At 39.5% G+C, this 144,179-nt stretch overlaps 4 long non-coding RNA genes across 6 annotated transcripts; 2 read left to right on the forward strand and 2 right to left on the reverse strand.

The window, feature by feature from the left end:
* Positions 1 to 40,023: 40,023 nt before the first annotated feature.
* LOC310895236 lies at positions 40,024 to 74,192 on the forward strand. Of its 2 annotated transcripts, XR_014580558.1 has the most exons (10): positions 40,024 to 41,000; positions 50,693 to 50,875; positions 51,971 to 52,172; positions 55,601 to 55,765; positions 57,731 to 57,815; positions 63,442 to 63,574; positions 67,010 to 67,046; positions 68,029 to 68,107; positions 70,643 to 70,709; positions 74,056 to 74,192. It is a non-coding gene; the product is annotated as an uncharacterized lncRNA (long non-coding RNA). The 2 variants fall into 2 exon arrangements; XR_014580559.1 differs by lacking the exons at positions 63,442 to 63,574; positions 67,010 to 67,046; positions 68,029 to 68,107; positions 70,643 to 70,709; positions 74,056 to 74,192 and having other exon boundaries at positions 51,971 to 52,092; positions 56,765 to 61,352.
* A 1,520-nt stretch (positions 74,193 to 75,712) lies between these two features.
* Positions 75,713 to 79,262, reverse strand: LOC310895239. The gene is made up of 3 exons (XR_014580567.1): positions 79,087 to 79,262; positions 76,581 to 76,788; positions 75,713 to 75,817 (listed from the first exon to the last, which is right to left on the reverse strand). It is a non-coding gene; the product is annotated as an uncharacterized lncRNA (long non-coding RNA).
* A 17,963-nt stretch (positions 79,263 to 97,225) lies between these two features.
* On the reverse strand, positions 97,226 to 125,994 carry LOC310895241. Its single transcript, XR_014580570.1, has 3 exons — positions 125,757 to 125,994; positions 101,053 to 101,141; positions 97,226 to 98,528 (listed from the first exon to the last, which is right to left on the reverse strand). It is a non-coding gene; the product is annotated as an uncharacterized lncRNA (long non-coding RNA).
* LOC310895240 lies at positions 113,611 to 131,568 on the forward strand. Of its 2 annotated transcripts, XR_014580568.1 has the most exons (6): positions 113,611 to 114,826; positions 116,213 to 116,266; positions 117,380 to 117,484; positions 121,119 to 121,227; positions 123,064 to 123,138; positions 129,321 to 131,568. It is a non-coding gene; the product is annotated as an uncharacterized lncRNA (long non-coding RNA). The 2 variants fall into 2 exon arrangements; XR_014580569.1 differs by lacking the exon at positions 123,064 to 123,138.
* Positions 131,569 to 144,179: the final 12,611 nt, after the last annotated feature.

Consider the following 144,179-nt stretch of genomic DNA (forward strand, 5'->3'; position numbering starts at 1 on the left):
GTGTTTCCTTACCTCTGGGGAGTAGTCCCAGGTTCGTCCACAGCAGGTACTGGAGAGCTCTTGTCCCTTTTGAAGGTAGGTCCGTGCCTGCTCGTTCCCCTTGCGTCCTCACAAGCATGCCTTTGTAGCATGTTTTGGATAAGTTTATGGTTTTTTCTACCTCCTGAGAGAGGTTTGGTTCTGGATAGCAGCCCCAGATTCCTCCCGGGCTGGTAGCGGAGACCCTTTGTCGCTTTGGGTGGTAGCTGCATGCCTGGAAGCTACCTTTGCCTCCTCCTGGGCATGCGTTTAGAAACTTTTAGGATAACTCTGTGGCTTTTGGCTACGTCCTGAGAGAGGTTTGGTTCTGCATAGCAGCCCCAGATTCCTCCTGGGCTGGTAGCGGAGAACTTTTGTCTCTTTAGGAGGTAGTTGCATGCCCTGTAGCTACCCTTGCCTCCTCCCAGGCATGGCTATGGCAAGCATTTCACATGCTATCCGAGCTTTTTGTCTACCTCCTGAGAGAGGTTTAGTTCTGGATAGCAGCCCCAGATTGCTCCCGGGCTGGTAGCGGAGAACTTTTGTCTCTTTAGGAGGTAGGTCCATGCCTGGTAGCTACCCTTGCCTCCTGCCAGGCATGCATCTGGAAATTTTTTGGATAACTCTTTGGCTTTTGTCTACCTCCTGAGAGAGGTTTAGTTGTGGATAGCAGCCCCAGATTCCTCCCGGGCTGGTACCGGCGAACTTTTATCTCTAGGAGGTAGGTCCATGCCGTGTAGCTACCCTTGCCTCCTCCCGGGCATGCCTTTAGAAACTTTTTGGATAACTCTTTGGCTTTTTTATAACTCCTTAGGGTGGTTTGGTTCTGCATAGCAGCCTCCCATTCCTCCAGGGCAGGTAGGTGGGAATTTTCTTTTCTCACGACTCCGTGCTCCAACAGCTGATGGTGGGCCAGCCGAAAGGTGCGCAAGTAGCTGGTGAGCAGGGACTTGATTCCTGCCAGGCGTTTTGCAGCGTGTTCTTTATGGAATTGCAGGGAGAGAGAAACTCATGCAGCATCCAGAAGCGCTCCAGGGCAGGTGTATTGACGAGTGCCCAGTTCCCTTTCTGTGGAGGAAAGAGGAATCGGTGGATTTAGAAATGGTGTCATCTGTGTCAGGGACCCAGTAAAATAGTGTTTCCTTACCTCTGGGGAGTAGTCCCAGGTTCGTCCACAGCAGGTACTGGAGAGCTCTTGTCCCTTTTGAAGGTAGGTCCGTGCCTGCTCGTTCCCCTTGCGTCCTCGCAAGCATGCCTTTGTAGCATGTTTAGGATAAGTTTATGGTTTTTTCTACCTCCTGAGAGAGGTTTGGTTCTGGATAGCAGCCCCAGATTCCTCCCGGGCTGGTAGCGGAGACCTTTTGTCGCTTTAGGTGGTAGCTGCATGCCTGGAAGCTACCTTTGCCTCCTCCTGGGCATGCGTTTAGAAACTTTTAGGATAACTCTGTGGCTTTTGTCTACGTCCTGAGAGAGGTTTGGTTCTGCATAGCAGCCCCAGATTCCTCCTGGGCTGGTAGCGGAGAACTTTTGTCTCTTTAGGAGGTAGTTGCATGCCCTGTAGCTACCCTTGCCTCCTCCCAGGCATGGCTATGGCAAGCATTTCACATGCTATCCGAGCTTTTTGTCTACCTCCTGAGAGAGGTTTAGTTCTGGATAGCAGCCCCAGATTCCTCCCGGGCTGGTACCGGCGAACTTTTATCTCTAGGAGGTAGGTCCATGCCGTGTAGCTACCCTTGCCTCCTCCCGGCATGCCTTTAGAAACTTTTTGGATAACTCTTTGGCTTTTTTATAACTCCTTAGGGTGGTTTGGTTCTGCATAGCAGCCTCCCATTCCTCCAGGGCAGGTAGGTGGGAATTTTCTTTTCTCACGACTCCGTGCTCCAACAGCTGATGGTGGGCCAGCCGAAAGGTGCGCAAGTAGCTGGTGAGCAGGGACTTGATTCCTGCCAGGCGTTTTGCAGCGTGTTCTTTACGGAATTGCAGGGAGAGAGAAACTCATGCAGCATCCAGAAGCGCTCCAGGGCAGGTGTATTGACGAGTGCCCAGTTCCCTTTCTGTGGAGGAAAGAGGAATCGGTGGATTTAGAAATGGTGTCGTCTGTGTCAGGGACCCAGTAAAATAGTGTTTCCTTACCTCTGGGGAGTAGTCCCAGGTTCGTCCACAGCAGGTACTGGAGAGCTCTTGTCCGTTTTGAAGGTAGGTCCGTGCCTGCTCGTTCCCCTTGCGTCCTCGCATGCATGCCTTTGTAGCATGTTTTGGATAAGTTTATGGTTTTTTCTACCTCCTGAGAGAGGTTTGGTTCTGGATAGCAGCCCCAGATTCCTCCCGGGCTGGTAGCGGAGACCTTTTGTCGCTTTAGGTGGTAGCTGCATGCCTGGAAGCTACCTTTGCCTCCTCCTGGGCATGCGTTTAGAAAGTTTTAGGATAACTCTGTGGCTTTTGGCTACGTCCTGAGAGAGGTTTGGTTCTGCATAGCAGCCCCAGATTCCTCCTGGGCTGGTAGCGGAGAACTTTTGTCTCTTTAGGAGGTAGTTGCATGCCCTGTAGCTACCCTTGCCTCCTCCCAGGCATGGCTATGGCAAGCATTTCACATGCTATCCGAGCTTTTTGTCTACCTCCTGAGAGAGGTTTAGTTCTGGATAGCAGCCCCAGATTGCTCCCGGGCTGGTAGCGGAGAACTTTTGTCTCTTTAGGAGGTAGGTCCATGCCTGGTAGCTACCCTTGCCTCCTGCCAGGCATGCATCTGGAAATTTTTTGGATAACTCTTTGGCTTTTGTCTACCTCCTGAGAGAGGTTTAGTTGTGGATAGCAGCCCCAGATTCCTCCCGGGCTGGTACCGGCGAACTTTTATCTCTAGGAGGTAGGTCCATGCCGTGTAGCTACCCTTGCCTCCTCCCGGGCATGCCTTTAGAAACTTTTTGGATAACTCTTTGGCTTTTTTATAACTCCTTAGGGTGGTTTGGTTCTGCATAGCAGCCTCCCATTCCTCCAGGGCAGGTAGGTGAGAATTTTCTTTTCTCACGACTCGGTGCTCCAACAGCTGATGGTGGGCCAGCCGAAAGGTGCGCAAGTAGCTGGTGAGCAGGGACTTGATTCCTGCCAGGCGTTTTGCAGCGTGTTCTTTACGGAATTGCAGGGAGAGAGAAACTCATGCAGCATCCAGAAGCGCTCCAGGGCAGGTGTATTGACGAGTGCCCAGTTCCCTTTCTGTGGAGGAAAGAGGAATCGGTGGATTTAGAAATGGTGTCGTCTGTGTCAGGGACCCAGTAAAATAGTGTTTCCTTACCTCTGGGGAGTAGTCCCAGATTCGTCCACAGCAGGTACTGGAGAGCTCTTGTCCCTTTTGAAGGTAGGTCCGTGCCTGCTCGTTCCCCTTGCGTCCTCGCAAGCATGCCTTTGTAGCATGTTTTGGATAAGTTTATGGTTTTTTCTACCTCCTGAGAGAGGTTTGGTTCTGGATAGCAGCCCCAGATTCCTCCCGGGCTGGTAGCGGAGACCCTTTGTCGCTTTGGGTGGTAGCTGCATGCGTGGAAGCTACCTTTGCCTCCTCCTGGGCATGCGTTTAGAAACTTTTAGGATAACTCTGTGGCTTTTGGCTACGTCCTGAGAGAGGTTTGGTTCTGCATAGCAGCCCCAGATTCCTCCTGGGCTGGTAGCGGAGAACTTTTGTCTCTTTAGGAGGTAGTTGCATGCCCTGTAGCTACCCTTGCCTCCTCCCAGGCATGGCTATGGCAAGCATTTCACATGCTATCCGAGCTTTTTGTCTACCTCCTGAGAGAGGTTTAGTTCTGGATAGCAGCCCCAGATTGCTCCCGGGCTGGTAGCGGAGAACTTTTGTCTCTTTAGGAGGTAGGTCCATGCCTGGTAGCTACCCTTGCCTCCTGCCAGGCATGCATCTGGAAATTTTTTGGATAACTCTTTGGCTTTTGTCTACCTCCTGAGAGAGGTTTAGTTGTGGATAGCAGCCCCAGATTCCTCCCGGGCTGGTACCGGCGAACTTTTATCTCTAGGAGGTAGGTCCATGCCGTGTAGCTACCCTTGCCTCCTCCCAGGCATGCATTTAGAAACTTTTTGGATAACTCTTTGGCTTTTTTATAACTCCTTAGGGTGGTTTGGTTCTGCATAGCAGCCTCCCATTCCTCCAGGGCAGGTAGGTGAGAATTTTCTTTTCTCACGACTCCGTGCTCCAACAGCTGATGGTGGGCCAGCCGAAAGGTGCGCAAGTAGCTGGTGAGCAGGGACTTGATTCCTGCCAGGCGTTTTGCAGCGTGTTCTTTACGGAATTGCAGGGAGAGAGAAACTCATGCAGCATCCAGAAGCGCTCCAGGGCAGGTGTATTGACGAGTGCCCAGTTCCCTTTCTGTGGAGGAAAGAGGAATCGGTGGATTTAGAAATGGTGTCGTCTGTGTCAGGGACCCAGTAAAATAGTGTTTCCTTACCTCTGGGGAGTAGTCCCAGGTTCGTCCACAGCAGGTACTGGAGAGCTCTTGTCCCTTTTGAAGGTAGGTCCGTGCCTGCTCGTTCCCCTTGCGTCCTCGCAAGCATGCCTTTGTAGCATGTTTTGGATAAGTTTATGGTTTTTTCTACCTCCTGAGAGAGGTTTGGTTCTGGATAGCAGCCCCAGATTCCTCCCGGGCTGGTAGCGGAGACCCTTTGTCGCTTTGGGTGGTAGCTGCATGCCTGGAAGCTACCTTTGCCTCCTCCTGGGCATGCGTTTAGAAACTTTTAGGATAACTCTGTGGCTTTTGGCTACGTCCTGAGAGAGGTTTGGTTCTGCATAGCAGCCCCAGATTCCTCCTGGGCTGGTAGCGGAGAACTTTTGTCTCTTTAGGAGGTAGTTGCATGCCCTGTAGCTACCCTTGCCTCCTCCCAGGCATGGCTATGGCAAGCATTTCACATGCTATCCGAGCTTTTTGTCTACCTCCTGAGAGAGGTTTAGTTCTGGATAGCAGCCCCAGATTGCTCCCGGGCTGGTAGCGGAGAACTTTTGTCTCTTTAGGAGGTAGGTCCATGCCTGGTAGCTACCCTTGCCTCCTGCCAGGCATGCATCTGGAAATTTTTTGGATAACTCTTTGGCTTTTGTCTACCTCCTGAGAGAGGTTTAGTTCTGGATAGCAGCCCCAGATTCCTCCCGGGCTGGTACCGGCGAACTTTTATCTCTAGGAGGTAGGTCCATGCCGTGTAGCTACCCTTGCCTCCTCCCGGGCATGCCTTTAGAAACTTTTTGGATAACTCTTTGGCTTTTTTATAACTCCTTAGGGTGGTTTGGTTCTGCATAGCAGCCTCCCATTCCTCCAGGGCAGGTAGGTGAGAATTTTCTTTTCTCACGACTCGGTGCTCCAACAGCTGATGGTGGGCCAGCCGAAAGGTGCGCAAGTAGCTGGTGAGCAGGGACTTGATTCCTGCCAGGCGTTTTGCAGCGTGTTCTTTACGGAATTGCAGGGAGAGAGAAACTCATGCAGCATCCAGAAGCGCTCCAGGGCAGGTGTATTGACGAGTGCCCAGTTCCCTTTCTGTGGAGGAAAGAGGAATCGGTGGATTTAGAAATGGTGTCGTCTGTGTCAGGGACCCAGTAAAATAGTGTTTCCTTACCTCTGGGGAGTAGTCCCAGGTTCGTCCACAGCAGGTACTGGAGAGCTCTTGTCCCTTTTGAAGGTAGGTCCGTGCCTGCTCGTTCCCCTTGCGTCCTCGCAAGCATGCCTTTGTAGCATGTTTTGGATAAGTTTATGGTTTTTTCTACCTCCTGAGAGAGGTTTGGTTCTGGATAGCAGCCCCAGATTCCTCCCGGGCTGGTAGCGGAGACCCTTTGTCGCTTTGGGTGGTAGCTGCATGCGTGGAAGCTACCTTTGCCTCCTCCTGGGCATGCGTTTAGAAACTTTTAGGATAACTCTGTGGCTTTTGGCTACGTCCTGAGAGAGGTTTGGTTCTGCATAGCAGCCCCAGATTCCTCCTGGGCTGGTAGCGGAGAACTTTTGTCTCTTTAGGAGGTAGTTGCATGCCCTGTAGCTACCCTTGCCTCCTCCCAGGCATGGCTATGGCAAGCATTTCACATGCTATCCGAGCTTTTTGTCTACCTCCTGAGAGAGGTTTAGTTCTGGATAGCAGCCCCAGATTGCTCCCGGGCTGGTAGCGGAGAACTTTTGTCTCTTTAGGAGGTAGGTCCATGCCTGGTAGCTACCCTTGCCTCCTGCCAGGCATGCATCTGGAAATTTTTTGGATAACTCTTTGGCTTTTGTCTACCTCCTGAGAGAGGTTTAGTTGTGGATAGCAGCCCCAGATTCCTCCCGGGCTGGTACCGGCGAACTTTTATCTCTAGGAGGTAGGTCCATGCCGTGTAGCTACCCTTGCCTCCTCCCGGGCATGCCTTTAGAAACTTTTTGGATAACTCTTTGGCTTTTTTATAACTCCTTAGGGTGGTTTGGTTCTGCATAGCAGCCTCCCATTCCTCCAGGGCAGGTAGGTGAGAATTTTCTTTTCTCACGACTCCGTGCTCCAACAGCTGATGGTGGGCCAGCCGAAAGGTGCGCAAGTAGCTGGTGAGCAGGGACTTGATTCCTGCCAGGCGTTTTGCAGCGTGTTCTTTACGGAATTGCAGGGAGAGAGAAACTCATGCAGCATCCAGAAGCGCTCCAGGGCAGGTGTATTGACGAGTGCCCAGTTCCCTTTCTGTGGAGGAAAGAGGAATCGGTGGATTTAGAAATGGTGTCGTCTGTGTCAGGGACCCAGTAAAATAGTGTTTCCTTACCTCTGGGGAGTAGTCCCAGATTCGTCCACAGCAGGTACTGGAGAGCTCTTGTCCCTTTTGAAGGTAGGTCTGTGCCTGCTCGTTCCCCTTGCGGCCTCGCAAGCATGCCTTTGTAGCATGTTTTGGATAAGTTTATGGTTTTTTCTACCTCCTGAGAGAGGTTTGGTTCTGGATAGCAGCCCCAGATTCCTCCCGGGCTGGTAGCGGAGACCTTTTGTCGCTTTAGGTGGTAGCTGCATGCCTGGAAGCTACCTTTGCCTCCTCCTGGGCATGCGTTTAGAAACTTTTAGGATAACTCTGTGGCTTTTGGCTACGTCCTGAGAGAGGTTTGGTTCTGCATAGCAGCCCCAGATTCCTCCTGGGCTGGTAGCGGAGAACTTTTGTCTCTTTAGGAGGTAGTTGCATGCCCTGTAGCTACCCTTGCCTCCTCCCAGGCATGGCTATGGCAAGCATTTCACATGCTATCCGAGCTTTTTGTCTACCTCCTGAGAGAGGTTTAGTTCTGGATAGCAGCCCCAGATTGCTCCCGGGCTGGTAGCGGAGAACTTTTGTCTCTTTAGGAGGTAGGTCCATGCCTGGTAGCTACCCTTGCCTCCTGCCAGGCATGCATCTGGAAATTTTTTGGATAACTCTTTGGCTTTTGTCTACCTCCTGAGAGAGGTTTAGTTCTGGATAGCAGCCCCAGATTCCTCCCGGGCTGGTACCGGCGAACTTTTATCTCTAGGAGGTAGGTCCATGCCGTGTAGCTACCCTTGCCTCCTCCCGGGCATGCATTTAGAAACTTTTTGGATAACTCTTTGGCTTTTTTATAACTCCTTAGGGTGGTTTGGTTCTGCATAGCAGCCTCCCATTCCTCCAGGGCAGGTAGGTGAGAATTTTCTTTTCTCGCGACTCCGTGCTCCAACAGCTGATGGTGGGCCAGCCGAAAGGTGCGCAAGTAGCTGGTGAGCAGGGACTTGATTCCTGCCAGGCGTTTTGCAGCGTGTTCTTTACGGAATTGCAGGGAGAGAGAAACTCATGCAGCATCCAGAAGCGCTCCAGGGCAGGTGTATTGACGAGTGCCCAGTTCCCTTTCTGTGGAGGAAAGAGGAATCGGTGGATTTAGAAATGGTGTCGTCTGTGTCAGGGACCCAGTAAAATAGTGTTTCCTTACCTCTGGGGAGTAGTCCCAGGTTCGTCCACAGCAGGTACTGGAGAGCTCTTGTCCCTTTTGAAGGTAGGTCCGTGCCTGCTCGTTCCCCTTGCGTCCTCACAAGCATGCCTTTGTAGCATGTTTTGGATAAGTTTATGGTTTTTTCTACCTCCTGAGAGAGGTTTGGTTCTGGATAGCAGCCCCAGATTCCTCCCGGGCTGGTAGCGGAGACCCTTTGTCGCTTTGGGTGGTAGCTGCATGCCTGGAAGCTACCTTTGCCTCCTCCTGGGCATGCGTTTAGAAACTTTTAGGATAACTCTGTGGCTTTTGGCTACGTCCTGAGAGAGGTTTGGTTCTGCATAGCAGCCCCAGATTCCTCCTGGGCTGGTAGCGGAGAACTTTTGTCTCTTTAGGAGGTAGTTGCATGCCCTGTAGCTACCCTTGCCTCCTCCCAGGCATGGCTATGGCAAGCATTTCACATGCTATCCGAGCTTTTTGTCTACCTCCTGAGAGAGGTTTAGTTCTGGATAGCAGCCCCAGATTGCTCCCGGGCTGGTAGCGGAGAACTTTTGTCTCTTTAGGAGGTAGGTCCATGCCTGGTAGCTACCCTTGCCTCCTGCCAGGCATGCATCTGGAAATTTTTTGGATAACTCTTTGGCTTTTGTCTACCTCCTGAGAGAGGTTTAGTTGTGGATAGCAGCCCCAGATTCCTCCCGGGCTGGTACCGGCGAACTTTTATCTCTAGGAGGTAGGTCCATGCCGTGTAGCTACCCTTGCCTCCTCCCGGGCATGCCTTTAGAAACTTTTTGGATAACTCTTTGGCTTTTTTATAACTCCTTAGGGTGGTTTGGTTCTGCATAGCAGCCTCCCATTCCTCCAGGGCAGGTAGGTGAGAATTTTCTTTTCTCACGACTCCGTGCTCCAACAGCTGATGGTGGGCCAGCCGAAAGGTGCGCAAGTAGCTGGTGAGCAGGGACTTGATTCCTGCCAGGCGTTTTGCAGCGTGTTCTTTACGGAATTGCAGGGAGAGAGAAACTCATGCAGCATCCAGAAGCGCTCCAGGGCAGGTGTATTGACGAGTGCCGAGTTCCCTTTCTGTGGAGGAAAGAGGAATCGGTGGATTTAGAAATGGTGTCGTCTGTGTCAGGGACCCAGTAAAATAGTGTTTCCTTACCTCTGGGGAGTAGTCCCAGATTCGTCCACAGCAGGTACTGGAGAGCTCTTGTCCCTTTTGAAGGTAGGTCCGTGCCTGCTCGTTCCCCTTGCGTCCTCGCAAGCATGCCTTTGTAGCATGTTTTGGATAAGTTTATGGTTTTTTCTACCTCCTGAGAGAGGTTTGGTTCTGGATAGCAGCCCCAGATTCCTCCCGGGCTGGTAGCGGAGACCTTTTGTCGCTTTAGGTGGTAGCTGCATGCCTGGAAGCTACCTTTGCCTCCTCCTGGGCATGCGTTTAGAAACTTTTAGGATAACTCTGTGGCTTTTGGCTACGTCCTGAGAGAGGTTTGGTTCTGCATAGCAGCCCCAGATTCCTCCTGGGCTGGTAGCGGAGAACTTTTGTCTCTTTAGGAGGTAGTTGCATGCCCTGTAGCTACCCTTGCCTCCTCCCAGGCATGGCTATGGCAAGCATTTCACATGCTATCCGAGCTTTTTGTCTACCTCCTGAGAGAGGTTTAGTTCTGGATAGCAGCCCCAGATTGCTCCCGGGCTGGTAGCGGAGAACTTTTTTCTCTTTAGGAGGTAGGTCCATGCCTGGTAGCTACCCTTGCCTCCTGCCAGGCATGCATCTGGAAATTTTTTGGATAACTCTTTGGCTTTTGTCTACCTCCTGAGAGAGGTTTAGTTCTGGATAGCAGCCCCAGATTCCTCCCGGGCTGGTACCGGCGAACTTTTATCTCTAGGAGGTAGGTCCATGCCGTGTAGCTACCCTTGCCTCCTCCCGGGCATGCATTTAGAAACTTTTTGGATAACTCTTTGGCTTTTTTATAACTCCTTAGGGTGGTTTGGTTCTGCATAGCAGCCTCCCATTCCTCCAGGGCAGGTAGGTGAGAATTTTCTTTTCTCGCGACTCCGTGCTCCAACAGCTGATGGTGGGCCAGCCGAAAGGTGCGCAAGTAGCTGGTGAGCAGGGACTTGATTCCTGCCAGGCGTTTTGCAGCGTGTTCTTTACGGAATTGCAGGGAGAGAGAAACTCATGCAGCATCCAGAAGCGCTCCAGGGCAGGTGTATTGACGAGTGCCCAGTTCCCTTTCTGTGGAGGAAAGAGGAATCGGTGGATTTAGAAATGGTGTCGTCTGTGTCAGGGACCCAGTAAAATAGTGTTTCCTTACCTCTGGGGAGTAGTCCCAGGTTCGTCCACAGCAGGTACTGGAGAGCTCTTGTCCCTTTTGAAGGTAGGTCCGTGCCTGCTCGTTCCCCTTGCGTCCTCACAAGCATGCCTTTGTAGCATATTTTGGATAAGTTTATGGTTTTTTCTACCTCCTGAGAGAGGTTTGGTTCTGGATAGCAGCCCCAGATTCCTCCCGGGCTGGTAGCGGAGACCTTTTGTCGCTTTAGGTGGTAGCTGCATGCCTGGAAGCTACCTTTGCCTCCTCCTGGGCATGCGTTTAGAAACTTTTAGGATAACTCTGTGGCTTTTGGCTACGTCCTGAGAGAGGTTTGGTTCTGCATAGCAGCCCCAGATTCCTCCTGGGCTGGTAGCGGAGAACTTTTGTCTCTTTAGGAGGTAGTTGCATGCCCTGTAGCTACCCTTGCCTCCTCCCAGGCATGGCTATGGCAAGCATTTCACATGCTATCCGAGCTTTTTGTCTACCTCCTGAGAGAGGTTTAGTTCTGGATAGCAGCCCCAGATTGCTCCCGGGCTGGTAGCGGAGAACTTTTGTCTCTTTAGGAGGTAGGTCCATGCCTGGTAGCTACCCTTGCCTCCTGCCAGGCATGCATCTGGAAATTTTTTGGATAACTCTTTGGCTTTTGTCTACCTCCTGAGAGAGGTTTAGTTCTGGATAGCAGCCCCAGATTCCTCCCGGGCTGGTACCGGCGAACTTTTATCTCTAGGAGGTAGGTCCATGCCGTGTAGCTACCCTTGCCTCCTCCCGGGCATGCCTTTAGAAACTTTTTGGATAACTCTTTGGCTTTTTTATAACTCCTTAGGGTGGTTTGGTTCTGCATAGCAGCCTCCCATTCCTCCAGGGCAGGTAGGTGAGAATTTTCTTTTCTCACGACTCGGTGCTCCAACAGCTGATGGTGGGCCAGCCGAAAGGTGCGCAAGTAGCTGGTGAGCAGGGACTTGATTCCTGCCAGGCGTTTTGCAGCGTGTTCTTTACGGAATTGCAGGGAGAGAGAAACTCATGCAGCATCCAGAAGCGCTCCAGGGCAGGTGTATTGACGAGTGCCCAGTTCCCTTTCTGTGGAGGAAAGAGGAATCGGTGGATTTAGAAATGGTGTCGTCTGTGTCAGGGACCCAGTAAAATAGTGTTTCCTTACCTCTGGGGAGTAGTCCCAGGTTCGTCCACAGCAGGTACTGGAGAGCTCTTGTCCCTTTTGAAGGTAGGTCCGTGCCTGCTCGTTCCCCTTGCGTCCTCGCAAGCATGCCTTTGTAGCATGTTTTGGATAAGTTTATGGTTTTTTCTACCTCCTGAGAGAGGTTTGGTTCTGGATAGCAGCCCCAGATTCCTCCCGGGCTGGTAGCGGAGACCCTTTGTCGCTTTGGGTGGTAGCTGCATGCCTGGAAGCTACCTTTGCCTCCTCCTGGGCATGCGTTTAGAAACTTTTAGGATAACTCTGTGGCTTTTGTCTACGTCCTGAGAGAGGTTTGGTTCTGCATAGCAGCCCCAGATTCCTCCTGGGCTGGTAGCGGAGAACTTTTGTCTCTTTAGGAGGTAGTTGCATGCCCTGTAGCTACCCTTGCCTCCTCCCAGGCATGGCTATGGCAAGCATTTCACATGCTATCCGAGCTTTTTGTCTACCTCCTGAGAGAGGTTTAGTTCTGGATAGCAGCCCCAGATTGCTCCCGGGCTGGTAGCGGAGAACTTTTGTCTCTTTAGGAGGTAGGTCCATGCCTGGTAGCTACCCTTGCCTCCTGCCAGGCATGCATCTGGAAATTTTTTGGATAACTCTTTGGCTTTTGTCTACCTCCTGAGAGAGGTTTAGTTCTGGATAGCAGCCCCAGATTCCTCCCGGGCTGGTACCGGCGAACTTTTATCTCTAGGAGGTAGGTCCATGCCGTGTAGCTACCCTTGCCTCCTCCCGGGCATGCCTTTAGAAACTTTTTGGATAACTCTTTGGCTTTTTTATAACTCCTTAGGGTGGTTTGGTTCTGCATAGCAGCCTCCCATTCCTCCAGGGCAGGTAGGTGAGAATTTTCTTTTCTCACGACTCGGTGCTCCAACAGCTGATGGTGGGCCAGCCGAAAGGTGCGCAAGTAGCTGGTGAGCAGGGACTTGATTCCTGCCAGGCGTTTTGCAGCGTGTTCTTTACGGAATTGCAGGGAGAGAGAAACTCATGCAGCATCCAGAAGCGCTCCAGGGCAGGTGTATTGACGAGTGCCCAGTTCCCTTTCTGTGGAGGAAAGAGGAATCGGTGGATTTAGAAATGGTGTCGTCTGTGTCAGGGACCCAGTAAAATAGTGTTTCCTTACCTCTGGGGAGTAGTCCCAGGTTCGTCCACAGCAGGTACTGGAGAGCTCTTGTCCCTTTTGAAGGTAGGTCCGTGCCTGCTCGTTCCCCTTGCGTCCTCGCAAGCATGCCTTTGTAGCATGTTTTGGATAAGTTTATGGTTTTTTCTACCTCCTGAGAGAGGTTTGGTTCTGGATAGCAGCCCCAGATTCCTCCCGGGCTGGTAGCGGAGACCCTTTGTCGCTTTGGGTGGTAGCTGCATGCCTGGAAGCTACCTTTGCCTCCTCCTGGGCATGCGTTTAGAAACTTTTAGGATAACTCTGTGGCTTTTGTCTACGTCCTGAGAGAGGTTTGGTTCTGCATAGCAGCCCCAGATTCCTCCTGGGCTGGTAGCGGAGAACTTTTGTCTCTTTAGGAGGTAGTTGCATGCCCTGTAGCTACCCTTGCCTCCTCCCAGGCATGGCTATGGCAAGCATTTCACATGCTATCCGAGCTTTTTGTCTACCTCCTGAGAGAGGTTTAGTTCTGGATAGCAGCCCCAGATTGCTCCCGGGCTGGTAGCGGAGAACTTTTGTCTCTTTAGGAGGTAGGTCCATGCCTGGTAGCTACCCTTGCCTCCTGCCAGGCATGCATCTGGAAATTTTTTGGATAACTCTTTGGCTTTTGTCTACCTCCTGAGAGAGGTTTAGTTCTGGATAGCAGCCCCAGATTCCTCCCGGGCTGGTACCGGCGAACTTTTATCTCTAGGAGGTAGGTCCATGCCGTGTAGCTACCCTTGCCTCCTCCCGGGCATGCCTTTAGAAACTTTTTGGATAACTCTTTGGCTTTTTTATAACTCCTTAGGGTGGTTTGGTTCTGCATAGCAGCCTCCCATTCCTCCAGGGCAGGTAGGTGAGAATTTTCTTTTCCCGCGACTCCGTGCTCCAACAGCTGATGGTGGGCCAGCCGAAAGGTGCGCAAGTAGCTGGTGAGCAGGGACTTGATTCCTGCCAGGCGTTTTGCAGCGTGTTCTTTACGGAATTGCAGGGAGAGAGAAACTCATGCAGCATCCAGAAGCGCTCCAGGGCAGGTGTATTGACGAGTGCCGAGTTCCCTTTCTGTGGAGGAAAGAGGAATCGGTGGATTTAGAAATGGTGTCGTCTGTGTCAGGGACCCAGTAAAATAGTGTTTCCTTACCTCTGGGGAGTAGTCCCAGGTTCGTCCACAGCAGGTACTGGAGAGCTCTTGTCCCTTTTGAAGGTAGGTCCGTGCCTGCTCGTTCCCCTTGCGTCCTCGCAAGCATGCCTTTGTAGCATGTTTTGGATAAGTTTATGGTTTTTTCTACCTCCTGAGAGAGGTTTGGTTCTGGATAGCAGCCCCAGATTCCTCCCGGGCTGGTAGCGGAGACCCTTTGTCGCTTTGGGTGGTAGCTGCATGCCTGGAAGCTACCTTTGCCTCCTCCTGGGCATGCGTTTAGAAACTTTTAGGATAACTCTGTGGCTTTTGGCTACGTCCTGAGAGAGGTTTGGTTCTGCATAGCAGCCCCAGATTCCTCCTGGGCTGGTAGCGGAGAACTTTTGTCTCTTTAGGAGGTAGTTGCATGCCCTGTAGCTACCCTTGCCTCCTCCCAGGCATGGCTATGGCAAGCATTTCACATGCTATCCGAGCTTTTTGTCTACCTCCTGAGAGAGGTTTAGTTCTGGATAGCAGCCCCAGATTGCTCCCGGGCTGGTAGCGGAGAACTTTTGTCTCTTTAGGAGGTAGGTCCATGCCTGGTAGCTACCCTTGCCTCCTGCCAGGCATGCATCTGGAAATTTTTTGGATAACTCTTTGGCTTTTGTCTACCTCCTGAGAGAGGTTTAGTTGTGGATAGCAGCCCCAGATTCCTCCCGGGCTGGTACCGGCGAACTTTTATCTCTAGGAGGTAGGTCCATGCCATGTAGCTACCCTTGCCTCCTCCCGGGCATGCCTTTAGAAACTTTTTGGATAACTCTTTGGCTTTTTTATAACTCCTTAGGGTGGTTTGGTTCTGCATAGCAGCCTCCCATTCCTCCAGGGCAGGTAGGTGAGAATTTTCTTTTCTCACGACTCGGTGCTCCAACAGCTGATGGTGGGCCAGCCGAAAGGTGCGCAAGTAGCTGGTGAGCAGGGACTTGATTCCTGCCAGGCGTTTTGCAGCGTGTTCTTTACGGAATTGCAGGGAGAGAGAAACTCATGCAGCATCCAGAAGCGCTCCAGGGCAGGTGTATTGACGAGTGCCGAGTTCCCTTTCTGTGGAGGAAAGAGGAATCGGTGGATTTAGAAATGGTGTCGTCTGTGTCAGGGACCCAGTAAAATAGTGTTTCCTTACCTCTGGGGAGTAGTCCCAGATTCGTCCACAGCAGGTACTGGAGAGCTCTTGTCCCTTTTGAAGGTAGGTCCGTGCCTGCTCGTTCCCCTTGCGTCCTCGCAAGCATGCCTTTGTAGCATGTTTTGGATAAGTTTATGGTTTTTTCTACCTCCTGAGAGAGGTTTGGTTCTGGATAGCAGCCCCAGATTCCTCCCGGGCTGGTAGCGGAGACCCTTTGTCGCTTTAGGTGGTAGCTGCATGCCTGGAAGCTACCTTTGCCTCCTCCTGGGCATGCGTTTAGAAAGTTTTAGGATAACTCTGTGGCTTTTGGCTACGTCCTGAGAGAGGTTTGGTTCTGCATAGCAGCCCCAGATTCCTCCTGGGCTGGTAGCGGAGAACTTTTGTCTCTTTAGGAGGTAGTTGCATGCCCTGTAGCTACCCTTGCCTCCTCCCAGGCATGGCTATGGCAAGCATTTCACATGCTATCCGAGCTTTTTGTCTACCTCCTGAGAGAGGTTTAGTTCTGGATAGCAGCCCCAGATTGCTCCCGGGCTGGTAGCGGAGAACTTTTGTCTCTTTAGGAGGTAGGTCCATGCCTGGTAGCTACCCTTGCCTCCTGCCAGGCATGCATCTGGAAATTTTTTGGATAACTCTTTGGCTTTTGTCTACCTCCTGAGAGAGGTTTAGTTGTGGATAGCAGCCCCAGATTCCTCCCGGGCTGGTACCGGCGAACTTTTATCTCTAGGAGGTAGGTCCATGCCGTGTAGCTACCCTTGCCTCCTCCCGGGCATGCCTTTAGAAACTTTTTGGATAACTCTTTGGCTTTTTTATAACTCCTTAGGGTGGTTTGGTTCTGCATAGCAGCCTCCCATTCCTCCAGGGCAGGTAGGTGAGAATTTTCTTTTCCCGCGACTCCGTGCTCCAACAGCTGATGGTGGGCCAGCCGAAAGGTGCGCAAGTAGCTGGTGAGCAGGGACTTGATTCCTGCCAGGCGTTTTGCAGCGTGTTCTTTACGGAATTGCAGGGAGAGAGAAACTCATGCAGCATCCAGAAGCGCTCCAGGGCAGGTGTATTGACGAGTGCCCAGTTCCCTTTCTGTGGAGGAAAGAGGAATCGGTGGATTTAGAAATGGTGTCGTCTGTGTCAGGGACCCAGTAAAATAGTGTTTCCTTACCTCTGGGGAGTAGTCCCAGGTTCGTCCACAGCAGGTACTGGAGAGCTCTTGTCCCTTTTGAAGGTAGGTCCGTGCCTGCTCGTTCCCCTTGCGTCCTCGCAAGCATGCCTTTGTAGCATGTTTTGGATAAGTTTATGGTTTTTTCTACCTCCTGAGAGAGGTTTGGTTCTGGATAGCAGCCCCAGATTCCTCCCGGGCTGGTAGCGGAGACCCTTTGTCGCTTTGGGTGGTAGCTGCATGCCTGGAAGCTACCTTTGCCTCCTCCTGGGCATGCGTTTAGAAACTTTTAGGATAACTCTGTGGCTTTTGTCTACGTCCTGAGAGAGGTTTGGTTCTGCATAGCAGCCCCAGATTCCTCCTGGGCTGGTAGCGGAGAACTTTTGTCTCTTTAGGAGGTAGTTGCATGCCCTGTAGCTACCCTTGCCTCCTCCCAGGCATGGCTATGGCAAGCATTTCACATGCTATCCGAGCTTTTTGTCTACCTCCTGAGAGAGGTTTAGTTCTGGATAGCAGCCCCAGATTGCTCCCGGGCTGGTAGCGGAGAACTTTTGTCTCTTTAGGAGGTAGGTCCATGCCTGGTAGCTACCCTTGCCTCCTGCCAGGCATGCATCTGGAAATTTTTTGGATAACTCTTTGGCTTTTGTCTACCTCCTGAGAGAGGTTTAGTTCTGGATAGCAGCCCCAGATTCCTCCCGGGCTGGTACCGGCGAACTTTTATCTCTAGGAGGTAGGTCCATGCCGTGTAGCTACCCTTGCCTCCTCCCGGGCATGCATTTAGAAACTTTTTGGATAACTCTTTGGCTTTTTTATAACTCCTTAGGGTGGTTTGGTTCTGCATAGCAGCCTCCCATTCCTCCAGGGCAGGTAGGTGAGAATTTTCTTTTCTCACGACTCCGTGCTCCAACAGCTGATGGTGGGCCAGCCGAAAGGTGTGCAAGTAGCTGGTGAGCAGGGACTTGATTCCTGCCAGGCGTTTTGCAGCGTGTTCTTTACGGAATTGCAGGGAGAGAGAAACTCATGCAGCATCCAGAAGCGCTCCAGGGCAGGTGTATTGACGAGTGCCGAGTTCCCTTTCTGTGGAGGAAAGAGGAATCGGTGGATTTAGAAATGGTGTCGTCTGTGTCAGGGACCCAGTAAAATAGTGTTTCCTTACCTCTGGGGAGTAGTCCCAGATTCGTCCACAGCAGGTACTGGAGAGCTCTTGTCCCTTTTGAAGGTAGGTCTGTGCCTGCTCGTTCCCCTTGCGTCCTCGCAAGCATGCCTTTGTAGCATGTTTTGGATAAGTTTATGGTTTTTTCTACCTCCTGAGAGAGGTTTGGTTCTGGATAGCAGCCCCAGATTCCTCCCGGGCTGGTAGCGGAGACCTTTTGTCGCTTTAGGTGGTAGCTGCATGCCTGGAAGCTACCTTTGCCTCCTCCTGGGCATGCGTTTAGAAAGTTTTAGGATAACTCTGTGGCTTTTGGCTACGTCCTGAGAGAGGTTTGGTTCTGCATAGCAGCCCCAGATTCCTCCTGGGCTGGTAGCGGAGAACTTTTGTCTCTTTAGGAGGTAGTTGCATGCCCTGTAGCTACCCTTGCCTCCTCCCAGGCATGGCTATGGCAAGCATTTCACATGCTATCCGAGCTTTTTGTCTACCTCCTGAGAGAGGTTTAGTTCTGGATAGCAGCCCCAGATTGCTCCCGGGCTGGTAGCGGAGAACTTTTGTCTCTTTAGGAGGTAGGTCCATGCCTGGTAGCTACCCTTGCCTCCTGCCAGGCATGCATCTGGAAATTTTTTGGATAACTCTTTGGCTTTTGTCTACCTCCTGAGAGAGGTTTAGTTGTGGATAGCAGCCCCAGATTCCTCCCGGGCTGGTACCGGCGAACTTTTATCTCTAGGAGGTAGGTCCATGCCGTGTAGCTACCCTTGCCTCCTCCCGGGCATGCATTTAGAAACTTTTTGGATAACTCTTTGGCTTTTTTATAACTCCTTAGGGTGGTTTGGTTCTGCATAGCAGCCTCCCATTCCTCCAGGGCAGGTAGGTGAGAATTTTCTTTTCCCGCGACTCCGTGCTCCAACAGCTGATGGTGGGCCAGCCGAAAGGTGCGCAAGTAGCTGGTGAGCAGGGACTTGATTCCTGCCAGGCGTTTTGCAGCGTGTTCTTTACGGAATTGCAGGGAGAGAGAAACTCATGCAGCATCCAGAAGCGCTCCAGGGCAGGTGTATTGACGAGTGCCCAGTTCCCTTTCTGTGGAGGAAAGAGGAATCGGTGGATTTAGAAATGGTGTCGTCTGTGTCAGGGACCCAGTAAAATAGTGTTTCCTTACCTCTGGGGAGTAGTCCCAGATTCGTCCACAGCAGGTACTGGAGAGCTCTTGTCCCTTTTGAAGGTAGGTCCGTGCCTGCTCGTTCCCCTTGCGTCCTCGCAAGCATGCCTTTGTAGCATGTTTTGGATAAGTTTATGGTTTTTTCTACCTCCTGAGAGAGGTTTGGTTCTGGATAGCAGCCCCAGATTCCTCCCGGGCTGGTAGCGGAGACCCTTTGTCGCTTTGGGTGGTAGCTGCATGCCTGGAAGCTACCTTTGCCTCCTCCTGGGCATGCGTTTAGAAACTTTTAGGATAACTCTGTGGCTTTTGGCTACGTCCTGAGAGAGGTTTGGTTCTGCATAGCAGCCCCAGATTCCTCCTGGGCTGGTAGCGGAGAACTTTTGTCTCTTTAGGAGGTAGTTGCATGCCCTGTAGCTACCCTTGCCTCCTCCCAGGCATGGCTATGGCAAGCATTTCACATGCTATCCGAGCTTTTTGTCTACCTCCTGAGAGAGGTTTAGTTCTGGATAGCAGCCCCAGATTGCTCCCGGGCTGGTAGCGGAGAACTTTTGTCTCTTTAGGAGGTAGGTCCATGCCTGGTAGCTACCCTTGCCTCCTGCCAGGCATGCATCTGGAAATTTTTTGGATAACTCTTTGACTTTTGTCTACCTCCTGAGAGAGGTTTAGTTGTGGATAGCAGCCCCAGATTCCTCCCGGGCTGGTACCGGCGAACTTTTATCTCTAGGAGGTAGGTCCATGCCGTGTAGCTACCCTTGCCTCCTCCCGGGCATGCCTTTAGAAACTTTTTGGATAACTCTTTGGCTTTTTTATAACTCCTTAGGGTGGTTTGGTTCTGCATAGCAGCCTCCCATTCCTCCAGGGCAGGTAGGTGAGAATTTTCTTTTCTCACGACTCCGTGCTCCAACAGCTGATGGTGGGCCAGCCGAAAGGTGCGCAAGTAGCTGGTGAGCAGGGACTTGATTCCTGCCAGGCGTTTTGCAGCGTGTTCTTTACGGAATTGCAGGGAGAGAGAAACTCATGCAGCATCCAGAAGCGCTCCAGGGCAGGTGTATTGACGAGTGCCGAGTTCCCTTTCTGTGGAGGAAAGAGGAATCGGTGGATTTAGAAATGGTGTCGTCTGTGTCAGGGACCCAGTAAAATAGTGTTTCCTTACCTCTGGGGAGTAGTCCCAGATTCGTCCACAGCAGGTACTGGAGAGCTCTTGTCCCTTTTGAAGGTAGGTCTGTGCCTGCTCGTTCCCCTTGCGTCCTCGCAAGCATGCCTTTGTAGCATGTTTTGGATAAGTTTATGGTTTTTTCTACCTCCTGAGAGAGGTTTGGTTCTGGATAGCAGCCCCAGATTCCTCCCGGGCTGGTAGCGGAGACCTTTTGTCGCTTTAGGTGGTAGCTGCATGCCTGGAAGCTACCTTTGCCTCCTCCTGGGCATGCGTTTAGAAAGTTTTAGGATAACTCTGTGGCTTTTGGCTACGTCCTGAGAGAGGTTTGGTTCTGCATAGCAGCCCCAGATTCCTCCTGGGCTGGTAGCGGAGAACTTTTGTCTCTTTAGGAGGTAGTTGCATGCCCTGTAGCTACCCTTGCCTCCTCCCAGGCATGGCTATGGCAAGCATTTCACATGCTATCCGAGCTTTTTGTCTACCTCCTGAGAGAGGTTTAGTTCTGGATAGCAGCCCCAGATTGCTCCCGGGCTGGTAGCGGAGAACTTTTGTCTCTTTAGGAGGTAGGTCCATGCCTGGTAGCTACCCTTGCCTCCTGCCAGGCATGCATCTGGAAATTTTTTGGATAACTCTTTGGCTTTTGTCTACCTCCTGAGAGAGGTTTAGTTCTGGATAGCAGCCCCAGATTCCTCCCGGGCTGGTACCGGCGAACTTTTATCTCTAGGAGGTAGGTCCATGCCGTGTAGCTACCCTTGCCTCCTCCCGGGCATGCATTTAGAAACTTTTTGGATAACTCTTTGGCTTTTTTATAACTCCTTAGGGTGGTTTGGTTCTGCATAGCAGCCTCCCATTCCTCCAGGGCAGGTAGGTGAGAATTTTCTTTTCCCGTGACTCCGTGCTCCAACAGCTGATGGTGGGCCAGCCGAAAGGTGCGCAAGTAGCTGGTGAGCAGGGACTTGATTCCTGCCAGGCGTTTTGCAGCGTGTTCTTTACGGAATTGCAGGGAGAGAGAAACTCATGCAGCATCCAGAAGCGCTCCAGGGCAGGTGTATTGACGAGTGCCCAGTTCCCTTTCTGTGGAGGAAAGAGGAATCGGTGGATTTAGAAATGGTGTCGTCTGTGTCAGGGACCCAGTAAAATAGTGTTTCCTTACCTCTGGGGAGTAGTCCCAGGTTCGTCCACAGCAGGTACTGGAGAGCTCTTGTCCCTTTTGAAGGTAGGTCCGTGCCTGCTCGTTCCCCTTGCGTCCTCGCAAGCATGCCTTTGTAGCATGTTTTGGATAAGTTTATGGTTTTTTCTACCTCCTGAGAGAGGTTTGGTTCTGGATAGCAGCCCCAGATTCCTCCCGGGCTGGTAGCGGAGACCCTTTGTCGCTTTGGGTGGTAGCTGCATGCCTGGAAGCTACCTTTGCCTCCTCCTGGGCATGCGTTTAGAAACTTTTAGGATAACTCTGTGGCTTTTGGCTACGTCCTGAGAGAGGTTTGGTTCTGCATAGCAGCCCCAGATTCCTCCTGGGCTGGTAGCGGAGAACTTTTGTCTCTTTAGGAGGTAGTTGCATGCCCTGTAGCTACCCTTGCCTCCTCCCAGGCATGGCTATGGCAAGCATTTCACATGCTATCCGAGCTTTTTGTCTACCTCCTGAGAGAGGTTTAGTTCTGGATAGCAGCCCCAGATTGCTCCCGGGCTGGTAGCGGAGAACTTTTGTCTCTTTAGGAGGTAGGTCCATGCCTGGTAGCTACCCTTGCCTCCTGCCAGGCATGCATCTGGAAATTTTTTGGATAACTCTTTGGCTTTTGTCTACCTCCTGAGAGAGGTTTAGTTCTGGATAGCAGCCCCAGATTCCTCCCGGGCTGGTACCGGCGAACTTTTATCTCTAGGAGGTAGGTCCATGCCGTGTAGCTACCCTTGCCTCCTCCCGGGCATGCCTTTAGAAACTTTTTGGATAACTCTTTGGCTTTTTTATAACTCCTTAGGGTGGTTTGGTTCTGCATAGCAGCCTCCCATTCCTCCAGGGCAGGTAGGTGAGAATTTTCTTTTCTCGCGACTCCGTGCTCCAACAGCTGATGGTGGGCCAGCCGAAAGGTGCGCAAGTAGCTGGTGAGCAGGGACTTGATTCCTGCCAGGCGTTTTGCAGCGTGTTCTTTACGGAATTGCAGGGAGAGAGAAACTCATGCAGCATCCAGAAGCGCTCCAGGGCAGGTGTATTGATGAGTGCCCAGTTCCCTTTCTGTGGAGGAAAGAGGAATCGGTGGATTTAGAAATGGTGTCGTCTGTGTCAGGGACCCAGTAAAATAGTGTTTCCTTACCTCTGGGGAGTAGTCCCAGGTTCGTCCACAGCAGGTACTGGAGAGCTCTTGTCCCTTTTGAAGGTAGGTCCGTGCCTGCTCGTTCCCCTTGCGTCCTCGCAAGCATGCCTTTGTAGCATGTTTTGGATAAGTTTATGGTTTTTTCTACCTCCTGAGAGAGGTTTGGTTCTGGATAGCAGCCCCAGATTCCTCCCGGGCTGGTAACGGAGACCTTTTGTCGCTTTGGGTGGTAGCTGCATGCCTGGAAGCTACCTTTGCCTCCTCCTGGGCATGCGTTTAGAAACTTTTAGGATAACTCTGTGGCTTTTGGCTACGTCCTGAGAGAGGTTTGGTTCTGCATAGCAGCCCCAGATTCCTCCTGGGCTGGTAGCGGAGAACTTTTGTCTCTTTAGGAGGTAGTTGCATGCCCTGTAGCTACCCTTGCCTCCTCCCAGGCATGGCTATGGCAAGCATTTCACATGCTATCCGAGCTTTTTGTCTACCTCCTGAGAGAGGTTTAGTTCTGGATAGCAGCCCCAGATTGCTCCCGGGCTGGTAGCGGAGAACTTTTGTCTCTTTAGGAGGTAGGTCCATGCCTGGTAGCTACCCTTGCCTCCTGCCAGGCATGCATCTGGAAATTTTTTGGATAACTCTTTGGCTTTTGTCTACCTCCTGAGAGAGGTTTAGTTCTGGATAGCAGCCCCAGATTCCTCCCGGGCTGGTACCGGCGAACTTTTATCTCTAGGAGGTAGGTCCATGCCGTGTAGCTACCCTTGCCTCCTCCCGGGCATGCCTTTAGAAACTTTTTGGATAACTCTTTGGCTTTTTTATAACTCCTTAGGGTGGTTTGGTTCTGCATAGCAGCCTCCCATTCCTCCAGGGCAGGTAGGTGAGAATTTTCTTTTCTCGCGACTCCGTGCTCCAACAGCTGATGGTGGGCCAGCCGAAAGGTGCGCAAGTAGCTGGTGAGCAGGGACTTGATTCCTGCCAGGCGTTTTGCAGCGTGTTCTTTACGGAATTGCAGGGAGAGAGAAACTCATGCAGCATCCAGAAGCGCTCCAGGGCAGGTGTATTGATGAGTGCCCAGTTCCCTTTCTGTGGAGGAAAGAGGAATCGGTGGATTTAGAAATGGTGTCGTCTGTGTCAGGGACCCAGTAAAATAGTGTTTCCTTACCTCTGGGGAGTAGTCCCAGGTTCGTCCACAGCAGGTACTGGAGAGCTCTTGTCCCTTTTGAAGGTAGGTCCGTGCCTGCTCGTTCCCCTTGCGTCCTCGCAAGCATGCCTTTGTAGCATGTTTTGGATAAGTTTATGGTTTTTTCTACCTCCTGAGAGAGGTTTGGTTCTGGATAGCAGCCCCAGATTCCTCCCGGGCTGGTAACGGAGACCTTTTGTCGCTTTGGTTGGTAGCTGCATGCCTGGAAGCTACCTTTGCCTCCTCCTGGGCATGCGTTTAGAAACTTTTAGGATAACTCTGTGGCTTTTGGCTACGTCCTGAGAGAGGTTTGGTTCTGCATAGCAGCCCCAGATTCCTCCTGGGCTGGTAGCGGAGAACTTTTGTCTCTTTAGGAGGTAGTTGCATGCCCTGTAGCTACCCTTGCCTCCTCCCAGGCATGGCTATGGCAAGCATTTCACATGCTATCCGAGCTTTTTGTCTACCTCCTGAGAGAGGTTTAGTTCTGGATAGCAGCCCCAGATTGCTCCCGGGCTGGTAGCGGAGAACTTTTGTCTCTTTAGGAGGTAGGTCCATGCCTGGTAGCTACCCTTGCCTCCTGCCAGGCATGCATCTGGAAATTTTTTGGATAACTCTTTGGCTTTTGTCTACCTCCTGAGAGAGGTTTAGTTCTGGATAGCAGCCCCAGATTCCTCCCGGGCTGGTAGCGGAGAACTTTTGTCTCTTTAGGAGGTAGGTCCATGCCTGGTAGCTACCCTTGCCTCCTGGAGGCATGCATCTGGAAATTTTTTGGATAACTCTATGGCTTTTTTCTACCTCCTGAGAGAGGTTTGGTTCTTGATAGCAGCCCCAGATTCCTCTATGGCTGGCACCTGGGAACTTTTTTTTTCTTTTGGAGATATGTCCGTGCCTTTTATTTCCCCTTTATTGTTACCGATCATGCCTTTGTAACTGTTTTGTATGACTGTATGGCTTTTGGCTACCTTCTCTGAGTTATTTCCTTCTGAATATTTGCCCCGGATTCCTCCAGGTCAGGTACCTGAGATCTTTTTTCTCTTTTGAATGTACGTGTTGTGTGCCACTTCATGATGCGTCCATGACACCCCGGGGTTCATCTCCAATCTTTAGGGGTTCATGAACGGCCGTTGCTGCCTTTGTACGCAGTTTTCCTTTCATTACAAGGTGAGACGCTGAGTTTTGCAGGGAAATGCTGTGGATTTTTTCTAATTAAGCTTTCTGAAGGCCATGGTTGTTTTTTTTCCTACAGCATTTTCCTGGAGACCTGGGCCAGAAGCTTTTGGAAGTGAACACTAAACATAGCTTATTTAATCAACAGAGCAAGAATGTATGAGAAAGGACAATCCATATGATATCAATTTCCAATCCCTCCCATTTCGCATGCCGAGAAGCATTTCTAATGGCAACAATTTGTCATCCCCCTAGCTCCCCGTCCCATTCTGTTTTTCCCATCCCCACAGTTTCTAACCGTAAAGAGGAGTTTTGAGGAAAGATGATTTTTGGAAGGGAAGGGATGGGGCTGGTGGCGGTGGCCTTGGACACTGGTGTTTGTGCTGTCCCTATAATGGCAGCCAGGGCCAGGACACACTGCCCAGGTAGAGCACTAAAGAGGGACGAGGGCAAGGCAGAGGGAAAGGGCAGAGGAGCTTGGCCGCATCAGGAGCGGGTGCCTGCCGAGGTGTCTGTGGCTGCGTCCTGAGTGTGCCTGGGCACTGCAGGGGCCATAGAGGAGTGGAGGGCTACGGGTAGCCAAACCTCTTGGCTATGGCCATGTCCTTCTCCGGCTGCTAGAAGAAGTGCCCGGGGCTCTGTGTGGGGAAAAGCCAAAGGGGGTGCTGGGGTGAGTTGTGGGGCCCTGGGCTCACCTGCAGGGCCGCAGCCCCCGGAGGAGTGGGAGCCAGCTGCTGTACCTGCCATGGTGGCTGGAGAGTGGGGCACAGGGGGTTCCATCCCAACGGCCAGCGTTCCGACCAACCCCTCGCCGGCAGGCTTGTGATGATTTGATTTTGGGTACCCAAGCAGGCTTCCCATCTCAAGGATTTCCCATCCCAAGGAGGATTTCCCAGCCCAGGGAGGATTTTCCTTGCCCAGGACAGTTTCACATCCCAAGGATCACCTAGCTCAAGAGTAACTTCCCATAGCTAATGGTGATTTCCTACCCCAATGATTTCCTACCCCAATGATTTCCCATCCCAGTGGTGATTTTCTCTTCCCACAGTGACTTCTCTTCCAAACAAATTCCCATCACAACCATCTTTTCCTATCCCAGTGAAACAATTATTATAAAACACCAACTACGTAACACAGTAAGCTGAAGGGATATCTGAAATTGCTAAATTGTTCTATTGGCCGCATGCCATAAGCCTCAACTCTAGCTACAAAATCAAGGCTGAAGAAGGAAGACAGTGCCCAAAGTAGAAGTTAAACAACTGAATTAGCTGAGTTTGAAGAAAAGCAAAACTGCTGAAGTGGTAAACAACGAGAGAACATGCGCAGAACAGAAAGGAGAAAAGTACAAGGTGAAGAAGGCTACGAGCCTTCATCAGAAGGAGCTCAAAGTGTGACAGCCAGAGGGTACTGTGCATGCGAAAGTAGGAGGGACAATATGATAATTAGTTCTCAGAAACATTAACATAAATCCTGCCCTTTCTTGGAAAATTGAATGAATATATATGTCACCGTACCTCAAATACCGTGAATATGTATGTCACCATACCATACCTCTGTCTTGCGAGAGGAGCTCGACAGGCGGCGAAGCATCCAGAAATCTGAGGAAGAGACTGATGCTTGGTATCAAGCACTGGCACAGGCTGAGCAACAGCCCTGCCTTAAGTCCTCTCAAGGGACTGGTAAAGGAGCCTCCAAGCCTGAATTGCCACAACTGATGAACTTGTGAGACAAGGGAAGCTGGACCCTTGTCTCTGCTTGGAGCAGGAGGAGGAATCTCTCCCTTGCCCCTGAAGTGCCTCTATGCAATAGGTGTGATGCTCTGGGGTAAAAAACAAAAATGGTAATGCTCAGGCCCTAGGAAAGGGCAACAGTATAAATGTGGACCAGCAAACCTTGTGTGTAAGAACCAGTGCCACAAAGAAAGCACGAAGGGTGCTGGTGATTGGAGACTCCACTCTGAGAGGCACTGAAGCACCCATCCGCCATCCAGACAATCTCTCTCGAGAAGTTTGCTGCCTGCCCGTGGCCCGCATCTGTGACATCACAAAGAGGCTACCAAATTTTGTTAAGCCACGGGACTACTGTCCTGCTACTTGCCGAGGCAATCGGCCCTGGGGCAGACGCGCTCTGCAGTGGAGCGGGGAACTGAGGCAGGGTTTTTTTTTTGGCATCGAGGCCACTCGAAGCAGCTGAGGGAGCCGCCAGAACCCGGCAGCCCTTGCGAGGGAGGCTGACGAGGCGTAGGCGGAGCCAGCAGCGCCCCCTTCCCTGACGTTCAAAAGCAGCCCCTAGGGAGTCCGAGTGACCAGGAGCGCGGCAACCAGGACGGGCAAACAGGGCGTGGTGCATCAGAAGTGCTGGGCGTGGCAGTTTGTGCGGCAGGTCACGCAGGCAGGGCAAGCAGGGAGGACCCCTCGCGGTTCTTTTGCACGTATCCTGGGGTGCATCAAGCACGGCATTGCTAGTCGGTCGAGGGAAGTGATTGTCCCGCTCTACTCTGCGCTGGTGCGGCCTCACCTTGAGTACTGTGTGCAGTTCTGGGCACCACAGTACAAAAAGGGTGTTAAACTGTTGGAGAGTGTCCAGAGGAGGGCGAAGAAGATGGTGAAGGGCCTAGAGAGGAAGACATATGAGGCGTGGCTGAGGTCACTTGGCCTGTTCAGCCTGGAGAAGAGGAGGCTGAGGGGAGACCTCATCTCATCTCAGTCTACAACTTCCTCACAAGGGGGAGTGGAGAGGCAGGGGCTGACCTAGTCTCCATAATCACCAGTGATAGGACCTGCAGGAACGGTGTTAAGCTGAGGCAGGGGAGGTTTAGACTGGACATCAGGAAGAGGTTCTTCACCGGGAGGGTGGTCGCACACTGGAACAGGCTCCCCAGTGAAGTAGTCACTGCACCGAGCCTGTCTGAATTTAAGAAGCGATTGGACTGTGCACTTAGTCACATGGTCTAAAATTTTGGATAGACCTGTGCGATGCCAGGAGTTGGACTTGATGATCCTTATGGGTCCCTTCCAACTCAGGATATTCTCTGATTCTCTGATTCTCTGATTCTATGACTACCACCCATTCCTACTTTTCCACGTAGGGACAAATGAGGTTGCAACAAGGAAACTACGAAACATCAAAAGGGACTTTATGTCCCTTGGAAAGATGTTGAAGGGATCGGGAGCACAAGTAGTGTTCTCCTCAATCCTCCCAGTTGGAGACTGGGACCCAAGGAGGAGGCAGTGTACAAATCAGGTGAATGATTGGCTGTGTAGCTGGTGCCATGCTCAGGGTTTTGGGTTCTATCATCTTGGGCATTTTTCTGAGAGACCAGGAATGCTGACACCAGATGGGGCAAGTCTGACAAAGTGGGGCAAGAGCATCCTGGGTAGCAGGCTGGCTGGACTCATTAGTAGGGCTTTAAACCAGACTTGGTGGGGGAAGGGAATGTACCTGTAAGAGACGCAAAAGAACCAGTGGATGCCAATACACTAGAAAACAATGGGGAGACACCAGTGAATCATCCTGTAGGAACTGGGAATGACTCCTCTAAAAAGGTAATGCAGCCCATAGCCCAGCTGAATTGCCTCTACACCAATGCACACAGCATGGGGAATAAGCAGAAGGTTGGAAGCCATGGTGCAATCAGAAAACTATGATCTAATTGCTATCATGGAAGTGTGGTGGGACGAATCACACAACTGGAACGCTGGAATGGAGGGCTACAAGCTGTACAGGAGAGATAGGCAGGGAAGGAAGGGTGGGGACATTGCCCTTTATGTTAAGAAATGGGTAGATTGTGAAGAGTTGCCACTGAGAAACAGCCATGAGCGGGTTGAGAACATGCGGGTAAAAATTAAGCATCAGACCAATAAAGGGCACCTTGTGGTTGGGGTCTACTACAGGCCACCCGATCAAGGGGAGCCTTTTGATGAAGCCTTCTAGATCCAAGTACAATAAACATTGTGCTCACAGGCTGTCATCCTGCTGGGGGATTTCAATCACCCAGATGTCTGCCGGGAAAGCTACACGGCAGGCAGTAAACAATCCAGGAGACTCCTGGAGTGCATTGAGGATAACTTCCTCATCCAGGTATTAGACAAACCAACCAGAGAAGAAGCGTTTCTGGACCTGGTGCTCACTAATGTGGATGACCTCATTAAAGAGGTTAAGATTGGAGGCAGTCTGGGTTGCAGTGACCATGCCCTGGTTGAGGTTGTGATCTCGAGGGATGTGGGCCTGGCAAAGAGCAAAGTCAGGACCTTCAACTTTAGAAGAGCAAACTTCCAGTTATTCAGAGAATTAGCGGATGAGATCCCGTGGGACACTGTCCTTAGGAAAATAGGATCTGATCAGAGCTGGCAACTATTTAAGGATATTTTTTTAGAGCGCAAGAGCTCTTCATCCCCACGTGGGGGGATCCCCACATTTAGACTACACATTAGGTCAAAATTCTTCACTGTAAGGGTAGTGAGTCACTGGAACTGGTTGCCAAGAGAAGTTGTAGATTCCCCATCTCTGGAGGTGTTCAAAGGCAGGTTGGATGAGGCCTTGAACAATCTGATCTAGTGGGTGGCATCCCTGTCTATGGCAGGGGAGTTGGAATTAGGTGGTCTTTAAGGTCCCTTCCAAACTGAGCCATTCTATGATTCTGTGTGAGGATAGGAGTGACAGTAGTCAAGGAGTGTAAGAGCTGAAGCTTTTTTTTTTTTTTCTTTTTTTAAGTACATCTTGTACTTTGCTAAGATGTTACCACAGTACTGGGGTCATTGTGGGATTGAATATCTCCATCATGTTTTGAACACTGCAATTAAAAACTAATAATAAATGTTTATTCAGAGGAACTTCAAAACCTCTTATCTCACAAGTTTGACAATGAAGATTTTTGTGATGCAGATGTTGCAAACATAGAAACCCTGTTTAAAAGTCAAACTTTGATTATTTGATTGCAACAATGGGCCAAAAAGTGTGGGAGATATCAAGGAATCAGTCTTCTCCCTTGATCACATGGGGAGTGTTGTCTATAATTACAATTACTACACTTTACTGATTGCAGAATAAGTTCCTGAATAGCATTGATAGCTAGACCAGGGCTAACCACATGACACCTACCAGAAAAACAAAAATATAAAACCACTGTGTTCTTTTAAAAGAATGGCACAGCAGCTGTGGAATGGCTCTTGCTAGGCATAGTTCTTCCTTCTTATTTTTTCCTTGCAATAAATTATTAAGCCTAGACAGAATGTCTTATGTCTTCCTGTCTCATACATGTTTTGAATTATTGAATCCATACACAATCACAGCACTTGCACATGCAGTTTACTGTGCAGTCATGTAAAAGTTTGTTTGTTTACCAGTTAGTGTAAATGTGAAAATTGCAACATATATATACGTATATATGTAATGCAATTGACACAAAGAGAATAACAGAAATATGCAAAAAAAGTCAAGTTCAACTGATAAGCCCATCTTCAAAGGCAGAGAGAAGCCAAACTTGTGTTTCTGTTTTTTTTCTAAAGATTCTGATGCTTGCATGGTTGAAGTGGGTGGGCAAGTATGGCAGAGGATGAGACGTGTAAAGATCTAGCAGCCTACATCAGCAGTAAATTTAAAACAGAATTGTCTATTTTTTGATTTTTTAAGTGATGAAATGTGACATGGCAGTTATGTTAGTATTTTAAGGGGTATGTTAGTATTTTTTAAGGGTAAAAAAAATGGAAAAGAGAAGAAACCATTATTGAAATATAAATCTTCACTAGTTAATACCTCTACAGAAGTGTGAAATAAATAAATAAATAAATAAATGAAATCCTGCTTCTTATTGAATTCTATAAACTGGCATTTATGTCAGTAATAATGGAATTGTGCTGTCTTTACTTCACAGCATAATGCTTTGGTTCTTCAGGGATATATTTCACTGTCAATTCACATTAGGCCATTAAAGCAAAAAGAGCCTTCCTAACTTTGGATGGAAAATAAATTTTACTGTTGTTGCTATGACTAACATAAAATAAAGACTTTTGCTTTGAAAATTGGTACATTTTTTTTTATCACTGATTGATATTCTGTGCCATATAACTGGCCCAATACACAAAGGGTTTAATTTTCTTGTGTCTTTTTGTGATAATGTCACATCCATGAACCGTTTGTGATATGTCAGTGTTTCTGCCTCTCTTCTCATCATCATCTCAGTTCCTCTTGTCTCAAGAGGGAACACAGAACCACCAATTATTTGAACTCCAAAGAACAATAGAACTAAATGCTAGCCTCTGATGATCAGTTAAGGCTTCTCCTGAATTCAGTATTGCATATTTATATATATCATTTCTGATATTGAAAATTGCTGAGTGAGCTAAATTAACTTAAATATTTTGTTTTTATCTCGGTATGTTTTTGGAAGGTTTTATTTAACATTCTTGTCATAGATTTTGAATCATAAATATTCTGTTATTTATTTTAGCAGTCATTAAGGCCTCATAAATATAATAACCATAACAGGACTTGACTCATGACTTTAAGGCTCATACATTAAGATAAGATATCTTTTGACCCCTTTGTAGGATATCTGTTTCTTTAAATCACTACACCAAGTTTAATTTACTGTATATTTTTCTTCGTTTAAAACAAAAAAAAACTTTCAAGGGGATGAGGAAAATGTGAATGAATAAATTAACACAAACAATTTCCTTCTAGGGAATACAGCAATTTTTTCTTGATGGTAATAATAGAACCTATATCCTTCTTAGACAATCATATATATTAGGTGTATATCCTAAATTTACTATATGTAGTTCTAGTCCAAATTTTAAATGGAAATGAGCAATTGATTTTTATGTTTGTAATTTTTTGGTCTCATGAATTGCTTTAGAGAGAATTTATTGTGCAGTGTGTGAAATAAAGCTTGCTTTACCAATATAGTAAAAGTAAACCTCGTTAAATTATTCATTGTCAAAATATTTAGTTGCAAATGTAGCCCTTTTCATATTAATTAATCATAGACATAGTGGTCCCAATTTCTAAAATATATGAACTTGCCCTAATTCCCCATTTTGTTATACAAGCAGTAGGTGGATGTTCTGAAATAGAAGAACAAATGTATGGTAGCATAAAATTAAAGAATTATTAAACAGAAAGTAACGATTTTTGTTCATTAGAACTTTCTAAGTAATGCTCGTTGAACACATAAGTAGTTTGCAGACTTTAATAACAAAGCTTGCAAACTGGGGCTTTTGGTTAGGGCGGCTGTTCATTTTTTTCATAGTGTCTGTTCCACTCTATGGTTTATTTTTTCTATAAGATACATTTTAAAGATAGAAAGAAGCCATTAGGTCCCTTGCATTATCTTTGCAGAAACATGTGTGAGCCAGTTTTTACACCATATACAGAGAGAGAGTGTGTAGTCTGTTATTTACTCACTGTTGGCATGTTTCATATATAATCTCAGCAGTTGTACCTCATATGCTTAGCTGTCAACACTTTAATGAAACATTCAGTAGATCAAATTATGTCTGTACCTTAGCATACATGCTAAGCAAAGGATTGAATCTGCATCAGTTTTACTTGCAAAAATATGGACATTTTTTCCTCTTCTGAACTTATTAATAACCTAAAATGAAAGCTAGTTAAATTCAAGGAACTTAACGTCATAGAAGGTACTGGAAATAAAACAGAACTGATACTTTTAAATCTGTGGACTTTTCCACAAGTACCCTTTAGGAACCAGTAAGTATTTAGATGGTTTCAGGTAACTGATTCTGACTTAAGCCTCATCTTGCATTTGTTGATGCTGTGACAAAGTTCCCAGTGGTACAGACATAACGCAGTATACAATCAGCTCTTGTTTTACCCTTTTGAGGGACTGCCAATGTGCATTGCATCAGCTTCTCATGAAGTCCAATGTGTGTCAGTTGCCCTGTGTGGAAAGAGACTGCCAGACATATAGCTTTCACCTCCTGCTTCTGAACGTTAGGCATTAGTAGCCTTACAACAGTTTTTTCTTCTGCATTTTAATTTGACTTTGTGTATTATCAAGATGCATATTCATGCTAGGGGAGGAATATTGGCAAAATTTCTGCCTATATTTCTTAAGAGTAAAGAACTTGTTTTGTTAAGGGGATGGAAAATGGACTCTTAATTTTATTGTTGAAGCAAAAATGCCTGAGGGTAATTTGACACCTAACAGTTGTTCAATACAACAGAAAGAATGTGAACTTCTATTGTTTGCTTTAGAGTATCAACAGTTCAAACAGCTAAGAAAATGTACTAGGTTACACCTTTCAAATACAGCAGGTGTAAATACACATTAGGCACATACTTTGAATTACTGATAGGTTGGGCTTTAAAGAGCTAAAGAACAAAAAAACACACTGAGAAATCATTTGAATCATTTTCAAAATAAACCACTCCCTGTACTTGACCTTAAAGATTTATAGTTTAGCATTTTTTAGTTTATCCCATCTATTTATGAGTAATACCACCCCTCCCCCCTGAAAAAAAAAAAAAAAAAAAGACGACTTGAGAGTCTTGCTTTTATACAGTAAGGTTAGTTAATAATTTATGAAGGGGATTATTTCTTACAAAGCAAAATTATTTTTTTCCCAGTACCCAATTTTAAAACCTGCAATGTATGAGATTAGAGATTAAATAAGCCAAAATGAAAATGCATACTTTTTTATGCTCTGTTTTAGTATTGCCATTGTAATTTAAAAAAAAAAAAAAAGGTAATTAAAATAAAATACATAGTGACATAAGCCAATGTTTTGAAAGTTCAGAGTCTAAATTAAGACACTTAAACAGAATTAATTTACTTTTCAGGAGTGCTGAGCACTTACAGTATAACAACATTACGAGAAATGAGTGTTCAGTACTGGTGTAATGAAGACCAGTAAATTGGGAAAAGGTGTTTGAACAGCCTGCCCTTCAGCATCCAGAAGTAAAACTGAAACCAAGGACTCCCTCCTGTGAAGGAAGCTTCTTGCAGGTCTCATATTGGTCTTTCCAGTCTGCCCTTTAAGTAGCCAACTCTAAATACCCTGACCTTTTTCCCTCACAGATGTATGGAAGCTCCTGGTCAATGACGGCGCCTTACTTCATTTAGGGTATCAGTTATGAACTTTTTGTTCCATTGGAAACCTAAGCATATTGATCATTTCCACAGAAAAATAATGAAAACAAAAACACACATAAAAAAAAAAAAAGAGAGAATGACTACCTGCTACATGTTCTCCACTTCATCGTACTTTAATTGTTCATAAGAGAAAGAGGAGGTATATTTAGAAGGTATTTAAATTTGTCGTGTACTTCAAATACCCATACCAGCTGTCTTGGAACAGGAATTAGAACCCAAATTTCAAATGTTCCAGGCTAACAATTTAATTCACAGAGTATGAACTATTTGAGACTTCTGAAATGTCTCTTGCTGGATTTTTTTTTTTTTGACACCAAAAAAAAAGCAGTTTAAATATTCATCGGTACAAAAATGTGAAGATTTTATCTTAATAACTTACCCTTACATTACAGAATCACATATTTTCTACCTCTTCTGGCTACCACTCTTCCTCTCTGCTCTCATTTTGCAAGCCAACAATTATTAATTCATAACAATGTAAATTCAAGTGGGTTTCAAAGGAAATGCATGCTATAAGCCACTTAAAAAAGCTCTTCTTGCTTAAGTTCCTCTGTGGATCCAGCCCCAAATACCTACATTTCCATGTAGATACCATCTTTCAAATGAGTTTTAGACAAAGAATTGAACTCTAATTTCTTTCTGGAAGTGTGTTCTGGAGTGAGTAAAAAGACACTTTTTTCAGTGGCATGTTTCATATTTAGGTGTAGTATTGTTCATAATAAACTGCAACAAAAAGATTACAATGGTTTGCAATATTTGAAGATAGAGAATTAAGAATAACAGAAGTAGATACTGATATGGACAGTAGATTACCATTCTTTTGAGAGTTGCTTGCAATCTGGTAATGGTGTATGACAAATAAGGTGGTGCTTTGAATGATGGAAGATATGAATAAGGAAAGATTATCTGAAATAACATCTGAAGTCTAAATCAATGTTCTTCTAGAGTCAATTAAAATACTATCATTGCCTCAGTACAATTAGGATTAAAGTCCCCAAAGTTGTTACTTTTCATTAATACTAGTTCAATATTTTTTTCAATGTTTCTATTTTTATTGACTGTGTAAGTAGAGGTATCATTGGCTTTACTTTTAGAGATCTTTCCTTTTTTTCTTGACTTCTATAGTCCTTCTCTGTTGTCACTGTTAAGAAACATTTCAGGCTGTGCAAACAGCAGATCCCCAAATTGAGACCAACCAAAATTTAAATGAAGGTAGCAGTAACCTTCTCCCATAAGCCCAAACCCCTGAAAACCTGTGTCTAGAGTCAAAACTTAAGAGGCTGATCTGGTCCCTGAGCAAGTAACATCTCAATCCAAAATTCCCTGAAGTCCAACTAAGACTTCCAGGGCTTCAGTGCTGCCTATTGTCTAGAGACTAGATCTGACAAGCCTGAAGGCTGTTATTTTATCATCAAGAAACTGCCAGGGTGACAGTCAGGATTTTTTGACAGTTTGCCCAGATGGAGACATTCCATCTTCTTTTTTAAACAAACTTTTTTTTTTTTTTTAAACAATGAAATGTCACTCACTTTGAAAATTTCTGTCTCTAGTAGAGACTGCCGTGTAACTTTACTAATTTTCCCCATTACATTAGTTTAGACTGATAATATGTATACATGTGGTTGCTGTTTATTGATCTTCATTGAGGTTCATTAGATGTTGTCCGCTACACCTAGTAAAGTCTTTGTAAAGAAACAAAACAAAACAAAACAAAAAATATTGGTTTCCCAAATAAAGAACCAAAACATGTAATCCTGATACGTACAGCTCTTCTGTAGATTTCATTGCTTAACTCACTCTGTTCTTCTGCATGGACATTCTCCTTTACTACGCTATAACGTGTTCCAGGTCAAAGGATTCATCTGCACCAGGAGACATGGTCATTAACACACTCAGTCCAAACAGAAGAATGGAAAAATTAGATATGAGCTTCAATTTCCTTTTCACACACAGGCAAGCTAAAATACTGCAGGAAAAAATCAAAATGGAAAATGAGTTTTCTACAGAGAAAAAACAAAACAAAAAAAGTATATTTTATCCAAATGTTCTAGAGTCTAGACTTCCCTGATTTGAATGAGAAGAAAATATAATTTGATCCATTGATATTTACATAACAGAACAAAGTATCTGTAAAACTACAAGAATGTCCTAATTAAATTTTAGCATTTTCTATCTCATGAACTTGCATGGGATCAAAATATGATTTGAAAATCCTAGCAATTATTGCAAAGATTTACTCAACTGAGTCTGCAGTTAATTTGGAGCATGTTTGCTTAGTTTAAACAAGTTAGGATTTTCCTAATATAAGACATGTAGGTCTATTGAATTCTACATAAGAAAGAAGTTTTTATTAATTTCATATGGAAATGTTTTATTATGAAAACTTTTTAGCCTAGAAATTACTACATAGAAGACAAAATTACTTAATGAAAACATTTAAATGCACCAGAATATTTTCCTCTTGTCATTATCAAGTAGCTGTTGCCAACAAATTAAATAGCAACCAATGTTTTTAAAGTGTTCTATATGAGTTGTTGCAATCAATCATGTTCTGAAGGCAACTTTCCATTGGCTAAAATTAACAAGAAGAAGGCGTGCTTGTGAATCTGAGTCCTTATGTCTTCTGTTTAATACAGCAACCTAAAACACACCTGAATTGAGTCATTTGACTGAATGTACATTCATTTGCATTTATATCTGGGCTTTTCACACTGAAACCTTATAGTCAGTACAGATTAATGTGAAACCAATAGTCATTAAAATCTGGGGTGTTATTTATTTCATTCTGGGTAGGCAAATAAAGTAGGTCAAATGCATCATGGCCTAAAAGTATTATATCCCTCTGTTGGTTAGTAAGGGACCCTGGAGAACCTAAGTTAGCAACTTCCCATGCATGGATATTACTCAGTAGGTTTTCTTGAAATCCTTGTTCAGATACTAAATGCCCTGAATTCTTGCTGACTCTCCCACGTATCTCAAAGGCGTATCACTCCTTTTGCCATGTTGAGCCTGGTTAGGATAATTAACTTAGATGTGGGAGGCTTGGTGTCTAATTATGCCTGTCCTCAAACACTGGAAAAGCTGACATTTAAAAACATTTTTCACCTTTTATTTTTGTACTCCAAGTGTTTTGAATACCAAATGACAGACTATACAAAGACTTAAGGATGCTGGGTGAGTACTCGGACTAAATCCACAGTACTTGGATATTCTTTCTTGGAGTTCTGACCATGTTTCATACTTAATTTATTCTGCAATTAAATATCATTAGCACAGTGAGAATGACTGAGCAAACAACCATTTGTATAGGATTTGGAAAAGTAATGTTCAAAACTTAAGAAAAACAGTATTCAGATACTTATCTATTCAAAATGGCTTACAACTAGAGAAAGTATGATACCCAATGACACTCTTTACAATTGTCAAAAGTGTATTTAGAGTGTTCTAAAAGCAGGAAGAGGTCTGTTTTTTGTTGTTGTTTGTTGTTGTTTGTTTGTTTGTTTGTTTGTTTTAAATCATTGATCATATTTGGGAGAAGTATTGAGTGACAGTACTCATAGCTCCTTCTTTCAGGCACCAACTTCTGACCTGATGGAACTTCTGGTAAGGAGAAGGTTTTGCGTGATGTTGGAAAACAAATATACATAAGTAACAGATGTGGATTTTTACATTTGCAATGCCTTTCTTTCTGAGTAGTGAGAGTCCTGAGAGATATTTTGACATAGCATGCTGACAGGAAACAGGAAACAGACATGCTAGGGATGAGCTAGAAGACCACTGAAGTAATTTAAAAGAATAAAGACTGTCAAAAGCAATAACATGAACATACTGATCTCTATTACAGGTGTCACAAGACAGATGAAAGAGATGGTGTGACAGATAGCCAGAATAAACTACTTATGGCACTGCATCAGGAGAAAACAACCACAATAGCAGTCTTCCAAATGTCCAAGAGGTTTGCAAGGCTACATTAGTAAGGACAATCATATGAGCTGATCTGTGAATGTTCTGCCTCTTATGCTGTATCCACTCATATAATCTTGTTTTGGTTATCTTGAAGCTGCATAAAAATTAAAATAGTTTTGAATTCTTAAAAAAAAAAAGTTATGATCAAGCATGAGAATTCAGACAATCTGAACACCCTCCCCAAGTCACCTTTATTACTTAAGCTAAATCATTATGAAAAAATAATATTTTGTTATTTATTTATTTATTTGATTTGTTGTATTTTTTGTTCTCTCTTTCTCTCTCCCTTCCCCTTTCCTTTTGCTTTCAGTAAAAGGCTTCAATGGGGCAAAAAATATTTATTTGTTTTTATGTGAATAGAATTTCAATGATAAGATTATTCTAGAAGCAAGGTTAGAAAAAAAATCAACACACTTGTAACTGACAAAAAGGTGGAAAACTGCAAAAAGTGACACTGTTGAAGTTCCTGGTGGTAAAAAGTAGACTTGTGTAACAAAGCCCCGTTAATTTTCAGTGAGGAGTGGATAACTACCTGGTCTTGCTGCTTTTGAAAGTGCTCCTATAATCAATCTTAAAAGAATTTGCACCATTCTGAAAATTTTGCTATAAAAAGTAATGTACCCTGTATTAATTTCTTGCATTGTCTTTGCAGTTATTTCATATATTTGAAGAGCTTTTCCTGTTCAGCTCAACATCAGTCTTTTGACTTGACTTGAATTTTACTACAGAGTCAAGTGCAAAGTCCACACATAGCTGATGTGGAAAACAAATGTGTAGTGTATGTGTACACCTGACAGTGACAAAAATGGTAATTAAGGGAAAGGATAGGAGATTCCAAATTTCCAGGGTAAATCTGGACAATAACCTGTTACTAGGGTCCTTAACAATGTTACCCTGAGAATAAAATGTTAACTAAGTGGAAAAAAATGTTTTTGTCTTCAAAAAGATGGGGCGGCCCAGCAATCACATCCACCAATTCCCTCAGCACCCTCAGGTGGATCCCATCTGGCCCCATGGACTTGTGACAGTCCAGGTGGAGCAGCAGGTCTCTAACTGTTTCCACCTGAACTGTGGACTCCCCACCCCCAGTTCAGGACCCCCTTCCAGTTCAGGAGGCTGAGTACTCTGAGGATAAGTGGCCTGACTAGTAAAGACAGATGTAAAGAAGGCATTAAGAACATCAGCCTTTTCCTTACCCTCAGTAGTCATGTTCCCCCCTGCATCCAGTAAAGGATGGAGATCAGGATAATCAACTGATTTTGTTAACCATAAGACGACCTCTGTTCAATGTAGTTCACAGATCACAACAAAGTTTCAGAGCTCCAAGTCAATGAACCTAATGGAGAGGATGACAGACTTTGATTAACAAGTAGAATAAGTAAGCACATGAGACAAAACTCTCAGAATGGTGGAAAATGGAATTGGTTCATCAGTACATAAAAAATACTATTACTTTGTTTCTGTGGCATAGCTCTGGCTGATTGACTGCTTTTTATCATCTGAGGATTGGGCCCAGAAATAGTAGTTACATACATTAAAAAAAAGATGTAAATCAAAGAAAGCAAGGGAACAGATATATATATATATATAATAACAGATTATGATATCATATTTGAATATTTCATAAATCTTTCTAAGAAACCTCCCCTGCAATTCTAGTCTATGATCAATAAAAAGGATATGACATAAAAAATATTACAAGAGATGATGAAAATGCAATTTCTGTCTTAGTAGATGGATGAGAAAACTTATTGTTTTGTCCTTAATTTTTAAAAAGTCACAAAAGCATGCTAATAAATTGGTGTGGTCCTTGAAGGATACTCAGAAAATTTGTCTGCTTCAGTTCATAAACCTCCCAAGTGTTTTGGAATTATCAGTTGCTTCAGGACATGAAAACAGAAACTGCTGGTTCAATGTCAGCTCTGCAAAAACTACGAATGTTTAAACAAATAATGAGATAAAATGCAATGCATAATTAAAGAGTTTCTTCAGAAGAAGTCTGGGTTGTATTTATTTTCAGGATGGCAGTGAAATACATTTGCACCTGTATATGCTCCAAAGGTGTCATTTTCACGAGTCTTACTGCACAAATAAGGCCTAAGCACATAATACATTATTAAAAGGGTTATGCATTTCAAAGAGAACAAAACTACATGAAAATAAATCTAATATTTGATTTTAATAATATATCAGAATTGCTAGTATAGTGGTCCAGAAGAAGACATTTAAACAAATGATAAAGAAACACAGATCTGATAATAATAATAATAATAATAATATAATAATAATTATTATTATTATTGTTGTTGTTGTTGTTATTGTTATTATTGTTGTTGTTGTTGTTGTTGTTTATGAGCAGTCTAGGAAAAAGTACCAGTTTGCAGCAGGGTAATTGACCCTATGAAAAGGGTAACAAAGGTGAGATCTGTTCCCTGTTTTATAGTTTCTCTGTGAAGATACTAATCTGAAATTGGTCTTTATTAGTACTGTAGCAGCAATATTTAGTTTCAGCAGGCAATCCAAACATATTTGAAGTGGCTCAGTAACATAAGTTATGTGGGATAGTTGCCAGAATAGGCTTTGTGTTCAGAATTCAACCCCTATCTAATTTAATGAATCAAGCAATAGAAACTGGCTTCCAGGCTCAGTCAAAGGCCTTTCTGATTTGGGCAAATAGCCACTAAATCACTCTGCAGATTTCTGCAAATATGACATACAAACCACGTGAGTAGTTTAGCTTACTTCACTGAAAAGCTTAAGTTAGGGAACTAGTCCCTTTAGATCCTTTATTTCTAATTGGAAAGGTGTCTTGCTTTACTTTTTGAGGTCCTGAAGAGAGAGAGGTGATATACTGCAAGCAGTGCTCTATGGCAAAAGCAGATCTGGAGAGCAAAGCAGTTCTTGCTGAGAGACAAACTTCCATTCTTCCACAATGCAAACATAAGAATGATAAGACAAGAAAACTGGGAAATTTGTTGCAACAGTGTATGCCTCACGTGAGCTAACATTCCTGTTTGAAGACCCTCATAAGCAATCCCAAAAAATGGCATAGTTTACCTAGCACTCTGGTGGTTTCACCTTGATGTGCAGATATTGTCTCTGTTCTAAACCAGAGACCTCAGATCCTTAAATTTAGCTGTGGTTATTCTGGTCTAATAACTCTGGCCTAATACATCCTGCATTCTGGACAAGCTTCAGGAATATATTTATCTGAATATTCCATGAGCTCCACCATGCCCATTGTGAGCTGTTACGATGCATCCTATTTTTTAAGTTGTTACTGACAAAAGACACATCTAAATTTGTACTTCCTGAGACTGAATGAACAATATACATATTCTCAGCTCTATCTTGCCCTTTTTACGTTTCATTTCAATGATAAGCAGTCAGAGTTGTCAATGTAAATATACAAATAATTGTAGATGATATTACTATTATTATTATTTTATTTTGTGAGATTCTGGGGTATGTGATCACATAGTTAGGAAACTTTATTCACATAGTCAAATGTCTTTCAACTGTATGCATCAATATCAGCACAATTATGGGCACAGAAAAGAAGAAGTGAAAGACTGGAAAAGGAATCTGAATGAAGTTCAGTGGCTTTGTTTTTCTTCCCTTTTCTCTCCCCTGCACGTGTTCATCCACACAGATGACTCACCAGTTATTAATACCATATTTAGTGAAGATGACCAGAAAGCTAGTGGAGGAATACAGACTTCTTTGTTTGAAGAAAGAAACCTTAAGAAGATGTAGTTCCATGCATCTCACGAATAAACAATTCGAAAAGTTATTGAAGCATCTGAAGTGGCCATCACATTCTGGACAGGTAAGGGTCTGATTATCTTTGTCTTCTGCACTGCAATGTGTCTCCTTCTACTGTAACTAAAATGCTGTGAAAAGAATGTACTCAATTTTTAATGTTAAAACCTGAGTTTTAATTAAAAGTTGTTTCAAGAAACCTCAGCTGACACTGGCTAAGGCTATAAAAGTTCCATAGTTTAATTACTTGGAAATCTAAGAATCCTCCTTTTTGGTAAGCCATCCAGATTTGCAAGCTAGTCATTATCTCTTTAGATACCACTAGTTAAAAATTGAGATTTAGTGTTACTGTCTTTCATGTTGTTTTCAAAGCATTCCCATAATGTCTCAGAAGTGATTTCGCTTTCCAAATATCTTTTTGGCAGGTGTCCGATTGCTAGCCTCAATAATACTCTTTGTATTATTTTCTTTAAAATTGACAACCCCATTGAGCCAATGCCTGTGTGAAATGTGATTCTAACACTACTGTGAGAGTTAGAGGGTGATCTATAATCAAAATTTGAATCCAGTTGTGTCCTCAAGCAATTGAACTGTATTTTCTCTTACTTTGTCTGCTTTTTGCTTATGTCAAGGTTTTATATTTGAGACAAGTTTCAACACATTGCACAACAGAATGACACAGTGGACAAGGAAAGAATGAATCCTCTAATAACCATGAATTATTTATTGCAGATTTGGGAGGGATTCAAACACTTCTGATACTCCTTTTGCTAGAATCAGGAGTTGCGTTCCAAGTGGGATCCATTGACATGAACCATGTATTGATTCAACCACTCAGATTATAGCCAATTTCTTCAACACTCCTTTTAAAATAAGTGTTCAAATAGGAAATTTATCATGCCCTTACTCTACCTGAAGAGGCTTGGAATGTAAAAAAAGACAGTAAACAAGTGTTTAAACACCCACAGCATTATTGAAGCCTCTACCAAAGCTAAGTTACAAATGCATTGGCAGTAGTAGTAGTAATGTCCATGTTTTTCTCTTTAAGTTTCTTATTTTCTTAAGATGGAGGATAATCTCATGTCCTTTATAAATTTACATAAAATTGTTTGCTACTTCCTATAATAGTATATACGAAATATGTCAGTGGTGACTGATGATAGTCACAGGGAAGTCAGAGTTAGGTCACTACACCTATGCAGATATAAACTATGCAGATATAAAGCTTCTATTTTAGTGTCTCAAATCCTTTCAGAAATTTAGGAATTCAAGGCATTTAGACATTAAAAACAGTTCTATTCTCCTAAGCAACTTTTTAGATCTGGACCACACTCTTTTGTTGCTTTTGTGACCCTGATCCCATAGGCATGAAGGTAAATAATTCTTTTGACTTTATCGTATTTCGTTTTGTATCACAAATAACAAAGAAATGCCATACATAGTAACTCTTTCCTTCCCATTCATACTCACAAGTAAACAAGAAAAAAAAATGTTTAGCAAACCTGAGGTCCCTAACATAATTATTTTTGCTCTTAACTGCAGCACAACACATTCAAACTCTGAGGTCCCATGAAAAAAATTTCTCTGGCTTTATAAATAAATAAATGATTGTGTTACTGTTTTCTGAAGGGTTCATAAGAAGGTGAAAGCATACACTTTTTTCCTGTATGGTTTTCCTTGCATAGCCCATGAATACAAAGCAGATCTTAAGGAACAAAGTTAGCTTGTTTGTTTGTTTGTTTTCATCTAAATAAAGTCTGGAATATATGTAGTTAAATAAAGGGTATGTGCTCAAGGTGAAAGGCAAGTCTGCTAACTGGAGTTAGCAGCGACGAAATCTCTGATAGAGAAGCCTGAAGGCTATCAGAAGGGGACTTCAGGGGTTTGGGGTGATTAGTGGATGGAGTGGCAACACAGGTGGTGTTTTCCTCTATACCTTCAGTGGCAGGGAGGGATACTGAGCAGATCTGGAAAGCCCAGCAAATCAATACATGGCTGAGAGATTGGTGCCATCACAATATTTTTTTTTAATTAATTATTTTTATTTTTTTTTTGATCATGGGGAGGTTTACTAAGCACCTGGCCTGATGGCTAAAGATGGGTCACACCTGTTTCAAAGGGAGAAACAGATTCAAGCCCAGGAGGTGGCAGGGCTCATCGAAAGGGCTTTAAACTAGGAATTGGGGGAGATGGGGATGAAATGAGGCTCCATAGAGATGAGCCTGGGGGTGCAATCCCAGGGTTTGGGGTGAGGGCAATGGCACAACTGAAGTGCATCTATACCAATACACGCAGCATGGGCAACAAACAGGAGCAGCTGGAAGCCATTTTGCAGCAGGCAAACTATGGTCTGGTTGCCATCACTGAAATGGGGTGGGACCACTCCCACAACTGGAGTGCTGCAATGGATGGCTACAAGCTCTTCAGAAGGACAGGCAACAAAGGGTAGTGGTGGTGTGGCTCCCTATATTAGAGGGTGTTTCGATATTGTTGAGCTCAGGGTTGGGAATGATAAGGTAGGGTCCCTGTAGATAAGGATCTGGGGGATGGCCAAGAAGGTGAACATCCTGGTGGGGGTCTGTTATAGACTGCCAAACCAGGATGAAGAGACAGATGAGGCGTTCTATAAGCAGATTATGGAAGTCATGCAATCACCAGTGCTTGTTCTCATGGAGGACTTCAACTTCCTGGACATACGCTGGAAATACAATACAGCCGTGAGGAAGCAGTCTAGAAGGTTCCTGGAGTACGTGGAAGACAGCCTCCTGACTCAGCTTGTTAGTGAGCCTACCAGAGGGGATGCCCCGCTAGACCTGCTGTTCACAAACAGAGAAGGACTGGTGGAAGACGTGGTGGTAGGGAGTCTTGGGCAGAGTGATCATGAAATGGTAGAGTTCTCTATTCTTGGTGAAGTCAGGAGGGCTTTCAGTAAAACTGGACTTGGACTTCTGGAAAGCAGACTGAGCTGTTCAGGACACTGGTAGGGAGGGTCCCTTGGGAGTCAGTCCTGAAGGGTAGAGGGGTCTAGGAAGTCTGGGTGCTCCTCAAGAAGGAAGTCTTAAAGGTGCAAGAGCAGGTTGTCCCCGTGTGCTGTAAGATGACCCGTTGAGGAGGAAGACTAGCATGGCTGAACAGGGAACTTTTGCTGAGTGTCCAGGAGAAAAAGAGAGTTTATGTCTGGTGGAAGAAAGGACAGGCAACTCAGGGAGAGTACAAGGAAGTTGCCAGCATATGCAGAGAAAAAATCAGGAAGGCTAAATCCCAGCACGAGCTCAACCTGGTCACTATGGTTAAGGATAACAAAAAAAGTTTTTATAAATATGTTAATGTCAAGAGGAGAGCCAAAGAGAATCTCCATCCTTTACTAGACACAGAGGGGAACATAACTACTGAGGATAAGGAAAAGGCTGATGTTCTTAATGCCTTCTTTACATCTGTCTTTACTAGCCAGACCGCTTATCCTCAGAGTACTCAGCCTCCCAAACTGGAAGTGTGGAATGGGGAGGAGAAGAAAGCCCAGGCAGTTCAGGTGGAAACAGTTAGAGACCTGCTGCTCCACCTGGACTGTCACAAGTCCATGGGGCCAGATGGGATCCACCTGAGGGTGCTGAGGGAATTGGTGGATGTGATTGCTGGGCCACTCCATCTACGTATTGATGCCCATATATATATATGTATATATATATATATATATTGACGCCCATCTATAAGAAGGGTTATAAGAAGGACCTGGGGAACTACAGGCCTGTCAGCCTGACCTTTTTTTGCCAGAGAGGAAATGTTAATTAGACTAGCTTTTAGGCATGTCTTTGTGGGTTGTTTTTGTTGCTGTTGATATTTTCTCCTTTCTTTTTTTCCTCTCCTGCTTTTATGTCATGATACTCTGATGTAAAACTCACTGTAAATGCAACATAATGTAAAGAAATCTTGAAGGTATAGCCCAGTACTCAGACCTCCCTGTCTTTTGGATGAATGACCTAAGTGCTAAAAGTAAGTTTCTGAAGTGGTCTTGAGGTGCCTGGGTACCTATTCCGTTCTGAGTTTTAGGCCCTATTATGGGTATTTTCATTTTGCTAATTCCTTTTATTTTTCCACTTGAATTGAAATAAACCATTCTCTTCCCCCCCCCCCCCCAAAAAAAAAACCAACAACAACAACAACAACAAAACAGTAGTATGCAAATCTCATCTTTCCACTGCTTACAGTTGATTACACCTGGAATCATTTATACCAGTCTGCATAGCTTCTGAGAAGTTGCACTTGGTTTTATTTCTTTTCAGTGTTGTATTATGATTCCATTTCATGGAAAAGGTCTGACCTAATCTTTACTGCTATTATTTCTAATTTTTAAACTACTTTAACAAATTTTAAGGTTAAGAGAGACTACTATGATCTGATTTTCTACTTTACACACGCCAAAGAATTGCAAATGTCTGGGAAATGTCTATTGCCATAGAGATTAAGATTTTAGACAGATGGGTAGATTTATACTGTCTTGAAAATGTGTCTAACACGGTCTCCAGACATGAATTTCTGAGAGGAGACTTAGCTCTTCCACTTCTTTGTTAATTGGAATGTCAAGGTCCAGATTATAATTTCATGCCATTTGGGAAGAATTTTCTCTTTTCTTTTTTTTTTTTTTTTTGAAAATCAAGGTAGTTTAGAAGCAGTGACCTCACCTTTCCTCAGATTTTGACACCAGGCACATTTTAAAAGACATTTTCTGTACTTGAGTGAAATAAAACAGAACTCAAGTTACTCTCATAATCAGTAGCATAGTGTCTTTGATCATGTAATATAAGAAGAACAAAAAATTAGATAATACCTAGGACATCATAATGTTTTATGTCTGAAGTCTTATGTAGAGAAACAACTTAAGAAAAATGACAGTACCTTTAAGCACCTGAGCTCCTTTAAAGGACATAGACATTAAAATCTTGAAGCAATACCAAAACATTATGCCAAAACAACTTTTTCAGTAAAGTATAATAAATGTTATTAATGACTGTTCTTTACCAGCTTGCATATTGTATTCCTAATGCTCTATTTATAAGGATATTCAGCATGATGGACAAACGCTTCAGCATCATAACAGTCCACATCTAAAACTGATTTCAAATGCATTGGCTTGATACTAATGTATCTTTAGATTTAGAGTTACTCTAGTAATACCAAATGTAACTGCAGTCAAAATGAGATCAATGTACATCTATATTTATGTCTCTTTTATCTCTATATATCAAACAGTCTGTTTGTGCATGAGAAGTAGCTAGATATAAATAGACAAGCTTTCAAAAACAACTGTTTCATTAGCAAGAGATGGATTGAACAGACAGAACAGCAGGAATGAAATATTTATGAAGTATATATATGAGCCACTCCTGGTGAGAAATCTAAGTTTGCCTGGAAGCAGCCTTTCTGAACTGAATGCTCGAGGCTTTGAAATTTTAGTATACTTTTTTTTTTCTTTCTTTCTTTATTTTTTTTTCTTTATTTTTTTTTCTCTGTAATTTCTCTATCCTTCTGTAAGGGTTCACATTGCTACAACCAAAATCTTATCCATGACTTTTCATTCCATTACATATTTTGTTGGTGGCATTTTAGTATTATTATAATTCAGGCAATTCCTGAAGAAAATTATATTATTAATGTACAAACACTATTCATCCTTATGTGGAGAAATGATAGAAAATATTTTAAATGGTTAACTTGTTTAAACCATCAGCTTCTCAGTTATTACAATTATTGAAGGAAGCTTATAGGAATGTAGGTCAAAAAACTTCAGATAACTGCAGAAGAAGGCCTCTAGGGACAAAAATAAGAAATACAAAGCACAAAATAGTATATAAGTAGAAAGGTCTATAAAGTATAATGAGAAAGAATGAGCATATTGTTATGAAATGATGACAAAAGAAAGAACTGGTTTACTACTCAGTAAAGAAAGCTGTCAGTGGAGGATAATGTGAAGAATGAATTGTTTAATGTCACTTTTACATGAAGTACCAGTAAAATTTAGCATAATATTTAACATAATAAAATATGAGAGGTATTAAAATCAAGATAGAAGAAGATCTAGATATCTTCAGGTCAGCTGAACCTGGTGAAATTCATTCTGGATTCATTAGAGGAGCAACCTAAACAACCTCTAAAACATTATTGGCTATATTTTGAAAATGCATGGAGGATGGATAAATCTTTTGAAACATCATCAATAAATAAATGTATATTTTCTGCCTGACTTTAAGCATCTAACTCAAATATCTAAATGAGCTAATTGTCTAGAATTATTTATTATTCAATTAAAAAAATGTGTTGTCTATCTGTAGGAAGGATTGCCTAATTTGTCAAGATTCTTAATTAAAATGTCATAGATAAATGAATGAAGCTTTTTGGCTGAGGTTGTAACATATAACCATAAGAAAGGAAGAGGAGGAGCTGTGCAGCTATAGGCAACTCAATATTTTTTTAGTTACACAAAAATACTAGGTAAAATTACACAAACCTTTGCAAGATTTGTATTTCTTTGTACTGGGACTGGATGCTTAATATCTTTGTCAGTGAAATGGAGAGTGAAATGAAGTGCACCCTCAGCAAGTTTGCCAATGACACCAAGCTGTGTGGTGCAGTCAACATGCTGGAGGGAAGGGATGCCATCCAGAGGTACCCGCACAGGCTTGGGAGGTGAGTCTCTGCAAACCTCATGAGGTTCAACAAGGCCAAGTGCAAGGTCCTGCATATGGGTTGGGCAATCCCAAGTACAAATACAAGCTGGACGGAGAATGGTTTAAGAGCAGCCCTGAGGAGAAGGACCTGGGGGTATTGGTTGATGAGAATCATAGAATCAATAAGGTTAGAAAAGACCTCCAAGGTCATCAGGTCCAACCATCCCCATACTGCCAATGTCACCCACTAAACCATGTCCCTAATTATCACATCCAACCTTTCCTTAAACACACCAAGGGATGGTGATTCCACCACCTCCCTGGGGAACCTGTTCCAATGCCTGACTACTCTTTCTGAGGAGAAATGCCTCCTAATTTCTAACCTGAACCTCCCCTGGCGCAACTTGAGGCCATTCCCTCTAGTCCCATCACCAGTTATCTGCTAGAAGACGCTGACCTCCAGCTCCCCACACCTTCCTTTCAGGTAGTTGTAGAGAGCAATGAGGTCTCCCCTGAGCCTCCTCTTCTCCAGACTAAACACCCCCAGTTCCCTCAGCCACTCTTCACAGGACTTGTGCTCCAGAGCCTTCACCAACTTCGTAGCCCTTCTCTGGACACGCTCCAGGGCCTCAATGTCCTTCTTGTAGTGTGGGGCCCAAAACTGAATGCAGTACTCAAGGTGCAGCCTCACTAGAGCAGAGTACAGGGGGACTAACACCTTCTTGGTCCTGCTGGATACAATATTCCTGATACAAGCCAGGATGCCATTGGCCTTCTTGACCACCTGGACACACTGATGGCTCATGTTCAGGCGATCACCAAAAAACACCCCCAGATCCTTTTCCTTTGCACAGCTTTCCAGCCACTCTTCCCCAAGCCCATAGCGTTGCATGGGGTTGTTGTGACCAAAGTGCAGGACTTGGCACTTAGTCATGTTGAACCTCATCCCACTGGCCTCTGCCCATTGATCCAACCTGCCCCGGTCCCTCTGCAGAGCCTTCCTACCCTTTGGAAGGTCAACACTTTTCCCCTGCTTGGTGTCATCTGCAGAGTTACTGAAGGTACACTGAATTCCATCATCCAAATCATCAATAAAGATATTAAAGAGGATGGACCCCAACACCAACCCCTGGGGAACACCACTGGTGACTGGTTGCCACCTGGATTTCACTCCATTCACCACCACTCTGTGGGCCCAGCTGGCTTTACTGAAGTCTGGGTAGACTACATCAACAGTCTTTCCCTCGTCCACGGGGTGGGTCACCCGGTCATAAAAGGAGATGAGGTTGGTCAGGCAGGAGGACTTGCCTTTCATGAAACTATGCTGACTGGGCCTGGTCCCCAGGTTGTCCCACATATGCTGTTTGGTTGCATTCAAGATGACCTGTTCCATCACCTTTCCTGGCACCAAGGTCAGGCTGACAGGCCTGTAGTTCACCAGATCCTCCTTACAACCCTTCTTATAGATGGGCATCACATTAGCAGGTCTCCAGTCATCCAGGACCTTTCCGGACGACCTTGACCGCAGATAGATGATGGAAAACAACACAGCAATCACATTTGCCAACTCCCTCAGCACCTTTGGGTGGATCCCATCTGGCCCCATGGACTTGTGACAGTCCAGGTGGAGCAGCAGGTCTCTATCTGTTTCCACCTGAACTGTGGGGGTTTCTTCTCTCCATCCCAGACTTTCAGTTTGGGAGGCTGAGTACTATGAGGATAAGTGGTCTGACTAGTAAAGACAGATGTAAAGAAGACATTAAGAACCTCAGCCTTTTCCTTATTCTCAGTAGTTATGTTTGCCCCTGCATCCAGTAAAAGAGAATCTCAACATGAACCGGCAATAAGCCCTTGCAGCAAAAAAAGCCAACCATATCCTGGGCTGCATCAAAAGCAATGTGGCCAGCAGGTCAAGGGAGGTGATTCTCCCCTCTATACTGCTTTTGTGAGACCCCACCTGGAGTGCTGTGTTCAGCTCTGGAGACCCCAGCACAAGAAGGACATGGACCTATTAGAACAAGTGCAGAGGAGAGCCGCAAAGATGACAATGGGGCTGGAGCACCTCTCCTACGAAGACAGGCTGAGGGAGTTGGACTTTTTAAGCCTGGAGAAGAGAAAGCTCTGGGGAGACTTAAAGCGGCCTTCCAGTACCTAGAAGGGGCCTAAAGAAAAGCTGGGGAGGGATTCTTTGTCAAGGAGCGCAGTGATAGGACACAAGAGGTAAAGACTTTAAACTAAAAGAGGGTAGGTTTAGATTAGATATAAGGAGGAAGTTCTTTACTATGAAGGTAGTGAGGCACTATCACAGGCTGCCCAGAGATGTTGTGGATGCCCCATCCCTGGAAGCATTCAAGGCCAGGCTGGATGGGACTTTGAGCAACCTGATCTAGTGGGAGGTGTCCCTCTCCATGGCAGAGGTATTGGAGTTAGATGATCTTTAAGATCCCTTCTAACCCAAACCATTCTGTGATTCTATGATTCTAAGAATAAGGAATTTATTTTTTTTTCATTTATAAAATGACAAATTAAGTGGACAAAGGAACAGTAGTCGTTATGCATCTCAGCCTGAGGAAGGTTTTTTAAATGTTCTGCATGACCTTCTCAAAATTTGTGTATGTGTATCTACTGTCACATACAGGCAAAAACAGCTAGAAGATTGTACTTAATACCTAATGACAAACTGTTCATGTTTATAGACCTCTGGGGTCGTAACTGGATTGGATACTTCTCTGTTTTCACTAATGACAAGAATAAAAGAATAAAAGGTCTGCTCATTTAAATTACAGAAGACATTAATTTAAAAGTCTTTGGTGTCATGTTAATGTGCTGAATTGGAGATACTGTAAGGAGAAGTGTTCTGAAAAGAAGAAATAGAATGAACTTCTGTTAAGAATACTGCAATTATCTAAATTTATGTGAAAAGTCATCAGCACAGATTTAGAACAAGGAAGTCAGATTTTTTGTATTAAATAGTGTAGGTATATAATAGACCACAAGCTGAATAAAAACAAGTTATACTGGTGCAGCAATGGGCAAATATCAATAGGTATGTGTAAACAGATGTAAGAGCCATAAGTACTCTTTTTCTTTTATAAAGCATTAAAGGAACTTCAGCTGAAATTTATGTCCAGTATTGGAAAGTGCATTCAAAAATGAGAATCAAAGAGAGTTCAGATGAATGCTACAGGAAACACCTACAAAGCATGACCTGAAGGAAAGAGGAAAAGAACTGCAGTTGTCATTTTTAAAGAAATGATCCTGACAAGTGAAAAGCTAAAAGGTAAGCAGAAATCGAAGTAAGAGGAAGATAAATTGGACACTGAGGAAAAGAAAATCTGACCACAAGAAAAGTTAGCTACTGGTACATATTACCTGGTTTATCACATAGTGGTGTTATAAGAAAAAGTTAGAAAAATATCCCTTGGGAAGGCTGGCCTTGTCTTAGAGTAGGTGATGAATTAGATGACCTTTGAGATCTCATCCAGGCCTGTTTTGCTTTGAAGCATCACCAAACACTTTCTCTGAAGAAGCTCCCTCTGAATACTAGACAGAGTGAATGACAAATCTGAGAACAAGATTGGAGAAGCATTAAAGTCTACTTGACCGTGCTTTTGGAGCATTTTTTGTTCACCAGATGAACAGGGGAAAAGTATTTTGTCTGCAAATCAAAATTCTGAACATGCATTAATAGCTCTCATTTCATTGGAGTGTGTGTAAAATTTTAAAATGCTAGATAGACTTATCTGAATAGAAGGAAATTGAAACTAACTTTAGTATAGGAAAGAAAAGCTGGAAAATATAATCTAAATTTAATGTTACAGTCTAAGAAACCAAGAGGTAACTTAAAGGAACACAAGTGTACCTATGTTGGAAACTATGATTTTTAAGTCAAGTTACTAACTTTGGTGACTACAACTATAATGATTTGTAAACATTTTCAGTTGTAATAGATACATGCAGCAACTAAGAGTACCAAGAAATAGTTCATGCTCAAAAAACCTGTCTGAGCTCATGAAATCAAAGTAGAAATAAAGTCCAGCAAAGAATAGGAAAATACTGAACAAACAAACAAACAAACAAAACACGTAAAACAAGGAAAAAATAATATAAATTAATGGAAAATTTGCAGAGGAAAAAATGTGGCTGAAGTATTTCAGAGGATTGCCTGGTGCTGATCACAACAATTTCACATATTGAAAAATGTTGCTTGTTCTGGTTGAAATCCATTTCTTGGGATGATATGAAACAATTAAAATGAGATAAAATCATGTAAATAGGTAAGGAGCCTTTTTGTTCGAGACCATATATTTACTCATAAGCACAAGTGTAAAATGAACAGCAAAATAAAGAGAACCAATAGCATTTTCTCTTTCAGACTTTAGGTCCAGGTGATCACTGGAGAATAGATACTTCTACCTGTCTTCTCTCCAGCAGCATAGCGGCCCAAATGGAGAAGATTCATCCTGCCTTCCCTCCAACATCCACATTGTTTGAGCGGTACAATTAGCATACCTACATAACAGCACCTACATCTGTGAGAATTTAGGGAGATTCTGTAAGGACCTAATTCTGGCTATGTAGGTAAAGCACAGTCTGTCTTTCTACAAGTTCTTTTTTCTTCGTTCTTAAGTGATTCCAAACAAATTGTATTCATCACCTTGCCCATCTTCTGTTTACATTTCTAGTGTAAGCATCAACATAGGTTATACATGCGTGAGGAATACTGCCCAAAACTTCAGTTTCATAGAATCATAGACTATCCTGAGTTGGAAGGCAAAGCTGTACGGTCCAACTCCTGGCTCCACACAGGACCGCCCAAAATTCAGACCATATGTCTGAGACAGTTGTCCAAATACTTCTTGAACTCCAGCAGTGTCATGACCACTGCCTTGAGGAGCCTGTTCCAGTGCCTGACAACCACCCTCTCAGTGAAGAACCTTTCCCTAACACCCAGCCTGCCCCTCCCCTGTCCCAGCTCCATGCCGTCCCCTCGGGTCCTGTCGCTGTCCCCAGAGAGCAGAGCTCAGCGCCTGCCCCTCCGCTCCCCTCGTGAGGGAGCTGCAGGCCGCCATGAGGCCTCCCCTCAGCCTGTTCTGCTCTGAGGTGAACAAACCAAGGGGCCTCAGGTGTTTCTCATATGTCTTCCCCTCTAGACCCTTCACCATCTTTGTAGCTCTCTTTTGGATTCTCTATAATAGTTTTAAGTCCTTCTTCTGTTGTGGTGCCCAGAACTTTTTAATTTAGTTATCACCTCAGCCCAATCACATGTTGATAAAATTATGATTTGATGAAGACATTGCATAATTAACTGCCCATCAGATATCTCTATATTAGACACTAATGAACACTGGTTTAGAATGAAAAGTTTTGAACACGGCGGTAAATATATGTCCACCAACTGGTTGAAAGAAAAACAAAATACAAAGATCCTACTCTAAGAGAAACTGGCCCATGTTAAGAACATTACAGGCAGACTGTGGTCTTTAAGACAGACCAACGCTTTTGTTTGTTTGTGGGTTGTTTTTTTTTATTTTTTTCTTTCTTTTTTTTTTTTCTCTTATATTAATTTCACAGTTTCATGTACTGCAATAAATGTCTTTCAATTTAAAAGCTGTATTTTACTTGTATGGTGCTAAACATTTTTTTTCAGTTACAGCGGCAAACTGCAGGCAAACAGGCAGCATCAAGAAGGAAGAAAAAATAAAAAATAAATCCAAAATTATTCTTTTGGCAGTAGAGCTAGTGCTCCATTTATCTTATGTAGAAGTGATGGCTATTAACACTTGAAAAATTAATCTATTTCTAACCTAAATACAACCTGGAAAACTGTTCCTACACTTAAGTGGTGAGAAATGCTGAACAGGGCCCCAGACAGTCTAGCTTTGTGAGAAACAAAGTTGTGTTTTTGCAGCAGAGAATTACTTTTCTGTATTCCAAGGTAGTTGTGTAGTCATAATAAGGAGAAATGCTAAGTAGACAAGTGGACAGTAGAAGGCCTCACTGTTCCAAAATAAGGTAGAAGCTTGAGAAAAACAGGATGAGCGGTGTGAGAACAGTAAAACAAAGATCACAAGTTCTCAAAACATACGAAAGGAGAAATTAAAGGGTTGAAAAAAAGAAAAAATGTACATATATGGTATAGAGGAGCATCGAGTAGCTTGTGAACCTGTAGTACTCAGCCAATGAGGAAACAGGGGAGGTGATCAGGCATTGGGTAATAGGGAATAAAAGGTTATGATTTGTTTACTAAAATGCGCTCCGTATTGACAGGATGCCCGCCATTGCAATAGTGAATAAAATAGCTTCACAGAAGATCCTGTCTGAAGAAAATTATTTGAGATTTTTCTCACAGCTTTGTGTGTGTGTGTTGCACTTTCATTTCTTCAGTATTTAAATAACTGTGTAAGAGGCACTGTACACAGCTACACTGTAGATGTCAGGAACATAGACTATGATAACTGTACTTGAAAATAGTCAGTCCTGCCTAACGTGGAGTAAAAGATTTCATTTTAACTGTCTCTAGAGGGTCAGATAGTTAAACACTTTAAAATTATGTTCTGTTATCTCTTGTACTGCTACATTTGTGCATTTGTGTTTATACTGAAGTTCAGCTCTTAGCAATGACCTGAGCCAAGTACTGGTCCCTCTGGAATAGATAGGAATTTTGTTTTTTACTCTGTGGAAACACATATTTGTTTATCAAGACTGAAGCTGCTTCTGAAGCTGCCTTTTTTTTTTTTTTTTTTTTTTTTTTATGTGCCTATGTGCCAAAATCAAAGGAACATATCTGTGGGTAACTGAAGACCTATTCCAATTCCCCCTGAACTCAGCAGAGTAATCTGTTGATTTCTTTCAAAACTGTGGCAAATCATAAAAGAGCGGAAGCAAAAGTACATTAGTTACAACACAATGATATTTTTCCATCCATTTTCAATTTGCACCAATTTTCCACTACAATTTATCTCACTTGGACGTTTCCAAACTACTACTACTACTAGTAACAACAACAACAACAACAACAAAAAACGCATTTATGAATTAGATTCCACACACTTAGTTCAAACAAATGTGTTTTAAATTTATACTTATAGTCTTTGGGAACTGATTTGAGGACATTGTATTTCTGAAAGAATGACTTTAAAAAAAAAAAAAGAAAAAGTGTATGTTAAGACATCTCTTAAAAGATCAAAAAGATCAAAAGAAGGTTTCTAAAATAAGACAAATCTGTGTCCAGACAACAGCAGGGCCAGAAATAAGAGGGAGAGTGTCGCAACAAATGCAAAAAGCGTCAGCATCAGCTACGTACTTACAACGAATCAGTCATTTGGAGATCAGCAAATAATGAGGCTGTTCAACAAATAATATTCTACAAAGTTTAGAAATAAATCTCTACCTGACAAAAGGCCGAATGGAGTTTCAAAGTTGACGAGAAGTTAATAGATTCCAGTATGCTAAGCCAGATATATTTCTTTGGCACAGAAAGTCTTAACTAACTAAAAAATTGCCTGTAGGTTGACTCCTGCTGGCCATTCATGCTAATTATTTACTATAGATTCATAATAGTTATGGCCAGCAAGACAGGCACGTTCATAGTCTTAATTTCACAAAGTTACATTGAGGGTACTGTCCAAGTACTTTGGAAGTCTCTGATAATGCAGAGACGTCTATTCAAAAATGACTTCCTCATAGACAAAACTAATTTTAGAAGCTCACATTCATTCTTCAAGTTCATTTGGACTAGTGCAGCTCTCCCAGTGACATCAAATGGAACTTCCCACGTCTAAAACAATATATGATATCACAGTTATGAGCTACTCCACTGGACGTCATGTTCATTACAATACAAACTGCAGTTGAATTGCAATTCAAGTCCAGATATCTATGCTTTTGTTTAGTTGTGTGGTGTTTTTTTGTTTTATTTTGTTTGTTTTTCTAAATAAATGTCAGTACCATTTTACTTCTGCTATTATTTTATACTCATGGTAAGCGTTCGTATTCTCTACAGATACTGGATGGAATTCAGTACAGTCACTTTGGATCTCAGACATGAAAGATCCCTGGGATTCACTGGCATATGGATGGAAAGCTAATAGAAATCTCTGTTAATACAGTCATAGGAAAGGAGTCCCTGTGAAAAACTTGGTGACATTTTACCACTGAAACCAAAATGGTAATGAAATTACTAAATTTAGTTCAGCCATAGCTGTTGAGCTGTGTATAGAAAAAAAAATAATGTATATATATGTCTTGCTGTAAGTTGTTGTATACATTCTTATTTCTTATACTATGCATGTATGCATGCAAGTAGTGATACTTTTAATTAATTAACTTATTTATTCATTTTTATTTATTTATTTATAACTAATTCCACTCCTTTGATAGTTTCTGTCAAATGCTAATCTTCCTGGAATAATTAGGAATTTTTCTTATTGAAATTATTGGACAGGCTCCCATTTACTTTGACTGGTCTTCAAAGAAGGTTTCAGAAAATTTAAATTGAAAATTAGGTAACCCAATCTATTCATGTTCCTAGAGCTTAGAAATTCAGAAAGTCTACAATATAATTTGTTAAATACTAGAAATACGGTGAAAAATAGTTTTTTATGCTGTTTCAGTCTTTTGCTTTCATTCTTATCTAAAATCAAAAACCGAGTATTAAAAAAAAAAAAAGCCAACAACCACCAAACAAAAATAATTAAATCAGCAAAATAAAAGGACTAACTTTCCTAAACTCAGTTTTATAAACATCATTCTTTGAGAAAACTAATTTCTTAATATACCTTTGGTATTTGGTATTTGTCCGTTTTGGTACTTGTCCGTTACCTGATGTACTGCACACTCATAGAGTTGGATTCATGGAACTGGAATATTCCTACTCATAGCTCTGACTATGGTACAGTCATATGCAATTTCTGACTTAGACTGAGATGTATGTTCCATGTAAGTATCTTTTAATATTTAGTAGTACAGAAGTACAAGTTTAGTCTTACCATATACTTGTTAGTGAAAGGTAAAAGTTAGGTAAAGAACCATGTTCGGATCATATTTATGATTATTTGCCTGAAAGAATTTGAGAAAAGAAAGTGCTTTATTTTTTTTTTTATTTTATGTTCCTAATGTTTCAACTCTTCAATAAATGTATGTTTCCTCCGGGAATTCACATTTCCAGGAGTGTTTTACCCAGGAACTTACACTACAGGAGAAGCTACTCTGAGAAGCTACTCTGAGGACAAGAAAAGACTTGACCAGAGAGTTCGACCCTCCAAAACAGTATAGAGAACAAGAATTAGAAGTATATGTTAGTCACTAGGAGATTATAGAAGCCTTTTCTGAGCAGTGAAACAAAGCCTTGTTTCATTCACCGTAGAGCTAGAAGTTTAATAGAAAAGGATAAATGGGAATCAGAGCGAACTTAAGCTGAAGACTTCTGACAGAGTCACGGATATGTCTTGGGGAGCTTTATGTGCTGCCTCTTCAGAAATGGAAGAAGTGGGCACATAATTACTGTTTTTAGGGGTGACACTTGCAGTATCCTACTAACACAAACACTTTCTGATGACACACAAGTCCTAGTCTGGCTTTTCTGGAGATCAAACACAGAAAAAGATGACAAAGTGGACAACCTCTCTCTCCTTCTCCAACAATCTTCCACCTAGTGCAACTAGGAATGGTCCTGTTACTTCTTCTTTCTTTGGTCCTTACTCCTCTGAAAAATCCTAATGGAAACTGGACTGTGGAAAGCCCTTCTAATATACAGAAACATGATTTAGCAGATTATCTTTTTCTTTTATTGTTGCTCACTATAGATAGCTACGTCATGTAGTATTATCAGTCATAATATTGATGTCTTTTTGCAGGCTTTGGTAAAAGAATAGAAAAAGCTGTATCCAGATCCTTTTTCTCCTGAAAATTTATTGTCAACAAGAAAAGTAAAATATATTTTTATACTGATAAATAACAAATAGAAGAAGGCTGATAATAAATAATAATCATTCTTCATTTTTATTTGACCTACACTAAAACATAAGTTCCAGTTTTCATGAGTCATCCTAATTAAAGCAGTAATTGAAATTAGATTTGTTTTTCCATCATAAATAGGTCATCCATTAGAATAAATCATCTTATTGTCTTGCAGGAGCCATGCAGCACACTGGGTTCTTGAAGCACTGTGTTCTGGACAATCAATAAGACAAATTTATGAACATGATTTGTTCAGTGAGGTAATTTAATTGTATGTAATCTGATCAAGAAGGATTTAGAAAAACGAAGTTGGGAATTGGGAAATGAGTAAGGCAGATGCATAGTAACACAAAAGCAAACCAGTAACATGAAGCTACCAAAATGTTGATTCAAGCTTTCATAGACTGGCCTATCTTCCTGGCTCAGGAAGCATTTTGTATTAAACTCTGGCAGAATTTACACAGTGAAGCCTGGCTGATACTGACAAAGCAATTTGTACCATTGTGAGAATACTGGCACTGGTCCACCCAGTGGGTTCCTGCTTTTTATATTTGCAGAAATTGAGTGGATAGAAAAGTTTATTTTTATACTTCAGGGGACTGATCCTTAATGGCAGTGTAAAAAGCCTTCTGGAGCCAAATAAATTATCACACGTCCCATTATTTTTAAAAACAATAATAAATTTTAAAAAAATCTTGCATATATTTTACATTCCAAGGTACTATTTGCTGTCCTCTGGAAACATCTTAATTGTTCATTAAAAAATAAATAAATAAAACATTAGTTCAGAGTTCAGAATGCAGTAGACAGGCTCACAGGACACAGTTAACCACAAGAATGAGATGAGGTTTACAACTCAGGTCTCCTATTTCTGAAGGAAGTCCCCTGCAAAATACTTAAAGAAACAATTTTCTAATTTATGTTTACAGCTTTTGCAATCTACAGTCAGCCCTTTGCAAAGATTAACATTAAAAGCCTAAATAAATGGACTTTACACAGACATAAATGGAATAACCCCACCTACTTATCAGTTAAGTAAGACATGCAGGATAAAGAGGTCTTAGTGCATTCTGAGTGGAAAGCCAACCTTCCTGGTGTAAACATTGCACATTGGTTAAAAAGGTCTCTCTGTCAATGCACCCAAATACTCTGCAGAGAGGAGGGGTATATTACCCTGAGCACATTACTGTATTTTTTCCATGCTCCAAAGCTGGAAGCTCCCTTTTAAGCATGCTTGATCACTGGCAGGATAAGGTCACATTTTTTCCTTATGCCATGTGATCAAAATGACATAAGTGACAGAATTAAAAAAAATATCTCTTCTGGGTATGGCTGGAAAGCTGCGTGCAAAGTGAACCATAATTCTTACCTCAATAAGCAGGTTTGATCTGAGTCTGTCTACTACCACCCTATCAGAGACTACAAGAAATTTATAGTTTCTAACTTCTTGTAACCAAGCAAGATACAGATGCCAGAGCATGCCAAATCAAGGACTGAACATAGTTCACCCTGAGCATCTCAGTGAGGCGATGTCTTGCACTTCTGCAGAACTTCAAATGTATGATTAACTTCCTACCCTTAATTGACCTTTGGAGTAATAGGGCCCAAATCTATAAATGGAGCCTAGATGTGCATTTTCTTTTAAACGGAAAGAAAATAACACAAGGCAAATGGAAGTTTAATATATACAATGGTTCCCTTGAGCATACTAGCATAGTGTTTAAAACTGATTATTGTCAAACATTTCCAAGTGCTTTTTTTATTTAAGCCTGTGTGACATCTACAACTCTGAAGAATATATCTCACTACCCAGGTCTTCCCTTGTTTCCACAGTGAGAAAGATGCTAAAAATCTCTTTGCAACTAACTCTGGGAATTTGGTTTTGTCAGGGCCCTGAGTGTACTAACAGGCCTTGATGGCCCTGACCACCCTCACCTGGGCTTTCCCCACACCCTGCTTATGAGCCTGGGGCTACATTTGAGCTCATTCTGAGTGCATATTGTTCTCTTTTTAGCAATACTGTAGTTGTGTCTATTCCTTGCTTTACCTCCTTGATGGACCTTGGACATGTACTGTAGATAGGCCCTAGCCTTGTTTCTGGCTCCACCTTCTTTTGCTCCTGACTGGACACCTTGGATGCATCCAGGACATGATTCATCACCTGCCTTGTTGATAGCTGTTGATGGGCCCTGTTATTAACCCGTGCAGGATGGTGCCCTACTGTGGTAGGCACTGCTTGTCCTGGGTCACCTTAGTTTCCTTGGCCCTGAAGGAGTAGCCAGCATCTGCTGTTCCCTGACAGTGTGGATTTTCTTATTTAGAAGAAAGAATGTCCATGGGTGTAATTGGTAAACTACATGAGGCTAAGATACATTAATATCTATATAAAGATATAATCCACAGGAAGAGTACCTTGTCTGCTTAAGTTTTTTAAATTAATCTCTTCAGTCTATATTCTTGTTTGATGTCTCTTGAATGTTTTCTGCTGTCTTATGTGTTTTTAAAATTAAATATATTTTATGTACGTGTGAAGAACAGAACAGACCCCACAAAAATGCTTAACTGGTCTAGGGAGAACAACCTTTTCCTTTCTGACAGGAATTTTCATTCTTACACTATTTTTGCTTCCAAATTATGTGATGACATGTAAAACTTGAAAACTTATGCTAAACAATATTGGATCAGCTCATATCAAGCTCATGTGAGAATGTTTCCTTTTTTTGTTTCCTTTTTTTTTTTTTTTAAATACATTGAACACATTGTGAAATAGTTTATTTGAATAATTTAACAAGGTTTCCTATCAAGTTGGAATTTAGTCAAAAGTACCACAAATTTCACTCAGTCACTATTCTTAATGGAAAAACCTTGAACAAAATATATTTAAAACCAATTCAATTTTCAATAAGGTTGTTGCAGCACACTATTTCAATCAATCACTGAGAAAAATACAGAAATAACATAATAGATGCTCTTGAATTTAACCCTTATCTGGAAGATTACTAGAGCATTTATAAAGATATACATAGTAATTTAAGTGCATGTAATTCAATCCATTTTTAGTTAGGCTACCATTAAATGTGTACAGGCCAACTCACATCTTCAGTTATAAAAGAATGCAAAGAAAATACCAGTCAAGTGCTAAAAAACGGACGAAAGGGATATTTTTAAGTTTGCCATGGGTTTCAAAATTTACTGTATGTTATGAAAGTCTTGTGAAGTTCATTACCCTCATTGCCATAATATTGTTTGTTTATTTAACTGTGGCCTTTTTTAAAGATAAGATACACCAAAATGTTTAATTAAATAAAGAGACGTGAGATATTCAAACTTGTCTGTAGAAAAAAAAATAAAAAATATATATAATAGGGAATTCATAATGAACAACGTTTCCTTGTCTGTCTACAAAATGATATGAATATAGGAGATTTTAGCTCACCTGTTGACTTACGCACCTATTAAAGAAGGTCGATGATAAATGTTCGGGGGTGAATGTATGCATGGATTTGATTTCTCATGTGTTTTAAATGTTTGTTACCAACATTCTCTAGTTGACTGCATGGTAAATGGTACAATTCTTCTCACTATCTGCTTCCATGGTGTGATCTTTGAAGAATTTGTTGATTGCTCAGTAATGGAAAAAGACAGCTTTGCTGATATTCAACTTGATAAGGCAGTTCTTCCTGAAAAATCACCTCAGAAAGATATGGATCGAAACAGGAAACCAAAGGAGTTTAAATTTCGGTGTAGATATAATTTTGCAGCAATACATTTCCTACCTTTCCAATGGATTTAAATGACTTGCAATTCTTTAAGGCAGCAAAATATGTGCTTCCTAAAAAAAAAAAATTTTATCTGATTTACTTTTTATCTTGGTTTAAAGCAACAACAACAATGCAGATCTCATTAAAAATATGCATAATTCTTCCCATTTAATAATAAAATTATACTGATGATTAGAAGACAGGATAAAAATACACTGACTTTTAATTGTAAATATAAGTGAAATAAGGTACTGTACAAACTTATAGTAAATGTTTGCTGGCACCTAAAAGCTATACTAAGTACCATGTAAATATGAATTCATGAAAGAGACTATTTAAGACATATTCTGTAACATGAATATAGAATGTTAAATCTAATCAGATGTTCTTGGTGAAAACAAATTTAGAGAGTTGAAATAGGATATTATATAATAGGTGATTAAATTAGTCCTGTTAAAATTACGGAAACAAAAGATATTGCATTATTTGAGTCTTCATGACAAATTCAGACATTAGTTGGACTTGCCAATCTTTTGAATAATTTCCACTAGGCACAGGAGGAGAATCAAATTCCTTTCATCTGCTTTGAACTGTTCCCACTAACCCAAGTTTGAAAGACTGAGTCAACTGTGCTGTCTGCCCTTGCCTTGACAGAAGCCAGCCCTCATGTATTTGTTAGAGAAACAAATAGAATTGAATCAGAACAAGTTCATATAATATTCATTTTATATATACAAAAGAATGGATGTGGTGATACAGTGAAATTATAAATTGTAAATTATAAAAAACACGGGGGCCAGGAAAGAACATTCTGGATGAATAAATGGAGTTCCTTGTTTAAAAAAAAAAAAAAAAAAAGCAAGTTGGTCTTTAAGATCCTGCACAATCAACCACATTATATCTAATTTATCTAGGCTGTTTCGGGCCTGCTCTGCACTGACTGCTGGAGGTATCATCGTAAATGCTTTTTAGAATCATTGTCATCATTATTATTATCATAAATTATTCAGCATTAGCTGTGAGTTTTATTCAAAAACATACATTGTGTATGATGCTAAGTGAGTCCTTGGCAAAGGAAGAAAAAGTGGAAAACAAGGTTACCAACAGTTTGAAGTTTGTGTTTGTCCTTTACAGAAAGCTTCTCAAATAAATTCTTCCATTAATGGTCAATACACATATTGATTCCAGTATCATAACAGCTTTGAAAGACAAGTTGTTTTTATTTTGTTGTTGTCATGTAGATTTACATGTGTAACTTCCTAAATTATTGTGTTAGTGCTGTAGGACAGAACTTGGCATTGTCTCAGAATGGTAAAATATGAAGGTTTCAAAGTCAAACTGATAGAATACAGTTAAGCATTTTTATTGTTTCATTTTGAAAGAAATGTGCCAAGTACTTGGGCACTACACTACTTGACTGTATTAAATATTAATTTCCACACAACATGAAATATTCATAACTTTAACATGTGACAACCATGGTTTCGTGTCAGTCTTGAAAAGGGAAGTCTCTTTTCCTTGTTTTTTGACATCTCTAGTCAAGTCTTACTGGCATCTGTTTTTGAATCATCTCCAAAGTTGCTAATTATTATACCATAAACATTATTTTTTTATTTTATCTTGCCAAAGTGGTGAGAGGTAATCATCAGTCTCATGACATATTAACAACTGGTCTTCATTTTGCTGTGATGGATTCACTGAGAGGCTTTGAGAATCTGCAGAAGAAAATATTTCTGAGGGTGAGGGGAGGAAAAGGAATTGGGAGATAGAGCTCTAATCCAAAGTCGAAAAATTGTTAAATCTGAGTGTTCCAAGATGGATTTGTAATTGTAAAAATCACATTTTGTACAATGATCAGCACAACCCTCCAGTCTTATTTTAGTTTAGTCCCAGGGGAAACTAAAGATTGCCAATTCCAGTTAAATTTTCAACATCACTATTTTTTGTTTGCCTTTTTTTTTTTTTATATATTTCTTCTGTCTTTAATGAGATTTTCATTAAAAATTTCCCAGGATCCTTAACAGTACTTACAATTTGTTAATACAATACAAATAACAATTGTTTGATATAATTTGTATTGCAGTTTTCCCTCCACCTTTACTGATCTTATTTACTTCTTCTGCAGTCTGTCTCTGTCCTTCTAATAAGTGGAAAGATCTGCCGTTGTCCTTGGAACAATGATTTCTGTTGGTCCACTGCTAAATAATATACAGTGCTGCCTGCTTTTGACTTATATCCATAATTGTTTCATAAAAGAGGTGAGTTTGATTCAGTTATTCAGTTCGTCCACCTCCAATGATGCATGAGAATTTAATACTAAGTATTTTGAATGACTGAGTTTTTTTCTCAGTTCTCATAATAATTTTTTAACATATTAAAGCTGATTCTTATTTGCAGAACCCAACTGGTTCAGTCAGCAATGAGAAACAAGACTTTGCCATGAAAAGTATCCAGTTGTTTCAAAGGAGCTACCTGCTAAATTATATTCATTATTTATGGATAAGGTTCATTTCACTAACGCATCAAAACTAGGTGCTCTTGTTTTAAACCAGTTGACTAATCCCTTTATAGATAAAAGGGGAACTTCCAATGAGTGATGTAAAGACCTGAATCTTGTGACTCATTGCCACATCCAAGAAAAAACTTCCCACCCAAATTGTGTGAATCATCTTGGACATGCTTATCTGTCTCTATGGACTACATAGTAAAACTATGACTAAACTATACACAGATATCTAGCCCACATGGGGTATCAAAGTTTTAGGAGCCTTGAGTTAGGTTAGATGAGAGCTGGCATCAGATCTGTGTCAGAACACAACTCCAAACCACATAATTATCTTTGACTTTAAAGTGGTTATTTAGATACAAGACATCATCGTTCAGTCTAGTTTAATAGAAAGAAGTGTTAGCTGAGATAGGATATTACGTCAGGTTAAGTTTCTTATTTCACTATACTAAGAGGACTTTTAGTATATAATCTGATTATCTGCATAATTTTGGTTATTCCACAATATTTCTTTGATAAAATATATCACTTTATCCAATGAAAAGTATGACAGTTTCTTTTGTTCTTCTGAAAATCAGAGCTTAATTGCAGTTTGTAACAGCGGTGTCTAACTTACATATCTTGATCTAAATTTATTTCATTAAAGGTTTAAATGAAATTTTCCTGTCAGAGCCTCAGAAGTCCTACTGATTAATCTAAATCTCCAGCTGTGAGATGTAGAATGCTACATCTTATGTTCCTCTCCTGAGTCTCTTGGGAAACCACTGACATTTCTTGCCTGTAGAGTCAACCCTTACATATGCACACTTATTTCAGAGAGCAAATCTTTTGTATTGCACATCTGAAAACTTTAAAATACAAGCTTGTAAACTGGACTAAAGATTATAACTAATATCAAATTATGATGCCAACTAATAGATATTTCATTAGTTTCAGAGCATGAAGTAGTTGCTAATAAAAAGGGAGGAAAAAAAATCCAATTATTTTGTGTTTGTTTTAATTATGGAAGCATTTTTGTTCTGTATCCTTAAGAGATGCAAACTGTTATAAAGCTGTAGTAAAAGTACAAAGATGATGGAGTATTAGCCCTCCAAAAATGTGTTCTTGACTGCAAACAAGATTTTTGAAATGGCTGTACATGGGTTTTAGGTGAGTTTTCTCATCTGAATAACAGGTTATGACAATATTACCTGAAAAAATAGATCACTAAGCTTTTAAGAAAGCTATAGAATAAGAATTAACCAAACCTATATATTCCTATTCAGCTGAAGTTTAATATTGTAATAAAGATATCCATTTTTTTGACTTTCTTTTAATACATTACGGAAAGAAACATGCTTGGGAAAGAGTGCTTCCATTTTTAGTACCTTTTGTAGAATCATTAAGGTTGGAAAAGACCTCCAAGGTCATCAGGTCCAACCATCCCCTACCATCAATATTACCCACTAAACCATGTCCCTAATTATCACATCCAAACTTTCCTTAAATAGCCCCAAGGACGGTGATTCCACCACCTCCCTGGGCAACCCGTCCCAATGCCTGACTGCTCTTTCTGAAGAGAAATGTCTCCTAATTTCCAAACTAAACCTCCCCTGGCGCAACTTGAGGCCATTCCCTCTAGTCCCATCACCAGTTATCTGCGAGAAGAGGCCGACCCCCAGCTCCCCACAACTTCATTTCAGGTCTCCCCTGAGCCCCCTCTTATCCAGACTAAAAAACCCCCGTTCCCTCAGCTACTCCTCATAGGACTTGTGTTTCAGGCCCTTCACCAGCTTCATAGCCCTTCTCTGGGCATGCTCCAGGGCCTCAATGTCCTTCTTGTAGTGAGGGACCCAAAACTGAACACAGTACTCAAGGTGCAGCCTCACCAGAGCGGAGTAAAGGGGGACAATCACCTCCATGATCCTGCTGGCCACACTTCCTGATACCAGCCAGGATGCCATTGACCTTCTTGACCACCTGGGCACACTGCCGTCTCATGTTCAGGCGAGTACATTGACCAACACCCCCAGATCCTTTTCCTCTGCACAGCTTTCCAGCCACTCTGCCCCACACCTGTAGCGTTGCATGGGGTTTCTACACTTGAGTCTTATTGACCACATTCCAAATGGCCTCCCTAGTTACACTACTGCAGCAGTTTGTCACTGCATCAGAAAGCTCTGATGCTACCAAAAAAAAAAATAATAATAATAAATAAATAAATCATATTCAGAGAGGAACAAGCAAAAAAAAATGCTATTCAAAACATCAGTTAATTGGATTCTAACTTGTCAATACAGTCTCCATTCATCTAATCTTTTGTTTACTGTTCTTTGTGCTTGCATTTTGAGAACAGATAAATATGGGCTTAAAACAGATATGCCTGCAGTTTAGGGGACACTGGTTCTGTAGAACTCTCATTGCTGAGCTTTTCTGAAATTAAGTACCATTTCAAAAGTACAGTGCTTATTAGCATTGCTCCATCACATACTTTTGGGCTTTGCCATGCAGCCATCAAGCAGCATGAAGTCACACCTGCCCCAGTTTCCAATGGCAGAAGGTAGCTCTCATCAACAACATCAGAGCAAACAAGCACAGTGGGACAGAACCATAATGTCCACACATAAAAGGAAGGCAGTATTTATGCAGCATCTATTTAAAGAAAAATGTAGGAGGTATATGAGTTTAGCTAATAGCATTTACAGATTTCATGTAATGGTATCTGTTGTTTGTATTGACCAGTGTCACTGCCTTTATGCTCACACATTACTCTTAACTTTCAAAATAGTCAGTTTCACAGTTCAGAATTTAAGCCATCTAGAAAGATCAACAAAACTGTCAGCTAGTCAAGATTAAGGTAAATCAAATCTCAGCTCTTCTGGGAATCATGGTTTTCATTGAAAGTGGGTAGAACACCCACTATCAACAACCACAACAAGAAAAATTGTTGAATTTGTATGCAGGATATCTGAAACAGCTTCTCATTACTGCAGGTAAATTTTGTTGTCTGTAGTCAAGGGCATAAAAAAGACCTAAGCTACAATGTATGTGGAAAAACAATGTGATCACATCCTAATATAGCATATCAGAATTGTTATTTTTGTCCTTTCATTTTTCTGTATTTTTTTTAAAGGTTTAGTCTTTTTGAATTTGATGAAGGAATTGGAACTACAGAAATGTATCTCATGTTTTGTGTGTCTCTCTCCAGGACTCTGAGGTGGAATGCTCCCAAAGGTGCTTCTAAGGTACATATAATTTTGATGTGGAAAAATTAGCAGGGTGTATACTGATTCTTCTTCTTTGAGGTTCCCTATCTACCACAATTTTATCATCCCAAGAATGTGAATACACTTAAGCACAGAGAAATGCTTTCCTCTGGAGAGATGTGAGATGGCCTTAATTGAATAGTGCTGAACAAACAGTGTGACATTTTACCCTTTGCTATGCTTTAAGTCTCTCTCTTTTTCTTTTTCTTTTTCTTTTTTTTTTCCCAAGCCTTCATAGCATTTTTCACTGTTCCTACAACACTATCAAAAAGACTGAACCAACTTTATCATGTCTGTATCCCTTCCTCTTCTTCATCTTTTTGAAGTAAAGAAACAGTGTGACCCATTTTCCCTATCTTCAGATCCGTCTTTGTCTCTTGAAGTGAATAAAAATTGAGTGAACTTGTGAAAATGTTGCTAATGCTTTGCCAATTTCATCCCCCACTTCCTCCAGCACTCCTGGGTATGTGTAATCTGGCCAAGAAGGCTTGTCAATTTTAAAAGATTATAACCTTTTAACAACCATTTTTTGCTGTATTTTACATGCTTCCTAATTTCTCATCTGCCTTCCCTGGATGCCTGATTTGGATACAATGTAATCTCTTTCATATATAAAGGCAGATGTAAGGTAGGATTTCATCTGTCTTTATTCTCTTCTAAGTCCTTACTGTCTTTCATGTGCTCTCAGAACTTCTCAAAAGCAAGTATGTGACTGATAAAAGATATTTAACTCTATCTGCTCCAACCAAAAATTCAAGTGGTATAAGCCACCCATTAGTTTGTTATTAACATCAACCGCTCTTTTATATTGATACGTTGTAAGATTAAAAATAGAGTTGAGACTGATGAGACTTTGAGTTTTGTCAATATAATTAGAGTTTAATTTTTAAATACTTTAAAAACTTTGCTTTTTAAAGAATAAATACATTTTAGAAACTTTTTTTTTTTTTTCATTTTACAGGCAGTCTGTTATCCATTGAGGGGAAAAAAAAAAAAAAAGAAAAAAAAAAAGAAAAAGGATGAGGAATGGATTTTAAAAGGTGGGAGAGATAGGGATCTTCATATTATATCATCTGATGCCTCCATGATGTTTTTAATTTTATTTATTTACTTATTTATTTTAAGGTTTGGAATCTCTTAAGACATTGAATTAATAGATATACTTATTCAGATCAGAAAAATGATATGAGTGCAAAAGCCAAAAAGACAAGATGCAGTGAACTTTTTATTTCATTATTTTTTTTCAATGAAAATGTTTTACATCACCATGAAACTGGAATATTCAAGTAGCAAGTAGCCCACACTGAAATAGCTAAGATTGTGTTAAGCAGGAATTTTCTTAAAATGTAGGGGAGGATGGATCTAGCTCCAGTTTTCCTAGGAGATCGTCAGGTAATTTGACCATCAGGTAATTTCAGATTTTTCAGCTTTTGCTGTGACCAGAAATTGCTTTCAAGATCTAAAAAGTTTTAAAATAAACAAACAAAACCTGTGCCTACTATATTCCTTTGGGGGGGGGGGGGGGGAGGAGGAGGTTGGAGGTTAAATTTAATGTATGAGTTTTTTCCAAGTAAAAATGGTTTGCCTAAAATACTCCTCCTGGTAGTATCTTCTGAGATCAACATTTGGCTTATCCTGGCTTTCACTCTTCATCTTTGTCTGATATGCAATGTGTTGGCTAAAGAAGGGCAATCACAAAATTCTCACGGACTTCCAGGGTCAGAAGCAGGATCATCAGCAAGTAACAATTAATTTTGTGTTGTGCAACTCAATTACTATTTTACTATAGATAAGGAGTGGAAAGAAGCACCATTTTACTATAAGAGGAGTGCAAAGAAGCACAAAGAACACAAAGATATCTCCCACTCTAGTCGAGAAAATAGGCAATCTTCTGTACTTTCCTTTCTGGGTCACCTAGCTGGTATTGAGAAATCTCATCTATTGTTATTAAAGAGAGTTGTCAGGATAGACTGATTCATATACTCACCAGTATCATGGTTTCAAATGATTTGGAAAGACTATTACCAAATAAATGGACATTAAAAAGAAAAAGGATTAGTTTATATAAGCTGGTTAGTATGAGTTGATGAGGGGAAGATAGAAGGTCACCTGGAGAAACAGAGAATGAAGCCTACAGTGTTTTGGAATGGATTTAAATCCATCTATTTGCAAATGCACTAGACTATGATTGCTTTGCAAGGAGAGATCATGCAATATGCTTTTGCATTCTCCTATGAAGGTACTCCAGAGTAGTCCAAGCACAATCATTCAGTTCATAGATTTGTCCCATTGAAGGTCTCTGGAGCTTCAAGATCTAATATACCAGAAAATAAAGTGTACCTCTAATAGCACCCCACAAAAAATGATCTCTATTAAGCTAGCATTTCACTGTTTAATCTGATGGATAATGTAGAGTGAAGGGATGTGACTGTTCTGTCACTTCCACACTTATACCACATACCCATCATGGAAATATAACATGAAACTTCAAGCAGGACTTAGTAACTTATCTTGATATTGCTTATGTGTTTCATACTCCTACAATGGAAGTCAGCTCACTGTCATTTTCTCCTTTTCCTTTCCTACTACATGGGAGGTTATTATTATTATTATTATTTTTACATAAACTTACATTGCTGAGCTCTGTTGGCTGGCTTTTTTCCTTGTTGAAATGAAGAAATACAGATCAAAATAGCAATTCCTGTACTCACATACAGCCATCCAATTTTATTCTTCTATCTCACAGCACTCCAAAGCTTCACAGAGAAAATATATCCTCTCTCCCAGCATGTTTTGCTAAAATATATTAATGGTTTGACTCCTCCTGCCAGTCCATGTTTTTCACTTTATTTTTTTTCCAGTTTCTTCTGTTACAGAACTTTTGAACATGCGCACAGGTCTGAGTTGGGTGGAAAACTACTTCCACTACTTGCAGGGTGCTCCTGCAGCACCCTGATTTTAGATATTTTTTCCACATTTCTGTGCTTTTCATTTTATTTTTGATCGATGTACTGCATTGAGACTTTTCCTTTTCTGAGGAGGCTCTTATGGGTATGTCAAGACAAAGATAGTTGTGCCAGCAGGAGGTGATACCACTCCACACTAGTGTGAATACCTGAAAAAGAGTATCAGTATCTGCATTAGCACAGTATTCTGCCTGGGCTCATTAAACTCATTCTCATGAGAGATTGACACTGTAATAAAATTTCCAGAGTTGTGGAGAATTTTTGCAAGCATTAAACTATGTTGTGATGATATAACCTTCATTCATCCATTTCAAATAAGTTGCAGAGTAATAGACAGTTATTAGAGAAGTGGCTGTTCATCTCAGTCCTCATATTCAGTACTTCTGTCTTCATTGCTCCTCCACTTTTTTTTTTTAATATTTTTATTTTTTATTTTATTTTATTTTATTTTATTTTATTTTATTTTATTTTATTTTATTTTATTTTATTTTATTTTATTTTATTATTTTCCAAAGTAGTTTCTGGGCTCTGTGGGCCATTCTAAGTTAGGATGTTTGACCCTTGCAGCCTGCTGGGTTCATGTCCACTCACAGAGTATTTATCTTGCAGCAGCTGCCTGGATCTGCGCTCCAATCTTTATCTTTGCAGGACAGGAGACATGATTAATGGGCACCTGGTGAGTAACAGACACTTGGGGGAGAAGGGGGAGAGGGAAGAGAGAGAAAGAGAATGAAACAAGCTCATAATAAACCGGAAGGGCCAAGGGCACACCTGTCCTGTTAGTAGTGGTCAAATAACAACTCTGACTAGGCTATGTGTCACAGTTGCCTTGCATTCATAACTAGTGAGTGACATAACACTGGAGCCAATGGCTTCATTTAGAAAGACAAAAAAAAGTTTTTCTTCTAAAAGGTATCTATAAAACACCTTCTAAAACACACACTGTCAATCAGATCTGAAAAGAACCTTGTAAAGGCCTGTTGCTAATTACATGGTAGTCAATATTTTACTATTTATTATTTTTAAAAAAAAAAAAAAACCTTTCACTTAACAGGAAATGTCAAGGTATTAGTAAATCACTTGTTTGGCCTGTAGCATTATCTTTGCAAAGATAAAGTAGAACTGTCTTTCATTGTCTCTTGGCTTGAACACTGGTTCATTAATGCTCCACTACTTCCAATAAAAAGAACATTGAAAGACATTAGCCCTGAAATTAAAACATATGAAGCTGGCAAAATGCTGCAGAGGAAACAATGTACAGTAGGTCAAACTGCCAGTCTCTGAGCATCCCCGAGAAGAATTGCATTCAGAACAAATCACTCCTCTTGAAGAGATGTACATTTACCTCCTGCAGCCAGAGCCTTTTCTTATTTGTAAGAAATATGGACACATCAGTTTGTCTGGTGAAAATGAAATAGTCAACTGTTCAAATCATTATTTTGTTAAATGTACATTAAAAAGTGTGCTTTACTAGATGGATATGATGATTGGATGGGCTCTGTAATTTATTGTCCTTGAGCACACATTCATATAATTCAGTAGGATGTATAGCTAATAGGCTTATAAAAAAAAGCTACATTAAGATAATATTACTTAGATGACATGATTGCATTTCAACAAGATTCAGCTCATTTGGTGCACAGATAATTTACTTTAAACTCTAGATATGCTATGTTAAGCACTGCACAGGCAACTTTAATTTTGTCCTGTGCGTGCTTGTCCTGTCTCCTAAATGAAGCACAGGTCCTCTTAAAACAAACTCTACAATGACATTTGATGAAGCACATTTCTTACAAGAACAGTAACCATCAAATGGCCTGATCCTGAGTATAGTCTTTCCTACCTGACATCCCTGAAAAATTGCAACAATAATGGTCTCTGTTCCACATAAATACCAGAGACTTATTCTGCTGTTGTCAAAGGGAAGTTAGCTCACTCTTGCCATACAGACCCTAACAGAAAGCACACATTATTTAGATGGCAGAACATTCTTTTGAGCAGGCTGGCTGAGTTAATTAGGAATTTTGATTAGTATGACTACTGATCAGCTTTTTCTATATAGAAAACACGTGTTTTCTAAAATATGTTTCCATCCACTAGGCTAGAGAAAAGGAGAAAAAAACAGTGTTTTCTATGTTCAGGCTGAGATAGATCAACATAGTAGGAAACTACATTCTCACTGAGAACATGACAGATTATTTTACACAAAACATTATAAATTGTTGCCATGTTAGAGGTTGAAGGTTGGATTACCTGTCCAACCTTTCTTAGGAATGCAATTTTAATAAGCATCTGGGAGAGCAGAGAGAAATGCAGAGAGAAGCTGGCTGGGTTGCTACATAACATTACACATCTTCTGGTCTGCTTGTGCATTACCATCACCTCTCAAAGAAGGTGTTTTTTTGATCTGCCAGCTGGAAGTAAAATGAAATAGTTGCCAGCAAAAATTCATCAAGAAGTTGAAAACCGGGAGAGGTAGGAATAGACTTAAACAAAAACAAAGGAAAAAGAAAAAAAAAAAGACATCTTGATAGCTTCATATCTGAACTTCAGTATGTACATTCCTGCAGTATCTTTTGTCAGCAATGAGATCCAAATACTTCATACAACAATACATTGAAGAATAGCCATTGCCCAGAAAATTTCTGATGCAGGAAACAAGACATCAGTCATGAAGTTATTAGAGAATCTCTTATGTAGGCAGAATGAAGTTATTCATGCTGGAATTCAGTGAAACCAGCTAGAATTATATTCCTCCTCCTCTGTAATAAACACCTGTAATACTGTACTCACTCAGGGTTGTAGTGTTAATTTTCATGTGAAGGACAACTCCTACAATAAAGTGTACCCTAACATCTGAGAAAGGGACCACTATCCACTTCAGGCTGGATGGGACAAGGGCCACTAAACTGGTGCAAACACTATTTTCTGTATACCCTGTGTTTTCCTGGATGGAATTCAAAGAATTGTTCAAGTCCAACCTTTCTTAAACAGTTAGAATTCATGAAATAAAGCATAAGGTATTTAATTTACCAAGGAGTAGTTAAGGACATCCTCAGTATGCGTCTGTGTGGATGATGCATGCCTTACAGAATCACATTCCTCTCCTGCTAAATATATGAGGAACTAACCTGCTATGTGATATTTAAAGGGTATTAACCCTTGCATTTGGAAGTTATGTAATAAAATAGTGCCTGGGAACTTTAGTGTGTGTGATTTGGCTTGGAATCAATGAACTCAGTGGAGACATGCTGAATTACGAGCTGAGGATGTGGGCTGAAACTGTGGCTCTCCTGAAGGCACTGGCAAATAGTCTACTTATTTTAATGAGGCAAGAATTTCATCACTGCATCACGCAATAAATCTAATAATAGGCATTACAATTCTCCCATGTGAAAATGCAATTACTACATTGTTTATCATCTCATGCTTATAGCTAAATTCTTGCAATATCATCCAAACTACACAATTTATCTTGCTATTATATTGTTTAAATGGAATATTTGAGGTATGAAAGTGAAAGAAAAGAGGGAGATGATTTTTTTTTTTTCATTTTAATGGCTACATTTTCTTTTGGTGTACTTTATTATTGGATCGTATTTCATTATTACTACTATTGCTACTGTGATGAATGAACATATGATAATTATTTTATCGAATGTACTTATTAGGATTTCTTAATTTTAGTGATGCTTTGACTGCTTCTGGATGCCTTTATTCATTTCATCTTATTCTTATAATAGTTATTAAAGATTAGAAAGAATCATAAAAATTCTCTTTAAGAATAAAAGAAAAGCAAGTGATACTGGCTTTCACACAGGCTTGAAACACATGTACATGTAGTCTTAATTCTATTGTTAAGCAATGGCTGGAATAAATCTTATGTAATAATACATACAGGTTTACAAAAGTGTTTGCTAGAAAAACTGAAGACACCTCTTGACTTAAATTCACATACTCAATGTTCACTGGATTGAAAAGGGAATGAGTGTGAAACGTGTTTCACTATAATCTTTTCCCAGCGCACTCATACATCAGCTGAAATCTGGGACAAAATATCAACTGACTTCACCATGAAAGTGACCCCATGGACTTCAGATGAGGTTTTGCAGTTCCAAAGAATGCCTGGTAGTTCTTGGTATTGAAATGAACATTTCCGTAGCTTGCTTTGATTTCTGAAATTTAGGATGTATCGATTTATGTTAATGTAGCAGCTCATGAAACAGTTCATTCATCAAAAATAAGGACAAAGATTAAATCTTTGAATAAAGCATAGTGACTGTGTGTTCATGAAATTGAAATAGAAAATGAAAACAGAACTTAATGGAGCCAAAACAAACTATAGTTTATTTTAGATTGTTCATACTACAGAAGTTATACATGCTTTTGAAAACAGAGTAAATTAAATAATTTTTTTAATAAAGATTTAACTGGACTTTTACAGGTAGGTTTTGAATCACAGAATAATGAAACAATATTTTTTAAAAACATCTCTATGCATTTAAACAATGTTCCTCACTGTAATTCCTCTTTACACCTCACTGTAATTCCTTTTTAAGTGAAAAACAAAACAACAACAACAACAACCACATAAAAATAATAAAAAATAATAAATAATATCAACAAGAAAAAATATTGCCCTAATAAAAATATTCTATTGAAGGGAAGAAAATAATAAATAATGTATATATAGAGAGAAATAAGTTGATCTACAGGAAAAAGTAAGATTGTCTGTGTTTGCAATGTAGATTTTTTTGAGTTTTTGCTGTTAACACAGATGATATGATAGGTGAAAACACATGTCAAACAGTGTCAATGAATAGGTACTGGATACCTGGTATGAAAAGAGTAATTCAAAAATTATTATTAGAGGAGAAGCCAAAAATACAGAAATAACACCACTGTGACACTCAAAATTCAATGAAAGAACACATCTAGAAACGTAAGAATAAGAATGTAGTTACAATTTTTTTTTTCCAAAACAATATTAAGAAAATAAAATGATAGATTAACTTTCAATCTAAGTAAAATATTGAGGATAAAATAGTGTTTCAGCTAACTTCTACAGATTCACGATGAAAACTGCCATTGAAAACTGTCATGCTGTTTCATTTTTCTTTTCTGTTATCTTCAGACTCTTAAAAAGGCCATATTTAAAACCAGTAGTCCTTAAGAGTCATGACATACCAATAACACTGGAAAATAAAAATAAAATAAAATAAAATAAAATAAAATAAAATAAAATAAAATAAAATAAAATAAAATAAATTTTCAACAATCTTAAATGAAAAAAAAAGACAAGAATGATGAATGCACATATGCATTTTTGCTATATGGTCTGGTATCAGATTGTAAGCAATAAGCTAATGCTGAATGAACCAACAGATTGCTTAAACATGGGTTATATCTGAATGGGAGGAACATATCTTTTGATTTGTAGATAAAGTGTTTCACTGTATTTGTTAAGATTGCAAGACTTATTTCAGCTAAGTATGTTTCAATTATGAAAACTTTAAGATAAAACAGATACAGATGAAGTGTCTAAAAAAAAAACAAAACAAAAAACTTTAGTTTTAAATGGTGGTGTCAAAAGAAAAATATTTAAATCATTGTGGAAAGTAATAGTAAGGGTTTTAAGATTAGGTTTGTTTTTCTAAATTACATACCACAGGCCATGTTTCGGTGGATCACAATCATAACATTAATATGTAAGATGACATTTCTCCCATTTCTCCTCCAAGAATCAACTGATGTCATAGAGAATAGTGCTGATGATAAACACTCCTACAATAATTTTAAATTACTTAATTAATTCACTTTTTGGTAAAATGTTTGAAAAGTTGCAATAAAAGTATTTTCAATGGAAAATAATATATGTACTCTCAAAGTATTTTTAAATGCTGATTGAATTCGCTGGTAAATAAGTTTGAATCAGCAGTAAAGAAACTATCCAGACAGATGTTCATCATACTGTTCAATACAAGTGGGCAATCATTCTGGCACTGGAAGCCTTAGATTCACCTGTAACTCTGGCTAAAATAATATAGATTCATGTCTCCTTCACCATAACAGGAAAACTCTTCCTTGTCCTTCCCATGGGAGCTGTTCCATGCTGTACAAAATATTTAAATTTTAATTGAATGAGAGAGTAAATAACTCATTATAAACCTCTGGAGAAGGGAATGTGTCTCTAAGTGTTGCTTTACTGATGCAATCAGTAAATTTTGAATCACTTTTTTTTTTTTTTTTTTTTTGAGGCTTCCTCTTCCTTCTGTTGGAGCTTTCTTAGTTGAGAAAATGGGGTGTTAATTGTGTATTGGGTTATGTAAAAGGTTTATGTAAAAGGCTTAATTGTTCACACAAGGTGAACAACATCAAAGAGAAATACCCAGAGAAATATTTTATGCTATCCTTGATTATTCCCTCTCTTAATAATTTGGACCTTTTTTTTTTGGATATTTTTTGGATATTTTGACAGTTGTGTACATGTATGCCTCTGTCAGGAGGAAGAACTGAGCATTAAACCTCCCCTTAGCAAGTTCCTTACCTAGTAAGCTCTTTCATAAAATTGCTGTCTTCCTTTGTTGATATTTCTCCAAATCAACATTTGTTTATTTATTGTGTCTTTCTTCATATCTTCTGAAAGGAAATGATTCAACTGCTGTTTAAGAAGACTTTTTTTTTTTTTTTCTTTCTCTACTTCTTACAGATTTGGTCTTCTAAAAATGTCTTGACAAAAATTCATCCTCAACTCACTACATATAGAAAAAGGCATATGAGAAAACATAAAAAATAAAATGTTTTTCCATATACTTATATATTTAGGAGTATGTTATAGGCAAGCATACACACAGGCAAATGGATTCACTTATTCATTCAATACAATCAATTTATGCATATTTTATAAATACATATGTCTCAAGAATAATTCAATAGAGAAGGCAAAAAGTAAATATTGCAGTCTTTTTGTCTATGTGGATATTGTTCATCAATTTTCTTTAAAAAATCAAATATACTTTTTCATAATCATTGTTTCCAGTATTTTAACTAGTGCATAAATGGCCCTTCTGCTGCATTTTTGTTTAAAAGCTCATTAAGAAAGCCTTGTGGTCTCTCACAGTTTCCTCTGCCTCCTTTTTTGTCTCCTGTTGGTTATAGCCTGAAGCTCTGGACAGGAAAACAGATAGCATCTGCCCAAGGGTGCGAGATTACATGAAATCTTAATCTTCTAAACAAGAAAATACAGAAAATATACTTTATTTGCCAAACTTTCACATTTTCCATCCAACCAACATTTTTTATTTTTTTTCTAATCACATGCTGTGTCACAACACCAAAAAAATAGTTTCAGTGTATGAGTAACAGAGAGCTCTTCTACATGCAAGTGTTGCAATAACAAAAATAAAATAAAAATAACATAAAAAAAAGTAAGAGGACATGCCACGAACAGATGCCCTTTTTATTTTGGGAAGCATTTAGATACTGAGAGCTGAAGCAATTCCAGATTTCCTTTCTACTGGAAGTCCATTCAGAAAGCTAGAAAGAAAAACTATGAAGCAATCCAATCCAATTTTCAACAAGAACCAGAGATTCCAACTGTTCTGGCTTTATGCCAGGTTATTATGTGAATGACTCCATGTGAAATCTTGTTATGTGGTGGGTGCTCCAAGAGGAATTTGTCAGCTGTAAATCACCCCCATTCCACAGAAGCAACTATTTTGACACAAATGATGGGGAATCAAGTAGGTAAAAAGAGAACTGGTAGAAATGAATTATTGATTTCATGCAAATGATTTTACTCACCCACAAACCAAAATGTCACTTATTTTCCAGTCTTTCTGACTACTATTATATAGATGTACAACTATGGCATAATGTTATTTCTTAACCATAATGAGCTCAGTGTTGCATTTCCTCCCATGGTATAAGCTAGTAAGCTCTGCATAAGAACTTAAACAAAACAGCTTTTTACACATAAGACTGGCAAAGCTGATAACATAATGCTTTCTGTCTTGATACTACAAAGTACTACAAAGCTTGCACTCAAGTTAATTTACATTAAAAATAAGTCTCCTTTTGACACCAGCCTTCATGATTCATATGTATGTAATCAAGGATGTGAGACAGGGTCCTTCAGGGAGCAACTATCCCATCCCCAAAAGACATCTGAGTAAAGTGGGATCACACTCTAGAAGTGTGATATTCTGGTTCCAGATGAGAAGGTGCTCTTTCCAGCTTCTCCAGAAAGAGTCGTAACCTAAATATTTATCAACATTTCTATTGAAAATTACTAATAGACAAACTCCAGATACAAGAATCAATAGCAGAATACTGCTTTATTTTTTAAATTATTTTTGTTTTTATTTGGAAAGAGAATATACATGAGATCTTCAGTGAATATAGCTTTGATACCTACATCACATATAGACACTTCCATCTGGTCATTTTGTTCTGTGAATTGAATCATACCTGTGATGTTAAGAAAATAATTTCTCTTTTAACGTGTAGGTTATTAGGAGATACTCTTTAACAGATTCTAACTGTTGCTGATCTTCTTTTGGAGAAATGAGTTTAGGATACTTGCTAGAGGACTAGGCTGCAGCAAATTTGGTTTCCTTCAAGATCTGACCTTTGCAATGGACTGCAAACTGCCTTGTCACCATGATAAAGCATCAGTGTTGGCTTGGTCTCTCCTGCTCTGAAACACTGCAGCACCTGAGCTGAAGCAGCCTCCCAGGGCAGGGTGTTGGCAGGTCTCTCTCTTGGGTTGCCCTCACACTGAGCTGGGTTCAGCAGGTGAGCATCTGCCTCACACACCTTTTCCTTTCTCTTACCTCCCACTGCCAAACATGGCAAAGCATGTAGAGAAGTAATGTCCTACTACATTCAAAATAAAACAAGTGTACGGAACGATGAAGCTCATAGGAAAATGGATCCAGATGTACAAAATCTATTCTTCCTGCACATCTTCGTAGGAAGAAAAAGTTTGCAGCTTCTAGAGATCAAACGACATATATTCAGCACAAATAAAATTTTACATGGTATAGCTTTACCTGACAGCACTGTTATGTCTGTACCAAGTGATGAACAATCTCCCCAGCATCTCCCAGTCCTTCACAGTGCTGCACTCCGCTGCTTCCATAGCAACCAGCAGTGCTCAGGATGAGGCCAAAGTGCTGCAGAAGTCATCAGTGCTCAGAAAGCTGGATACAAAGTGATAAAACCAGGCCTCCTCATTTCCAGCCATTTGACTGTGGCAGAGTGGAAGAACAAAAATCCTTACATAATAACCATGGGGTTATTTAGTTTCTAGTAAATCACTAAACCGATTGTGGGGGGAGGAGGGGGGGAGGGAGAGGGAAAGAGGGCAGGGGAGAACCAAACCTGCTATTGAGGGGCATTTGTTGTTGCTGTGAGCATGAGAGGGAGGTCTGGACTGGATTTTTATTTTGGAAATCCATGACCTTTCCCAGAGGGTTACTTAAATATTTGAAGCCACAGTGATCTCAAATATGCACTGATGTATATTCTTATCAGAAATTACTGTAGAAATTATGCTTATGCTGCACTCAGTAAAGCATATGTTTACAGTTCATTTCATTTTCATATTGAAAATGTATAAGCTTATCAATTTCACCTTGAAAAACACTCACAATGGGGAAAATAGCATAGTTTATTTAGATTTTTGTGTGTGAGAATATTTCTGTACAGCTTTCAACTTTATCGAAGCATACAACCCAAAAAAAGCCAAACTGCCAAAAAAAGAATGGGAAGCAGAGGAGATTCCACAAATCTTTTATTTCTTTTGATTCTCAGAGACCCTGTCCCTTCCCCCATTTACACAGACTTTGATATTAAAAACATCTGGCTACTTTAATGCCCTAAATGTTCTTAAAAGTAGTAGTTCTCCTTAATAAGCCTTAAAACATTATCTGTGTAACATGTACTTACCTAATTTGTTTGGCCGGAGGTTTCAAGAGAGGCCAGAGGTTTTCAAGAGAGAGCAGCTTGTGTGCAAAGCCAACTTAATACACTCGTCATCTTCTTCTCCTATTTTTCCTGGAAGCTTAACTCTGAGGTTTTAGTGATCCTAGCTAAAGCATCCTCCCCTATCAAAACTTTTGTCATGGCACAGCTCAAGAGGAAGACAAATATTAGGTGGAAGCAGAAAAATACTGTCTAGAGCTGGCTTGAGAAAGGAAGCAAGAACATCTTAACTTTTAATATTATGATATTAATGCCATAAAAACTAGAAAATGCAAAGCATCTTTGGAAATGTGAAGTTTGATATTTATGCTATAATTCCAGAAGGTATTTTAAGGTACAAAGAAGTTATAATTTATACTTATTTCTCAGCTAACCACAGCACCCCAGTAAATCTGTTACAAATATTGAATGAATTAAATATAAAATGTCTGTTGTGTTTTGTTGTTGTTGTTTTGTTTTGTTTTGTTTTTAAAGCTATTAAAAAAAAAAAGCAAAAAAAAAAAAAAGATGTGTAAAACAGATTTGCTGTTGACTGACCTGTCATAACAGGCTTATTCAGCAGAATGATCCAGATCTCATTTTAGCTATGCATTTCAGCCTTAACTGAACTTTGAGGCTGTGCATTAGTCATGCTTCAGACAGGTGACACATTCAATGGCTGAGCTGAACTGTGCCAATTGGTATATATTAGGTTTTACTAAGACAGACTCATGCTTTACTGCTGCTGGATTAGATTGTGAGTTTCTGTTAAATGACGGTCTTAGTTTCAGCTGAGATAGAGTTAATTTTCTTCCTAGTAGCTGGTATGGTGCTGTGTTTTGGATTTAGGATGAAAATAATGCTGATAACCTACTGATGTTGCAGAGCAGTGCTCACAGAAAGCCAAGGACTTTTCAGCTTCCCACACTGCCCTGCCAGTGAGGAGGCTGGGGGTGCACCAGGAGCTGGGTGGGGATACAGCCAGGACAGCTGACCCCAGCTGGACACAGGGATGTCCCGTACTATGGAATGTCATGCTGAACAATAAAACTGGGGTGGTTGGCCAGGGTGAGGGCAGCAGAGGCTGCTGCTCAGGTGTAGGATGGGCATTGGACAGTGGGTGGTAAGCAATTACATTGTGCAACACTTCATTATTATTATTACTAGTACTCTTATCCCTTCCTTTTCCATCCTATTAAACATTCTTTATCTTAATCCATGAGATTTTACCTTTTTTTCCGATTCTGTCCCCCATCCCACTGGGGGGAGGGTATGTGAGCAAATGACTGTGTGGTGCTTAGCTACCTGCTGGGTTAAACCACAACAATGACACAGGAAAATTAAAATTTATTTAAAAAAATACCTATGTGGCCTCTTCACTATGGTATTATCACTACAGTAGCATTCTTTGCACCCACTGAAACCCAACTTTCCCATCCTTTCCCAATGGAATTTGAAAAAAAAAAATCATATGAGCACATACAAAAAAATCATGAGTAACAGCACACAGTTGTCAGTGAGAATAAAAAAAATAAAAGGTGAAAAACTGTAGAAATGAGAAAGAGCCGATCTCAATAGACTTTTCATCTGGCAGAAACTGGGCCAGAATGAAAAAGTGAAGGAGTAAATAGGTGTAAAAATCAATCCGCTAACAAAGATTGATATATTTGGAAGTATTTGGGGATGTGCATACATAGCTTTCTATGTCTGTGCTCCCTTGTGGTCTGTGTGAAGAAGTCACAGATGGTGTAGCACTACATGCTCTGAGATACTTTGGAAAAAGAGTAAGAAATCTACTACATCACATCCAAAAAAATCCATGTAGTTCTCTGGCTTTACTGTGATTGTCTAGCTCTTACCCATTGAAAACTCATTAAAGCTGTAGGCCTGTGTAGTGTTTAGGAAACAGGAAAAAAGAAAAGGGGGAAAAAATGGAAAGAAAGAGTTAGAAATTTATAGTTTTACATTTTATTTTTCTTTTCATTCACATGCATAACATCTACAAACTGCATTTCTACAGTCAGGCACATACTCATGAAAAAATATTTAAAATGTGTTTATGGTCAAAGTATAGAAAATATTATGAATGTGGATAACCTCTTTTAATCCAATAACATTAGAAGAACCTTAATCGTCTTTAGTGTTCAATTAACAGCACACTCACCACATAGTTCTAGTTTATGATAATTGTCACTCTTTCAAACAGTACCCAGGAACAGTTCAGTGTCCAACAGAGGTGGAGACAGTGAGCTATTTTCAGGGAAGAGATTTTCACTAGATGGAAATAAGCCATGCACTTGTCCTTCAGGACTAGTCCTACTTCCATTAGTACACAGCATGTCTCCCTCACTCTGACATTGACTGCAAAAATTGCTGCCCTGTACCTAAAAAGCACTCTGATACGACAGTTTTGTCAAATTGCACAATTATCACAGTCTAAATCAACATCTGCAGATAAAAAGATTTAATTTAACTGCAGTTTTTATTTTAGGTTTTCTATAATATTTAGTCGCTTAACAGAAATTCAAAATAGATTAATGAGACACTGAACACACTGTAGAGTCAACGTTCTCACTGTTTTAGGCTTATTCCAGCAACTTTGGAATGACCTTAATTCTACAGACCGCCAAAGAACCATAGGGAAACTAAGAAAACCCTCAGTTTCCCTATTTATTTTTTTTCATTTTTTTTAGAGAAAAAATTTTTAAATAGTTTAGTGCACTGCAGAATTAAATATCACCATGAATATGCTAATTATAAGGCATACTGAGAAGTTTTCTCCTATACTTTAATAGTAGGTTGCATTATCTATCTGCAGAATATTTACTCTTCTTGCAAAAGAACTTTGGAAAGCTTGATTAATATCAAAGGTTTTCCCCCTTCTGAGCTGAATTGCTCTGCAGGTGACATAAACATGTACTGACCAAACTGCTCACTGCAATAATAGAATCAGTAAAATGTCATCGAACATGTAAAACATTATGGGCAGATCTAAATTGCCATGTAAGGCAATTTAAACATACAGAAGGGTACTTCCAAAAACACAGCACAACATTAGCCCTGCAACATATAGAACATTCAACTTTATCAGCTGCAATTTTGTAAGCAATTCATAAACTTCAATGGTTTTTGGAAAGCTCCTTCACAAGTATGTAAAAATATTCTCAATGTCAGTAATAAATGACAGGCAAGGAATTTTGGCAGCAAATGTTTCAGCCGTCTTCATGAAATGGATGAATATTTCCCTCCTTACATTAATTCATGTTACACCACATACACAGGAGAATGATAATAGGGTTCTTCCCTCGTGCTTGTCATGTATAAAATATTGTACCACTTCATAACATTAAAAGGGTGAATGAGGCCAGACATTGCTTAAAAAGAAAAAAGGAAACCTAAAGTTTGAAAGGTAACATCTTCAGTGTGAAATGTAGTATTCATGAAGACTGTCAAATACCAATCTCATCTCAAGTGCTGGCTCCTGCTAATTCTTACTGACAACTGTTCTTATGCTTACCTTGAGACATTTGGTTTTAAATGTCAGTCTGGTTGGATCTTCTTCTCTAAACACTCACCAACAAGATGAAGAATATGTTCGATAAAAAAAAGGGAGGGGAAGGGGGAGGGGGAGAGAGGGGGAAGAAATCATGTAAATTTGAAACATGAAATGTTCTATACGGAGATTGCCTTTCAGAGAAAAAAAAAAAAATCCAAATTAAATTATTTCTCCCTGTACCTCCAGAGACTGCAAAATAAAGAGGGTTTGATATATACATTATCTACTACATGTGGATGGATAATAGTCTGCTAATGGACTTGTTTTTACAGTGCTTGCACTGGCATACTCAATTACAAGGGTTTTTGAGAGTAGATGTGGGCATGAAAAGATTGATCTCAGCCCTACCATTCTCTGTGTGCCTCTGAAAAATCTGCTGCCTCCTTCATGCTTGCATGCTTAGTAGCCAATTCAAAGTCCAGCAACTGATCCAAAGCCCATGAAAATCAGCAAACATCTTCCTTTTAACTGGGATGATCTTTGAATTTTCCCATCTGTGACAAGGTGTTGTGTCTTGCTGTGTGTAACAGTTGGTCAGAGTTCTTGTGTTCTGGAGATTTATTCATAACAGGATTTGCAAAATTTGAATTGGTCTCTATACTGACCTTTACAGGGAGAGAAATTAATGTCCATTCACCTCAGGAAATTAACCATTTTTTAAAGCTCAACAGATTTAGTCATGTCTGTATACATTCCCTCTTCCTCCTCCCCTCCACCTTTTTTTTTTTTTTTTTTTTAGTTCTTAAATGAGCTTTGTAGGAGAGCAAAAGTGAATGTAAACAAGTAATGGTACTCGATTGCTTCATATACAGACTGGATGCCTTCCCATGCAGTGTGTTTTAGTCAGGCCCTCAACGTTTTCATTCCACCATGAGACGTAGGGAAGTTTCATTGCCCGGTATCATAGAAGAGTTCAAACCAGATGACCTGAAATGTTCAGATGTGTTGGAAGAGTATTTCTACCTTTGCCTTCCTTGTCTATTTAAGCTGAGATCTTTGGCAAAGATAGATCTCTTTGTACATATCTTCACAATCCTTTATGGAATGAAATATTTTATTAGGGGCAACACGGTCATAATGGAGACAACTAAAAGCATCGTTGGAATATTCTGTGACTTTATAGTCTGACAAATCTTGGGATTAATATTGCTTTGTGTCAGGTCTCCAAGGAAATTACACTTCTGTAGTGACTAGATTTAATGCTTCTGTAGGGACTAGATTTTATATATATATATATATATTTTTTTTTTCCAAAAAGAGAAGAGTAAAATAATCAGAATGTGCAACAAGGCACTATTTGAAAGCATAGCACTAGATGGTGATTGATTTGGGTAAACCTGGCAAATAGTGCTTCCTCCTGTTGAACCTGAGAGCTACTAGCTAGTAGCTGGCAGTTATTTATTTTTCCCTTTCACCTTCCCTATTTTCTGTGCCTATGTGATCATCTCTGACCATCTCTGACCATTTTCCTACTGTCTAGAATAAACTATCAAGGCATGGATTTCTGGTTGACATCATATATGTGATTATCATGGGCCATTGGCTTGAAAAAATGATGATGCTAAGCCAGCTGAGGAAATACTCTGGGCTGTCATACTGAAGGCTGCTAGCCTCTGTTTTCCCCTGAGTGGTGGTCAGAGCCCTGGTCTGTGACTGTGCCTCTGGCATCTATGTTTTGTTTGAGTCACCCCCCCTTAGCTTGTCAGTAAATTGCTGGCCCTTTTTACATGGAAGGAATTGAAACTCAACAACGTATTTGCTTTGTATACATGGCAAAGCACACTGGAGTTCTCAGCTATCACTGGTGTAATCCAAATCAGAAACATGCTACCATGACCAGCAGACCTTTTGTTACCACCCATAGGCAGTTGAAGACCAGTGTCAGTACACCCTTCAAAATTACGCAAATATTGCCTGGCCAAGAATAACAAAAATAAAAGAATGCTACAAGAGAATTGATTAGAAAACTGAGCACTACAAGTACTTATGAACAAGCAATCGTCAAATTCTTCTGCATGAAACATCCAGCTCTTTCCTTGCTTATTATGACTCCTGTGGGATGTTTCTTGAAGGTCAGTATTTTCCCTGACAGATGCCAATCCAGTCTGGAGATGTGTACAAGAACCTGTCCTGTAGCTTTATCAAGAGATTCTTAAATCATCTTCTGCTGGATGTGTAGCTATAGACATTTTAAACATGTTGCTACATTTTATACAAGCATGAAGGACCTACAGCTGTTGCTGGCTCTCATACAGGTTTGGCTATGTTCATTTCTCAGACAGATGTAGCAGTGCTTTCTCAGTGCACAGTCACTGATCCAAATGCAAAGTATTGTTCCACAGTAATATACACAAATGAATTTATCCTTTATTTGGGTTAAAATTTGAGTTCACTAACGCAGCTGGTGTAAGCAGACTATAGTTTGCAACCTGTGCAGTTTACCCAGCTTCTAAAGAGACTCCCTGATCTTTTATGAACCTGACATTGGTTGGCCACTGTGTCACTGACTTCTGGGAATATCATATACAATGCTTAGATTAAAAAACTTACTTTCCTTTGCACCAACACTGGATATCAGTTTTTGATTACAAAGAGTTAGCTAAACCCATTCTCCATAAAGTTTTATCTTTTATATATATACATACATATATATATATATATTTTTTCCCTCAACTTTTTTATTTAGTAGTAGCTTTAGTGGAAACGGTGCCTAAGTCATTTTGGCCAGAAACTAATACATTTTAAAAGGCTGCGCTATATGAAAACAGCTGCAGTATCAATACATACTGAGGAAGATAATAGCTTATGAGTTTATCCTATGTGCTGTTTTATTATAGTACTCCCAGCAAGACAATAAATTAAAGCTACAAAATGAAGTGTTAAACATGAACTTTACAGCTGGAGATTAGGTAGGAGGGCAATTGCAGGTAGGTATCCAGCGACACATTTAGAAAGGAAAGAACAACAGAAGAAATGCAGATTAAAGAAGACTAATTTAGGTGGGAGAGGAGTTGTAATTAATGTTGTAATTCAATTTGTTTTCTATGCTAACACATATAGAATTAAATATGCCCATTAGCATATGTTCTGTGTGCACAAAACCTGTGTTATGTGCTATCAAGCATTTTAAATGCTATTGCAGTATAGCCAATACTAGACTAAATTCTGTTTCAGCTGTGTGCCTAGGCCTGATCCCCCGTTCATTGGGATTGTTTGATCCCAAATCTCCTAGTAATGTTTCCAGAAACCCAAATTTCCTAATCCCCTAGCTGCCACTTCTGCTACTAGTCATAGAGATGTCATCTGTGATCTTCAACTCTGTAAACATCAGAATTCCCAGTTTCCTATCTAATGCCTAATGAATTTAACTAGAAACGGATGGTTCAGCCTTAATAAACCTACCTAACCAGCTATTGATAGCAATGAGTTGCTTCATACCTACAAACGATTTTAGCTATTCTTATCTGACCTGCAGCCTTTCCAAAATCTCCAAGGCAGGTGCTTTCATCAAGAGTGCAAAATATGTGAAAATATCTTCTTTTTATGCATACATCTGTAATGACTGGAGCACTTAAGCAGTGGAGGTCAGGTGAAAAATCTTTAAATGGGAAAAATATAGGATCTGTAATCATGTTCATGATGTTGTTAGCCACAAGGCTTTCTTCCTTGATATTTTATGTAAACATACGATAGTTAAGATGAGAAACTGAAGTTAGGCTACTTTCTAAGCTAGTGCAGAAGGTTGGGATTTCAAGGATTAAATATCTCCTACTTTGCATAACAGAAGAAATTTGAATATATGACATATAGGTCTTAAATGAATGTACTAATTACCAGATTACTGAGAACACAGGGCAAGATGAAGGTATGGTGGGACCAAAAATGTCATTACAATCTCTATCCTAGAACATACACTCACTTCATAGTTCCATTCCAGGAATGAGATTAGCCTAGTATATAGTGATTGTAGTTACCAGTTTAATTGTGTATATTATACAGAACTATTTCTTTGTGATGCAGTGTTTTTCTTTTTTGCTTGTATCACATTATTGGTAACATCTTTTGTAATTTTATTTATTTATTTATTTTTGTACCTACTCAGTCTAGGGTATTGCAAGGTGCCCTTTTCCTTTTATATTTCTCAAGAATTTTCTATAAAATGCTGTAGAACCTTTCCATAATACTCTACCTCAATTCTGGAAAGTTTAAATATTTCACACTATATGAATATATGTGTTTCATGGCTTTAAGATCTCTCATTTCCCACAATCCTCCTTTTTCAGAGCAACTTTCATTAATAGAATGACTTGTGTGTCTGCAACAAGCCTCAACATTTCCGTTCCCATAACAAATCACATGGAGAAGAACACTACTAAATAAGTTGTTTCTCAAGAGGCTGGGTGAGGCTTACACTTGGAAAGCAACACAGCAAGCCAAGGACAGTATGTATAAATGTACTTCATTGAGTACATTTCTCACTCCACGGAGACCCATCAGCCCTTCAGGCAGATTCCTCCCATGTTTTCTCAGCACACCCATAAATCTTGAAATCCCTCCCACTGAAAAAAAAAAAAAAAAAGAAAAAAAAAGAGAAGAAAAAAAAAAAAAAAGAGTGATGCTTACTCCAAGGCAAGCACAGCAAGTCAGCTGATATGTCTAGGCATATCTGCTTTTATTAAAGACAGATGAATGTGTGGGTTGATCCTTGAGAAAACATTATAGTCTTCTTGCTGACAGTGATGAAGTCTTTTGGCACTTGTGTTTTATTATTTGTAAAGTCCAGCCCTTTAATGACAAAAAAGAAAGCACAATCTTTCTGAAATCCATGGAGTGGGGAGAAAAAAAGAATCCTTAAAGGAAAAAAGGGTCCTTAAAAGGATGGATCCTCAGTACCTACCACAGGCTGAGCAAACAAACCTTCCAGGGGAAGTCTTCATTTCCAGACCTAAAGGAGATCCTTGCAGCAAACAATGCTGACACAGTGTATCTATTCCATCCATTCATTAATCTGCATTACTTCTTTTAGTGCTTCTGCAGTTGAAGCCAACTCTGTGATTGCAGTACATTTGCTCTGGAAGGATTTCTGCTGTATCATGCACTAGGGAGAAATAACTGTTGAGTACAATTTAACTCTCTAAGCTGAGGAGAAAAAAATGAATAGTAATTATTCCCGCTTGCTTGCCTTTCAGGAAATGTGCATTTTAAAGGCTCATGTAACTATAAAAGCAGTTGCATGCTGAGCAGTTTTGAAAGATTTTTTAACAGTCTGAAAATCATGATATTTACTGCCTCACAAGGACCACTGACAGCTAAGATGGGTTTGGATCCACTGTTTACTTTTCGTAAATCAGAAGTGATTGAAACAGGGAACAGAAGCCTGAATCTCATGAATCATCTGCTTACATATGGTTTCTCTGTATTGGGATCATAAAAATTTGCATTAACTGAAGCTTTCATACATAAGAGGATTTTCTCATACACGTAGCACTAGTCGGCAAATCATAGAGAGATTCAAATGCAGAGAGTTCTGACATCCTAATTGGAGTACTAATTATTTGTGCCTATGAGTTTCATTCCTAGATTGGAGAAGTATATAAAATATCCTTCCCTTCCAGGAGTATGTTAAAACAAATTGAATACAGAATTTATGTTGGAACGGATCTTTAGAGATCATTTAGTCCAACCTTGTGCTAAAAGCAGGTATGGCTTTAAAGTCAAATCATGTTGCCCAGAGCTTTTTTCCAGTTAACTTTTGAGTATTTCCAAAGCTGCAAATTCCCACAGTCTCTCTGGGAAACCCGTTCTAGTGGTTAACCACCCCCATTTTGCATTTTTTTTCCTTATATTTAGTCATAATTTCTTCTGACTTTCCCTTTCCTGTATATCTTGAAGAATTCAGGCTACCTTCTCTATAACCACTCTCAAGTTATTAAAAAACAGAAGTTATATTTCCTTTAGGCTTCTTGCCTCTGGTTTAAACAAACTTGGGTCTTTCAGCCTTTCCTTGTATGTCTTGTGTCTAAGGCATATCCCCTTTACCTTATTTACCTTTACCTCTGATGGACATTCTCCAATTTGTCAATATATCTCTAATACTGGAGAAGGGTGCCAAAACTGGTCACAGCACTCCAGATGAAGCCTCATGAATGCTGAATGGATATTGATAATCTATTCTCTTGACATGCTAGCTGCTTATGCTTATGATACAGCCCAGTTCATACCTGGTCTTACTTGGCATACTTCTTAAAATGGCATACTTCTGTTGTGTTCAGCAGTCATAGTCCCTGAGGACGCCCTGCAGAGCTGCTCCCTCAGTCAGACAGTCTCCATGGGCATTGCCTTAGTTTTCATTGATCTTCATGAACTTTCAGCAGCCTGCTCCTTCAGCTTGTCAAAGTCCCTCCAGGATACCCATTGCTATTCCCAGTTTGTTGTCATCTGTGAATACAAAGAAGAAACATCCCAGTCCATCATCCTGTCTGTTGATGAATATATTAGACAGAAACTACCTCAGAATCAACTCCTGAAAAATACCTCTCATGCCTGGCTGCCGGTCACTCTTTGAACCTTTGACCAATATTTTTTAACACTTCAGTCAAGACAGTCTCTTGCTTATTTTACAGTCCACCCACCCGCCCCACATCTCTCAGTTTGGTGACAAGAATGCCATGAGACACCCTGTTAAAAGCTTTGTTAAAGTAAAAGTAAACCACACCTTCTCTCTGTCATTGAGCCAGTCATCTGATCATGCAAGGCAACCAGATCGGCCAGGCATTTATCTTTAGTAAATCTGTGCTGGTTTCTCCCAATCACCTTCTTGTCCATGTGTCTGGAAATAACCTTCAGGAGGACTCTTCCCATAGTCCTCCTTGGGGGCTAATGTCAGGCTAACTGGCCTGCTGTTCCCATGTTACATCTCTAAAATATCTGTAACACTTGCTCTTTTCTGGTGGTTAGGAAATACCGATTGCCATAAAAGACAAGTCCCTGGCAGCAACACCAGCCATACAGCAAATTGTTGATCCATATCTACTCCTCTCTCACCACTTCCCATTGACAAGCAGGGTTGAAGAGAACAGGAATTGATTTCCTTTGCCCTTATTTCTAAGACCATGTGGTCACCCTTGATCTACTCAGCATCTCCACTGGCAGCATCTTTGGTCTCCACATGGGCAAGTAATAAACAGTAGTATTTCAAAGTCTGCATGAACCTCTGCAAATTCTCTGTTGTATTGCAGATTTGTGTCCCAGATAAACAGCATGTGTCCCAAGACAGAGAGTCTGGTTGGCAGATGGCTTTCACCATCCTTTACAGGAAGACTGCTGTTACTCTTTTTGAGTTATGACCTGGGTCATGCATGATCAATCTAAGTACATCCCCAACAGAGCTCATTCTTCCTCTTCTGATTCCAGACCCCTCCCCCCCTTCCCCCCCCCCCCCCGCTTTTTTTTTTTTCCAACAAAAATACTTCTAACAAGAAACAACCTTTTTTCTGTTGAAAGTCAACATTTTCCAGCTCCCACTGTGGTAGGAGTTCCTGTCCTCACTCCACTTGAGCACAGCCAATGGATTTCCTTTCTTATGCACAACATGGGGCTGGATTCCTGTCCATACAAGGGTCTCTTCAACCCACTGACCTTTCAGATGTCCTCCTTGCTGTGATATGACTTGTTCTCCTCCACTCTCAGCCTACTGAGATGCAGAATCATAGAAGCATAGAATGGTTTGGATTGGAAGAGGCCTTAAAGGTTATCTAATTCCAACCTCTCTGCCATGGCCAGGGATGCCTTCCACTAGGCGAGGTTGCTCAAAGCCCCATCCAACCTGGCCTTGTATACTTACAGGGATGGGGCAGCCTGTTGCAATATCTAACCACAGTCATAATAAAATGTCTGATAAAGAGCCTCTCCTCATGTTTCCTCTAGGCCACTTTTAGGTACTGGAAATTCTCTATAAGCTCTCCCTGGAGTCTTGTATTCTCCAGGCTGAACAACCCTAGCTCTCTCAGGCTGTCTTCATAAGAGAGGAACTCCAGCCCTCTGATCCTCATGGCCCTCCTCTGAACCTGCTCCAGCAGGTCTATGTCCTTCTTATAGTGGGGGGCCCAGATATGAAAGCAGTACTTCAGGTAGGGCCTCATGAGAGTAGAGTAAAGGGGGAGAATCACCTCCTCCTACCTGCTGGTCATTCTTTTTTTGATGCAGCCCGGGATACTTTTGGCTTTCTGGGATGCAAGCACAAATTACTGGCTCATGTTGAGCTTCTCATAAGCCAATACCCCCAGGTCCTTCTCCTCATAGAATCATTAAGGTTGGAAAAGACCTCCAAGATCTGGTCCAACTGTCCCCTACAACCTATATTACCCACTAAACCATGTCCCTAAGTACCACATCCAACCTTTTCTTAAACACCCCCAGGGGTGGTGACTCCACCACCTCCCTGGGCAACTCATTCCAATGCCTAACTACTCTTTCAGGACTACTCTCAGTCCATTCTCCACCAAGCCACTATTTGTGCTTGGGATTTCCTTGGGCCATATGTGGGACCTTGCACTTGGACTGAACCTCACAAGGTTTACACAAGCCCACCAATCAAGTCTGTCCAGGTTACTCAGGATGGCATCCCTTCCCTCCAGCATGTCAACCACACCACACAGCTTGGTGTCACCAGCAAACTTGCCGAGGGTGTACTCAATCCCACTGTTCATGTCACCAACAACGATGTTAAACAGCACTAGTCCCAGTACCAACCTCTGAGGAACACCACTTGTTACTGATCTCCACCTGGACATTGAACCATTGTTTGACTCACCGAGTGGTCCATCCTTCAAATCCACGTCTCTCCAATTTAGAAACAAAGATATCGTGCAGGACAGTGTCAAGTGCTTTGCATGAGCCCAGGTAGATGACATCAGTTGTTCTTCCCCTATCTGCTAATGCTGTATCTCTGTTGTGGGAAGCCACCAGATTTGTCAGGCATGATCCGCCCTTAGGGAGCCATGTTAGCTGTGACCAATCACATCCTTATTTTCCACATGCCTTAGCACAGTTTCCAGGAGGATCTGCTCCATGATCTTGCCAGTCACAGAGCTGAGACTGACTGGCCTGTAGTTCCCCAGCTCTTCCTTTTTTCACTTTTTTAAAAATGGGGGTTATGTTTCACCTCTTTCAGTCAGTGGGAACTTCACTGGACTGCCACGACTTCTCAAATATGATGGACACTGGCTTAACAACTCATCTGCCAGTTCCCTTAGGACCTGCGGATGCATCTCATCAGGTCCTATGAGCTTGTGCACCTTCATGTACGAACCTGGTCTCAAACCTGATCTGCTGCAGTGAGTGGTTCTTCATTCTCCCAGTCCTTGCCTTTGACTTTTGGGACTTGGGTTATGAGGCTAGAGCTCTTTCCAGTGAAGACTGAGGCCAAAAATTCATTGAGCACCTCAGTCTTCTTCATATCCTGTGTAACCAGGCCTACCATTTCCTTCTGGAGAGGGCCCACAATTTCCTTAGACATCCTTTTATCAGTGATGTACCTACAGAAGTCTTTCTTGTTACCCTTGATGTCTCTGGACAAATTTAATTCTAAAAGGGCTTTAGCCTTTCTAACCAGATCCTTGGCTTCTTGGATGATTTCTCTGTATTCCTTCCAGGCTATCTGTCCTTGAGTCCACCCCCTGTAGGCTTCCCTTTTCTTCTTGAGTTTGGCTAGGAACTCCTTGTTCACCCATGCGGGTCTCCTGGCATTTTTGCCTGACTTCCTCTTTGTTAGGATGCATCACTCCTGAGCTTGGAGGAGGTGATACTTTAATATCAAATTGCTTTCTTGGGCCTCTCTTCCATCCAGGGCTTTGTCTCATATTACTTCACCAAGCAGATCCCTGCAGAGGGCAATCTGCTCTCCCAAAGTCCAAGGCTGTGAGCTTGCTGTGCTCCTTCCTCACTACCTTCAGGATCCCAAACTGCACCGTTTCATGGTCACTGAAACCAAGGCTGACCTTGAGCTTCACATTCCCCCCCAGCCCCTCTTTGATGGTGAGAATAAGGTCCAACACACCACCTCTCCTCATTGTCTCCTTTATCACTTGGAGAAGGAAGTTATTATCAGTGCATTCCAGGAACCTCCTGGACTGCCTGTGCCCTGCTGCGCTGTCCCTCCAATAGATATCAAGGTTGTTAAAGTCCCCCATGAGGACCCTGGCTTGTGAACATGAGGCTGCTTCTGTCTAGAGGGCCTCATCTGCCTGGACTTCCTGATCAGGTGGCCTGCAGCAGACTCCCACTATAATGTCATCTGTCCCTGCCCTCCCTTAATTCTGACCCATATGCTCTCTGGCAGCTCCTCATCCATCCCCAGGCAGAGCTTCAAGCCCTCTGGCTCTTCATAGAGCATGATGCCCCCTCCTCATCTCCCCTGCCTGTCCTTCCTAAAGAGCCAGTATCTTTCCATCCTAACATTCCAGTCATTAGGTGAGACTACTGTTGCCCCAGCCCAGGCCTAAACATCATTCTTCTCCACAGCTCAAGACCTGCACAGATCTGTCCTTCTCCAGCATGTCCACCTTGATTAACTGCAATTTCTAATCCAATGTAAGATGGACTTCCAATTTTTGTCATTTTATTCTAAAAATTTCGCTTTTAAAATGTGTCTCTTTCACTAATATATATATGTATATATATATATATAAAGAGGTGTTTTCTGATTAAAGACAAAAGAATGAAGTCACTTGTGAAATTACCACTTCTACAGTAAATTGTCCTTGCCCCCCTTCAATCTTTGAATCTTGGCTACAAAGACTGCAAAAAAAGACATGATATAACAATCGCCTATTGAGGTTACAGTTCTATGCGACTTTAGTTCTATGCGACTAAAACTTCATGTTCTTTCATGAAGTGTCTCATGAATTGTTACCCTAAAACTATTTCCACATAATTTTTGAATTTCCCACCTCACTGTTCTAACAGCTTCTGAAGCACTCTTCCTTGTATTGTATAGCATCCAATCTAGAAAAAATCTCTGTAGTCTAGTGAATATTTAATGTCTATTTAAAAGACCTGACCACTTTCAGCTTTTCAGTTTCTGATCTTGAAATTAACAACAAAAATGATTTTGCTTAAGTTCCTTCCTCTTCCATAATTTGCATTCTTTATCAATGAACATTAAAGAGTTCGTAAAAAATGCATCATGGACCCATTTAATGTATGTGATTAACTGTTAATATGAGACATTAACTTGCAGTGCTTTGATAGAGATGATCATGTACAATTATATTTGATGATGGTAATTCATAATTATCATTTTTTGTCACATTTTTCAAAAACAGTATAACAACTTCTAGGTATTCAAATCACCTGTATATGTTTAATAAGTAAAAGTTGATTTAAGGCCAACTGTCTTAAAGACAGTTGAGACTTCTGGACCACATTATGCAAGTTTCTCCAAAACTTAATATATGACTCATTATCTTTCTCCATTCTGGAAGAGATACATAGAGTACAAAAACAGATGCACATAAGGACGGCTTTAATAACATTTAAACTCCCTCCTTCAAATTTATTGCTAAATTTTATCTGTACATTAACTCAGACAGAAATTTCCCTAAAAAAAATTCAATTCCTTCATTAAGTGCAAGAAAAACTAAGGCCTCAAGATAACAGAGGAGAACTTCAGCTTTATTGGGGTTTTCCTTCTACTGTATTTTACTGTTCTTCATAAATATGTTGCTGCAATACTAATGTTTCAGAATTAATACTCCACTGATGATGCAAAGGAATTATACTGAGGATGGTTAAGATATTACATGATTTTTATGTGTTTACGTGTTTAGTAAATATTTGGGAAGTTTTGAAAACAAATATATATTTTTTATTTTTATTTTTTTTCTCTTTTGAAAATTCCAGTTTCTGGGGGAAAAAATATTAACAGAATTTGTTGCAATTAATTTCTTCATTCAAAATAGATGTCAAAAGTTAACAATCTCTCAAAAAATAGATTCAGAAAACATGATATTTAATGGATATTCATTTAAAAATTTACAGTTATTTTAGTAGAAATTATCAAGAAGAAGAGAATAAAACTATTAATCTCAGTGCAGAATCCATTGCTCATATAGTTGTATTTTCAGGAGAGAAAGAGATGTATTTACAGAAAATAACTTACTATACCTGAATAGTGAATCAAGACGACATTTAAATGAGGGAGAAATCCGGGAGATATTTTTTTGTTTTATAAATATTTTGCAGTCAAGAAAAAAAAAGAATATATATATATATATATATACACTATATATATAGTCTATAGAATATATATATATATATAGTCTTTCTCTGGACATAGCTTTTAATAAACTTTTCAATAAACTCAGGATTTTTAAAAATAAAAAGAATATACACATACAAGCACACATGCTTAGTAATGTGAATTAATTAGTGAATTTAAACAACATTATAGAAGTAGTTAAGAAAAGCACAAAAATGAAATGAAATGAAATGAAATGAAATGAAATGAAATGAAATGAAATGAAATGAAATATCCAGGTTATTGTTAGTGTGCCATCATTACAATCTCCCTTCTGCACTATGGTACAATATTTTTTTTTATTTCTTCACTTTAGTAATGCTCCCAGAACTCCTGCCTCATTTATTACATATGGTGGCAGTGAAGGTGGTCTGGTATATTATCTCTGCCAGCCATTTTGTGTTCACAGCTTTCTTTCTTAATTAAATACTTAAAGAGGAGAGGAAAAAAAAATAGAGGCAGAAATTCTTGATAGTGATCAATATGTTCGTGGGTAAAGAGGAAGACCCTGGTTCAAGTTTCTGCTCTGAATAAGATGGTCATGAAGCCATCATCCGACAAGTATGTTTGCAGTCACCCCTCACTCTGCTCCCTTGCTACACTGCTGCCAAGGTTGTGACAAGTTACAGGATCCCCTTTATTTTAGATCTAAAAATCATACTTGTAGGCAGATCTTTAGATGGTGATTGCTATATAGAAGACATCTGAAATACCTATGCCAAAGACCATGGGGAAGTGACAAAGTGATTTTATGAATGAAGCTCAAGTGGGAACCTCCTCAGTGGAAGACATGAAAAGGAGTTTTCTCATACTCTGGATTAATCAGCCTGCACTGAGCAGTGATAGACTTATCCAGATAGCAGTGTGCAAAAGGAGTGTTTGAACCTCATTTCGTATATCCTCAGTTGCCAGAGGTACTGAGCATAATTCTCTGTACTGGCTTGCAAGATGATGTTCCTTAGTTAGAAGCAATGTTTTTTTATACCAAAAGGAGAGCAGATAGGTTGACCATATTAGTCATGGGACCAACTGATTTATCTTGTGCCTCTATTCTTCCTTTTTGTAGTGCAAATCAAGAGGAAGACACAATTAAACTCTTCACTTAAAACTTAGAATTATTTTTTCAATTGTTTCTAAAAAACTGTTGGTCAATTTACATGTATATCAGGTTCCTTACACACGGACTGTAACTGCTGTTAGCTGTGAGAGAAATAACAGTGAGGCAGCTCCTATGGGGGAAAAATGTTATCATTCAGCTTTCTAATTATTAACACTATTAATCTTCTCTCTTGCTGTTTTTAGAATTCCAATCAAACTATTTAAAAATTTAGAACCTGCTCCATGGGAAAAAAAAAAATCTTAATTGGGCAGGATGTGTAGATTTTCTATTCATAGTTGAGAGTTCAGGTTAATTTCTCTTTGCCAGTTCTATTGTGAACACGGGGAGTTGCTCCTTCTACTTTTCTGTAACAGTGCAGAAGCAAGAGATCTGGCTTCAAGTCCCCAGAGAGCATTTTCAAATGCAAGGTGATTATAATTATCCATAGGATCTGTGTGCATAACAGCAGTATAAAACTGTTACAAGATGGATGCGTAATTGAAAAAGGAGCCATTCAAGACTTAAAGGTCACAGTAGTAGACGGTGTTATGATAAAGGTCTTAAAATTACTTGAGCATATCAGTCATTTACTCTTAGTCTGTTTAAGTATAGCATGCACCTTCCCACATCCCTTCCCCCATATTCCCCCCCGCAATGAGGAGGGTTCCTAATGGAGACAAAGAAAAGAAATAAAAAGGCAAAAACAAACAAACAAACAGGAAAAAAAAAATCGAGGCAAATAAATAAATAACAGTAATAAAAAAGTTTTCACAAGAAACTTTCTCTGGATTAATACACGGGTCATTCTTTTTCTATCCACAAATCCCTGCCAAGTTCTTCTGTTTTAACATTCACAGGAAATTGGCCACTGGTGAGTAGACAGAGTTACAACCAGGGAGCTAATTTTATCCATTTGACTAAAGTACTGTGATGGGGGAATTCTTAGAACTGTGCACAATACAAATGCACCAATGCTAATGGCAAGCAACCTCACACCCTTCACTGCTTATGACAAGAGGGGAAGCCCTGTCTCCCACCAACTCTGCTGGGGAATTTTTACCATTGGCTGCAAAGGTAGGATTTCAGCCAATAATTATGAGATAATTTCAGCATAATCAGCAATAGGGCTCCATCCTTTAATCAGATCACAGTGACAGTCTTGCACTTATCTTTACATGAGGCCATTTTATGAAAGAGATAATACAAGGAAGAAGGGGGAAGGGAGTACTGACATGTTTCTTCTTACAGCAGGATTTCCACAGATATTAATTTAAAAGAATTTTTGCACAGGAAAATAAATCTTGCTTAAAATATTTGAGATTAAATATGATGGCTACAGCCATAAAAACATAAAAAAGCATTTTAGCTCTACAAGATGCCTTTTTCTGAAGACTGTGCAAAGATACTTTATTCAGTTGTAAACCGAATACTTAGAACATCTTGCTGAAAATCTGGTTGGATAGAATGAGTAAGCTTTATACCACAGTTCCCAAACTTTTTCATTCATGACTCCACTTCTATTTGCACTTCCAGGCTTGCGTCCAGATTTCTAGTTTGGGAAATGCTTCTTTGAGACCTTGAATTGAAAGCATATGTTGAGATTTAGCCTGACCTTTAGAAATCACAAAGTAGGTGCAGGAGGTGATGAGGGGGCGATAGATGAAGAGGCAGGAAGAGTCAATAAGAAATTCTTTTCCCCACCCACAAACAAAATTTTCTTTTTTTTTTTTTTTTTAATTTTAGCTGTGGTTTCTTTTTGAAATGAATCTTCCAATATGTTATTCTTTGTTGTATGCATGTGTGTGCCTATCTGTCAATTTATCAATTTTTCCATTTCCTATGGTTATGTTTGCATCTATTGATCAGTCTGTAGCAAGACTGAAGCTCTCACCCTCCAGGTTTCATAAAAATAAATGTCAAGCACAATTAAAAAAAGAGGGGGGAGGGGGAAGATTATAGTGGGGTCCCCCGTAGAAGATTGCAGGGTGAACTTTTCCCTCACTGGTCACTGTAGATTCCACCCTTCTGAGGTCACCTCCAGAGATCCCCCCTCCATAGCAGCACTGCTCACTCCTGCCTTATTCTTCCTCTGGCACCAAGGAGTCCAGGCATAAGAAAAAAGCCACAGCAAGTCAGTGTTTCTTAATCCCCCTGCTCAGAAAATATACATTATTAATCGATATTGTGTTGGTACCTAGAGGCTAAATGTGACACAAACATGGCAGTGCTGGATTGGATGCCAGTAAAGGAAACCCAGAGGGTTCAGCAAGGTCAGGTAAATTCAGAGAGCAGATCTTGCTGGTCCCAAAGTACCTGCCGGCACTTGTAAGCACACACAGGGAGGTTAACGCATGATAATCCCTTTTGGACACACTATAAAGAATTACCAGCTGAACTGCCTCAAGCCAAGAGGAGACAAACTGAACTGGTTCAGATGGTGACAGCAAACTGCAAGAACCCATAAAGGGCCTCTGTTTGCATCTCCATAAAACACTTAGACAAAATTGTTTTAGAGACTGATTTGTGAACCCCTCATCCAGTCTTTTGGTTTCTGCAGCAAATGCCTGTAAACCTAGGCACTCAGTCTAATATACTTAGTCTTGTCCTTGAAAATTTAATTAAGTTTACCAGCATAAAGTGTCTCTTTACTTTGCCAGTGAATAATATTGTACTCTGTATCCGTTTCCACTTTTGAACATTTTCTCTGTAAAGGTAAAATTCAAATATATATATAAATAGGAATAAAAGTCTGCTATAGTTTGCACTAAGATTAAAGACAGAGACATTTAATTTAACATCACCTGATCTCTAGAAAACCAACGAGAAATAAATGAACCTTCATTTCTGCAGCTGTTTTGCTCAATAGCCATAATAATATTGTTGTTAGATATAAACAGCAAACAGCAGCTCTGGCAGAGCAAAAAAAAGGATTCAGAGTTAAGTGCCTGATAAATGCTCACAGTCAAATGTTTGCATGTAATATCAGCATTCCTCCAATGCAAATGACAATAGATGACAGCTGTTACTTAAGTGTAGACAATGCTCAGAATGAGCAGGGGGTCCCACCAAGAGGTGAGCTTCAGAACTTTTTTTTTTTTTTTTTTCTGCCAGGGACTACATTTTAGCAGTTTTGTGAAGCACAGGGAGGGATTCCCTTTGATGCTGACAAGTTAGAAATAAAAAAAAAATAGAGAGATATGATTAAAGAAAGAAAGAAAACAAAAAGATTAAGTCTGAGGTTCTCCGTAGAGCCTAAGGGAACTAACTTAGTTCAAAGGCCTCCGGTTCCTGTAGGCTTTTTTGAAATTCCCAGTCTGAGCACCACATTGCAACACTGATGACTGCAGTTACTCAATCAAGAAGTGAAGCTTGAGTAAGAAGATCACTTCATGAGGTGGCATTTTAAACAGAATTGTAGTTGTAACTGCTTCATGTGATCCAACTCTGTTCCCTGCTTTCTATAGGGACCTTCCTGTCACCACTCCACCATCCACAAGTGCACGCAGACACGTACCATTCATGTCTTTCTCCTTGGTTTTGATTCTAATTGGAATAGATCTGCTTTTTTTCTTCCAAAATATTTGTTCCATATTGTGGCTGGCTGCTAGGGAGTTAAGAATGATTGCAGTACTTCTCTGAAGGATACTTTAGAAATGCTGTCTCCGTAAATTTTTTGATCAGCCTGGTCCTGACTGTTCCTCCATACAAACCTCAAGGCAAACAGTGAAAGCAGAAGGTCATGATTACCAATGAAGGATTGCCTATGTGAAAGAAGGGAAAAGGTGTTTCCGATGGATTTAGATACACCACAACACATTGCACCTTCTATATCCAAACCGAGTGGGTGACCTGCAGTCAATCTGATATATGCCAGGTACCTTGGATTTTAAATACACAAAAACCATTTGCATAAAACATTCACAGTAGGTCAGCTACAACGAGAGTATGTTGGACCTAAAGAAAATGTCTTATATGATTAATATGTGCATGAAAACGTTCACCTAATGAACAAAGAAAGAAAGAAAAAAAAAGTGATGTTTTAGTGAGAATTCATAGGGCATGCACAGTAGGTTGGATGTGTGAGGCTCATGCTCGCTTACCGTAGATGATCCACACGTGTAGGGAATGATGTCTTGGATTTCTCTGGCAGCCTAAGTGGAAATATAGGTCTTACAGAACTTGTTGCCATCTAGAAAGCCAGAAAAATGGGTAAAATCCTCAAAAATTTCCTGATAAAAAGTTGGACTTGTACTTTGAAACATGTACAATAGAGCTGAAACTGGGGATCAAGGAAACAATGCAGCTCATGGGATATTTGTGCTCCAAGAGACAAGGAAAATGATGGAGAGATAATACTGAGTTTTACCTTTTTACACATAAGTATGCATTTTGTAAATGTCCACCTTCATTATAGGCGTTAGATTCCTTATTAGAACATCTTTAAGAACAGTTCATAATTCCTGTGCTGTCGTTTTTATCAAGTTTTCCACAATAATCTCACACTTTATAGGCACAAGGAATAATAACTCCAGCTGTCAGAAGGCCTCCTGTAAGAAATACTAGAGCAGCCTGGGCCTATTCCTATTCCTATGAAAAATCACAAGAGGGAAGGCACACTACATCTATCATAGCCAAGTTTTTCACAGAGCTATTAATTTCAAGTATAGCTTAGCTTACTTAACATGATCCTTGGAATCATTCATGCCAGGTTCTTCTTGCCAGGTTGGTTATTTGAATATTTTTGTAATTACAATGTGGTAAACAAGAATTATTCCAGGTTATTCCCCCCCCCCCCCCAGTCCGCTCCCCCAATAGCTGTAATTTAAAACGTCACAAAAAAAGACACTAGCCCTTAGCTTATCATTGTGTAAGCTATTTATTTGCAGAGATAAATTACTTTTAATTTAGTTAACCTATGTTTTCTATTTCCTTCATTATTATCTATTTTTCTTTCTTTCCCCAAACTGTTTAAAAGTAACATGATATAAAAAAATAAAATAAAATGGTTGAAATCACAGTATTTGCAAAACATACACAAGATTTCAGTAATTAATTGTATCTCATGGATATAAATTTAAAATAATTACAATGTGCTGTATTTTATTTATTTATTTGTTTGTTTATTTTGTTCTGTAGTAGTTTACAGTTTCTTCCTGCAGAAAACAAGGTTTCAAAAGCTAGGCAACAAAAGCCTTTATCTTTTTCCATATGTTCTCTAAATTCTAAGTAGGTCAGTGAGTATAGTGGAACAGGCAATGTAATTGTATTATGCCATGTAGTTGAAAAGGAACATTATTCAGTAATCATGCTTATGATCACAATAAAGACATAACATCTGATAGGCATAAAGCATGAACAGGTACTGGCAGATCATTTTGGAGTGTTTGTGTTTGGGATGGGTTGAAAGTTAAGTCTCTTGCCTCATCATCTGGAAGGAAAATTTACACACACCAGAAGGATCAAAACAAAGGGTACAAAAGTTATTTTCATATCAGTAAATACCGGCGATAATTCAGTTTAGACCTGTAACAGGTATGGGGGTGAGGGACAGTTTTCTTTCTTTTCCTTTCTCCTTTTCCTTTTCCTTTCTCCCTTTCCTTTTCCTTTTCTACTTCTTTCTTTCTGTCCCACCAGTATAGCTCATGTTTTAGAAAGGATCTGAGTTCTTCTGTAGGTTGTCTTCAGGAGTATTCAAATTTGATGTCGTCACATAACTTGCACTGAATTTCCACATTACACATAGTTCCCATTTTGATGATATCTGACCGTGGTGACCCAAGAGAGAACTACCAGCCTTACTTTCTCACAGTTGACCTATATTCTGCATTACTCACTGGAGAAAAGAAAATAAAAAAGTGACATTTGAGCTCCCCCCAAACACCATCCCACCCTCATACCAATCTTACTTATGCTTTCCTGGAGAATTTCTGAATTGTGATAACAACACTAAGCTTGCAGTTGCAGACACGGAAAGAGGACACTCATCTAAAGTGGAAAAAAAAAAAAGAGAGAGAGAGAATAATGTAAAAAAAAAAAAAAAAAAGAGGTGTATCACTTGCATACCAGTGGCAAAACATAAATATCATAAAAATAGAAGAGATTTTAGAAGAGATTTGCTGCAAATATTTTCCCTCTGTTACTGTAAATGTTTGTCTCTGCAGCTTTCTGAGAGAACTGACAATAAATGCACAGGTCAAATTTCAATCTCTTCTCAGGAAATGAAGGTCTTGCTATTAGCCATATATAAGACCGATACTAAATTCTATGTTTTTACAGTACTCTGTTTTACTTGTGTTTGCAGATACTGAATGGTCAATACTATTTTTTGTCACAGCTAACTATTAATGATTTCTTCAAATGATCATTGTCTGATGTATAAATAAATGAATAATTACCCAGGAGAGAATTTCTATAGTCACAGCTAAAGAAAATGTGAAATATGTCAGAAAGAAGAGAAACTTACATTTGTTAATGAATAAATAAACAGTAAAAAAAATAAAATAAAAATAAATAAACAGACAAACAAAAAACACTATAAACAACTTCCTAACTTGAGTACATAGCCAGATATTAAAGAGTTTGGTTTCGGCTTAATATTAATGCCTGAAACAGATCTGGGAATGAGGTTTTAGGCTGCCTTACCCATGATGGTTATTTTATAAGTCATGTCCTTACAGCAAACTTTCTCAGCTCACTGTATGTGCTTCCACAGGAAGTTATTTTTTAAAAGTGAAAATGCATATTTTGAATATCAAAAACAAATCAGATTTTTGAAATATGTATAATATCTAAAGACTTGTACATTTGGTTTATATGTCCATATACTTGTATTTCCACAACAGATATATATAACATTATATTATTTTTTATTTTATTTTATTTATTTTATTTATTTTATTTATTATATTATATATTATATATATATATAACATTAACATTTGGGTTAAATGAATAATTTAAGGCTCAGAATGTCACTGACTTTTTTTTTTTTTGTCTGGAAACAAATTACTATCTTCTAGAATGATTTTTAATATTATTGCTAATATTACTATTATTATTTTGTGATTTTTTTATACCTTTTATTTTTATCTCTATGTGCTGAACAAGAGAGGCCCAATAAGCACAAGGCATATTTTAAACCTCATATGTTTAAGATTATGGAGAACAAAGTAAGGCTACATAAATAACGTGGGGATTTGGGAACAAGACCAAAAGCAAATATCAATAATATAAAAAAGAATACAACATGAGCTAAACATTTTTTCTCCCCAAACTAAGAAATAGACAAATAATTACAAGGTAAATTTCAGAAAAGAAAAGAAAAAAAAAAAAACAAACAACCTTTCATGTCAGCTATTTGTTAAACTAAGGAAATCAAAGTACAATTTATAAATCTGCTTGAGAAGTCTCTTTCATATAGTAACATTGCTAATCCCTGTTTATTTCCTCAGACCAATAGAGGACTCAGACCAATTGATTTCACCATTTAAAACAAAGTTTAAATACCATTCTGGAAAGTTCTCACAAATCTTGATTTTGCTGCAGCTCTGGCTTCCCACACTTGCCCAGCACCAAGGAGAGTGGCTTGGCACTTAAACAGTTCTTGAGCTAACCAACAAAACAATATGGATGAGTGCAGGATGCATGTAAAACAATAAGCTGCAGATAGCTTATAAAGAAATAAATAACCTGCAGGTAGATCTGAGACTTGGTCTTGCATCCTCTGGAAGATGCACTTGCATCTTGCATCCTCCATTGGTCAAGGAATTTGTATTAGTGTCATTATCTGTATTGAGGTGAAATGCACACATGGCATAAGAGATTTCATTTGATTGAATTTCCCTGATTTTGGGCTTTATTGTTCCTCATTTTTGGTGGGTGAAGAAACAACATAGAGGATCCTTTTGTTTAGGTGCAATTGACACCCAAGATTGGTTTTCAAAAAAAGCAGAAATCAAACCTAAAAACTGACCAGTTAATTCACTTCAGTCTATCTCTTACTGAAAACAGTGCTAATTTTGCCAGGTTCTTGTCTGAACAGAGATCAGTCCATTCCGGGAAAAAGTAAATGAAAATGTCAATAAAATGTAATTTCTATGGGGAAAGATGGAAGAAGGGAAGGGAAGGGAAGGGAAGGGAAGGGAAGGGAAGGGAAGGGAAGGGAAGGGAAGGGAAGGGAAGGGAAGGGAAGGGAAGGGAAGGGAAGGGAAGGGAAGGGAAGGGAACTTGTCTCAAGACAGAATAGTGTTGGAGTCTCAGTTGTGGGCAATGAAAGGGCAATACAATGAAATATTTCTAAAATTCCTGCTGAGAGATTTACAGAATAACATTTCTTTCTTTGGGGATTTTCACCAAATGTCGGCTAATTATTCCTGACATTTATTCTGAGGTCCCATAGTGAAGAAGCACATGACCAGCAAGATTTAAGAAACTAATAACAGCCAATTTAAAATATTTACTGACTTGAACCTTGGAAGGAAGAGCCAGAGGGTTCCCCACATACCTGAGAAAGTGGCAGCTGTGCTATTGTATACCTGGGGGACATCGAAGATAAAAACAGACACTGGATGCTGTAAACCCCCAGTGAAAAGTTTACTTAGTGTACACATACTGCATGACAGCTTTGAGAATAGTGTGCTAGCCTATTTTCAGTATCTGAGCTGCAGTGTACCTAGTATCATATCAGTTTCTTATTTATTTGCATATTGGGATGTTTCAGTGTATTATTCTGTAGTTATTTAAGTGAACCTAAGAAGATGGTAAAAAACAGACCATTGATTTTTTTTTCTTCTAACAGAAAAAGAAGAATGGATTTTAACAGAAAAGGGATTTTTTTTTTTTTTTACTTCAGCAATGTTGATTTATTTAACTTTCATTAGTAATACTAAATATTTAGACAAATCAGAGAAACAAACAAAACAAAACAAAAAAAAACAACTCAGAACTAGATATCAGAGTTAGATAAAAGATCAAAGCCCATTAAAAGAAGAGGCTTGCTGCTGACATGCCATTAAAGTTGCATTGAGGTGTGAGCACAAGGACTTTGTAGTAAGGTGGCGACTGAGAACAATCAATGTCTTGCCTCTGCTGAGGCAACAGTTCCACAAATATCAGCATAATGAGGCACATGCGCAAAGGAAGAAATGTGACAAGAAGCTGCTGTGTGAGAATCCAATGTCTGAGGCCAAAGCTGAGCTCTTCACTCTGACACAGCCATGAGGAGAGGAGAGGCACCCTGCGGCTGCCTCCAGCAAAAAGCATTTGTATTTATTACAAGTGTGTGTGTTCTGTGCTATTCCTGCAGAGATCACTGAAGCCTGTGAGGTGTGTGTCCAGTTCCTCACTTCTGATAATTTGGCAGTATCACTGTGTCAGAAACTGATATCCCAACTGAAAAATTAAAAATGTTCTTATCCTAAAGTGTTGATGCATCACGATTTTTGCAAGCCAAAACTCAAAACAAATATCAATACACTTAGCTCAATCTTTTTGTTTTGAAAACCTTGAAATATTCAATATCTTATAACACTTCCTACTTTAATAGGTATAAGAAAGTGTTGTAATAAAATCAGATATATTTATAATGAAAACTATCCTGTAAAAACTACAAAAAAGTATTTTCTCTCCCATTTTGTGTATGGGGTCTTAAAATCAATAAGTCAAATCAATCATTATAATCAGTTTCAGGGTTGCCAATAAGCTCATTTAATGAATAAATAATATAAACCCCAACACAAACAAACAAAAACACTCAAATATTTTGCAAGTAAATTTCTAAAAAGGTTTACCTGCAATGGAAATTTGTGATGTTTTCCTGGTGGCTAAAACTGTTCCTGTGATCATTCTAATTCCAGTGAATTTAATGATGTCACAAATACTCATTTGATTTTCAAGACTGCACAACTACTATTATAGTTGAAACTATGTTACACCATAAAAATGTGTTCGTATGTAGATTCAGCAGAAATGACTCAGTTCCAGTGAGGTTGTAATTATACATTTGGTTAGCAAAATTTTCTGATCTAATAAATATAAATATAAAATCTAACCCTGTGACCTGCATCTATTTCACCACAAATCTACATAAGGTTGAAAAACATCCTAATCCAGAGTACTACCAACCTCAAAGAGCAATTAGTCTTTTTTCACTTTTTCCTTTACTGATATTTTAGAAACATGCCTCTGCGATTAAATTTTCATATAATGTTGTATTTAGAAAAATTATTGTAGAATTAGTGAAGGATTTTTCAGTTTATTCCTCTTAGTAATTTTTATGCTACAAAGACAAACAACTGTAGGAAATGTTTGTTATGCAGTTGGTAGGGTAACACCATTTTACATATGTTTCTCAGCAATGCATCTCTATGCAGAAAATCAGAGGATCCCTTCAGGGTGTCTTACTCATAATCTTTTATCTTCCAAAAGATTCGTATCAACACGAAACCTCCAGTGCTGTTTCACCTATCATTTTTCTTGTGCAAAAAACAATTTAATTTTTTTGGGGAAGAATTGCCCCAAATTAATAAGGTTTCAACCACTATTTTACAAACTCATGGCTATTTTCTGAGATCTCTGGGAAAATCTATGCTACTTTGGAAAAATACTAAAGGAAACGAATAAGTCATTAATTTTGCATATAGAGTTGTTTATGTTTCATTCCCTGATAAGACATCCTTACACAACTATTAAGACAAGCTTTAATCTAGCAAATATTCTTATGAACTTCTCTGTTCCCCAGCAGGGCAGAGGGCCTGTACCAATGGTCTCAACCAGGTAAATGTACTCTGATACCTGATACATCTACTGTGTTTGTGCTTGTCAGTGCTGTAGAACAGTCGTCATTCAACACAAAATCCCCCAGGGAAAAAAAAAAAAAAAAGAAAAAAAAAAGTTTTATGGTTTTATAAGAAAATTAGCTTTGTTTTGTTTTGTTTTCTGGATACAATCTCACGTTTGTTTTAGAGACATGACATTGCTTTCTCCTAAACTACAATTCTTTTTGCACTATACTGCACTTTTTAGTCGTTACATTTGAAATTACTCTCGTGCTTTTGCTATGACTGAAAGTCCAAAGATACAAGCATTACCAAGAAATATAAAGCTGAAAATCTTTTCATCTTCACTGTCTTTGCAGGTTCTAGAAGAAGCACAAGTCACTCAGTCAAAGCAGAGAGCTAAAAGACACAAAGGATAAAGATGATTTTGGCACCTGCTATGCACTGTACCTTCCAACAAAATGCCTTACACAGAACATTGGGCTTTAGATGCCACTTAAAGTGAATGATCAGCAGAAGCCTGACTAGCCTACTCATTAGGGATCTGGCACGCTGGAAAAAAACACGTGGGTGTCAGAAGTCAAACCAGGAGGTGGGTCCTCCCACTGTGAAGCTTCTCAGGGTTCAGGAGCCTGAGGCATTGCTGCACCACGGGCTGAAACACAGTCCTGCTGACAGAGGTACTCTGGGACCAGAACTGGTAGAGCTGCATCAGCGCATATCCCTACGCCAACTGATTAACTTTGATTAAACTGCATTGATTAGTGCATTAAATATTGTATCACAAGTAATTTCATATTAAAAATAGAATGAGCAGATAGTGACTAAAGAATACAATGTTAGCCTTAGCATGCCTTATAGTACGTATTAGAGAAACAGTGGCAAGGAACAATAAAACATATGTGCTATGCCACTGGTAAGATAATATCACTGTGCACTTTGTATGCAGGATCTCCTCAGCCTTGCTAGCTCCACCTACACTCTCCAGATAGCGATATTGTGTGCTGTGTGGATGTTGAAGATCATGTAAATGCTAGCTCAGGGGTTTCCTCGCTTCTCTTTTCTGAGTCACTTCTTCATGCTTCCTCTTCCCTTTCCCCTCCAATAGCTCTCTGACTTCTCTAATGGGTTGTAAAACCCAGGATGAAACTAAACTATGTTCAGTTCTTTCTATTGCCTAGAAACATACGACCTCACCTCCTCGTTAAACTCTCTAAACATTGCATAACAGGAAATTCTTAAGTATTTCATTTTCTTTATATAAAATGGAATTACTTCCTTTGGAATGATAGTCCCAAATATCAGAAAGGCCTAAAGAATGGGACTTGTGTTTTAAAACCTGTTCAAAGAAGGGACTTGAAGTTGACCCCCTTTTTTCTAGCTGAATATGCTCAGTATTAATATATGAAGTAATAAAGAAACTTTCCTCCCTTCAGTGTGCAACTCTTAATGTAACGAGAGCACACTGACATGGTAAGGACTTCCAGGCAAGATCAGTGAAGGAATAGGATTCATGGAGAAGAAGGAAAGCAGATGTTTGGCATTGCCTAGAAGATAATTCACTCCACTGGTGGAAGAGTACATCAGATCCAAAAAAAAAAAAAAAAAAAAAAAAAAAGATACTTAAATACCTAACTCTTCCAAAGTAATTGGGAGTTAGTTTCCTAAACATTTTCACATATCTGGCCTCAGGCTTTTCAGGTGATTGTAGAGGAATACAGAAGGTTAAGTGTTTCAATTACCTAAAAGGACACAGATTGTTAGCCATGTTAGCCATTAGCTTCTTGGCAAGGTGTAATTTTTAATTATTTCAGCTGGATTACTAAAATTTTCAGGCCCAGACATTTGGTCTTGAAGGAAAAAAAAAAATTCAAGGAAGGATTCTCTTTTTTTTTTAAAAAAAAAAAAAAAAACCTCTCATTTCCTCATTTGAAAAACTGTTTTCATTTATAACTTAGCATACACAAAACTTAAATGTTCCGTTGATTGAAAAATTACTTATGAAAGAATACAATTATTTTCTTGGCTGCTTGTTTTGATTCTTTTTCTCCCTGGCATTAGTATGGACCTTCCAGGAATTTGTAGCTTTAGCAAATATCATTTTATTTATGGAATAATTCATTCAGCATTTCAGTTCATTGGTAAATCTCCCCTTTAAGTGTCCTCTGCCTACCATTAATCTCAAAAGTACAGCACTGCAGCAAAGTTAGTTAAGCAGCTTACACAAAGGCTAACTGGCTACATACACAGTCTGGTGCCTTTTCTATGACAGCCTGACAAGCTTGCCTTCCTCTTGAATATCCAGGATTGTGGCTGATTTCTCCACAGAGCAGAAACTTCCCCTTCACCCCGTGAATATCAGTTTTGTCTAAAACAGCTTATTAAAAAAAGATGAAAGACATTGGTCTTCAAAACTCTTCTTTTTTAAACCACATTCTCTGTCTGAAATGCCCTTCACCATGTGCCTGGTGATAAAATATAAACTCTCTTCAAACATTTTATGTATGTACTTCATGCATTTTAAGCATTTAGACTATTCAAGAGCACTGCCCTCTGTGAGGAAGTGTGGTGTCAGCTGGATTCTGCATATGCTTCTCTATAATGCTTTCATGATAATGCAAATACATACTTCCTCCTTTCTGTCACAGCTAAGCTTCCAAACTCCTGTTCACAAACCTTAGTAGACATAGTTTCATCAAGAATAATGGCAAAGCAAAGGATCTGAAATGTGAGCAAAGTATATGAGACCTGTGGCATTCCTGACAAGGAGGAATGTTTCAGTGGTGAAAAAACATATACATAAAACAAGCTATTTCATCAGCAACAAAAATAATAAAGACTTGTTTTCACCATCCCTTGACCCTTTCCACAGTACTCAGGTCTTTCCCACATATTCCTTATTACCTTCAATCCTCCTGCATCTCCCATGTGTTTGCCTGGGCAAGTGGCAGCATATGCTGTGACAGATTTACAGCTACACATGTGCTGACTGTCCAAACATATATGGGTGTTGACTGGCCAGCTGGCTGCTTCCTCCTGAAGTGAGTATAGGACTGGATTGAAATGGCTTTTCTTTCAAGGAAATGTTAATGAGGGCCTTAGCTATAACCAGGAACTCATTTTCATAAAATAAGGGGGAACTTGTAATTTTTGAGACTACACCTCTGTCAGATTTAGTTGCATATCTCTATATATCTCTAGAGATATAAATAGATATAAATTGCCAGGGATGGCAACAACAGACAGACAGATGGACAGACAGTATGATCACACAATCCTCATTTCTTTAGGAAACATGACTGAAATAATTAGCTTTTCCTTGAATTCCTGCACCAAGGTGTACTAAAATCTTCATTATCCTTTTATACCCTTACTGCATGATGATAGATATAAAATATTTTTTCTATTCACCAAAAAGCTTTGATTTATTTATTTATTTTATTTATTTATTTATTTCTGCTTTCTCCAAAGATATGCACAGATTTCTCACTGAAGTGAATGAAAATTTCATCCCTGGGAAGAGTAGCTAATTGGGGAAGAGATGCTCATAAATGTACCTGGATCTGAATTAGCCCAAGGATCTTTCCATGCAGTTGTTTAGTGGTTTGATGTTACTTTTTCTAAGAAAAGGAGAGAGTAGCATTAATCATACAGAAGGCAAATTCTGAATGTAAATTTTGGCCAAAAAGACCAGAGAGAAGATAGCTTCCTTGCTGATTAAGCCACGGTAAGCAGTTAAAACCATTGCTCAAATAAAATGATGTTGTTCTTGGTGGGCTTAAAGATAGTGACAGTGAAAGTTTAAGGAAGCATTAGTAACAGCAGTACTGTGCATAAAGGTGTTCTGCTTAAAATGCTAACTTATTTAGATTATTAACTCCTATTTTATTATGCATACATTTAGCAAAAGATAGAAAATAAGATTATTTTTTTTTTGTCTGCACCATCTTTGTAAGAGCAGATGTAAATTCTGACTTTGCAGTTGTCCTGATAAAGACAAAAAGGAATTTTTATGGTCAGTTATGACAGATGAGGTGAAGCCTTGCCTACCTTTAGACATCTATCATGTAGGTATTAACATCTAAGTTGGTCACTATCAAAACCTCTTTACAGATAATGTGAAGAAACAGACATTTGTAGGGTTTGACTGAGCTGTTTTAGACGTTTCCTGTACGATAATATGAGCTAAGCACTAGAATTGTTTATTTTTCCCCATTGATTAGTCATTTAAAAATATTCACCAATAAATAATTTTGTTCCAGATATAAGCATTTTGTCAAACATCAACATATTGATAAAACAATATTAACCAGATTATATTAAAAAAAAAAAGAAACATTTTTCATTTTTCATTGCTTGTGTTTTCCAACATTTTTTTCTTAAATATGAAGTGATTCTTGTGGCTACAGTCAGCATTGGGTACACCTTAGCTCTTTCTGAAGATTAAGGAGGAATGTATTTTCTGGTGTTTTCTCCAGTATCCTTTTAAATAGTATTAAGAACAAGACAAAGAAAGCTGAAGCTCTGCCTGGGCTTAGTCAAATCATCCAATCACCTCCTCTCCCCCAGTTCTCATCTGTTACTCAGTGGACCTCTTTATGGTCTCATGCCAGAAGAAATAACATTTTGATTTTAGGATGCTCCAATACAGCAATTTTTTGTACAGCATCTGTTTACATCAGCTCACTTAGCTTTTCTGCCTTGAGCACTTTGAAAGTGTCTGGTGAATTAGCTGCCCAGCGGTACAGTTTCATGCTCCCTCATCAGTGAGGATCTTATTGGTGATTTCAGTGAGCTCGCAAATTTAGAGGGGCTTGAATCTCTGGAGAGCTATTGCTGCAACTCTAATAAGAAGGTGTTGATAGACCTTTGGCAATGCTATTGCAAGATTGGTTCAAGGTTATTCTCTCTTTTTTTTTTTTTTTTCACTGTACTTAGGATATGTTATTTGTGCTGCTGGATTTTTGCTGTTGAACAATTAACTACAATATTTTTTTATGCTCTAAGGCAAAACACCCAATCCTTTCCTACATTTACTCCCACTTTATACTTTCAAGCAATCATTTTTTTCTGAGGTCATGACACGTCTTGCTTATGTTCATAAGATTCTCTATAACTGCTCTTCTTTGGAGAAGGAAATATACTTCTGTTCCTCATAAACCTAGTCTTATCTTGATTTTATTAGTGTAAATTAATTATGGGAAAATGATGATTCATCATGGCATACTGGCTATAGAAAATCACATTTATTCAAATTAATCTTGTAGGAGGTTAAGTTTCTCTTACACCACAATTTCTCTATGTCCTTTGACATTTTAACACTCTTTCCCCCTTTATTACCTGTAGGTCAAAATGTATTTCTTCTTACATGCTTTAAGAAACAACAAATCGTATGTATGCAGACAGATTGGCAAATATGCAAGTACAACAAAGAATTTCTTTACATGACTAATTTAAAAGATACTCCAAAAGCTGGATATCTGTGGAGGGGTTTTGTTTCTTTCTCTAGAGCCTTCTGACAAAACAACTGCACTCTGTTTTGCTGCATTTGTAACACCTCTGCCCACTTGTAACTATCAATCAGACTGTGAGACTTTTCATAAAATGTCTTTGATTAACCAAAGACATCGCCTTTGTGTTTATCTGGAATTTGTAGAACATAGCAGGTCTTGTAGATGTCACCTTATTAAATATATATGAAATGAAATAATAAAAAATGTAGCTATTTACTTGTAAACTCATAGATGGTAGTAGAATGAGTGATTTTTTTTTCTTTTTCTGTTTCTTTTTTTTTTTTTTTTTAATAAAAGCTACTGTACAACAGCCTTAGGGGAAAAATAAACAGTATTATATACTTTAAGGGAATTTGTCTGTAATGAGGGGAGCTGATGGGGAGGGGAGCATGATGTTTTCCAGGAAAACTTTGCAAGCAGCAGTTTTCTTGGAAACATATGATGCCACAGAAGGCAGATGCTTTTGTTTGAAAAGCAGCATGTCATGCAGATGAACATTGTGCTTTAACAAGTGTAATATCTGAAAGGAAAGAGATGTCAGAAATAATAATCCACCCTCAAAGCCAGTTATGATTAAAAAAAATATTTGCATGTTGCTGCTGTTGCCTCATATGGTGACATTGAATTCACTGAAGGTGTTTGCATCCCCACGAAGTATGGATTATTTCCCATCACACTGGTAGGCTCCCAGAATGCCAAGTTATTTGCACTGTATGAACAGATTGCATAATTATCTGTTGACTTTCTTGAAAGGAGAGTTGGCAGTGGAGTGTGATTAGGTTTTCCAGAGCTGGCAAATGCAGAGGTGAGGATACAGACTCATGAGGACCATACCATTGTAATTTTAAATAATGAGCAGAAACTCTTGGGACAATTTTTTTTTTTTTAAACTAAGAGATTAAACACCTCAGATGTGATATATACATTTGGTTGATTTGGCATGTGATGTTCAGTTGAGTGAATGTCTGTGTTACTACTGAGTTGCTGAACAAAGATGAAAAGGTAGCCTACTAGCAATGTTCTTATTGCCTCTGGAAAATTTAGATTTTGCACAAATCTGTCAGTCTTCCTGTCAGAAAAATTCAAGTCAAATAATTTTATCCCAGGCTTGGTAAATATATTTAAAGGAAACTGAAACCCCCTCTACATGTCTGGTACAATCTGTATCTATTCCTCTGAGTGGTATTAACTATTTCTGTTGTGAGCTCACATCTCATTTCTTCTCTGGTGAGATTTCTAAAAACCTGACTATGCACACTGCATTGAGCTCTCCACAGCAAAACTCAAAGAGAGATTTAGCTCGAGTCTGGAACTGCAATAGCTTTGCACCACACTCTAACAGAATTTTTTTACTGCTATTAGGAGGAATAGTTGATCATTGAGAGAAATGATGACTGAATGACCTAATTTATACAGCTTGATTTTGATCACCTGATAGATCACCTGATTTTCTCCTCAGATGGCCAGATCTTCCAACACATAAAAAACATGAAGTTGGTCAGCAGGAGAAGACTTTGTTAGCAGCATTTTCTCACTTAAAGATCAGCCTGGTTTGATGAAGCTAAACTAAAGTCTTCATAAAAAGGGTTTGTGATACATGGAATGGCTTATGAAAGGCATTATTTGTTATCTCTGCTCTATGGCCTGCGATACCCACCTACTTTTACATATCTCAGAAAAATTACATAATGCTTTCTGGAAATCACAAGTCTATGCTGCATGGTAGAAAAAAATCACCCAGAGAGGGCACCAAATCTGTCACTCTACAAAGACCAAAAGGGATTCTAGAAGTAAGAGAAAGAAAGTCACGCTGAACTGAAATGAAAATCCTAATTTGATTTTTGATTTTTTTTACATGATTTATTAAGAATAATATTGTAAAAGTAATCTAACTCTAAAGAATTTTGAACTATCAGAATTTCCAGCAAAACATGTTGACTGTGTTAGCACACAGCTCATACAGCAACAACAAAAAAACTATATTGCTATATTACAGATTAGGTGGCTCTTCCTTTTATTTATCTTAAGTGTGAAATATCTTTTTTTCATTTACTAAAAAACAACAAAGTAAAACTATACAAAATTTTTGTATCAGAAAAGAAGCTAAGTTTAGATGTTCACTTTTCTAACTAGAAATGTGCATCTATGGGAAGACAATGTTTGAAGTACAAGATTAAAAAAATACCTTAATATAACATATATTCATTCGATTATTCTTCTGCTATGCTTACTGGTTAGTGAGCAGAGGACTGAGATTCTGTAGATTAGAGATTGTACAATCTCAAAATACTGGAAGTCTTGTTTGTTCAAAAATCTTTGAATTCTTTGAATCAATTTCCCTTCTGATTAGAGATTGAACACTGCAAGGTGTATATGAAAGTAAGTAATTTATTCAGAAGGAAAATCAGAGGTTAAAATTGCAATTTTCTCCAAAGGAAACCTCTCCTGTTTTGAATTTTTAGTAGCTGTCTGTGTATTATTAACAACTCTACTTAGATTTGACAGGCAAGTAATAATGTGGTTATTCATCTCAAAGACAGTGGACCAGAATACATTTCTGGCTCTATAAATGCATTTTAAAAGCTGCAAGACAAATTTCATTACAATAAAGAATGGGGATTTGGTAAATGTAATCTTTGGGGGTTTTATTGGTAGATAAATCTTTCTTTTTCTAAAACTGCTGTTAGGGTTTTAGAAAGCTTAATAAATAGAGCAAGTATTCCCCTATTTATTAGTAACAGTAATGTTTGAAAGCTGGCAGTGTGACATCCATTTCTGAATACACTGTGTCAACCCATCCTGTGTATAATACCACTGAATTTCACCCAGTTACACAGATATGGATCTGGTTCAGCAAGGATGCTTTACCTTTCCTGGAAAAAATAATAATTTCCAGCCTAAGTTAAAGATAAGATAAACCATGGGAACCTGTTCCACATAAAACCTACTGGAATTTCTTTATTGGCTTACAGAGATGCCCAGCTAATTCACCAGTGTCATTTTTCAAACATCATCTATACGTACAGGTATGTTGACTGCAATGTTTTCGTCTCATAGAGCAATTTTTAGAGAGTATTTTTGTTATGATGAGGTTATCTTTAGGTTTTGATAGAAAATATAGGTTATTGTTAATAAAAAACAGATTAAATAAAAATATAAAGAAGAAATATATAAAGGGTATCTTAGTACATTTGACTACTTCTCATAAGGTACATCTCTGACTTTATCTACAAATGGCAACTAAAAAACTGAGTCTTTGTAGTTAGAAACTGACCAAAATATCGTGGTAGCATTTAAACATTTCATTGTTTAAAAGTAAAAATGTTAAGTTTTTGAGCTTCATTAAGCTCTTTCTTTTCTCAAGCATTGTATTTTTCAGAAGTCTTTTTTTTTTTTGACGTTGAACTGATAGCTATTTCTTTTTTGTTAATTAGTTTGATTCTAATTGTTCTCATTACTTTTAATTCTGAATACAGACTTTCAGTTATGACTTCAATCTGTTCAAAAACCATACCACCTTGTTTGTTTCAAAGTGTTACATTCTAGAAATCATTCAATACAAGTGTAAGGCTATTAGTAACTACTGAAATAATGATAATTTTACCTCACATGATGGAAACTGTCCTGACTCAAAGTAAGAATGTGGCATATTAAATAAAGGCAATTCCTTAGGAATAGAATTTGATAATGATGTAAATGACAACATAAAGTTGTGGTTTAATGAAAGTTTTGTCCTGTATGTTTCTTAGCAATATTTCTTCTTTACATCTGTCATTATAACTTGGTATTCATAAAATATACACAGGAAAGCAAAATGCTTGAAATTTACTCTTTGCTTTCCCCAAGGAGTGATAAATTCTACTTAGTTGTCTTTAGTCTGTAAGTTACTTCTTCAGCTGAGAAACTACAGCATGAAGGTTTATCTTGTTTTTGTAACGTTCTGCTGGATTGAGTGCATTGTTCATGCCAGTCTATGAGAGAAATTAAGTGGAAGTTACTCTTTAGTTATCACAGGAATTGTAAGAAGTCCTAGAGGAGGTGATTGGCTTCTAATTATTTGTCCTTTTATATTAAAAATCGTTAGTCCCATAATACCTTTGTTGCCATAACGTATTGCTTCACTTTCCACATTCTTCAAGTGTGCACAGGCTCTTCAGTAGTGAGTGGACAACAAACAGGGATACGGGACAGTGAATGCTAAATGGCAAGGGAAGAACAAATTATTTCAAGCACCTGACTGTCAGGTGGGTATCAGAGAGTTAGAGCCATGGTCCAGAACACAGTTATTAAAGACTCGCTTTTGTTCCTGTTCACCCCAAGCTGTGAGACGATCTGGAAATGTGACACAGCGGAAGCTATAAGCTTTAGACCTTTTGACTTGACTCCTCTAATTCCTACACTCACTCTCTTTTTTGTGACATTTCTAAGCCATTCTCTATCCAGAATAAATAAATAAATAAATAAAAATAAAATTCTGGGTCCCTGAAGCTACCAAAAACTTCATATAACTTTCAGAAAGTCATTTCTGAAATCAGCAACAAATTGACCATGAGCCAGCAATGTGCCAAGAAGACCAAGGAGGCCAAATGGTATCCTGGGATGCCTTAGGAAGAATGTTGCCAGCAGGTTGAGGGAGGTATTCTTCCCCCTACCCTGGTGAGGCCTCACTTGGAGTGCTGTAACCAGTTCTGGGCTCTGCAGTACAGGAAAGAATTGGAGCTCCTGGAACAAGTCCAGCAAAAAGCTACTAAAATGGTTAAGGGACTAGAGAATCTCTCATATGGAAAGGCTGGGCCTGTTCAGCCTGGAGAAAAGGCGGCTCACAGGTGATCTGATCAGTGTGCATAAGTATCTGAAGGGTGTCAAGATTATGAGGCCAGACTCTTCTCAGTGGCACCCAGAGAGAGGCAATGGGCACAAACTACAGCACAGGAACTTCCGTCTGATCTTGAGGTAAAAAATCATTACTGTGAGTGTGACTGAGAACTGGAACAGGTTGCCCGGAAAGGTGGTGGATTCTATGGAGATATTCAAAAGCTGTCTGAGCACAATTCTGGGTAATGTGCTGTAGGGGACCCTGCTTGAGCAGAGAGGTTGAACTAGATGCTCTCCACAGGTCTCTTCCAACCTCAACTATTCTGTGTTTCTGTGATTTGACCTTGTCTTCCTTGGAGCATTTCTGTAACCCATTTGATTTTACCTTTTTCAAACTTAATAACAAATTGTAAATACATGAACAATACTTTGATAAAGCTGCTGCTCCAGATTTTGTTATGAATAAACAGATAAAGATTTTGTTAAGTGATTTTTTTATTCTTTTTTTTCCTGGAAGATTTGTTTGACTATGTCCAGTTCTGAGAGGTCAAATATCAACAGAAACCAGTAGTAATGTTGATAGGTTCTCTTCACTTGAAAATGTCAGCAAGGAGGCCAGAGAACTAATGTAATGAGTTTTCATTTCTAAATTAAGGTTGGAACAGTTTGATAAATGCTAGTCTGGAAAGTTTCCTTTGCTATTGCCTATACTACACTGGAATAACTTGAATGGCAGGTCTGGCTCATAAAATACAGGGCTTTTCAGAGGTGTGACACTAAGTTTTATTTCAAAGCACATCTCAAAACAGAAACACAGCTATGAACAGCAAGACCTGACAACAACAGTATCTCCTCATTTTTCCTGTGCTCAGTGCAATTGCTCTTATCCTAGCCCTGACCAATTGCTGGCACGTGAACTCCCCAGCCAGTAAAGGCATAAAACCACCTTCTGGCTTTGTCTCATGAGCAGTAATGTTTGGTAAATAGGAAACAAACAAAGAAACAAACAAGCAAAACAAAACAACACAACAACAACAAAAACACGCCAACAACAAAAAACACTACAGCTACAAATCATTTTAGAAGGAAAACAACCTTCTGTGCTCTTTGGTTACACGTGCATCCTGCACATTACAAATCTTTGACAGACATGTGACCATCTTCACACATCTATCAGTCTTATAGCTAATTGCAGAATTTCAAATCAAAAGCTACCAATCTGCCATCTCTCACAAGTACTTAACTCTCATAGAAACTAAATTTGTATGACACAATCTCTCTTGAATTCCTAAAATCAGCTAATCTATAAGTAATACAGACAGAAGGCACAAAACACAGTTTATACCCTTTTATCCACCTGCTATCAAGTCAATGCACGTCTGTTATCTAACCTAAATTGTTGGCAGCAAAGTTGGAATGAGCTTTCTCACAGTGATTAGATGTCTCTGTTGGCTCTGACTCTAGTAGCATATGCTACTCGAATATATCTGCCCTGTAAGACCTACTTTATTATGAAGACCTACTATACCAGTTATCATTTCTTAGAAGATCAAACCAATGCAGCCCTCTATTCATGAGGTCAGAATTACAAAGCAAAATATAAAAAAAGATGCAAAGATTTCCAATATCCACCTAGCCAGCAGACCCTCTAATTTTGTATTCTTTAGAAGTTGACTCGCCTCAGGTTGCTTAGAACAGGGTATAATAAACCCCATGAGGGCAATAACCATGGTCTGTCCATAAACATACATTCATAAGTTATTGGATAAATTTACACCCTAAAAGTTAATGAATTATATTATCTTGCATAGATCTGTTCTAATTTTACATATATCTATGCTAAATGTGAGAGTTCTGTTTATCTTTTTGAATTTTCCTAAGATTTTGTATATCAAGGACATCTTCCAATGATTAGATTTAAAGACTAATTGGATGTTCAGAATTGCTTCTGCTGAGCAATGCTTAATATGTTACTACATTTATTATTATTATTATTATTATTATTATTCCCCCTTCTTGTATTATAGAACAAATTATGTTGGAACATCTGCTTTACTGTCTACGAGTTCATTCATTTTTCCTGTAAGTTTCTTATCCTTGCTGAAATTTAAACAATTCCCAAATTTCTGTTTCCCTGAATTTATTTTTATTTTTTTTTCTCTATATCTTTGATTCTTGATTTTGATGCAACATTTTTTCTGCTATACATGTATACTGAGATTGGGTAGCTAGAGTTATAACCTGGCTGAAAACCTCCAATTATTTTATTCAGTAGCTTCTTATCACTTTTTTTTTTCTACTATATTTTTTTGTAAATCTTTATATAAGTTTTAATTTTTGACCACAGCTGCACATACAAATGCTTTCATTGGCAGTCCTAGGATTTTCTCTCAAGAGTTTACAGTTTATTTCAAATTCATACAAAGATATATAATTTCTTCTATTTGCAGTATAAAATGTTTTATTTATCACTGTAACAAAATCCAATCCAACAGCCAATAAGCTCTGCAGAAAGACTTAATGGTTGTTTTATCCATCTGCATTTTAAAAATGGTTGTTTCTCTCTGTTTCATTTACTACAATATGTACCAAAATATTTATAATACCAGTTTTATCCATACTTGTTGAAATATGGTAAGCTCGCTTTTAGAGAGGAAACAAACTTTAGATCCTCAATATGAAATAAAATCCAGATTATGATACCTTTAACTAGGCTTTGAGTCAAGTCTTGCATGGTTCTTTCTATAGAAGAGATGGCAATCTTGAAATGTGGTAGAATTTTTTTAAGCACTATAGCTGACTGTCACTGGTGTCTGGCAAGGTCTTCACACTGAACTTGCCTCCAGTAACAATTAATCTTTATCACTGTCCTAGACCAAGAGAGACAGGCAATTCAGATATCACAGAGGCTGAATAGCCCTCTGCTGATACATGCCTGTTTTCATCAACTTTATGGGAGCCTAAAACACACAAGTTACTAATTTAATCTCTGCAGTTGAATGTTTGTTGAATGCAGCTAAAGTTTGGCAGCATAAACTCATAACATTGTTTTCCTTTGTGCAGGGTCATTACTGCAATACATCTCAGCGAAGACCAAAAGGAAGGAGTGGGAGGCTGATACTAAAGTGATTTATCCAGCATCTACAGATGTTTCACCAAGAATCACAGAAAGGTTAGCTAGAATAATTGGAATTTTCTTCTGCATAATATATTTTATGTGATCTTAAATTGTTGTAATTCCTATTATTAGTACTGTTTCTTGTCCAATTTTTGTATCTCAAAACAGAGGGGAAAAAAAAAAAAAGTAAAATTAAGATATTGAAAGGAATTTCAGAATTTAGAGTTCATCAATAACTACATAAATAGTCTTTCCAAAGCACCTAAAGATTCCGTATCTGAATCATGGTAGTATTCATTTCAAAAGTTTTCATCTGAGAAACTCACTACTGGACTTAATCCAGCAAATGACTTTATAATAGGATTATCATGTTTCAAGAACACACAGAAGAAGAAGCTTCCTTTCCCTTTTCACATAGTATTTATTAGATATTTCCTCCGGTGATAGGGAATTCAGGATCATTTAGTTCCAAGAGAACACACTACTTCATGCTATGCTAGAACTTAAGGGTAGAATTTAAGGCTTTTTCTCTGGTGAACCTTTTATTTGAGTGCCAAAAATTCCTGGACTACTTCACAATATGAGCATATTTTATTGACTGAAATTTGTTTACAAATAATTTCAATTTTTCTGCCATTTAGGAACTGAAACAAAGCTTCTTCAAATGCACTCGTACTCTTGCATTGATTTAGATGACCTTTTGACCAGCTCCTTGGAGTAGCTTGAGGGGAGATTTAAGCTCTGATCAAAAATGATAAAAGTCCTAAGAATTTCTGAAGTTACATACTGCCATCTCAAATGAATTCATTCTTCTGAATTCACTGGAGAATCCAATACAAAATCTGTATTAGTTAACCAGTACTGAGACCTGCCAGGTGTTAGTACAAAAGTTTTTGTTGCTATTTTATTTTACTTTTACATTTTTTTACTTTTTACATTTTTATTTTACATTTCTCATTTGCTGGTTTTAAAGTATCCAAAAAGTCACAAAGTATCGCATTTGTTTTCAATAAGGAATATGTTTAACTGTTTACCAGCTCATGGCTACTTTAGCTATTCTTGCTTGCATAAGAGATAAGAAAAAATAAAATTGTTCAGAGTCACTCTGTAAATAATACATCAGAACGATACCACTCATCTGAGAGTTGCAGATCTCTTAGTCTCAGTCTTCTCTTATTCATATTAAGCTCACAATCATGAAGCGTCAATTATTAAACATACTTTCAGATTTATCATGAACAAATATTTTCCCGTTCTTCCATCTTTTGCAACCTTTGCTCAGTTTCCAGAATCAGCAATACAAAAATCAATAGATAATATATTTCTTTGCTAGAAAAAGCAGTGTTAGCAGCAGCAGAAACACGACAAGGTCATTCTGTCTGTTTCAGGCTACCAAACATGCACGCTTACCGACACTAAGGACAGGGAACAGCCCTGGATTTCGGCAGTGTGCTCTGCTACTGACCACAGCATATATGTCAACACATAAAGCACATTCTGTGTTATCAGCAGGCACATATATATGCAAGCACGTAACCCAACTTACTTTCTGCCTCTGCACTGACTGACTGCTTATTAGAACAGTGGACCTTCCAGATTACTATTCTTTTGCAATATTTTATTATAATAAGTCTTTTTTTGTATTAAAACGACAACAACAAAGCTCCAAATGGGATTTTTTGGATGAATTTTCTGGATTTATCAGATGTATTTGATGACTGGAACCTACATATCTTAAGATCTTACATTTCTCAGCCCAGATTTCTAAATGTCTATATTGTTCAGACTGGATATGTGCAGAAATATTGAAGTCTTGAGAGCACCAAGCTGACTTGTTCCTCTGTCCTACGAGTCTAATCATGATAGCAGGAACATATACTTCCTCCACAGGCCTCAAATCAGCATCCTTGTCCATACTGCACAGCCAAGACAGATTGCACTTTTCCTTTTCTACTTGTATAACAGGTGAGTAATATACAAGAGACCCAATTCAGTCTCTACCTGTCCTGACTTGCAAAAAAACAGCAGTGGCCCATTTCCTAAAATTTCTGTAAGTAGTGGGTGTGGACTATATAGTCTATCTCTCGTATCTTCCAACTTGTAGTCCAGTTCATATTTAAAAAGATTCAAGCCAAGAAAGACAGAAGGGGACTTGAAATCAACTCCAGTTTAAACAGACCATGAGTTTCTTCTTGACTGTTTCTCGATACACAATCTTGATTATGTCTGTGATGCTTTTATTTATTTATTTATCTCAACCATTTCATTTATGCCGTGGAACTACCCAGATTAAATCTAGTTTCAATCTTGATGTTATTTAACCATTTTACTACAGAATGAACACAAAATGAAAGCCTGCCATAGTTTTTATTATAATTTAGCTATGCAGCCCTTAGATCAAAGCTGTCTTGCAGATGTACGCTGCAAGGTATGAATGGGACAAAGTGTGCGTACTTGCAAAAGATCATGAAGTTGAAGTTTATGGATGGTTAATTCCAACAAAATTTCACCTTTGTAGAGAAAGGTCCTTTCTCATCCTTACTCTTTGAACATCACACAAAGCTGTTCTCATATTGTGTCTTTAATGTTGCTTCACTGGGAAAAAGAGTTATCTTCTGAGTAAACCTACTCTTCTGGTCAAACACTGAATATGCCTGTGATACTTGGGGATGAACCAGCAGCAGGAAGGTGATGTAATTACAATGCTGGAATGAGATTTGGGACTCTGCTTAATCAGAAACCTCACTTGCAACCTTGGAAAAATCTCATTCCTATATTTATTTAAAAATTTTTCTTCATAAATCTATGAAAAACTATTTTTTTCCCCCATTACCATTCCAATTGGCATGTATTTGTTTTACAGGAACATCTTTTACCAGTATTAAGAGACTAAGCCTTTTAGAGTCCTGGGTGCACATTAAGTGCCATAGGTAAAAAGAAAGAGTTCATCCCTGTGCCAAGAACAAATAGATTTGGAACAGCAGATGAACTTCTTTGTGAGCACTTCCAAAATTATATTTTTATTAATATCTTTCATCTTGGTTGACAGGATAATCCATCATAATTAAAAAGATAACCTAGGTTAGTGAGGCTTTTTCTGCAACAGAGTTGTGAAATCAATTTTTAGATGGCCTTTGTATGTACAACAGAGTTTTCAATGCTTATGAGAGAAAATGTCCCCACTGAACACAAACAGTGATAAGGACACACTTTTTTTTTTTTTTTTCTCCTGACTAAAACCAGAAAATTGACCAAATAAACTACAGGTCAGATTCTCAGCTGTATAATTTTGAGAATGTCAACAGTAATTGACTGTCATAAATGGTCACATAAATATGCATATTTCATGGAACCATGTGTATTCTCTAGAAATTTTAGCACATACTTTTGATACTAGCCAATAGGTAAAAGGAATTTATTACCAGAATAAGTTTTATAAAATAAAAATGTCTGTATGTGCATAGGTTTTATCTGTTACTGGATTTATATCTAAGACAATGTTATAAAAGCATGCCATTGTCACCAAGTGTTTTCTGAGCTCCAGAACAGAGACTGCAGCATCTACAGATGTTCTATTCATCTCACACTCTCTTTATAATTAATGTAGAGAAATAGACATTTTTAAGGTGTAATTCATCTGGCTTGTTTAAAACAACCACTTTAGGATGTGATGAATCACACCTTAGACTACATTGACAGTACTAATGAAAATTCCTTAACTTTAAAGGACGTCCACGGTGTCTGACTCAGACAAATTTAGCCCAGGTAGCCTAATATGGTGGAATGATTATGGCTTCCATTCTTAATTTTGTGAACACTTGTTTTCTACATTTGGATAATTATGTTTTTTGAGAATTAAGTTTCACTTCATAAATTCATTCACTTTGCCAGGGTCTGGGAAACTTGACTACTCAGAGAATGATAGATAGATATTTGAGCATTAGAACTTTTTTAAGCAGATGACTAAGGCATATAGCTTTAGTAATATTGGTTTTAATTTCTCTGTGTGTCAGCTGTTCCATATGTTAAATACAAATTATAGTATTAATCTTATTATGACCTGGTTTTCATTTATTCGTTCAGTTTTATAAAGCGCTTGATAAAAGGGTAGAGATGCCAAATATTATTAGCTATGTTATTCCTCTTTATATCTAAGTGAAATTAATGTATTCTCATTACTTATTCTTAGATGTTTTCACTTCAATTTGAATGTTTAATCCTATTCATCTCTCCTTTCTAACTAAATATGATCTTTAACTGTCCATCACCATGCCTTGAACATCCTGAATTTTTACATCAGTACATTTGTGATTCAGAGCATATCCTACAACACCCTTTCCCACTCTGTATTGAATGTGCCTTCCATATGCTATTGAAGATTCAGCATTGCAAGCTATCATTATATTAATTTTAAGACACTTTTTTTTATCAACAGATGAACAATCACGATGATTAAAAATGCTTCTCCTCTCAAGGGCTTGTACAGTATTTTACATTCTCTGGCATGTTGATTAGTTATGTTGATTGAAAATGAGTGAAAAACAGAGACAACTTATTAGCCAGTTTAGTTAGCTGCTACTTACATTAATGAAAATGTCTGGATATATGCCCATTAAGAGTACTTGGGAGATCAGAGGTAGAAAAGCGATTCCTTTGCTTCTCACTGCTGACAATTTGGAAAGCAGCATTCCCACAAATGGCTGCTGAAGCATGTACAGCCTCCACAAGGAAACATTGCTGCACAGGAGCCCAGTCCAAACTAGAGCACCCTTGGGAGCAGGGGAGTCACACTCAGCCAGTGTTTGTATTCCCCTTCCCCCACCTCCCTCCTCAACCTGATGGCTGGCAGCACAGGTGCTTTGGCAGCAGTGGTATTTATCAGTGAGAGCAGCTAGCAGCAGCTCCATTACTGCCACTACTAACAACATGCCAGTCTTTCATTACCAGGGAGGTACTGATAGAAATACGTGAAAGCACAGTTAGTTTTCTGAAGGACAGCTTTGTTTTTTCTTCACTAATTGTTTATTTAAAGGGCTACCTCAGAGAAGCTTTAAAGCTGTAAAACTGAATTTCTTATATATGTTATATATATAAATTATATATATATATCACTTCAGCTGACAGAAGGGAGCTTCATGCTGAACACAAAATCCATTCTCTCAGCTTTATACAGCTAGTAAAATTCACTGATTGTCCGTGGTGGCGAGCAGGGGGGATGGAGGAGGGCAAGTGAAATGTTACTGTGATTCCTATTTCATGATTGGAATTGTAAGGGTAAAAGCAATAAAGTGATTTGCCTAAGGTGATGCAGAAAATGCCAGGAACTGAATCCAGACCTCTTGAGTCACAGCCCAATGCCTTAATCAGCTGACCATGTTTCCAAGCATTTGGCTTTACAAAATCAGTTGGCCTGATTTACTGGCAAAGTCTTACGATAGTGATTTTTCCCACTACAAAAAGTCAGTGACCTAAAAAAAAAAAAAAAAAAAGTATGTGGAAACATATCCTACTGGAGAAATACTGCAAAATAAAAATAATAATAATTAAAAAAATAAAAATGGCAAAAACAGGAAAAAAAGGGATATTAATAGAAACTAGGCTTACTGGTAGTGCAGGACCTGTTTCAGCAACACTGCAAGAGTCAGCTGGCTACAATTTGTCATAAGGAACTGTGCATTAGAATGAAAGACAGAGATGTGATCACAGGGAAAACATCTGCTACTTGTCAGCTGTCACTTAGACAATGGGAAAGGTCTAAGAAAGAGTTTGGAGTACTTTGCTTGTTATTCTTAGGCTGCTGCAGAACCACTTTCTTTTTCAAAATACTTAGCTCTATCTGAGCAAAGAAACTAGATTTCATCCTCACTTTGCTTGAATTCTGCTGAGTGGACTTCAAGTAGAAATATGCCAGAGAACAATGTCATTAATTACAGTAGTTAATATTCAGAATTGGTGAGAATATAATTTTAAAGCTATCTATTAGAATTTTACTTATGTTTTCAATCAGACTGCTCCTACTCCATGCTATGCATTTTTTATTATTATTATTATTATTATTATTATTAATATTATTCCAGCCATTCACTTTTTGAATTATTCAAGAAAATATATAGGTAGAATAAAATATGTTATTATTTTGCTGATGTGAACTTTGAATAATTGGCACAATAACATTACCTATTTCTGACACTTTTGACTTAGACACTTTTTCTGACACTTTTGACTTAATGCAGTTAAGGTGCTGGGTTACTGGAAAAGTCAGTGCATATATCTAAGTTTAAACACAGAACTGCTGAATTAGCACTGGAAAATTCAAATAGATAGTTATTGCATCTTTACACAGTTTTCCCAGTATCAAAATTGATATTTTATGCTATGTGGTGCCTAAGATGAGGACAGATATTTTATTAGTAGGCAGTTTTCCTTTACAACGTAAGTCCAAGTCATGTTTGAAAATCAGAGATCCAAAAATCACACCAATGAGAGAGTCCTGGAGAAGCATTTTTTCCAAAGCTTTTTGCAATCCTATCTCCACTTCTATGGGTTTTTTTTTGTTTGTTTGTTTGTTTTGTCTCTTACAAATGGCAGTTGTGATCTCATCTCCAGAAGACAGGTCATGCCTGGAGAGCAATCTCACATTACATGTATCACTGTTATATACTACAGATGCATTGCAGATTTAATTGTTAAATGTAATTTCTTCAGCAGATGAAAACATTTAATTGTGCATCTTTTGGGACACCTATATCTGTTATATATCAGTTCTAAGGTAGATTCATGGAAAGGTGTTAGCACATAGAAAAAATGATCAACAACAACAGTAACAAAGAGCCCTTTTTTTTTATTGGTATTCTGTTGAGACATCATCAGCATACTAAAAGCAGCATATGTCAGCAAGTCTGCAACGTGTGCATTTCATTGTCTCCCAGTTTAACCCACAAATTGTATTTACTGCTACTAAAACATCTATTATGGGAAGTGTTTCATTTTGTAAGAGTGGTGTCCATGTTCTTGGACAAGCTTCTTTTTCTGAGATGCTGCTAAAATCTGCAGTGAGGGAGAGAAAAACTACACAACAGCAACCCAGAAAACAGTAATGAAGAAAATAATTACCTCCTCAGCTGTGGCTAAGGTGGCTGTTAGATACTGATCCTGTAGAAGAAGGAAGATTTATCTGGCAGGCACTACCAGACCAGATGATTAGCAATACATCTCCCTATGTTTTCAAGTGAGTTTGCACATATAGAAACTTTTATGTATTTAGTTCCCTAAAATCATGTGGAAATACTTCATCTACCTGCTGGTGATTAAAGGAAAACTCACAGGATTTGCAGTTTTTTATTAAAATAACAATAACAATAATAATAATAATAAAGTTCTGAAAGAGCTTTGTGATTTAAATATATAACCAAATTAGAAAGACCTTTGGGTAGTTTTGACCATGCCTAATAGGGGGGAGGGGAATTACAATATGCTTTATTTCAGCACTAGCTGGATGCAATGGATATCTTATTAGATTTTGAGTGATTAAAAGTCCGGAAGAATAAAACATTATGAAATAGAGTATAAAGCAAGCTGGAAGTACTTTGACTAAAAAGAAATTCAGATCTATCTGTGATAGAGGAGAATGGAATAATAATCTGATGTCATCTGCCTGCATCAAAACAGGATTTTCTGTGAGTTTAGAAAAAGAAGAAGGGAAAAAGAAACAGGAAAAACATTATACTTGTATTGTTTTGCACTGCATGGTAGCACGTAAGAAAATAAAAAAGAGAAATGGGCCAAAAGTCATCTTCATGTAAACCTGAATTAGCAGACAGTAGATCAAATTTACCCCTAAAGAATACCCTTCTCTGATAACAAGAAAAAAAAAGGGGGGAAAAAAAGTGCATTGTGAATTAGCATGAATATTAAGCATGGCAAGATAAAAACATATCTCATTTTTGAGCACAAAAATATCATTGTCTAATTTCCTCTCAAATGTGTCATAAATGTGCCTTTTATTCAGTTTTTTGAAAGAAAAATGAATCCCATTACACTTCTCAGTAGTATAGTTATGCAATTCAATGGGGGATGAAATGTCATGATTTAATAAATAGGATAAAGATTAGTAAAATAATCTAATCACCGGTCTCTCTTATTTTCAGTCATCACTGAAGAAGGAAAAGAGCAGGAGAGGAAGATTAATTTGAGGCTTTATGCCGATATGGGTCAGTAGCCCACAGCTTTCCTCTTTTTTGTAAGAGCTAACATGCTTAAGTACAGAGAAGATCACTGAGACTGAGAGTGATTACAAGTGTAACCCACACTTCTTTGAGCAAGCAGCAGTGGCAGCACATTTCACCTTGCAGGTGGCACCTGGGCATGGTGAGGTCTGCTCTGCTCCCAAGAAAGAACGTGGGATGCTTCTGCAGTGTTTGTGGGTACAGTCCTGAGTTTGGCCTTGGATGCTCTGCCTGGACTTAGCCATTCATAGCCATACATCTTTGCGGTTACCCAGCTGGTACCTTCGAAAAACTCATGATACATTTGGTCCTATGGGATCTGGCTGGACTGTCCTTACTGTTCCATATTCCTTCCAAGCAATGTCACACAGCCCTGGTTGGATAGAAAAGTACCCTGAACTTGGATTGGTTTCAAGCTCAAAGTCTTAGATATTTCCTTGGTTTCTGGATGCCTTCATCTGTGTCCCCCATTGGAGCTACAGAACTCCCATCTACTTGAAGGCCCACAAGCCAGTAAGTACAAGATATGTTAAGCAGGGCTGTGTAAGGCTCTGTCTCACTGTATATTTCTTAAGAGGAACATGTTGTCTGAACGCCTACACCACTATTCCAGGAAGTAGGCATGTTGAATTAATTAGAAGCATTTGATGTTACCCAAGTGAGTCAGGGATTTCAGCAGCCACATATGATACCTTCTGCTCTCACACAGTAGAGAGACAGCCTCAGCCTGAACCTGATTTCTCAGGAGTTTTGACCTCCCTTGTGCTACACCTGTCTTCCACCAACATATCCACATGGAGAATCAGATATATAATCTGCCGTGGTGCTCTCATGTGAACTGCCATTTGCAGGTGGCATTTTTCCTGTCTAAAATAGATGTCTGTAGCCATTTTGTTTTTATTGTTGTTGTTTGTTTTTCCTTCTCATTTTGAGGTTTCAATCAGTTATTCACTCTTCAACCTTAAGTTGCCATCAAGTCTGAAAGTCACTGCACAGTCCAGATATACATTTTTAGATCTATCATGCTACTTATTCAGCCCCTGGCTTAAAGATTAAAGGCTTCTTCTGGGTTCACTTCAGTTTTTACAATGTAATTGTCCAACACATTAATGTTTTGTCTCTGTCACTGTGTCAGGGACGACAGGGACTTACCAGGCCAGAGTGCTGAGTCATAAAAGACACCTGGCAGCACATCAGACACCAAATCCAGCTCTTAGGAGAAAAACTAAACTGGACACACAAAAACAATTCAAGATTCAAAATTCTAGAAAAAGTACTTGTGATTACAAATTCCCTAAAGTTAGGGTAAAGATTATTTATTTCTGAACCAAGTGCTGACACTTGGAAGTGCTGACAGAGTTTTGGGGGTACAATTTCAGTAAGGGGTCAGAAAAGCTGAATTATTTATTATTCATATGTGTTGTTACTCCTTAACATTCATCAAAATCAGAAGCAGGCATGTGTAAAGCAAGCCACCTGTTTCTTCCTGTTTAATCTGCCATACTTATAAATCATTTACTGAATAAAGGCTTCTGGATGGAACAATGGTGATGTTTACTATAACAGCATTGTAATGCTTGGGCAGAATCTGTGGTCCTTTGAGGTACCTGAACAAGGGCAGTGAATGCTGTCATAGAAAAGCCTGAAGGAGCAAGATATGAGGCAGTCAAGGGGGAAAAACAAGGAAAAGGAGAAGTCAAATGATCATGGCCGTGCTGGCACCATTGCCTGCAGCAGAGGGCTGGAAAACGAGGACATCCCCTGCTATTGGTGTACAAGGAAAGAAGTTTTTTGCTAGGACAGGAGAGAGGATAGAGCGGACCTGAACACAGGTCACATTTTCTTGTCCCTTGGTCAGGCTGTACACACTCCTCAGGCTTTCCTGTTCCTTTCCTCCCCACCGATGTCAATTTCCTCTCTGACTCTCCATCCCAGCTCTATCACCTCCACCTCAATGTCCCATTTTCTTAATGAGCTGGGCAAGGATCCAGTTTTTCATGTCCAAGGTGGCAAAATTCAGCTTAGTCCACACTTCACAATGGCCTTCAGGCCACTCTGAAGTTCATTCATGTAATATTTAAAAGCCCTAACAGTCACCTGACACCGTCAGAGCACGTGCAGATGCGTTGGCTCCCTGAGGCAACCCAAGGCAGTGTTTGCTGAGTCCCAAAAGCTGTTTACCGTGAAAACACAGAACTGCTCCATGGAAATCTGTTGCTGTGCCTTGCATCACGTGGGCACTATGTCAATGTCCCTGCTTTTTTCCTGTTTAATCTACCATACATATAAATAATTTACTGAATAATGGTTTCTAGATGGAACGACGACGATATCTGCTATAGCAGAAAAGACCTGTGTTGTGCTGCCTGGTCAGAATCTGTGGTCCTGTGAGCTATGTGACCAAGGAAGCTGAATGTTGTCATAAAAAGACAACAATATGTATTAATGATTTATCTTCCTTTTTTATACTGACATTTAAAAGGACCGAAAGTCACTTCCAGAAACTTCAATAAAGTCTTTGTGCTAGTCATGTACAACCAGTGGAAATATTTGAATTGAAGGCTGGATGAGCTGTTGACTTTGGTGAAGTTATTCAAGAGACCTGCTTCATATGAATTTTGGATTCAAAATCAACTGGACACTTTTTACATTAAAAATCATGTTGTTGCTGGACCTCCCTTGGCAAGGTTAACATTAAAAAAAAAAAAAAAAAAGTGAGACCCCCCAGCTCCCTTTTTCAGCTTCCCTTTTACAACTATGTAAAGGCATCTCTCTCCAGGATTCACCCAATGGGTGTAGTTCTCAAGGACACTGTGTGCATTTCTGTAACTATTCAACTGGTTTCAAGCACCTGGATTATCACAGAAATCTCTGAGAATGCAAATCTTCTTTCTTTTTAGAAGAGTCATTCAAAACAACTGCCTATGGTCTTAGCTGGAGGTTGGTGAGGGGGATATCCTGCAAACCAACGTTAGGAATAATTGCAGTGTTCCGTTAGCCTGGTAGGCAGAGAGTACTGCACACCTTGCTGTACGTCTGAGGGCTCCAGAGCCTAACATTAGCTGTGGCACAAGACCTATTTTCTTCAGAAAGGGCAGACCTAAAGGCCCAGCCTGTGTCTGAACAGCTGGCTATGAAGTTTAGAAAACATCTCACCAGTATGATGTGAGCTCCTGTACTTCCCTGAACAGGCTGGGGAACCCTTTTGGTAATCCAGTCCTGTGGATTTCCCTTCTGCATAACTTGTTTTCCTTATGAGTCTCCAGCTTAAAACAATAGAGGAGTTTCCAGCAATAAGGAGATTTTCAGCACTCCAAGCTTAGTCATTTCCTATTACTCAAAGTAAGAAAATGTGAAAGAGTTCCAATTTAGTCTCTGACTAGTAGTCCAGCCAATATTTATATATCTGTTTTCATAAATACTAAATTTCAGAACAGCAGGGTCATTGCCTCCCTATGCAAACAACATGATATTTTGGAACAATTGTTTAAAATGGAATTGTAAATGGCTTTCAACACAACATATTTTGCAGTGGACATTAATGTTTCCATGGCAACACAGAATGCTGTCCTGTTTTTGTTTTGTTTTACTGGATTTTAAAGGAAAACCCTTTGAATAGTTCCAGTGTTAAAGATTATATTGTAACTACTATTGCTACACATTTACTCAAAGCGATAAGAATGTTCAAAAATCTATATTGACTGTAGTTTTGGATACGTAAGCACATATTTAACAACTTTTTTTTTTTTTTACTAATACTGACAATTATATTCAATTTAGCTATGTCTCAGAGTCGAGAACTTCAGTTAAATAATAAACTTTCTAAGCTGAGAAATGGCATTTATATTGATCCGTCAAATAAGAGACATATACCAATAATTATATTACATACAGACCATGCTGATGTATGATTTATCTCAGTGTCTTTTTGTTGGAAAAGTGTACCTTGCTATTTGGATTTATGTGTAAGTGAAAAAAAAATCCTCTGGAAAATGCTTCAGGCTTTTTGTCATGCTGGACTTTTAATGAGGATTTTTTTTTTTAACCATCATTTCAAAATACATTTTTGTGATCACCTTTATTTAATATTCACATTATTTTATTATACTATTTTATGAAATATCAGGAGTGGCGTTATGGTGTAGTTATGGGCTCAAATAATTGTCTTGCCCTGATTTGCATATCGCTACTAAACAAGAATAAAAGTACTTTTGATGGTGCAATAGAGCCATAGAATGATTTAGGTTAGAGAGAGTATCAGGAGGTTGTTTGATCCAACCCTCTGCTCAAAGCAGGGCTAACATTGTTATTAGATCAGGTTTCATGAGACTTTTCCAGATGAGTTTTGCATATCTCCAGTAGTGGATATCACGTAGCAACCATGTCATAACATGGAGAATAATCATTTATCTTGCCTGTATGCTTCTCCTTATAATGATATCCAATGCAGCCATCCATTTCCTGCTGTCCCTCAGGAGTCCATATTGAGACTAGTACTGTTTAATATCTTTATTAATGACATGTCCTGAGAGCAGCCCTGAGGAGAAGGACCTGGGGGTGCTCTAGGTGAGTGTTCTTGGCAGAGGGGTTGGACTTTTTTATCTCCAGAGGATCCCTTCCAACCTCAGCCATTCCATGATTCTGTGATTTTGTGTTGGTGGATGAAATACTGGACATGAGCTAACAATGCACACTTGCAGCCCAGAAAGCCAATCATATCCTGAGCTGCATCAAAAGAAGCATGGCCAGCAGGCTGAGGGAGGTGATTCTTCCCTCTACTCTGCTCCTGTTAGACCCCATCTGGTGTACTGTGTTCAGCTCTGGGTCCCCCAGCAAAAGAAAGACACAGACCGGTTAGAGTGGTTTCAGAGGAGGGCTACAAAAATGATCAGAGGGCTGGAACACCTCTTCTGTGAAGAAAAGCTGAGAGAACTGGGATTATTTAGCCTAGAGAAAAGAAGGCTCCAGGGACACTTTATCGCAAGCTTCCAATACTTAAAGGGGGCTTATAAGAAAGATGGGGAGAGACTTTATTAGGGCCGGTAGTGATAGGAAAAGGGGTAACAGTTTTAAACTAAAAGAGGGGAGATTTAGAGTAGATGTTAGGAGGAAATTCTTCACCCAGAGCATGGTGAGGCACTGGCACAGGTTGCCCAGAGAAGCTGTGGATGCCCCATCCCTGGAGGTGTTCAAGGCCAGGTTGGAAGGGGCTTTGGGCAACCTGGTCTAGTGAAAGATGTCACTGTCCATGTCAGGGGAGTTGGACTAGATGATTTTTAAAGGTCCCTTCCAACCTAAATCATTCTATGAATCTATGGTTCTCTGTTTTCTGAAGACAATAGCAGAGGTCAGTGAGAGATAGATTTAAGCAACATCCAGTTGCAATTTTAAACACCATGACACTTCTTTTATGTCCTCCTGATCATTAATTCCTTCAGATAACCTTCTGTTCCATTGTAAGCAATGGAGATTTTGCATCTAATTCCTGTAATTCCCTTTTTATCATCTTTTCTGTCTGTAATACATCTAAGAAAATGAAAGTGATTTTTTTTTTTTTCAGCAATATTTCCTGTGAGCTCCTGGAACTTAATCCATATCTCAACTTATCTCAGTTCTACCTTGAGTTTATTCAGTTCACTTTTGTAAATCAGCATGCTCCTTCTTTGTGCTGATGTGTCTTTCCAGCCAAATTCTTTAAATATCAGTTCTTTAGCAAAATTCTAATATAGTGTCCTAATTACTAATTAACAATATTGGAGGAAAAATATTCCTTACTTTGAAAACTTTAATCATTTATTTCTACACTAGTTTTAGAATCTGTTTTCCAAGTGGAACTCTACAAACTTCAAGCAATAGAAAACAGTTAAGAAACCTCCTCCTGAGACTGCAGAAGCATAAGCAGTCCCCACAATCACAGAAATCATGAGGTGAAGCAGGATTACTGTATTACAGCTTGTCTGAACACTTTTTCCTACAGTATGCCAAAACAAGATTAGAACAGCTGATTTAGGGGTGTCTGAAACACATTTTTTTTTCCGTATCAGTGTCTTATCATATGATTACAGAAAAGCACATGTCCTAAAACCATAACAAATATTCTTTCATAGTTCCAAGCAGTCCTTGTTCTTTAATCAGATGACAGTTATTTGATCTAAACATATTAAACCAGAACAGTTCATGTGTTTTCCTTCTCACGATTACTGTATGCTTTGTAAGGAGCCATAAACTACTGCAGATATGGAAAGTAATTACTAAATACAACAAATGTAGTAGATCACCTAAACTGAGTAAATGTCCAGTATTAATATGTAAACTAGTTTGCTTCTAACTTCTGATGTGAGCATGATGAAAACCATTACAACAATAATTATTCAATAATTATTTTAATATGCATTTTTAATGATGTTACTCTTTTTGTATTGTTTTCTATCACATTCACAGCAGAGAACTGTGTATGGGTTGATGAATAAACATATGCTTAAATGCAGCTGTTTCACTATTGCAACAAAGCTAGAAGATGTTTTAAGACTGGAAAAGCCAAAAATTAGTGTGAAAACAAGGTAGTCCAAGAAAAGGCTTCCCCAGCTCTTAATTTCTCAGATCATGAAATATGATTTCATTAATTATCACATATGGGTAGTTTTCTCAAATTCATGTATAAAATAAACCCAAATTAGATTTCTGGTCTAACTGCACTGACAACAAAACTACTCAGCATTAATGTAGTTACTATATGAGAAAAACAACCAAAAAACAAAACAAAACAAAAAACCTGTGTAAATTGAAAAAGACATAGAAACCTACCTCCAAGACAGTGAGCTTTTCTCCAGAGTGGAAATTGCCTTTGGGATATTTGGTTTGGCAATACTTCTTGTAATAAGAAACAGTTCCTAATTTGATGTTAGGTGCTATTACGTTAGAAATAATAAGTATTACTTAATGCTTTCACTTCACATACAACATAGAAATCATATACAAAAAAGGACAGATATAGAATCACATAGAAATATAAATAAAAATTCAACTAAAATCTTGACTATTTCACCCTACTGGGCAGGATTTTCCAAATGTCTGTTCTTCTGGAATAGCCTATGAAAACACGCATTACTTCTGTTTTCTTGCAACGTCAGGCTTAATCATGTAAGTAAGCCACTGAAGAGTAAGAGCACTGATTTCATGTTACATTTTGGATTTCTAAACGAGGCACAAAACCAAAAAGTTCCCACTGAAGACAAAAGAGATTCTTAACATGGCATTCATCTAATCTGATGCATCTTGTCAAAGCTGGGTTTTTTTGTTTGTTTGTTTGTTTTGAGTGCTCTGTAAGATCAGTAGAGAAATCAACAGTTTCTGAGGGTCATCTGAAGATAAATAAAAAAATTTGTCAAAGTTTCTTCCCTTCTAGTAGTATCGGAAAGCCATAGGTGAAATTTAGGCAGATGAGTTGAGGAGAGATGAATCTTCAAGAAGTGTTGGATTAGGTTTCATCTATGATGGTGACATATTTGTTCTCATTTAATTTGAGTCTGTACCTCCAAGAAGACAGAAAAGTTAGAGAAAGACAAAAGGAAAAGTTAAAATGATTATTTTAATAGTTTGTGGTATAAACAAAATACTGTACAGTAGAAGTATCTATTTTTTACAACTTCTTGTTCAGAAAACCAGAATAGCCTACTGTGTAATGGTCTTTCCAAAGTTACAACAATAAAATTTCATGGTGTCATTCATTGTCACATAATCTGTAGTTATTTCCATACAATATAAGTAATGTTAAAACACCTTTTTCTTCCCACACTGAAAACTTGTATGAATCCTCCCCCAGTCCATGCTTGTTTAGAACACATTTTTATAGCAAAGTTGTAAACTCAGTAACGTACGGTGATTTATCTTGGGAATACATACCCAAGAGTAACTGCAATGATAGCAATATGGCAGGAAAAGAAGAGATCTGGACCATCTGGGTGAAAATATGTGGCTTTGAAAATTGTTTAGAAAAAGTTGACATATATCTGGATGTGAAAAGCTCTGAATTCAGCTGAGAGTTTTGTCACTCATTTACTCACTGACTTTCGTCATGACATTGATAGTTGATTTTCAGAGTCACATAGTGCTCACATCTTCTTTATAGTCAAATAACTAGGGAATTAGGCTAAAACTTGTTTTCCCCATCTGAGGCTGACATGCATTCAACAACTATTTAATAACTGTGGAACAAGAACTAATGGGTTCTTTAGTTATCTTTGCCTCACAGAAGTCATTTAGAGAAATAGTCAAATTAGCATAAACATTGCAGAGCCACTTCCCTCTCTCAGCTATGCTATTTCTGATCATAATATGAACATAATGATACAAAATAATAACCCCCTGCCTAAAACTGGGGAGCATTTGTTATATGCAATATTCAGTTAATTATAAAAAAAGATTTGTTTCCTTGCTCAATGTTAGTAATGTTTATATTCTTGCTCAGATAAATATAAAGTTAAAGGTGAACTGCTGGTGTTTACAAATAAAGCTTGTTTACCACCACTGAAAGAAAATGCATGCTTTTGTGTCTCATTGGAAAGGCAAAAGAGAACAGGCTGCTAAAAATATAAAAATATATTCTTATCAGTTGTTGTTGTTGTTTGTTTTTATGATTTGTTATTTCTCTAAAACTCTTCTGGTATTTATCATGGGATAAAAGGGGCAAAAAAAAATCTTTACTGGAAACTTTGAAGCTTTGATGTTATAGATGATATCAAATAGATCTGCTAAGCAAAATAGTGTCAGAGTTCTCAAAATAAGCCGAATCCAGAATTTTCATAACAACTACAAATTTTAATTTGTCATTGTTCAAAATATTAAGATGGATTCTGATAAAATCTATGATGATGTTCAAATAAACTCCAAGGAAAGTCAGACAAATTTCACTGCTTTTTGTTTGTTTGTTTGTTTGTTTGTTTTGTTTTGTTTACGAATAACAGGGTTTCCCCAGAAGGTACATGAGCAGGTAATAGAGAACAGAAACTTGGGATCCCACTGGTGGCTGAAGAGGCCTCTGCTTTTCAATGTTTCATCTTTATTTGTTAGTCAAGAAGTTACCATGAAGTAGAACACTTCATGGTGGCAACTCAGGTGCTGGTAGTGCCAGCTCACATGGTTTATCCATTCAGCACTGCACAGTTGACATACTTTCACATCACCCCAAATGTGTCCTCTTATACCTATATTCAGTCATATTTTCCAATATCTTAATATCTTTTTTTATTGTGGAGACCAAAACTGTACACAATATTTGAGGTGAGGCTGCACCAAAGCCAAACATAGTGGGAGAATCCCCTCTTTTAAGCACCTGGCTATGCAGAGTTTGATGCACCCCAAAATGCAGTTTGCCCTCTTGGCTGCCAGGGCACATTGCTATCTCAAGCTGAGCTTGCTGTCAGCCAGCACCCCCAGCTCCCTTTCTGCAGAGCTGCTCTCCAGCCACTCATCCCCCTGTCTGTACCTGTGTCCAGCATTTCTTTGTCCCAGGTGCAGCACCTGGCATTTGCCCCATTGAATTTCATGTCATTGCTGATTGCCCCATGCTCCAATCTATCTAGATCTCTCTGCAAGGCCTCATCTAATGTAGTCTAAGGGAGATTGTTTATTTTGAAACGTTAGAGAACTGTTCAATTAAATCAAAATATTCAAGCACCCTGCATAAAATCAGTTCCCCATCCCATGAGTGAGGCAAAGATGAGGAAAAGCGAGAAATGTTGCTTCCCCATCCTACCCTCCAGTACTATGCAGAACAGTCCCACATGACATTCTGGTTTCCATATTCGAGAGAGGTGGATTTGATGGGTGGAACATTCAGTGGATAAGGAATTGGCTTGACCACCCAGAGAGTGGTGGTCAATGGTTCCATGTCCAAGTGGAGGCTGGTGATGGGTGGCATACCTCAGGGGTCTGTCCTAAGACTCGTACTGTTTACTATCTTTATCCGTGACATAGACAGAGGGATCGAGTGCACCCTCAGCAATTTTGCAGATGACACCAAGCTGAGAGGTGCAGTTGATACAATAGAAGGAAGGGATGCCATCCAAAGGGACCTGGACAAGCTTGAAAAGTGGGCCCATGTGAACCTAATGAGGATCAACAAGACTAAGTGCAAGGTGCTGCACCTGGGCCAGGGCAATCCCAGACATGAGTGCAGACTGGGAGAAGAACTCATTGAGAGAAGCTGTGCAGAGAAGGACTTGGGGGTTCTTCTTGTAGATGAAAAACTTGACATGAACCAGCAATGCATGCTTGCAGCCCAGAAGGCCAACTGCATCCTGGGCTGCATCAACAGATGAATGGCCAGCAGGGGAGGGAGGTGATTGTCCCCCTCTGCTCTGCCCTTGTGAGGCCCCTCCTGGAGTCTTGCATCCAGGTCTGGGAAACCCAGCACAAAAAGGATGTTGATCTGTTATAATGGGTCCAGCGGAGGTCCACAAAGATGATCAAGGGGCTGGGCTGAGAGAGCTGGGGCTGTTCAGCCTGAAGAAGAGAAGGTTCTGAGGTGACCTTATCACAGCCTTCCAGTACTTACAGGTAACCTATAGAAAAGTTTCTCTTTGCTCAATCAGATAATGACAGGACAATGGTTTTAAACTAAAATAGGAGAGATTTAGAAGGAAATTATTCACTCAGAGAGTGGTGAGGCACTGGAACAGGTTGCCCAGAGAGGTTGTAGATGCCCCATGCCTGGACGTGTTCAAGACCAGGTTAGATGAGGCCCTGAGAAATGAGCAACCTGATCTAGTGGGTTGCATCCCTGCCTATGGCAGGGGGGTTGGAATTTGATGATCTTTAAGGTCCCTTCCAACCCAAGCCATTCTATGACTCTATGATCTGCACAGGAAGAAAAATCCCTTTTGAAAGATATACAGTAAATGTATTTGTATCCATCCCAGATGCACACAGTAAATAAAAGATCAAACTGTCATCTTTGAGTCAAGGTGATTAAATCCCACCCTTATCTAAGATAGATTTTAGAATATTAGGAAACCCTAAAACTTATCACATGTCTCTGAGATACAATGTCTCAGCAGAAATCTAAGGGTTTGTGTTATTAAAGGTAAACTGCATTAACAGAAAGTAGAAACTCTTCTAAGAAGGCAATCTAAGAAAAATTTGGGGGCCTTTTTAAAGTTTTAATTACCAGTGAAATCATAACAGAATATCACAACCCAGATAAAAAGTCACGTAACAAACATCTAGTCTGAGGGAGCTCCCTGCTCCAAAAATCAAAGTCTCTCTGAAAACAATAAGCATGAAACTGTACTTAGGTTTTACTAAGTAACAAACTGTTACAAATCAGCACATTCTCTCTCCTGCTTTTGTTTCACAGGAGAACAAAATCCAAAGTATTAGTTAAATGTATGTAGACTCACACTGCTCCCAAAACAGCAAAAGTGGAGGAAGCATTGCACAAACTTGAGAATGCAGCAGAGGTGTCAGAAATGTGGAGAAAAATGTAAAAGAGGAAAAAGAAACAAAGGGATCTCCTTCCTGGATTTTTCTGTCCCCAAAGTGGTTTGGGGACCAACTGCAGCAGCCTGGATGATGTGCCTGGAGGAAGTCATGCCTCCATGTGTCTCTGTGCCTCTCCGTTCAGTAAACCTCACAGTTAGGTAAACAGATGAAAGACCTTTCTGATGCCTCTTAATCTAAGATAAAGCTACCTGGACTTAGTCCTATTTAAAAGTGGAAAAGACAAAGAATGCCTACAGATTTAATCTGCTAAAGAAATCTGATTTAGCACGGACACATTACTTCAGCAAAGCAACCAACAGCACAACTTATAATCAAACTTGTGAATATCCTTCTCTCCATAGACACATAACTCTTTTCATTTATATATAATACTACAAATAAGACAGAATCCTTCCATGCCCTACAGGAAAAAATATGACATCTGATTATGGGAAGTACCCATTACCAACTACAACTGAGTAAATATATCAAATGACTATCAGAGAACAAGAGACATGCCAAACTATGAAAAACAGATACCTGGCTGTAAGTGTTATAAATTATAACATAAATAAAGCTTACCCAATTTCTTTAGCTATGTAGCAATATCCTTACATGAGAGGAATTGTAAGAGCTCATTTGTGCCTTGAGAAATTATGTAATGGAGTTTATAGCTCCTACATGTCCAATCACTTCTCATGATCATTATGCAAAGCCCTGCCTCTCTCTAATATTTTTCTGGTATTCTGGGGAGCTTTTAGAGAAAATTCTTCCTCTCAGATATGTCCCATGGATGTTTCTTCCATCCACCTGAATACATCAGTCTATATTCATACACCCTGTATTATACGGTCTCCACACAGAGATCCTATGGAGAGCTACATGTTCTCCTGAATCTCCAGCCTTGATGGCAGAATATTTCTCTTAAATTATTGATGGTTGACTGCTCTAAAAGTACAACATAAATGCCTCTGGAGGTATTATTTGTGCATAGTGAATGTGAGAATCTTTGCAGCTTTGCTTACCCATGCTTAAGTTGCTAGAAAGGCTAACATTTGCACACTTATTTATGTGCTACCAAAATATTTCCCTTCTGATCCTTAGCAGTATGACCACCCTACAGAAGAAAAGCAAGCAGCTCAGAAAATTCCTACAGAAAAACAACATCTTACAAACTGGAAGTACAAAACCTCTTTACTTATCACTGAAGAAAGAGGCAAAAATACTCAGTAAAAAGAACTGAAATCGTAAAAAGAAACAGACAGACACACACACACACAAAAGGAAACAAAGTTCAATAATGAAAAACACATCCCTTCAAGTATGGGGAAATGAAAAATGAAGAAACAATAGACAATGCTTTCTGGCCTAATACAATCAAGTCCTAAAATCCACAGCTAAATCCACAAATCTTACTTTTCTTCATCAGTTACATTTCTCGTTTGTTTACCTCATTAACCATTAAGAGAGATTTAGTAAGGTTTGTGGGCTCTAACAAATGCCTCCAAAGCAGACTTGATTTAATTAGCAGACAACCTTTATGATATGGTTGTAATGGACTTCCTATTTGAGATAATACTCTTTTATTTTATCCTGTTGCCAAAATAATCCACATAGTGTACACTAGTCTAAATTCCATATAAATGCCTGATTTTCTAGCACCTTGAAAATTATGATGAATCTTTCCACTAAAATTAATAGGCTTTTCACAGTGTTCAGGGTCTCAAATGCAACCTGAGCAAGAAAGCACTTTTATAGAAGGTCAGTATTAGCTATTCTGCACAGATTTTTTTTGATTAATCCCTGGGGGAATGGTTAAACTAATTAGAAATGGTGAAAATGATAACTGAGAAGTGCTAATGCACGGTATAAACAAGTAAATTTGCCAAAAGAAGTCTGACTGAAAAATATCACTTCAAGACTAGCTGATGAAATGTTTTGATCCACTGTGGAAGATGTGGATTGCACCCCCCTACATGACAGGTGTTCATTGGCAATGTAGTAGAGAGACTGAAAGTGGAACAGGCTCAGGGTTACCCCTCCAAATAAAGGCAGCATTTTAGCAAAGGTGAATTTGTGTTTAGGGGTAAAATCGAGGAACCACTTTACCTTCCAGTGCATACCTTCACTGCCTTTTTTGCCATCTTCTGTCCAAAGCATTTCTGTCTCCCTTTCTGATGTTTTGCAACTCCTCTCCATCCTCTATATGAACAGGAGATATCCCTTACCCAGGTCTTCTCTATCTTACTCTTAATTAGACCCATTATTGTTTTTCTGGGACCACTGGAGATCCCAGCAGCAATAAAAAAGTCTTTTTGTTAGTCATTCTCCAAACATATACAAGAACTATACTGTGTGTTGAATAGGTCAGTAAGCAAATGTGAAAAACTAGAAGCAAGTAGCTGGGAAGAAGATGAAGGCATGGGAAAGAGATTTTTCTACTAAACCAGACAGTGAAGGGTACAGATAAAATAAGGAGCTGCAAAACTGCCTCTTTCTGTTGCTTCTGTGATTACATTCTTCTCCCATATTTCATACACATTCCTATGAAAAAGAAAAAGAAAAAAAAAGGAGAAAGAAAAGAAGAAAAAGAAAGAAGGAAAAGAGAAAAAGGAAACGGAAAAGAAAATGAAAAATGAAAATGGAAAAGGAAAAGGAAAGGAGAAGAAAGAAGAAGAAGAAGAAGAAGAAGAAGAAGAAGAAGAAAGAAGAAGAAGAAGAAGAAGAAAGAAGAAGAAGAAGAAGAAGAAGAAGAAGAAGAAGAAGAAGAAGAAGAAGAAGAAGAAGAAGAAGAAAGAAGAAGAAGAAGAAAAAGAAGAAGAAGAAGAAGAAGAAAGAAGAAGAAGAAGAAGAAGAAGAAAGAAGAAGAAGAAGAAAGAAGAAGAAGAAGAAGAAGAAGAAGAAGAAGAAGAAGAAGAAGAAGAAGAAGAAAGAAGAAGAAGAAGAAGAAGAAGAAAGAAGAAGAAGAAGAAGAAGAAAGAAGAAGAAGAAGAAGAAGAAGAAGAAAAGAAGAAGAAGAAGAAGAAGAAGAAGAAGAAAGAAGAAGAAGAAGAAGAAGAAGAAGAAAAGAAGAAGAAGAAGAAGAAGAAGAAGAAGAAGAAAAAGAAGAAGAAGAAGAAGAAGAAGAAAAAGAAGAAGAAGAAGAAGAAGAAGAAGAAGAAGAAAAGAAGAAGAAGAAGAAGAAGAAGAAGAAGAAGAAAAGGAAAGGGAAAAAGAGAAAGAGAAAGAGAAAGAAAGAGAAAGAGAAAGGGAAAGGGAAAGGGAAAGGGAAAGGGAAAGGGAAAGGGAAAGGGAAAGGGA

Source organism: Anser anser (genome assembly GCF_964211835.1).
Source record: "Anser anser genome assembly, chromosome: 2".
Classification (NCBI taxonomy): Eukaryota; Metazoa; Chordata; class Aves; order Anseriformes; family Anatidae; genus Anser; species Anser anser.